This window comes from Ranitomeya imitator, chromosome 5 (genome assembly GCF_032444005.1).
Source record: "Ranitomeya imitator isolate aRanImi1 chromosome 5, aRanImi1.pri, whole genome shotgun sequence".
Classification (NCBI taxonomy): domain Eukaryota; kingdom Metazoa; phylum Chordata; class Amphibia; order Anura; family Dendrobatidae; genus Ranitomeya; species Ranitomeya imitator.
In genome coordinates, this window is record NC_091286.1 from 221,468,343 (window position 1) to 221,587,404 (window position 119,062).

Here is a 119,062-nt window from a genome sequence, read left to right on the forward strand (position 1 = left end):
TGGAGGACTGAGCAGTGTATTTTAATATATGGAAGACTATGGCTCCCTCGGAAGAAGGCACACTAGTCAAAACATGCGTAGGGGCTGTGGCACCGCAGGTCTGAGGTAATATTCTACTATTGATACTTCCTTTCTACTCAGTAGCGTAGCTACCGGGGGGGGGGGGGGGGGGGGGCAGAGGGGGCGGTCGCCCAGGGCCCCGCGCTCTGAGGGGGCCCACCCGGAGCTACGCTATTGTAACTACCATAGTAGTAACTACTGTACTCTGCCGTTACATTCTACGGCAGAGCAGGGAGAATCAATCTCCCTGCTCTGCCGCCCGGCTGCTATGGGGCCCCACTTCACCATCTATAATCCTTACCAACTACACTGGGAGACCTGGGGATTCAGCTTCACCTGTGGGAAGCCATACCATCCCTGCTGCAATAACATCATCCCAGAGGACCCCTTAAAGCAACGTCGGCCATCCCTGACCGAATACCACAGGTGGCGTCACGAACAAACTTTATTCTTTATTCACAACAACCCCTTTACAGACCTTCCCTTTAACTTGGATGCCCAAGGTCGCTGCCACCGTGACCACTCCTTTAACGACCACCGGCACCCGGTACCGAGTACCCCCTAGGCCCTAGCGGGCGCACCACCAACACAGCGATTGCCTGTTTGTCGGACAGCCCCCTATGGCTAGTCATATATATATACATATATATATACAGGTCCTTCTCAAAAAATTAGCATATAGTGTTAAATTTCATTATTTACCATAATGTAATGATTACAATTAAACTTTCATATATTATAGATTCATTATCCACCAACTGAAATTTGTCAGGTCTTTTATTGTTTTAATACTGATGATTTTGGCATACAACTCCTGATAACCCAAAAAACCTGTCTCAATAAATTAGCATATCAAGAAAAGGTTCTCTAAACGACCTATTACCCTAATCTTCTGAATCAACTAATTAACTCTAAACACATGCAAAAGATACCTGAGGCTTTTATAAACTCCCTGCCTGGTTCATTACTCAAAACCCCCATCATGGGTAAGACTAGCGACCTGACAGATGTCAAGAAGGCCATCATTGACACCCTCAAGCAAGAGGGTAAGACCCAGAAAGAAATTTCTCAACAAATAGGCTGTTCCCAGAGTGCTGTATCAAGGCACCTCAATGGTAAGTCTGTTGGAAGGAAACAATGTGGCAGAAAACGCTGTACAACGAGAAGAGGAGACCGGACCCTGAGGAAGATTGTGGAGAAGGACCGATTCCAGACCTTGGGGAACCTGAGGAAGCAGTGGACTGAGTCTGGTGTGGAAACATCCAGAGCCACCGTGCACAGGCGTGTGCAGGAAATGGGCTACAGGTGCCGCATTCCCCAGGTAAAGCCACTTTTGAGCTACAGAGAAGCAGCACTGGACTGTTGCTAAGTGGTCCCAAGTACTTTTTTCTGATGAAAGCAAATTTTGCATGTCATTCGGAAATCAAGGTGCCAGAGTCTGGAGGAAGACTGGGGAGAAGGAAATGCCAAAATGCCTGAAGTCCAGTGTCAAGTACCCACAGTCAGTGATGGTGTGGGGTGCCATGTCAGCTGCTGGTGTTGGTCCACTGTGTTTCATCAAGGGCAGGGTCAATGCAGCTAGCTATCAGGAGATTTTGGAGCACTTCATGCTTCCATCGGCTGAAATGCTTTATGGAGATGAAGATTTCATTTTTCAGCACGACCTGGCACCTGCTCACAGTGCCAAAACCACTGGTAAATGGTTTACTGACCATGGTATTACTGTGCTCAATTGGCCTGCCAACTCTCCTGACCTGAACCCCATAGAGAATCTGTGGGATATTGTGAAGAGAAAGTTGAGAGACGCAAGACCCAACACTCTGGATGAGCTTAAGGCCGCTATTGAAGCATCCTGGGCCTCCATAACATCTCAGCAGTGTCACAGGCTGATTGCCTCCATGCCACGCCGCATTGAAGCAGTCATTTCTGCCAAAGGATTCCCGACCAAGTATTGAGTGCATAACTGAACATTATTATTTGTTGGGTTTTTTTGTTTGTTATTAAAAAACACTTTTATTTGATTGGATGGGTGAAATATGCTAATTTATTGAGACAGGTTTTTTGGGTTATCAGGAGTTGTATGCCAAAATCATCAGTATTAAAACAATAAAAGACCTGACAAATTTCAGTTGGTGGATAATGAATCTATAATATATGAAAGTTTAATTGTAATCATTACATTATGGTAAATAATAAAATTTAACACTATATGCTAATTTTTTGAGAAGGACCTGTATGTGGTATGCGTACAGCTGAGGATACGGACGTGTGCACATTAGGAGTGTTCTCTGTGAACTGTGTGATTCGTCACAGGCATCTTCACAAGTTTCTTCAGCTTTGACATTTTTTACAGATGCTGGAAAAATGTAAAACTTTAAAAATGTTAAAAAATGTGCCTTATCTTTGCGCACTGTCCCTTACGTGTGGCAGCGTACCCGTCCTGTAAGGGCATGGCTCAGGCTGGTACAGTGCCAGTCTCCTGGGTCATAATGGTGGGTTATGTGGCAGCATTGGTCCTGCCCACAGAATAATAGAAGGTATGGGTGTCACAGGTGGATCACCCACTTGTGGTGGCAGAGCCTCTGGGTGCACACAGCACGCCATAGGGCTACATTGCCGGCCACTTCTGATGGAAGCTTTCCTCCGGGCTTCTCCTATGGTGACGTGCGGGGCTGGAGGGAGAGGCAGGTAGAGTGACACCAGGTCGCAGCCGAGGGAGTGGCGGCCGGGAGGGCGGAGGGAGGGACCTGCCGCACTAAGTTTGCCACACAGCAGCCATATTGCAGTAGGAGCACCCGGGGAGAGCAGGGCACCTCGGGCAGTGACTGGCATTGGGGTGAGTGAGTCTCTGTGCTGCAATATTTCTCCCGTTTACCCTCAGTAAGGAGAATCCGGTGGCTGCAGGTGGCACCAGGATTACGGACCTTTAGTGCCAGCAGCCTCAGGGGCCAGTTCTCCTTATGCACTAGAGCTGGTGGGTGAAGCACCTGTTGTGGTGAGCCCACCAGTATGAGGAGCACTCCCCCTGTGTGGAGGGTACTTTACCCCTGGGGAGAATAGACACACTGTATGGAAAGTAGTCATTCTGTGGGGGAAGTATGAGCCTGCGTGGGGGGAGTATGACCCTGTGTGGGGGGAGTATGACCCTGTGTGGGGGGAGTATGACCCTGTGTGGGGGGAGTATGACCCTGTGTGGGGGGAGTATGACCCTGTGTGGAGCCTACTAACCCCGTGCGGAGGGTACTGACCCTGTATGGGGGGAGTATGACCCTGTGTGGAGCCCACTAACCCCGTGCGGAGGGTACTGACCCTGTGTGGAGAGTACTGATCCTATGTGGAGAGTACTAACCCTGTGTAGGGAATACTACTGATTCTGTATGGACGTAATGCTCCATATGGAGTACTGACCCTCTGTGCTGTGGGTTATTGACGCTCTGTGGGGATGGACTGACCCTGTGTGGGGTAGTGTCCCTGTGTGAGGTACTGACCCTGTGCGAGAAATGCTCACCCTCTGTGGAATACTAACCCTGTGCAAGGAATACTGAATCTCTGGAGTAATGACCCTGTGGTGGGTAGCACTGACCTTGTGGTGAGCAGAACTGACCCTGTGTGAGGAGTACTGACCCACTGTGGGATGCTGACCCTGTGTGAGGAGTATTGACCCTGTGTGAGGAGTACTGACCCACTGTGGGATGCTGACCCTGTGTGAGGAGTACTGACCCTGTGTGAGGAGTATTGACCTTGTGTGAGGAGTACTGACCCTATGTGAGGAGTACTGACCCACGGTGGGGTGCTGACCCTGTGTGAGGAGTACTGACCCTGTGTGAGGAGTACTGACCCTATGTGAGGAGTACTGACCCACGGTGGGGTGCTGACCCTGTGTGAGGAGTACTGACCCTATGTGAGGAGTACTGACCCTATGTGAGGAGTACTGACCCACGGTGGGGTGCTGACCCTGTGTGAGGAGTATTGACCCTGTGTGAGGAGTACTGACCCTGTGTGAGGAGTACTGACCCTATGTGAGGAGTACTGACCCACGGTGGGGTGCTGACCCTGTGTGAGGAGTACTAACCCTGTGTGAGGAGTACTGACCCTGTGTGAGGAGTATTGACCCCCTGTGGGGTGCTGACCCTGTGTGAGGAGTACTGACCCTGTGTGAGGAGTACTAACCCTGTGTGAGGAGTACTGACCCTGTGTGAGGAGTACTGACCCACGGTGGGGTGCTGACCCTGTGTGAGGAGTACTGACCCTGTGTGAGGAGTACTAACCCTGTGTGAGGAGTACTGACCCTGTGTGAGGAGTACTGACCCACGGTGGGGTGCTGACCCTGTGTGAGGAGTACTGACCCACGTTGGGGTGCTGACCCTGTGTGAGGAGTACTGACCCTATGTGAGGAGTACAGACCCACGGTGGGGTGCTGACCCTGTGTGAGGAGTACTGACCCTGTGTGAGGAGTACTGACCCCCTGTGGGGTGCTGACCCTGTGTGAGGAGTACTGTGCATGGCAGTGTGACTCTGTTCCCTGGGGCTGGCGTGTGTGACGGGGTGCCATGCTTTTCTGGCATAGTGCATAACCCAGGTAGCACGTCCTCTGTGTGCGCAGAGCATGGCAAGCGTCTGAGCCCATTTTATACACTGCAAAGTTAGAAAGTGGCAGAACAAGTTACTTGTCAGACAGGTAGAGGTGGGGCTGCCGAGTGCCTCCATTGCAGCCTGCTTCACTTCCACCGCAGAGCATTGCCTCACGCTGAACTCTGCCTAAATAAGGGGTCATTCACCTGGTAGCCACATTGTATTTGTGAGAGACCACTGCCAGTCAGTAAGGCAGAGTGCCCGCACATGGCATCCACCTATGATATATGTTATTCCTTCCCACATTACCCCATATCTAGTGCTGCTACCGTGGAAACATTTGGGTGTCTGACAACTGGAGAGTGGCGAAACGGGGGATATTTTGGTACTGATACGAGGCAGGTTGGCACAATGTGACCTGGAGTTCTGCATCCCCTATGTGCCAGGGTCCGCTGGGGGCGAATTAATAAGGAGCATGGTAAGATTCCTGACTGCAGAGCCCGTCCTCATCACATGCTGAATGGGTCAGCGGCCACCCTGAGCATGCCCAGCATTATGGGTGTGGTGGAAGTGACCTTTTAAAGGTTGTAATTGGACTTTCTGCCGCTGGGTGAGGCACGCTCCTTCATAGTGACTTGTCTAGCATATGATTCATAGGCCTTACCGCAAAACCTTAAATGAGCTGCTTCTCATAATAGTCCTCACATCCTGTAAGGCTGGACTGCAGCGCGAGTCATAAAGACACTTCAGAATCTAAGTTTAGACCCTTTTTTCTTTCTAGGTGAAATAGTGGTCCTGGAATCTAGAATTTTCTAATTGGCAAGACTTTGAGACAGAACCAACCATGCCAAAACCGGTAAGTGTGCAGGATGCCATCTAATTTCCTGTTTGTTTTCTTACATAACAAGAATAGCATTAATTATGTTGTGTCATGTCGGACCCTTATACCGTATTAAAGGGGTTCTCCAAATCGTCAGCTGCTTCCATTGCTTGACTGTTAGGGCTACATTGGTTGCATTGTAAATGAGAGAGGATCTCCGTGATCTGATATCCCTTAATATTGTTCTATTTTCTAGTCCATGCTCATTTCGGGTGGATATGGGATACTTAGAATTGCAGTGGTGCTTGGATCTGCCTCAAGCCACAGTTGTTGTGTGTAACAAATTGGTGCTGTCAAAAAACAAATTAGGAAGATTAAAACAAGCGGATCGTCATAAAATCAGTTATGTGTATGGAATGATTCTTTTAGTTTTTACGACACATGGAAGAATGGGGAAGTGATGGAGACTTGTGATTGGCTGCGCTGGACTCAGGTGCCACATTCACTTCCTCAGTCTGTAGTGTCACTGATGGACAGCTCTCTCTGACAGTGCATGTCTTCACCAGGATGATGAAGAAAGCTGGATTTACTATGACTTTATGCTGTATAAAACCTTTTTTGACTTGATATACATATGCTGTTTTTAATTCATTTACATTACCCAGCTTGGAGTGACATTCTGTATTTGCAACATGTATGGCCTGTAGGTCGGGAGGTATATATAGGCATCATTTCCCAAAATATCCAATGTATGTCTCCTATATGTGACACCCAACAGCCATAAATTAGCATACATTTTTGCAGTGACCCTTTTTTCCTGACTGGCTTCCTATACAGTAAAAAAAAGGTATATCAATGCAAGGCAGGTGGCAAAAAGGACTCTTCTGTCCTTCCCTGGGTAAATAGTTGCTACTACGATCAAAATTAGGCTACGGTCACACTATCAGTATGAGGTCAGTATTTTACATTAGTATTTGTTAGCCAATATAATAGAAACACGTCACCACTTCTGTATTTATCACCCACTCCTGGTTTTGGCTTACAAATACTGATGTGAAATACTGACCAAATACTGCTAGTGTGACGGCAGCCTTAGTGTTTGGCTTGATTTTTCTCTAATGTATATAGCCACCTTACAGTCACACTGCAAGATAATTGTGATAAAATTACCTTGCCATGTAAACAGGCTAGCGATCACCCTATGAGCAAGCAAAATGCCCATTCATCAGGTGAAATGATCTCTCTAGATCACATTTTCATCCATTACAAATGTATAGTGAAAAATTGCTGTTCACTTTTGATGATTTTTTCTTGTAGTCCTATTCGTATGTGCTCATAATGTTTCTTTAGAGGGCATCACCCACATACAATGAGCGCCGAGCTATAATTCATTTTCTCAACAATAGATGTAACTGGTGGCCTGAATGTTATCAGGATTTGCAAGCTCACACAATGCACCTGTCATCAAAATAAGAGTTACGATTGCCTGCTGACCAATGTAGAATTTGTGTTTGTGCGCATAACGAAAGGCTTTTAGACAATGACACAGCCCTGCAATTACATTTGGTCACAAGACTTAGCAATAAAAAGTCATGTTCCAGTACTGGCTCTGAATCTAGTAACAACAGAACAGAGAGTGTTGTGCCAAGCGGTGGCCCATTGTTGATGGCCACACTCTTAGCAGGACTTAATATTAAAGCATTAAGTATATATATATATATATATATATATATATATATATATATATACACTGCTCAAAAAAAATTAAGGGAACACTTAAACAACAGAATATAATTCCAAGTAAATCAGCTGTTGTGCAAATGGAATAGACAACAAATGGAAATTATTGGCAATTATAAAGACACACTCAATAAAGGAGTGGTTCTGCAGGTGGGGACCACAGACCACATCTCAGTACCAATGCTTTCTGCCTAATGTTTTGATCACTTTTGAATGTTGGTTGTGCTTTCACACTCGTGGTAGCATGAGACGGACTCTACAACCCACACAAGTGGTTCAGGTAGTGCAGGTCATCCAGGATGGCACATCAATGCGAGCTGTGGCAAGAAGGTTTGCTGTGTCTGTCAGCGTGGTGTCCAGAGGCTGGAGGCGCTACCAGGAGACAGGCCAGTACACCAGGCGATATGGAGGGAGCCGTAGGAGAGCAACAGCCCAGCAGCAGGACCGCTACCTCAGCCTCTGTGCAAGGAGGAGCACTACCAGAGCCCTGCAAAATGACCTCCAGCAGGCCACAAATGTGCATGTGTCTACACAAACGGTTAGAAACCGACTCCATGAGGATGGTCTGAGTGCCCGACGTCCACAGATGGGGGTTGTGCTCACAGCCCAACACCGTGCAGGATGCTTGGCATTTGGCACAGAACACCAGGATTGGCAAATTCGTCACTAGCGCCCTGGGCTCTTAACAGATGAAAGCAGGTTCACACTGAGCACATGTGACAGACGTGACAGAGTCTGGAGACGCCATGGAGAGCGATCTGCTGCCTGCAACATCCTTCAGCAAGGCCGATTTGGCAGTAGGTCAGTAATGGTGTTGGGTGGCATTTCTTTGGAGGGCCGCACAGTTCTCCATGTGCTCGCCAGAGGTAGCCTGACTGCCATTAGGTACCGAGATGAGATCCTCAGACCCCTTGTGAGACCATATGCTGGTGCAGTTGACCCTGGGTTCTTCCTAATGCAGGACAATGGCAGACCTCATGTGGCTGGAGTGTGTCAGCAGTTCCTACAAGATGAAGGCATTGAAGTTATGGACTGGCCTGCTCATTCCCCAGACCTGAATCCGATGTAACACATCTGGGACATCATGTCTCGCACTATCCACCAACGTTGCACCACAGACTGTCCAGGAGTTGGCGGATGCTTTAGTCCAGGTCTGGAAGGAGATCCCTCAGGAGACCATCTGCCGCCTTATCAGGAGCATGCCCAGGCGTTGTAGGGAGATCATACAGGCACGTGGAGGCCGCACACACTTCTGAGCATCATTTCCTGGTCTTGAGGCATTTCCACTGAAGTTGGATAAGCCTGTAATTTGATTTTCCACTTTGATTTTGAGCATCATTCCAACTCCAGACCTCCATGGGATATTAATTTTGATTTACATTGATCATTTTTATGTTTTATTTCTCTCAACACATTCCACTATGTAATGAATAAAAATTTAGAACTGAAATAATTCATTCAGTGATATCTAGGATGTAGGATTTTAGTGTTCCCTTTATTTTTTTGAGCAGTGTATATAACTCTCTATATCACTAATAATGAAACTACACTGGGCAGGGCTGTGAAGTACATGGGAACTGATCTGCAGCACCTGAGAGCGGCCACTACACATTTATGGTAGACCAGCTCCGATCTTCCCTCTGCTGCAGGACCTGCAAGCAACTGAACTATTAGTGTTGCCGCTTTCTGGATTACCACTGATCTAGTATGTCAAAAATATCTAAAAATGGATTATCAATATCAAAGTCCTGGACAACTGATTTAAGGATTTATTGAGGTATCACTTGTAAGCTTGATCGCGTGAACGTTTGGTCCCGATCATTGTCCTGTGATTAAGGCCTGGGCCACTCTGCATCTTTTTGTAGTGCTGCTGATTGATTTTAACTAATAAGTGACAGCTGCAGTCCACAACTCAATGTATTGCTTCCAACAGTAGTTCAAACTGTTAAAACAACCTGAGTAATGATTGTACTAAACCCTCAGGGTGGTTGCAACATGTAAAGATATTAAACAAGCGCATAGAGTCTTGCTCTAGCCTCCATCAGCATCCTTGAAAGAAATGTATTTACACTTTTAGAAAGACCATTTATTTTTCAAGTTCCGTCTTCCAGTTTTCTTTTTTTCCTGAATGAATAGGTGTGGCTCGGGGATCACAATTTGCCAAAATTCTTTCCTTTCATCTTGTTCCTTCTTTTCTTTTTTAAGGTATTTGTTTTGTGCCTATGTCTCGCTTGTAATGAATGAGTACGTACACCGTTCCGTGTATCATTTGTTGATATGTTGATGCCTTTACCGCTTTTTAAGCACAGTTGCCTTTTTACAAAGTTAGCGGAGAAGGCAGCAACGGGGGAATAAGAAATCTAGAAAAGCATTTTCTGGTGAGACCAAAGAAGAGATATAGAAACTCTCAAAAGCTAGCAGGTCGCTTTCTGTAGAAATGAGAGAGCCTGCCTTTTCTAATGTCGGATTTTCCAGGTTACATCCTAACAAAACAGCTTACTGCTAACAAAGGGATACATGTTTTGATCGTAGGAGAGACAGTTGTTAATAGGATTAAGCGTGGTTGCTAGGGGCTTGACAGAATACAGTCAAAGGCTGGTCTGTGTCTGAGTGGTGTTTTAATACCCGCATTGTCATGTCTGATCAGCAGTAGTGATGACTGAACATGCTCGGATAAGGTGTTATCTGAGCATGCTCGGGTGCTAACCTAGTGTGTTCGGCGTGCTCGAATAATATGTTCAATTCCCTGCGGCTGCATGTCTCACGGCTGTTAGACAGCAACAACACATGCTGGGATTGCCTAACAAACACATGTTTTGGCTGTCAAACAGCCACGAGAAATGCAGCCGCTGGGACTTGAACATATTATTCGAGCACACCGAACCCACTAGGTTAGCACACGAGCGTACTAGGATAATAAGTTATTCGAGCATGTTCGCTCATCACCAATCAGCAGGACATAGAAGTCTAATTATTGCACTGGGTTCAGGCTGGTATATTTACCGTACTTTAAAACGTAATAATTTGCAGATAGAGCTGAAGGCAGGAAACTGTTCAAAAGAATAATACTGCCATTGAGATATGGATTTCAAAGTAAGCACACCGGTCTCATCAGGTTTATGAGATCTCTTTAATAATATATGACATTTGTATTGTGAAGTCTGGTGACTTATCCTCTGCTTTAAGGATCACTCGTTATTCTAATTTTTAATAATTGCATTCTTGATTCAAACTTTTTTATCCTGTTTTTTAAATTTTTAAGGCCAGACAATGAAATCTTTCGTAGAAATAAATAGATAACAGCCTTAAAAGTCAGATGTAAAAAAAGAAAAAAAATTCTAGTCACATGGGATACCTGGCCTGTGGGATATGTCACGCAAATATGGCCAAAGTTTATTTGGTGTAACGACCGCTAATAATGGCTCATGTATAGTACATATAATAATTGCCTTACCACAAATAGTGTTCTTCCATTGTGTAAAAATATCCGCATTCAGTAATCATAATAAGGAAGATATGATGTTATCCCACCCGTGTACCATGGGGTGTGGGGGGGGGTAGCCACTGATTGCTGCCAATCATTAATTGTGCTGCTCTTAGTTTTCGTAATGTTCATGTTATTTACTTTCTACCGGGACTGTACTCTCTTACAAGAGAGAATTAGGCTCTGCTACACAGGAAAAAATTGCTGATCTTCTGGACATAATTCTGTAAGTATGGTACTTCAGTTAATGATATAACATGATAATTAATGATTATCCAAAGTATGATACTTTCACCCAGGAACAGAAGAGATATACAGATTAATATAAATTACAATAAGTTTAATAATCAAAATATTAAACAACTAAATCAAAATAAGTTTATAATAGGAAATGCCTCCGAAAAGTGACACACAGTACGCCTGGCATAAAATGCGAAGTGATCATATAGGTACATAGCATAATATCAAGCTAATAGATGAAATCATTCCAAATCCATTATCTACTAGTAAAGTATTGTGATTCCGCTTCTAAAGGTACCTTCACACATAACGATATCGTTGCTTTTGGTGACGTTGCAACGATATCGTTAAGGGAATCGCTATGTGTGACAGCGACCAACGATCAGGCCCCTGCTGGGAGATCGTTGGTCGCTGAACAAAGTCCAGAACTTTATTTCGTCGCTGGATCTCCCGTGGACATCGCTGGATCGGCGTGTGTGACACCGATCCAGCGATGTCTTCACTGGTAACCAGGGTAAACATCGGGTAACTAAGCGCAGGGCCGCGCTTAGTAACCCGATGTTTACCCTGGTTACCATCCTAAAAGTAAAAAAAACAAACAGTACATACTTACCTACCGCTGTCTGTCCCCGGCGCTCTGCTCTGCACTCCTCCTGTACTGGCTGTGAGCGTCGGTCAGCCGGAAAGCAGAGCGGTGACGTCACCGCTCTGCTTTCCGGCCGCTGTGCTCACAGTCAGTGCAGGAGGAGTGCAGAGAAGCAGAGCGCCGGGGACAGACAGCGTTAGGTAAGTATGTACTGTTTGTTTTTTTTACTTTTAGGATGGTAACCAGGGTAAACATCGGGTTACTAAGCGCGGCCCTGCGCTTAGTTACCCGATGTTTACCCTGGTTACCGGCATCGTTGGTCGCTGGAGAGCGGTCTGTGTGACAGCTCTCCAGCGACCAAACAGCGACGCTGCAGCGATCCGGATCGTTGTCGGTATCGCTGCAGCGTCGCTTAATGTGAAGGGGCCTTTAGGGTACCGTCACACAGTGGCATTTTGATCGCTACGACGGCACGATTTGTGACGTTCCAGCGATATATCCATGACGTTCCAGCGATCTCGCTGTGTCTGACACGCTCCTGCGATCAGGGACACCGCTGAGAATCGTACGTCGTAGCAGATCGTTTGAAACTTTCTTTCGTCGTCTAATGTCCCGCTGTGGCGGCATGATCGCATGGTGTAACAAAGGTGTGCACGATATTGTATACGATGTGCGCATAGTAACCAACGGCTTCTACATCGCACATACGTCATGAAATTATCGCTCCAGCGTCGTACATTGCAAAGTGTGACAGCAGTCTACGACGCTGGAGCGATATTGTTACGATGCTGGAGCGTCACGGATCGTGCCGTCGTAGCGATCAAAATGCCACTGTGTGACGGTACCCTAAGACACCTGCCAGGACCCTGGATCACCCTCCACAGTCGTGCTCAAAGACGTCCCCCGGAAAGAAAACGCGCCTTGGGGTGAAGGGACACAACGCCCGGTATTTCTTTGCTCTGGTGACCATCGCAGTATTAGGTATTTATGCCAACTTGTATAGGTTTGACCCTTAGGGTACAGCTGTGGAGCGTGATCGAGGGTCCTGGCAGGTGTCTTAGAAAGGGAGTCCTAGTACTTTTCTAGTAGACAGTGGATTTAGAATGATTTCATCTATTCATCTGACATTAATCTATACCTATCGGATCACTTCATATTTTATGCACGGCGTATTGTGTGTCCCATTTCATAGTATAGCCTTATTAATATTCATTTTTTTTATAATAAACTTATTGTATTTTATATTCTTTTATGGATCTCCTCTGTTCCAAGAAGAGATCCATAAATTGAAAGTATCCATATGAGCATATCATACATTGGAAAATGGGTTGTTATATAATTCATTGAAGTGCCATGCTTGGACACACATTCGGACATTTTTGGTTAATAATTCTGAAAGTGTAGACTCTATAAAGAAGGATTCAATTTTGAGAGAATTATTGCTCAGCTATCAGGTCCCCTTCAGTTTGTATACTGTGATTTACTGGCCGTGATAAACCAGCATGGAACTCTAGTGCCCAAGGTTTGGCTGCAGCGTTATTCTAGTTTTCGTTTCACTTTTCTCTGTAAATGGCAAACTTCACAGTGATCCAGGCAATTAGAAAGATAATGTCCTTGTAAAACCTAGATTTCAATAGAATAGAAGCTCTGAGATGAAAATAGCAGCTGCAATAATCCAGTGATACAGTGATTATAACAGTAACCAACACATCGATGAGTGATGACATCGGTATTTCATCACCGAGGTCCCATAAATTCCAAACATCACTGTCTTATCAGGTGTTGTAGTAATGGACAGGATTCCAAGACGGGGCTTGTTGCTTGGTAGCACATCAGTTTCTGATTCATTAACTAATAGAGGGGAAGAATGACGCAGATAAACATGAAAGTGACTACTTGTATAGATTGTACTTGGTGCATGATTCAGTGGGAGTATCGGGATGTGTCCAGCTATGTGTATTGTACTGCATTGATCACACGCCCTAGGTACACAGGAACCAAGTTACCGAAGAATGTGAGGGCAATGTTCAGGGAATGCCAATGGTAAAGTTAATCATAGACTATTTCTGATTGCTGTATGTTACTATGTGCACATAATATATATTGCTGCAGACTGTAGGAGCCTTTTAGACCATATGTAGAAACCAATATATTACTAGGAATCACAAATAAATATCTGAAGTAATGACCAATGGTCAATAACCTATACATTTGTTTAGACTTGACAAAGCCTCTAACAGGCTGCATTTCCAAAATTATGCTCATTATTATGCTTTATATAGTGTTGTATTATTGTTATATTTAGCAGTGCATTGCCGCACTGTGTGAATGTCCAAGCTTCCTGTCATCATGTCAACCTACATCCGGATAGCTAGAGGGGCGTAAAGAGAATTGCAAAATTCTAAATCTCTGCTAAAAGAGCACATTTATTCTGATCTCAACTTTTGATCGAATGGATCGATATTTACATGAAACAATTTGACAATTTTTTTTTTTTTTACGGCCTGGACCATTTATGTAAAGGTTATTCATATTCCCCTCCATAGAGGTGCATTTGCATGACTTATGGTGTTAAAAATGTTGGGAAGATAATTTCACATAAGATGGGTTGAGGATAATGTGTGCAAACTTTAAAGCGCTGCGGAATATGTTAGCGCTATATAAAAATAAAGATTATTATTATAGGACAGCCAAGGGCCATCTATTCCCACAAAGCCCAGCCACAGACCCTGTGATTTTACCTATATACTCCAATACAGGTGTATTGTTGTTTGTAGAACATTCGATCAGATGATTGCAGGTTCAAGTTCCCTAAGGAAACTAAAAAGAGTTTTTAAGACTAAAAAAGTTAAAAAAGCTTCAAAATTCAAATCAACACCTTTTCCCCCATTAAAAATAAAGATGTGTAAAATAATAAAAGTACCGTAATAAACACATTTAGCACCACTGCGTCAGCTCAGCGCACAAAGAACTAGCTATATCATAGGAAAATTAAATAAGTTAAGGGTCTCACAACAAAAAAACACATTTTTTTAATATTAAAACTGATTCTTTTTTCTCCAATAAAATAGAAAAAAAACTGTTTGATATATTCGTAATTGGACATTTTGCTCCCATTGATGTCAGAGGGGGCAATACACGGTATTAAGAAATGGGGTATGTGAACTTTTGATCAGGGTCATTTGGATATTTTGGGTTGTCATTATCATTTAAAAAGAGAAAACACAGTAGTTTGACAATAAATGGCTTCACCCAACTACTTACCAGGAGTGGAGAAAAAGTTTTGGTGTTATCATTCATATTCTCTGAAAAAAGAAAGCCAAAAATTCTGCCGGGGTATGTAAACTTTTGAGCGCAACTGTATGTCTATGAGATTTCAGAAATCTCATGGTTTTTTTTCACTTCAGTATTTTGTGCAAAACCTTGCTTTTTTTCAGCGTTTTTCACTTTTTCAAAGTAAAGACAAATGTACCATGAGAAAAATGCAGGAAAAAACGGCACAAAAACACTGCAAACAACAAGCAAGACAAGCTTTTTTGCAGCAGGTTTTGCTGCAGAAAAAAAAAGGAGAAAAAACGCAACATGTGAACATAGCCTATAAGTGTGATTTTACAACCACTCAAAATACGTTCTCTCTCTATGGCCGGGGTCACACTTGCGAGTTCAATGCGAGAAACTCACACAAGTCTCTCTCATCAATACCCGGCACAGCCCTCGGGAATGGAGCGTCGGCTGCATGTATTTCTACGCAGCCGCACGTACCGGTCCCGAGTGCCGGCGCCAGTGCCGGGTATTGATGCGCGAGTTTCTCGCATTGCACACGCAAGTGTGACCCCGGCCTAAGTGAAGAAAACACACTGCAGTGCAATGGCATGGTATTTGTTAAACACTTTATCATCAATTTTCTGCATGAAAGCAGCAAAGTAGTGTAAATAACCCTATTAATAGTTTCCCTACTACATTTCTATATTAAAATAGAGAGAGAAAAAAGAAGTTTAGTTTCTCTTTTACACCTTCACTTTGAAGCCTGTTTCCACCTTCCTGGACAGGCCAAATTTCTAATATCTGACTTGTCACTTTATGTGGTAGCAATGCTTTTTCCGATCCCAGTGTTTCTAAAACTGTGTTCCCATGATAAGTATTTGGGGAGTTTTTAATGTTGCAAAATTTCTGCACCTACTAGATCAATTTGTTTAATTGCATATTTATTCATTAGAGTTTTAGTGCGTTTTTGCCACTGCGGTTTTGTCTCATTTTGGTATGTTATGTGTTAAATTAAAGCTGCTTTGTTTTTGATTCTTCCTGCTATTTAGCTTTGACTAAATCTTTATTGATACAGTCGTGTGTGAATTACATGCACTTTTAGTGCGTTTTCGCTTCGTGCATTAGATTTGTCAGTGTTATGATATGTACACACATTAAAGAAGTTGTCCACTACTTTTTCATTGATGACCTATCCTTAAGATAGGTCATCAATGTCTGATTGGTCGATCAGCTGTTCACTGGGTCCACGGCGGCCGCCTCTGGCCGGAACTGCTCTGTCTTCTGGAAGTGGCCGCAGCAGGGAACTGCACATCTGCCTCCTATTCAAATCAATAGGAGGTGGATGTGCAAGTGTAAGGAGGAAGACCAGGCTGCGGGTACCTGTACTGAGCCGGGTGCAGAACCGTCGAGACTGCGTCCCATGATGCCTCGGGGAAGGATAAGGTGACCGGACAGGCCACATAATCCAGGAAGAGGGGGCGTGTTTAATCCGTAAACAGAGAAAAAAGTGCGCAAAGCAACAGTTAGTTTCCCGCCGTCAGGGAGAGCGCAGCAGGGTGAGAAGCACGCTCCAAACCTGAGCCCCGGCGCTGCAACGTACGGCAGCCGACACCTCCGGGTAACGCCAGCGAGACAGTGTGTGTAGAGCGTGCTGCATGCCCAGAGGCAGTTAAGGCCGCGCACATGCAAAGAAGTGTGGGCCAGTTGCAGGTTAGGCCGTGGTACCATATGCCGGACAGCACACCTGAGTTCACGTTTGATTCCGGGATTGGTGCAGCCCTCATTGCTTTGGCTGCACAGGCTCATGGACTAGGGGCTCAGAGGGTAAAATCGGAGACCGCCCATTGCCGCCAGAAGCTGGATTGCGGTCTGTGGGACCCCATCTGTGGACACTACTCTGGCAGCTACCAGTACTACAACCCTCAACGGATCATCTGCAGTGGACGACTATAAGGACACAATAAGTTTGATAATTAGACTGCTGTCATCTTACATTTGCTTTTTTTTCAAAATTAGCTGTTTATCTCCCTGTGCGAGGAGTTTTCCCTTTTGTGTTAATTAAATAGTTATATTGTTATCCCTTGCTCTGCCTCCCTTGCGTCACTGCATCCCGAAACCTGCTGACACAAGAATGGCTGATATGCAGCTGTGTCTGGTTTCGGACACCGACCGATCAGACATTGATGATCTAATTGGTCAGCAATAAAAAAAAAAGTATTAGACAACCTCTTTAAGTATTTGCTGCAGACATTTCTGTTTCAAAAAGTGTCTCTTGGCAGAAAAAAACACTGCAAAAAAAAATGTGCGTTTTGCACTGTATTTCTGTACATTGTTTATTCATTTTTTAAAATTATTTTTTACCAGTCGTTAGAATGATTGAAAAACGCTGCAAAATCATTGAAAGAATTAACATGCTACAAATAGGAAACCGCTTCAAATCTGTAAGGGAATAATAATCAGTGTGTGCATGAGATTTCAGGAATCTCATTTACTTTGCTGGGACACTAAAATACTATGTTTATTGTGGCAAAACGAGCAGAAAATATGTGACATGTGAACACACCCTTACACTGTCAAGAGGCCTGTTTGATCTAGGCCTGTTTGATTTTTACATGCAAGTGGCAATACTCTGTAATTGCAAACTAGTCCGGCGACAGGTTCGACATGACAAGAATAGTGAAAATGTAGCCAAAAACTACATGTTGTGTATATACAACCCCTGGCAAAAATTATGGAATCACCGACCTTGGAGGATGTTCATTCAGTTGTTAGATTTTGTAGGAGAAAAGCAGATCACAGACATGGCACAAAACTAGAGTCATTTCAAATGGCAACTTTCTGGCTTTAAGAAACACTAAAAGAAATCAAGAACAAAAAATGTGGTAGTCAGTAATGGTTTCTTTTTTGAACCAAGCATAGGGAAAAAATATGGAATCACACAATTCTGAGGAAAAAAATTATGGAATCATGAAAAACAAACAAAAAAACACTCCAACACATCACTAGTATTTTGTTGCACCACCTCTGGCTTTTATAACAGCTTGCACTCTCTGAGAAATGGACTTAATGAGTGTCAGACAGTACTCTTCATCAATCTGGCTCCAACTTTCTCTGATTGCTGTTGTCAGATCAGCTTTGCAGGTTGGAGCCTTGTCATGGACCATTATCTTCAATTTCCACCAAAGATGTTCAATTGGATTGAGATCCGGACTGTTTTGCAGGCCATGACATTGACCTTATGTGTCTTTTTTCAAGGAATGTTTTCACAGTTTTTGCTTCATGGCAGGATGCATTATTATCTTGAAAAATGATTTTATCATCCCAAACATCCTTTCAATTGCTGGGATAAGAAAAGTGTCCAAAATATCAACATAAACCTGTGCATTTATTGAAGATGTAATGCCAGCCATCTCCCCAGTGCCTTTAGCTGACATGCAGCCCCATATCATCAATGACTGTGGAAATTTGCATGTTCTCTTCAGGCAGTAATCTTTATAAATCTCATTGGAATGGCACCAAACAAAAGTTACAGCATCATCACCTTGCCCAATGCAGATTCGTGATTCATCACTGAATATGACTTTCATCCAGTCATCCACAGTCCACTATTGCTTTTCCTTAGCCCATTGTAACCTTCTTTTTTTCTGTTTAGGTGTTAATGATGGCTTTCCTTTAGGCGGTTTCTTACAGTTCGGTCACAGACGTTGACTCCAGTTTCCACCCATTCGTTCCTCATTTGTTTTGTTGTGCATTTCCTGTTTTGGATACATATTGCTTTGTTTCTGGTCTTGACGCTTTGATGTCTTCCTTGGTCTACCAGTATGTTTGCCTTTAACAACCTTCCCATGTTGTTTGTATTTGGTCTAGATTTTAGACACAGCTGACTGAACAACCAACATCTTTTGCAACATTGCGTGATGATTTACCCTCTTTTAAGAATTTAATAATCCTCTCCTTTGTTTCAATTTACATCTCTCGTGTTGGAGCCATGATTCATGTCAGTCCACTTGGTGCAACAGCTCTCCAAGGTGTGATCACTCCTTTTTAGATGCAGACTAATGAGCAGATCTAATTTGATGCAGGTGTTATTTTTGGGTATGAAAATTTACAGGGTGATTCCATAATTTTTTCCTCAGAATTGAGTGATTCAATAATTTTTCCCCTATGCTTGGTTAAAAAAGTAACCATTACTGACTACCACATTTTTTGTTCTTTATTTCTTTTAGTGTTTCTTACAGCCAGAAATTTGCCATTTGAAATGACTTTAGTTTTGTGCCATGTCTGTGATCTGCTTTTTTTCTACAAAATTTAACAACTGAATGAACATTCTCCAAGGCCGGTGATTCCATAATTTTTGCCAGGAGTTGTATTAAAAATGGAACTATATATATGTGAAGGGAAGAAACAGCTGCTTAATGTGCTGTAAATAACAGTAGTTGTCATGTGTTGGTGATAATCTGAGTGTATACATGTATGATGTTTGCTACAGCAGAGTAATCTGAGTGTATACATGTATGATGTTTGCTACAGCAGAGTAATCTGAGTGTATACATGTATGATGTTTGCTACAGCAGAGTTTAGAATGAACCAACCAACCTTTGTCCAGCTGTGAACTCACAAGCTGCTACACAGGTAATGATTAGTGAGACATGCAAATATCAATGGCTGAAATGGATCCTGTGAGCAGATAGCTAAGGCCCTGCTGCTATAGTCCAGAGACATACCCATGTGAAAATCAGCAGTCAGACTTTGTAATCTCACCCTATTGATCGATTGACATTTTACTCGCCGTGTGAATGTATCAGACAGCACACCAATTAGATGGGCTTTCTGTTTTCTGAAAAACCCTGTCCCCAAGGGCATTTTGTCTTGCCATCCTCAGGTGCGGTGCTGAGTCTCTGCTCTTGCTCCTTTGTTCTGTAGTAGTCAGTCTGTGAGCTTAGCAGCTCTGCTTGAGCAGTCGGCATCATGTCAGAGCACGCTGACGTGACACCTGGAGTAGCGGCAGAGACTCAGCCGTGGACAATAGTGATATGAACTAAAGTACGGTCTCCGCTGTGTTCTTACTTACCCTCCCTGAGTCTCCGCCGCTGCTCCCACTATCACGTCTTCAGTTGAGACCCTCCTGCCGACTACTCGAGCAGAGTTGCTGAGCTCGCGGATTGGCTCCAGACAATAACAGTGGTAGAGACAGCACTGGGGACAGGGGTTTTCTGAAACCTGGCAACCTTCGAAAAGGGACTCTGCCATCTCGGAATAACTTCAAACCAAGTACAGGCCTTCGGTGCATCATGACGTCACCAAAGATTTTACGTGCACCTTCCCACCTACTTGTTTTCCCTCTATCTCCACCACCACTTTTTCTTTGATTGACAGCTCTGGCTTCATAAAGATTGTTTTCCATCTATCAGGTGGGAAGGTACCCTAAAATGTTTGGCCACACCTCGGTGCACAAAGCGCCTGTACTTGATCTGTCAGAGTCCCTTTAAGGCATAGCTGAGCCACTGGTTACAGTTGTGATTGCTACAGCACTGCCCGCGTGACTGGCAGAGAGTGACGTGCTGTAGGGTTATCATTTCATTTTGTCTCTGTCGATTAAACTGCTGATTTAGGGTTTAAGAGTTTTTACAGACTCTACTCTCCAGGCATTACTTGTCATACAACCATACTTTTGGTCCAAATGCCCTTTTTTTACATGGACTGAATGCCCAAATGAAAATAATTGCACTATGAACTATTCTCTTCTGTGTTTTAGACGAGACTCACCCATACAAGTGTAGGAGTGCAGAAAAATGAGCAGATCTCATACAACTCATCCATGTAGCATCTGTCTTTAAGTGTACGTTCACATTAGCGTTTTGCGTGTTTGCGTCGGGCGCCGCAGCGGCGACGCATGCGTCATGCGCCCCTATATTTAACATGGGGGGCGCATGGACATGCGTTGTGCTGCGTTGTGCGACGCATGTGGTTTTTTTGCCGCAAGTGTTGGGCAAAGAAAACGCAACAAGTTGCATTTTTTTTGCGTCCAAATTTCGGCAAAAAAGGACGCATGCATCGCAAAACGCAGCGTTTTAGTGTGCGTTTTGGTGCGTTTTTATTTGCGTTGTGCGTTGCGTCGCCGACGCAGCGGCGCACAACGAAAATGTGAACGTAGCCTTACGCACACATTGCAGTTCTTTAGTAGGATCATCCCATGGCAGCACGGTGGCTCAGTGGTTAGCACTGTTACTTGCAACACTGGAGTCCTGAGTTCAAATACCCCCAAGGACTGCACCTGTTGTTCACATCCCTGTCATTTGCAATAATCTGTGGGGGAAGATTCTCATACACGTCAGCGTCCACACCATAGCCTGAAACCGCTCAGATACATAGAGGAGATACTTGGATTTATCAGATCATAGTATCATTGTATTCAGCTTCCTATGACCTACATGCTCATATAGATGGTTTAGGAGGGTTAATCCTACTGACTGATTCCCATTAACCTAGGGAACTGTATTTTCTTCTAACATTTATTACCTTCTGATCCATAACAACAAAGGCCATAAGGATGTAAAAATTAGACATACGGATTGCAGAAAAATGAAAAATCGTCCCGTTTTCTCGAGATGAAAATCAAATGATTTTTTTATATGCTCGTGTGAACCTACCAAATAGTGAGAACTTTGTGTTTCGGCATACAGCTAATATGACAATTACATAATACATTAGCTTGGATAAAAATACATAAAAGCAATGTAAGTGCTGTTTATGAAATGCTAGCTTGGGAAAATACAGTGGGGCCGCTATATGAAACCATTCTTACAGGTTGCTGACAACATCGGATGTATAGGGTTTCTGTGATCTGTATGAAATAATATATCGAAATGATGAGAAGTTGCCAAAAAAAGTTGTATGAAAGTGCAATGTTTGACATATAGCACCCTGATTGTTTATAGTAGGGGATACAATATTCTTGAAAGTACACATCTTGGCTTCTGCAAAGCCTCTTTTTGAGTCTCTCCCCACTATATGTCAGTAATTGGTTGACGCCGGGGGAGAAGGAGTGTTCATCTTAAAGGAGTTATCCAGACATAGGTATGTGATGACAAGTGATAGGTCATCAATAGCAGATCTGTTAGGATACAAGATCCAGCCCTGCCACTGTTAGCTGTTTTCTTCCCCTATTTTATTTGCAGCAGGCACCACTGTCCACTGCTGGGTAGTGCAGCACCCATTCTTACTGTTTGCACAGAATCTGTGTTGCAGTAAGCGGCTACGGCCACTAAACCTTTAATGGAGCTGTGCTCAAAGTGTTTATATTAAGCTGCTGGTTGGGGCATCTGCTGTTGGATCATCATTTATCTGCTGTTGGACCTCCACCGATCTGCTGTTGGACCCCCATTGATCTGCTCTTGGACCTCCACCGATCTGCTGTTGGACCCCCACAGATCTGCTGTCGGACCCCCACCGATCTGCTGTTGCACCCCCACAGATCTGCTGTTGGACCCCCATTGATCTGCTGTTGGACCTCCATCGATCTGTCGTTGGACCTCCACCGATCTGCTGTTGGACCCCCATTGATCTGCTGTTGGGCCTCCACCGATCTGCTGTTGGACCCCCACAGATCTGCCGTTGGACCTCCACCGATCTGCTGTTGGACCCCCACCGATCTGCTGTTGGACCTCCACCGATCTGCTGTTGGACCCCCATTGATCTGTTGTTGGACCTCCACCGATCTGCTGTTGGACCCCCACAGATCTGCCGTTGGACCTCCACCGATGTGCTGTTGGACCCCCACCGATCTGCCATTGGACCTCCACCGATCTGCTGTTGGACCCCCATTGATCTGCTGTTGGACCCCCACCGATCTGCTGTTGGACCCCCACCGATCTGCTGTTGGACCTCCACCGATCTGCTGTTGGACCCCCATTGATCTGCTGTTGGACCTCCACCGATCTGCTGTTGGACCCCCACAGATCTGCTGTTGGACCTCCACCGACCTGCTGTGGGACCCCCACAGATCTGCTGTTGGACTTCCACTGATCTGCTTTTGGACCTCCACCGATCTGCAGTTGGACCCCCACCGATCTGCCATTGGACCTCCACCGATCTGCTGTTGGACCCCCATTGATCTGCTGTTGGACCTCCACCGATCTGCTGTTGGACCCCCACCGATCTGCTATTGGACCTCCACGATCTGCTGTTGGACCCCCACCGATCTGCTGTTGGACCCCCATTGATCTGCTGTTGGACCTCCACCGATCTGCTGTTGGACCTCCACCGATCTGCTGTTGGACCCCCACCGATCTGCTGTTGGACCTCCACCAATCTGCTGTTGGACCTCCCCCGATCTGCTGTTGGACCCCCATTGATCTGCTGTTGGACCTCCACCCGATATGCTGTTGGACCTCCACCGATCTGCTGTTGGACCACCACAGATCTGCTGTTGGACCTCCACCGACCTGCTGTGGGACCCCCACAGATCTGCTGTTGGACTTCCACTGATCTGCTGTTGGTTACCTATACTGTAGCCAGGCCATCAAATACCTATGGTCAGAAACCCCCCTTCAAGCAACCATTCCCATAATATTTCTGCATCAGAATCAGAGTCGAGCCTGATGCAGTGATCATGATGCATTGCCGGAGATTCCAGTGGACGTTGCATGGTGTTTCTGACTGTCAGCAGCTACACACCAGGGAGCGCTTGTGTTTATATTTTTCAACTCCATAGCAATCTTAGCATGTAATATATCATATATTTAAAATACATCAATTAACTAATATGATTATGGCTAAGTTTTTTTTTACATTTTGACACTCAGTGTGCTGTCCGTGTGTGCAACAGATGGCAGAAAACATCACAACCTCCTCTCATCTGATTCATCTGTTGGACGGCACCAGTGCGTGTAGGCCCCTCAACCCATGTGCTGTGCGGACAAGCATACGTCTGGGTATGGCTGAGCCACGCACTGCTCATTGTAAAGTTGGAAACCACAAGAAAAAGGACCATACGAAAAAGAACTATAAGCAATAAAAACAACTTTTTATTAAGTACAAATGTTAAAATGTACAGACGAGAAGGGACAAGGATGGGGGGACAATGGTACAGGTCACACCACGAATACTACCGTGTAAAACACAGACGCGCAGGCCCAACATAAGCTCCCTATGTTTAAATGATGTAAGTATGGGGAGTGGACACCATTAGAGCAGAAAGGCTTGTAATAAATACGTCAAACAATCCCTGGAACACCTCAAAGACACCATGCATCCCTAAATCAGGACAAACTACTGTTATGCTGCATGTGGGAGATGAACGTCCAGGGGAGATTATTAGTGACCAACAATAATAGCAGCCATTACTGCACCTATAACACATCCCACCATAGAGTCGACCAGAGTATCACAAGTATAACCCGTATAACAGGCAGCACATGCTGTATCAATAAATTACCTGGTCAGAGGTGGTGAGTTCACAGTGTCCGGTGTGCGGCCCGCACGTCAGACCCGACGCGCGTTTCGGAGCGAGGGCTCCTTCGTCAGGGGCAGCCTGAGAAGCTTCTCCTTATACCTGTCTGCTTTTGTCTTGCTCTAGCAAGGGGGCGAAGGAGCCCTCGCTCCGAAACGCGCGTCGGGTCTGACGTGCGGGCCGCACACCGGACACTGTGAACTCACCACCTCTGACCAGGTAATTTATTCATACAGCATGTGCTGCCTGTTATACGGGTTATACTTGTGATACTCTGGTCGACTCTATGGTGGGATGTGTTATAGGTGCAGTAATGGCTGCTATTATTGTTGGTCACTAATAATCTCCCCTGGACGTTCATCTCCCACATGCAGCATAACAGTAGTTTGTCCTGATTTAGGGATGCATGGTGTCTTTGAGGTGTTCCAGGGATTGTTTGACGTATTTATTACAAGCCTTTCTGCTCTAATGGTGTCCACTCCCCATACTTACATCATTTAAACATAGGGAGCTTATGTTGGGCCTGCGCGTCTGTGTTTTACACGGTAGTATTCGTGGTGTGACCTGTACCATTGTCCCCCCATCCTTGTCCCTTCTCGTCTGTACATTTTAACTTTTGTACTTAATAAAAAGTTGTTTTTATTGCTTATAGTTCTTTTTCGTATGGTCGTTTTTCTTGTGGTTTCCACATCTCTCCCATATCATCTTTATACGACTGGTGTGATAATAGTCTGGCAAGTGAGTAGCAGGAAGTGCTTGCACTATTCATATTTACGGGATGCTGCTTTTGAGTACCGCCATCCTGATATTTCATTGTAAAGTTGTGCTTTCAATATTTTTTTATTTCGGCTGCTGGACCAGTCATGTGCTGAATGATGTTAACCATACCATGTAAATTATGGGATGAGTTCTGACATCAGCAGAAAGAGAAAAATCAATGGATTGTTAGATGGAAGGGAGGTCTTAACTAAACACTTTTTTTTTTTAAATCCTCAAACACACAGTTGCCTAACTTAGCCAAGCGTGCATGTCTTCTCAACATAAAGCGAGATAAAGCACCACTCCAGCGTTTTTTTTCATCATAGCGCTGGATTGGGGCCATTAATGTAAGTTCCCTGACCCTAGTATTATACTTACCAGCCTTGCAAACACTGGAGTGATTCATCAGATCACAAACTGCTGGAGAATGACTAGAGCTGCGGAGATAACAGATGAAGACAGTGGCTGGTAAGTATGGTACTAGAGGCAGGGAACTTGGATTAAGGCTGCCATCACACTAGCAGTATTTGGTCAGTATTTTACATCAGTATTTGTAGCCAAAACCAGGAGTGGAACAAATAGAGGAAAAGTATAATAGAAACATATGCACCACTTCTGCATTTATCACCCACTCCTGGTTTTGGCTTCCAAATACAGATGGAAAATACTGACCAAATACTAAATGTGTGAAAATAGCCTAAAGGCACCACTCTAGCGGTAGAGTAAAAAACCTGCTGAAGTGGGGCTTTCAACTGCAACTACACTTTTTTCATAAATCAATAGTGCAAGTGAAGATAAGAATAATTTAACTTCTTAAAGAAATGTGCTCCATTCCCTTCTTATCAGTCACTTCTTATCTTTCACCATTCACTCTTAAAAACTGCTGTCTACAAATCTGTTTTCAGTCTATAAATGTATGGAGAGGAGGAGGAGAAGAGGAAAAGCTAGAGCAAGACAAAAGCAGACAGGTATAAGGAGAAGCTTCTCAGGCTGCTACTGGAGAGGAACATTCTAATAAATATTCGGAATACAAGTTATATCATGGCCAGAAATACCGTTATTCCTCATAAACACGGGCACAGATGTGACCACTTATTCACAAAAGTCTCCTGAAAGTGCAGTTGCACTTTAAGGCTGTGGTCAGACGGCTGTCAATTCTGATAATGCTGATAACTCTTGGCTCAAATGCTGTCAGAGTCTGATCTGAGTGTCATCTGCGTGTGATCCGATTCTTCAGCATGAGAGAATCATGGCACTGGTGCGGAGAAAAAGGAGAACTTAATTTCTCCATTGCCTGAGTCCCAGGATGTCGGACATCCGAGGGCGGTCTGATGTTTCACATGCATCCATATTATCATTATTATTATTATTTATTGTTATAGCGCCATTTATTCCATGGCGCTTTACATGTGAGGAGGGGTATACATAATAAAAACAAGTACAATAATCTTAAACAATACAAGTCACAACTGGTACAGGAGGAGAGAGGACCCTGCCCACGAAGGCTCACAATCTACAAGGGATGGCTGAGAATACAGTAGGTGAGGATAGAGCTGGTCTTGCAGCGGTTTGGTCGATCGGTGGTTACTGCAGGTTGTAGGCTTGTCGGAAGAGGTGGGTCTTCAGGTTCTTTTTGAAGGTTTCAATGGTAGGCGAGAGTCTGATGTGTTGTGGTAGAGGGTTCCAGAGTAGGGGTGATACACGAGAGAAATCTTGTATACGATTGTGGGAAGAGGAGATAAGAGGGGAGTAGAGAAGGAGATCTTGTGAGGATCGGAGGTTGCGTGTAGGTAAGTACCGGGAGATGAGGTCACAGATGTATGGAGGAGATAGGTTGTGGATGGCTTTGTACGTCATGGTTAGGGTTTTGTAGTGGAGTCTCTGGGCAATGGGGTGCCAGTGAAGGGATTGACAGAGGGGAGAGGCCGGGGAATAGCGGGGGGACAGGTGGATTAGTCAGGCAGTAGAGTTTAGAATAGATTGGAGGGGTGCGAGAGTTTTAGATGGGAGGCCACAGAGCAGGAGGTTGCAGTAGTCAAGGCGAGAGATGATGAGGGCATGGACTAGGGTTTTTGCAGATTCTTGGTTGAGGAATGAACGGATTCGTGAAATATTTTTGAGTTGAAGTGGAAAGGGCTTGGATATGTGGTTTGAAGGAGAGATCAGCGTCAAGGATTACCCTGAGACAGCGAGCTTGTGGGACTGGGGAGAGTGGGCAGCCATTTACTGTAATGGATAGGTTCGTTGGGAGGGTCGCGTGAGATGGGGGAAAGATGATGAATTCTGTTTTGTCCATGTTAAGTTTCAGAAATCTAGCGGAGAAGAAGGATGAAATAGTGGACAGACATTGAGGGATTCTGGTTAGTAGGGTGGTGATATCTGGTCCAGAGATGTAGATCTGTGTGTCATCAGCATAGAGGTGATACTGAAAGCCATGAGATTCTATGAGCTGTCCCAGGCCAAAGGTGTAAATGGAGAAGAGCAGGGGCCCAAGGACTGAACCTTGTGGGACTCTGACAGATAGAGGGCTAGGTGAGAAGGTGGTGTATGAGTGGGAGACGCTGAATGTCCGGTCTGTTAGGTATGATGAGATCCAGGATAGGGCCAAGTCTGTGATGCCAAGGGATGAGAGGGTCTGTAATAATAAGGAATGGTCCACTGTGTCAAAGGCAGCCGACAGGTCGGGTAGGTGGAGGACAGAGTAGTGTCGCTTGCTCTTGGCGGTTAAGAGGTCATTGGTGACCTTAGTTAGGGCAGTTTCAGTGGAATGGTGTGACCGGAAGCCAGATTGTAAGCGGTCAAAGAGGGAGCAAGAAGAGAGATGGGAGGACAGTTCAAGGTAAACGTGTTGTTCCAGTAGTTTGGAGGCATAAGGGAGAAGTGATATAGGGCGATAGCTAGATACAGAGGATGGGTCAAGAGAGGGCTTTTTGAGGATAGGTGTGATAGAGGCATGTTTAAATCTTGAGAGGAAAACACCAGTTGTTAGTGATAGGTTGAAGAGATGGGTTAGGGTTGGGATGAAGACTGTGGTGAGGTTTGGGATGAGGTGTGATGGGAGCGGGTCAAGTGCACAGGTGGTGAGATGCGATCTTGAGAGTAGAGTGGAGAGTTGATCTTCTGTAATGGTGGAGAATTTGTTTTTGGAGGTGGAGTGCTGGGAAGTCGGGAGGAATGGCTTTGGGGGTTCTTGACCAAAACTGTCTCTGATGCTATCAATCTTCTGCTTGAAAAATGAGGCAAAGTCTTCAGCGGAGATAAGTGGGGAGGGAGGAAGTGCTGGGGGACGGAGGAGAGAATTGAAGGTGTTGAATAACTGCTTAGGGTTTTGAGACAGGGAGGATATGAGAGATGAGAAGTAGGTTTGTTTAGCTGTGGCGAGTGTGGTCTTGAAAGTAGTGAGGGACTGTTTGAATGCGATGAAGTGCTTGTTGGAGTGGGATCTTTTCCAGCTGCACTCAGCAGCCCTGGAAGCTCGCCTCAGTTCTTTGGTCAGGCTGGTGTGCCAGGGCTGTCTGTTGATTTTGCGAGTTTTGGTATCTGTAAGTGGGGCAGCAGATTCCAAAGCTACAGCTATTGTGTTATATAGAGCGGCAGCGTCATCCGCATTGTGTATGGAACTTATGTCTGTGAGAGGGAGGAGGGATTCAGAGAATGAATGTAGGTCAAGATGTTTAAGATTTCTGCGAGGGTGTGAAAGTTTGTGGGATGGGGATTGTAGACATGGAGTGGAGAGAGATGAGACTGTGAGAAGGTTGTGGTCAGAGAGTGGAAGAGGTGAGTTAGAGAGGTTAGATAGGGAGCAGAGGCGGGTGAAGATGAGGTCCAGTGTGTGACCATCTTTGTGAGTGGCTGCAGAAGACCATTGAGTGAGGCCGAAGGAGGAAGTGAGAGATATAAGTTTAGTGGCAGCTGAGAGGGAAGTGTCAATGGGGATGTTGAAGTCGCCCATGATGATAGTGGGGATGTCCGCAGAAAGGAAATGAAGTAGCCAGGTGGTGAAGTGGTCAATGAAGGTGGTGGCTGGCCCTGGGGGGCGGTAAATGACAGCCAGTTGGAGGGGGAGTAGATGCGCACAGAGTGCACCTCAAAAAAAGGGAGGGTAACAGAGGGTGGCAGTGGGATTGGGGTGAAGGAGCAGTTATCTGACAGGAGAAAACCAACTCCTCTACCATGATTGCTGCTGGGGAGGGGTGTGTGAGAAAGGTGGAAGCCACCGTAAGAGACTGCAGCAGGAGAGGCTGTGTCAGAAGGGGTGAGCCAGGTTTCGGTGATGGCGAGGAAGGAAAGTTTGGTAGTAACAAAAAGATCATGGATGTAGGAAAGCTTGTTGCAGACAGAGGGAGCGTTCCACAGAGCTCCTGTTAGAGGGACTGGGGAAGCGGGGGCTGGGGGAATGGGTATAAGGTTTGAGAGGTTACGGAAGGTTGTGATAGAGCATGAATGGGAGGTAGAAATGACTGTGGGAATATGGTGAGGAGGACCGGAATTTGGAGAGATATCACCAGCAGAGAGAAGGAGCAGAGAAAGTGTTAGCAGGTGGGAGCAGGAGAGGGCATGAGGGGGCTGCCTGTGCTTTGAGACAGAGTATTGTATGTTAAGGAACAGTTCTGAGAAGGAGGTGAGATGGATGGGGAGGATTGAAGAGGAAATGAACAGTTCCTTACTTGGTGTGGGGATTGGGGGAGGTAGCAGAAAGTGAAGGATTATAGGGGTGAAAGTGAAAACAAACAGAAACATTCTTTACAGTGACTGGCCAGTTCCCTTCAGGTTCAATTCAGGTTTTAATTCTAAAGTAATCCACACTTTTAGGACACACTTCTAGGAATCACACAGCAGACTAAAGTCATTGCAGACTTTTGCTATGCAATATATGGAAAACTAAGTGCGTTCAGGTGTGAAGCAGAGAGGAGTGGTCTCTGCTCATCCTGGTCAGAAAATTAAGAGTGGACCAGATGCATACAATCAAGCCTGAGTAAACAAGGTCATAAATATCACAGGGTAAGCTGGGGTTAGCTGAAAGGCATACCATGTGGAAGCTAGGAGCAGAGGGAAGTCTATGTGCAAAGCTGGGTGATGTACTATGTGCACTTCATAGACAGAAAGCAGCAGAGCTGGGTGGATGAACATACCTCACAAAACGATAGAAACACACCGGCGCTCCCAGAAGGGGAGGGGTTTCTAGGAAGCTGCAGGTGTCTAGACAGCTACTGTGCTAAGTCTGTCAAGTGGTAACAAGAAAAGATGAAAATCGATTAGGACACCGCGCTAGCTAGATGAAGTGACAGTCAATGGAGAAATGTAGTCAAAGAAGTGTGCAGTATAAAAGTGGCCGCAACCATCAGCAGTGGTAACATATAGCACAATAAGGTGTCAGGAATGCCAAATGGGCAAATGAATAAATATTCGTAGAGCCAGCAAACAATGCCTCCTGTAGCCGCAGTGAGAAATATCTAACAGGGTAAATATAGGAGATATACGTGTGTGGCAGGTGTAGAATAGAATGAAATGACCGCACACTTACTAATATGGATGTTACTTCAGCGGGGGTGCTGGCGTTGTCCTGTGGTGAGTGGGAGCAGGAGCGGGATCACCAGCGGCCCGGGGATCCGAAATTGTGGAGTCCAGCAAAAGGAACAGCGCAGGGCGGCAGAGACACCTGCTGGTATAGGGAGCGTCCTCCCTGATGGGTGCTCAGCCGCCGCGCGCCAGGAGCGCTGGTGACCGGCACACGTGGGCCGGAAGGAAGCCGCTACGGAGAGCGGTGAAAAAAGGGGGCGTGGTCTGGGTGACGTCACCTAGAAGAGAGGGAAAGGAGCAGGGGACGGGTGCCGCACAGGGCTAGCCCTGACGAAGAAGGTCCGGAGACCTTCAAAACGCGTAGGCAATTTGGTTCTGTGCGGCACCCGTCCCCTGCTCCTTTCCCTCTCTTCTAGGTGACGTCACCCAGACCACGCCCCCTTTTTTCACCGCTCTCCGTAGCGGCTTCCTTCCGGCCCACGTGTGCCGGTCACCAGCGCTCCTGGCGCGCGGCGGCTGAGCACCCATCAGGGAGGACGCTCCCTATACCAGCAGGTGTCTCTGCCGCCCTGCGCTGTTCCTTTTGCTGGACTCCACAATTTCGGATCCCCGGGCCGCTGGTGATCCCGCTCCTGCTCCCACTCACCACAGGACAACGCCAGCACCCCCGCTGAAGTAACATCCATATTAGTAAGTGTGCGGTCATTTCATTCTATTCTACACCTGCCACACACGTATATCTCCTATATTTACCCTGTTAGATATTTCTCACTGCGGCTACAGGAGGTATTGTTTGCTGGCTCTACGAATATTTATTCATTTGCCCATTTGGCATTCCTGACACCTTATTGTGCTATATGTTACCACTGCTGATGGTTGCGGCCACTTTTATACTGCACACTTCTTTGACTACATTTCTCCATTGACTGGCTGGATGAACATACCTGTTGGAGGAATAGAGATGCGTGTTAGCGTGCGATGGTGGCAAGTAGCAGGGCACAGTCTGTATACATCTTTCAGGTTTTAATTCTAATGTAATCCACACTTTTAGGACACACTTCTAGGAATCACACAGCAGACAGCATCCATAGACTTCTATGTGTGCACATGGTCCGATCGGATGCACTTGCAGCATGCTGCGATTTATTTCTTTTTTCTCATGCCAAATTTGCATGAGAAAAAAGCGCTAGTAGGCATTGCCCCATAGTATAACATTGGGACGAGTGCTATCAGATAAAACCTCAGAGAGCACTCGGCCATATTATACGCTCCTGTGAGCTAGTCCTTACTCCTATGAGAACAAAGATTAAGCAAGTCGAAACTCGAGATGCTGATTGCTGAACCTTCTTTTCCCCCAAATTTGCCATTTACAAAACTATGGTAGATGTTCATTTTCCACCATTGCGTGTAGTGAGCAGTGTTCTTTCTACGCTTTTGTTCCAAGCCTCCCCCCATATTGTAATCTGCCTGCCCTTGGATGTTGCAAGCACTAATCGTGTGACAATAGAAAAGGAGGGCTGCGAGACATTCCCCAAGTGCCACATTTCTAGGAGAGGTAAAGTCCAGGTCTCGAATTTCCTCAAACATGGACATTTACCCTATTTGTATAACCTCCTTCTTGACTCCCACCTGTCCCAAGCCTGACTTCATTCCTAGTACTACTTTTTATTATCTAAGTTAATCATTTTCTTGTTTTTCTAATCCAAAAAGTATGCGACACAGCAGAATTTGTAGCCCTCGCTCCTCAGCAGTAATGCATGCCTAAACCCCTATGTCTACACGGTAGGTGCACTATGTGCTGGAAAAAGACAGAAGGCACATATTACATTGCATATACTGTTCGTGGAGTAAGTTTTATTCTTAGACCCTTTGGTGAAAGATTTTTCTGAGATAAAAGCCCAGTTATAAATCAATGAACAATCCTAAAACAGCCAAGAAATGTTAACCCTTGGGGTGCACATGCTCTATTCAGAAATTAACCCCAAAGTGCATATTTCCATCTTGCGTCACATGTGTCGGTGAAGCGGTGTCCTAACCTGGATCACAAACCACTCAGAGTCCTATAGTGAGATGTCAGTCATCTGGAGAAGCTGGCCGGGATTGCATTGGACTAGTCAGGTCTCTCGCTGTAGTCCCCAGCCGGCTTTTCATACAATGTTTTCTCTGAAACACCGCACCATTTCAGAGTAAAAACCTACCCCAATATCACAGCCAGGCATGACTCGTTCCAAAACCCACAGAAAAAACAGCTCTTAAAATAAAAAAACAACACACAACACTCTTTGAAAATCTCTTTACTGATTTCTATGGGAAATCACACCAATGCACATTGCTGTTTTCTAACCCCTCAAGGACCTTAGGACACAGCCTTTTTTATTGTCACATCTCAGGAGCCATGGTATTTTTATTTTTTTCTGGGTGAGTTGTATTTGTCAGTGGCAGCATTTTGGAGTACATATTAGTTATTACCTAAATTTTTAAACTCTTTACGAGAAGAAATTGAAAAAAAAACAGCAGTTCTGTTGCAGTTTTCTGATGTTTTAAATTTTCCGCTATTCATGTGCTGCACAAAATAAAGTGTTACGTTTATTCACGTGATGTGCACAGAACAAGCGGTGGATTCCACGTTTACCTCGTTGCCTTCTATCCTGACCTTTTCCTGTAAGCTAGAATACTTACTCTGCGGGACACTGTGTCCACTTTTTACACTGATGAAGGTCGTTTGAGACCGAAATGTCTGTACTTATTTATGGACCGCAATTAAAATCCAAAATTCCTTTGAGTGCCAAGTTTTTGACATATCTAATGTTATGGCCTGTCCATAAATTTCTGGACAGTGGGCAACCCTGCCCCCAATAGTGCTGCTCCACTCATTCTGGAACAGTTTCTTTTTCTTCCCCCTCCACACCAAGTAATGTGTAAATTTTCCCTTCAACAAACTGGGTGTATGCTGAAGTACTTCTATGTGGACTTGGCCATGTCTTAAGAAGAAGACGAAAAATCAAATGCCCTTAGGGAAGTTCTGTCCTATACGGCCAGTTGTTGAAGGGACAATTTATTTCCAGGGGTCATAACTGTGGAATGGAGGGGGCATAGGAAAAAAAAAAAAAAAAACTGTTCCAGAATCCGTGGCATAGCGGCGATTGGTGGAGTTCCTTTGTTTTTAATTAGGAAATCCAGTGAAAGATGGTCTTTCCTTTTTTTAAGATGTTTATTTTGTAGTCAGTGTGTAAAAAAAAACATTTTAGTTTACATCCCAAGGCTACATAAACAAATCTAGTCCTGGCATTACAGCAATCAACTTGTCCATGGAGAATGAATGGAGCAACAGTGAAGCACGTGCTATTCATACACTCAGTGTCGGACTGGGGTGCCAAGGGTCTGCCAGTAACCAACTCCAGGGCCCACTTTTCAGCTACATGCAAATGTGACATATTCTCAATCACATTTCTACAACAATGAACTGGGCAGATTGTTACATAAATAAGATGCTGCCTGTGTCTGTACATAGTGAGTCAAGTATATAGTGCCAAGTACTGCCCATATAAGAGGGTGGTGGCCTACTATTGCACAGGGGCGCAACGGAGGATTTTCTGGTTCTCCTGTTGGCCAGTCCAAGCCGGCATACACTGTATTTTCCCAGTGGCGGTGTTTTTCCACTTTACTTGTTTTTTTTTTGTGTTTGAGGCTTTTTCACTAAATTGCAGCATACTGTAGGTATTCTATTGTTTAGGGCTCGCCCACACAAGTGTATAACTTGGACGAGTGCTATCCAATGTTTTATCTGATAGCACTCAGAACATTGTTATATAATGGAGCAGCGCAGATCTGTGTTTTTTCCATAGACTATTCTTGCCTGTATTACAAACGCAGGCAAATCGGATGATATGCACTCATTCAGTTTTGCATGTAAATAATTGGACTGCACTCGGATTACACCCCCATCTTCTCACCTGTGCTCTCGGATCAGACTCTGACAGCGTGTCATTAGCATAATCGGCCCGATCCTATGGTCCTGTGAGCAAGCCCTTAAGCAGTTTATGGCATTTTTCTCCCATAGACTTCAATTGTTTGGCTTTTTTTGTTGTTGTCTTTTTATGTTGCTTTTTTCACATTACAAACCATGTGTCACAAAGAAAGAAGAATCTATGATTCATATAACCTATGAATCTCGTGACTTGTAATGTTGAAAATGGAACAAACAAATACAAAAAAAAAACCCTAAAACATCCTGGCATTTTTACATGCAATGTTAGGCTAATAAAATTGCCCTAATTTAAATACTCCTGCCAGACGATTTCTGTTTTCCTGGTAACCCCAAAACTGCCACTTTAACATGACAAACAAGAAAAGTCCAAAAGTGAAACTTGGTGCTTGGGACATTTCTTCAGCTTTGTAAAATAAAAGCCAGCCTGTCCCAGCCTAGTAAAGGATATCCTGCACACAGGATGTGGTCGCACACGGCACAATGGAGGCTTTGTGTGCGCACCTTTTCTACCAATCCGTATTTGATGTCAATAGATCTTATGCAATCAGTGTAGCGATAACCGCCATTTATACATATGGACGCTGTACAGTGTCTGTGCCAGACGTCAAATCTGTTTAGACAACAAATAAGTAGGCAGGGAAATATTTCACCCAAAACACACAATACACAACGTGTACATATTCTATACAGTACGGTGCTTAAAGGGGGAATTTCACAGGATTTTTCCTATTTAAACTGAGTGCCTACTCCAATTGTCGCTGTTCCACTGATTCTGGAACCGCTTTTCTTTTTTTTATTGTGCCCCTCAAAGCAAAGTTATGCCCCCCTTTCGCGTAATAAAGATGACAATTTTCCTTTCATACAGCGGGGCGTATGCACTAGATACTGGGCTCTCTGTGGGTATTTGGTTTTTCTCCTTTATGACACAAGTTCTGTGGTATATGCCACTTGGAAAGAGAGATGTGCCATACCCATTGCAAAAACTGTAGACTTAATGTCCACTTAAAGGGGTTGTATGTTCTGAGTAAAATTTGGTGGACAGCAGAGGCGTAGCTATAGTGGGTGCTGGGATTTCATTTGCACACGGATCCTGAGGCCTAAAGGAGCCCAAAGGTTCTTTTGGCTCATATGAGAAGACCAATACTAATAACGACCTGTCAGAACTGGGAACCATTTTGCTTTGGGGCCAAGGAGCTTCAAGTTACGATACTTTAAAATGAAAACCAAAGCAGTACTTTGTTCTGTTTGTAGGGCTGTGATGTCTTGTCTACAACACATGGTCAGTATGAAACCACGGATGCCATAGACGCAGCAGCCGCCATGTGTGGCGGACAGGATGCAGCCCTGTGAATAAAGACTGATGGGGAGTTGTGGAGGGTTCCCACTGGGGTGGCAGGGGCTCCCACAGATATGTAATGCTTCTATGGTTATTTTAAAGCATTACATGGCTGCCCAAAACGTTTCCCTCAAACTACACAACTCCTGCAGCCCACAAACACACACATAAGAGCAAAGGTAGCTGGACCGATTTGAGTGGGGTGGGGGTTTGGGAACCTCCTGACTCCCCGCTCACAGACATATGTTCAGCCATCTGAGTACTTTTTTTACTTTTCAAGTTGTGGGAAAAAAAGATAGTGCATGTGACTTTTTTCCAAAGCTTCTCCCAATGGAAAACGCTCTAAAGTAGGCCATGTCCATTGAAAAGGCTGCAAGTCACACACAGGAGATGACTGCGGGCGACAGTCGGTGATCGGCGTCCAACAATAACACAGATAAACAGTGTACGACAGGGAACATTGATATCTCCTGCAGATTGTCCGTACCCCCCTCATATTAGCAGGATTCTCGTCACCATCTCCTGACACATACGGTAGATCAATGCTTGCAATGTACAGGTGCTGATTACTAAGGCCAAGTTGCTTTTGTTTTGCAGCTTCATCTGTCAGTGTGCTCAGGGCTTCAATTTACCAGGTTTTAAAAGATGGCTTAGTGCGTAGGTGTTTTTAATCCCATCTGCTTTTTAATCCCACTTACCGTACCTTCAGCTTTAACTATAGTCACCACTGCAGCCAGCTCAATGCTTAGGCCAATTACTGTAACTCTTGGGACACGACTTTTTGTTTTACAGATTTTGGCAAATGTGTTCAGATATGTAATATTTCAATATAAAAGTGGAATTTTCTTTTAGTTATTTATGTGTGCACTAAGTCCGACCTTATATTTATTTGATATATCAGTATAGAAAAAGAAGAATACTTAGTGAGAGAACCTGTTACCAAGTCGAAAGTGGCCAGTTTTTGCTCTCCTTTTACTCTCGATGCTCCCCTGAGCTTGCAACTTTTTATTCTTCTTGTATTTTTTTTTTTACAGAGATGTTTTTTAATGTAGCGCTAATTATTACTAAGGGGGCGTGGCCCACGGGATTCCCCGAGGGCGTGGCTAAGGCGCTTATTACACTCTGAGACATACCCCCTTGTCAGGACCTTAGCTGTTTGCACCATATATAATGGTCAATAGTCCTGGGCCACTTTAAGATGCGCAGGAAAATGTCCCAAATAATTATAACTATTCCACGTCATCCCCGAATAGTAAAGATGCATGTGTTCGCACGGCTGCCAGCTTGCTCTCCCACACAGAGGAGCGTTTGTCTCGGCCAATTACTCTTTAATTCTCTATGAGAGAGACATTTCTGGAGGCGGCTTATCTCAGAGAGAACAAAAGGATCAGCAGTCCCAAATCAGATGTGCAGGATGCGTCTCTTTTCCGACATTATCTGTCAATGATATTTGGGAGGACCCAATACATATTAGATTATCCGATGTGTGTGGGGGCCTTTGGTAAACCACTGATAACAGTCACCCGCTGTATTAATATGATATTTACTGTACGTTTTTACCTGCCTAGACAATAGAATACTCTTAGTCCAGCTACCTCACCCAACAGTTATTGTCCGTATAACAGGCAAGTGCAGCCAGTATTGTGCCATGTTATTATCAGTAGTAAAACATAGCAATGAAAGCTATCTTTATTTAAGAGGCCTGTTTCTAAATTCATCTCTTAATTTCACTGTATTAGAATTTTAACATGTTACTGTCATTTTGACACAATCACAGTTTTATCTGCTGCAGATCTAGCAGTTCTGTAAATGCTGAGCTCTGTATAACCCCACCCACACCACTGATTGGCAGCTTTCTGTGTTCACTGTGCATAGGCAGAAAGCTGACAATAAGTGGTGGGTGCTGGGTTACATACAGCTGAAGAATATGGAGGACTACATGGCAGGAGGTTTACTAGTCCTCTTGTTGGTAAAACAGTGATTTTATCATATCTACAGCAAGTAGCCCAGTAAGTGATGTGTCGCTGGAATCGGGGTCTTTGTCTCTACATTATGCTGCTGTCAGAATAGGTGGCAAAAACCTGGTGACAGGCTCCCTTTAAAGAGGTGTATTTTAATGTATGGCATATCTTTAGGAAAGGCTGTAACATTTCCTTCTCTAGGACCTTGTCTGATCGCAGTAATGAAGGGACCTAGGTCTTTTTAGCTCATACCTGCACACAATGTACAGGGAACAGCAACATACCCACTTTCACTTTGGGGAGCCGTAGTAAATGATGGCATATCTAAGACCATAACATAACGTGCTAGGAATGCTCCTTTAAAGACTGCTGCAATATACAGTCATAAACAATATGACTCATCATCATAAATAGTTAAAAGCGCAGAGTGTAAAAAAAACTTTGCTTCCCACAACAGAGGGTTTTTCAATTGTATTGTTTCCTGCTTGTTGCTCCGTGTGCCGACATCTGCAGCTGTTTATCAGAGGTGAATGATCTTCTACCCAAGGAGCACAGCACTTACAAGCTCTTTTCAATAGAGCTTGTAAATGGTGCTGAAGCTGGCCAGATTTCTGATCAGGCCAGCTTCATTCTGATGCACACAGAGTGCAGGCTTTAAGCCGGCGGTGGGTCCATGGTGTTGGTCCAAGCTGACAATCAGGAGCACACCATCCCCTGGCAAGGAGGAAGCTGGGAGGCACAGGAGCAGCGCACTCCTGCTGACAAAGTTGTGAAACCCCTTTCCAGTAAAGTGAGTCAACAACTTTTATGAGTAGCAGTATATGAAAGTGCACCTTCAGCGAAACATAATCTGTTTTGTTCTACACATCGGTAACATCAGGCTTGATGGATTTTTTTTTAAAGAATTTTTAGGCATTACAGTCCTTTACATGGAAGCTTGGCGTGAATTGTCATCCTCTGTTATAATTGGAGTATTGTTTTCATCAGTGTGCTGGCCCCAATATCTTCATTACAAGGGCATCTGATTGATGAAAAATGTACTTTTACAGGTTAGCGGAACTGTATTCTTACTAGCAGCCCAAATATGATCAGGTTCTGAGCAATGACCGGCATGTGGCCACACCAAATCTCCTCCATCGTAATGAGATATTAATTTGCCACTAGTGCTCCTGGTCTAAATGTTAGGAAGAATAAGTTGGACATAGAGTTTTCAGTAGTGTAGTAGTCAAGGGAGCCGGGAAGGGGAAAAAAGCGCTCCGTGGCGGAAAAGCATCAAAAGCGCATGTAATCCACACCTAAGTATTTCAATAAAGGTTAGTCAAAGCCAAATACCAGGAATGTTCAAAAACAAAGCAGCTTTATTTAACGCATGTCGTACCGAAAAGAGACAAAAACTGCAAAGTCAATACCACGAAAATACGCATGTTAAAAAAATGCACACAAACGCTATAAAAAATGTAAGTAACTTAATTTCAATTCCAGGTGTAATTTCTGCACATCAAAAGCTCATCGTGGGAACCCAGCCTGACAAGTCAAGGAAGATGTGTTATAATTGCAAAATGGCCCCGGACTTTAACAAGATGCACCCAATCTATCAGACGGTGTGCGCTGCAGTCATGAATTGGCGCCCCTTTTGATCTACATTCACACAGCTGGAACTTCCAGTAATAGTAAATCTCGCCTATGGCGTCCAGAATACTCATTAGTTATTTTCCACTTGGACGGAAATCTGCACAAAACGTCTGTGAGCGAGTTAGTGACCCAATAACTTTTTAAGCAGCTTTAATATTAAGTCAAAAATAATTCCAAGAAAAATGCCAAGTAATCACTGCCGGGTCTATAGCTTTCTTGTTATCCTCCTTAGCAGACTAATACTTACTATCTACCGTATATGTTTTTCCTTGTTTTCTTATTAATGTTATTGTGATTTGGTCATACTCAGCACACAGGGTAAAACTAATTAATCTACACTGCTGGGAACAGAGAAAATCGAGCCGTGCCGTTTTACTGCACAGCATGGCGCAGGGGTAGGTTAGGTGATTCCCTTGTCTTCCTCTCATTTGGCTGTTTTATTTTAGGGTGTAGTTTGGGGGGTTCAGAAGGGTAGCTGTTGTTTGCACAAGCTATTGGAGGTGTATAGGCACCTTTATACACAGACTGTTCATAGCTGGAAGTCATGTTTGTCAATCTTTTGCTTTGAGTTGATATTTGTAAACATTTGTAATTATTATTAACTAGATGGCAGCCCGATTCTAAAGAATCGGGAGTCTAGAATCCATATATACTTTATTTATTCAAATGTAAGAATAATACAATTAATAAATAATAGTAAGAAAGAACAAAAAATGGCTGCACTTACCAGCTCTTGACAATTCTTGTTATTTAAGAAATTGCTGGGCAATAATGGACAATGTCCTTATGTGGCAAATAATAGAGCAATATACCCAATGTGGCAAAGAAGAGGTTAATAAACGGCAGTCTCTCAGTATAACAGTCAGTGAATAATAGGCAGTATATGGAGAAAACACCAAACAAAAGTTCAAAATTGGTGTGAAAATGTCACTGAACCACTTCACAACTAAATATATATAGTTTTGGTAAATGGTATTATCATTTTTTTGACGAAATTCGGCAGGAGCTTGAAGAGCAACGTCACTGGGCCCGCCTCCACGCAGTAGAAACTTGCTGTGAGGTAAAAATTCAAAAATCACACCAAAATGGCGGGCGGAGTGTGTCACAGTACGGCACGTTTCTGATTGGTCGCTCGCAGCAGGCGGCAACCAATCAGACACTGGACACTGTTGACGTCACTTAGCTCCGGACATTAGCTCCGGACATTAGCTCCGGACATTATCTCCGCACATTAGCTCCGGACATTAGCTCCGGACATTATCTCCGCACATTAGCTCCGGACATTAGCTCCGGACATTAGCTCCGGACAAAGCCACGGAAGTTGGCACAAATTGCAGGAAGTAGTATTCTAGGCAATTATATATTAGATGACACAATATTTGTGCACTTAGAATAATCATATATATAATATAATATAGTGTATACTGGTAAGATCCGTTCTGTAAGCCAGTCCATTATTATACTGCCAAGAATATCAGACCTAATATTATTATGCAAGGGAAAGAACAAGAATTTTATCACCAAAATTGCATTCTCAGACCATGTTCACATTACGTTTTACCCTATGTTTGAGACTTCAGAAGGGCTTTCCATCTAAAGCCCAGAAAAACGAGATTGGGAGCTTTTCACTAGAATAAGGGCTCATCTCCACTTGTGTGAGAAAAAAATGGTCCGATTTACGGACCGAAAAAACTGATGTAACGTCTGCGAGTGCCATGCGAGTGTCATGCGATTTTTTTATCGCAACATCCGTATGACATCCGTATTGCTGTCCGATTTTTACGCACGGGTCTCCTTTGAAAAGCCGGTAATTCAGCGCAGAGTACAGTAAAATTACAGTGACAGGTTAGATGAGAGTAGATATATACACATAGAATAGGTATATATACATATATATATATGTCAGGGAGACACCTATATATATATATATTTATATTTAATACAGCGCTAGATAGCTTAAAAGCTGGTAATTCAATTACCGGCTTTTGCTTTCTCCTTTCTAAACCCGACATGATATGAGACCTGGTTTACATACAGTAAACCATCTCAAATCACCATTTTTTTTGCATAATCCACACTACTAATGTCAGTAGTGTGTATATGCAAAATTTGGGCGTTCTAGCTATTATATTTAAGGGTTAAATGGCGGAAAAAATTGGCGTGGGCTCCCGCGCAATTTTCTCCGTCAGAGTAGTAAAGCCAGTGACTGGGGGCAGATATTAATAGCCTGGAGAGGGTCCATGGTTATTGGCCCCCCCCCTGGCTAAAAACTCCTGCCCCCAGCCACCCCAGAAAAGGCACATCTGGAAGATGCGCCTATTCTGGCACTTGGCCACTCTCTTCCCATTCCCGTGTAGCGGTGGGATATGGGGTAATGAAGGGTTAATGCCACCTTGCTATTGTAAGGTGACATTAAGCCTAATTAATAATGGAGAGGCGTCAATTATGACACCTATCCATTATTAATCCAATTGAATGAAAGGGTTAAAAAAAACACACACATTATTAAAAATTATTTTAATGAAATAAAATCAAAGGTTGTTGTAATATTTTATTTAACGCCCAATCCAATCACTGAAGACCCTCGTTCTGTAAAAGAAAAAACATAATAAACCAACAATATACTTACCTTCCGCAGATCTGTAAAGTCCAACGATGTAAATCCTTCTGAAGGGGTTAAAACATTTTGCAGCAAGGAGTTCCGCTAATGCAGGCTGCTCCTCGCTGCAAAACCCCGGAGAATGAAGCTAAATATAGATCAATGAGCTATATTTAGCTTCATTTGCGGTGAGGCGCCCTCTGCTGGCTGTTCATAGATCGTGGGAACTTTCCTAGAAAGCTCCCAGGCTTTCTAGGAAAGTTCCCACGATCTATGAACAGCCAGCAGAGGGCGCCTCACCGCAAATGCAGGTAAATATAGGTCATTGACCTACTTTACCTTCATTCCCTGGGGTTGTACAGTTAGGTCCATATATATTTGGACAGAGACAACATTTTTCTAATTTTGGTTATAGACATTACCACAATGAATTTTAAACAAAACAATTCCAATGCAGTTGAAGTTCAGACTTTCATCTTTCATTTGAGGGTATCCACATTAAAATTGGATGAAGGGTTTAGGAGTTTCAGCTCCTTAACATGTGCCACCCTGTTTTTAAAAGGACCAAAAGTAATTGGACAGATTCAATAATTTTTAAATAAAATGTTCATTTTTAGTACTTGGTTGAAAACCCTTTGTTGGCAATGACTGCCTGAAGTCTTGAACTTATGGACATCACCAGACGCTGTGTTTCCTCCTTTTTGAGGCTCTGCCAGGCCTTCACTGCGGTGGTTTTCAGTTGCTGTTTGTTTGTGGGCCTTTCTGTCTGAAGTTTAGTCTTTAACAAGTGATATGCATGCTCAATTGGGTTGAGATCAGGTGACTGACTTGGCCATTCAAGAATATTCCACTTCTTTGCTTTAATAAACTCCTGGGTTGCTTTGGCTTTTTTTTTTTGGTCATTGTCCATCTGTAGTATGAAACGACGACCAATCAGTTTGGCTGCCTTTGGCTGGATCTGAGCACACAGTATGTCTCTGAATACCTCAGAATTCATTCGGCTGCTTCTGTCCTGTGTCACATCATCAATAAACACTAGTGACCCAGTGCCACTGGCAGCCATGCATGCCCAAGCCATCACACTGCCTCCGCCGTGTTTTACAGATGATGTGGTATGCTTTGGATCATGAGCTGTACCACGCCTTCACCATACTTTTCTCTTTCCATCATTCTGGTAGAGGTTGATCTTGGTTTCATCTGTCCAAAGAATGTTCTTCCAGAACTGTGCTGGCTTTTTTAGATGTTTTTTAGCAAAGTCCAGTCTAGCCTTTTTATTTTTGATGCTTATGAGTGGCTTGCACCGTGCAGTGAACCCTCTGTATTTACTTTCATGCAGTCTTCTCTTTATGGTAGATATGGATATTGATACGCCGACCTCCTGGAGAGTGTTGGTCACTTGGTTGGTTGTTGTGAAGGGGTTTCTCTTCACCATGGAGATTATTCTGCGATCATACACCACTGTTGTCTTCCGTGGGCGCCCAGGTCTTCTTGCATTGATGAGTTCACCAGTGCTTTCTTTCTTTCTCAGGATGTACCAGACTGCAGATTTTGCCACTCCTAATATTGTAGCAATTTCTCGGAAGGGTTTTTTCTGTTTTCGCAGCGTAAGGATGGCTTGTTTCACCTGCATGGAGAGCTCCTTTGACCGCATGTTTACTTCACAGCAAAACCTTCCAAATGCAAGCACCACACCTCAAATCAACTCCAGGCCTTTTATCTGCTTAATTGAGAATGACATAGCGAAGGGATTGCCCACACCTGTCCATGAAATAGCCTTGGAGTCAATTGTCCAATTACTTTTGGTCCCTTTAAAAACAGGGTGGCACATGTTAAGGAGCTGAAATTCCTAAACCCTTCATCCAATTTTAATGTGGATACCCTCAAATGAAAGCTGAAAGTCTGATCTTCAACTGCATCTGAATTGTTTTGTTTAAAATTCATTGTGGTAATGTCTATAACCAAAAGTAGAAAAATGTTGTCTCTGTCCAAATATATATGGACCTAACTGTATGTAAACCAGGTCTCATATCATGTCGGGTTTAGGAAGGAGAAAGCAAAAGCCGGTAATTGAATTACCAGCTTTTAAGCTGTCTCGCGCTGCATTAAATATAAACATATATATATAGGTGTCTCCCTGACATATATATATATGTATATATAACTATTCTATGTGTATATATCTACTCTCATCTAACCTGTCAGTGTGATTTTACTGTATGGTGCGAGTGCTGTGCGTTTTTTCTCTCGCCATTCATTGACTTGCATTGGCGAGTCTCGTCCGAGAATCTCAGCAATACGCAGCATGCTGCGATTTTTTTCTCAGCCGACACAGATTTTTCTCAGTCCGATTTCGGCTGGGAAAAAAATCGCTAATGGATTGTCACCTATTGAAAAACATTGGTCCGAGTGCAATCCGATTTTTTATCGGATTGCACTCGTCCGTTTTTCTCACAAGTGGAGATGAGCCCTAAGGCAGATGGAGTCACTGTATTCTCCATTTGACCTTCATTCTGGCGGTGTCTGCCCAGAAATGACATAAGAAGGAGAAAAGTGTCTAACACATCAAGCAATATGTGCCAAAGTTGCAAAATGGGCCTGAATTTTACCGAGATGCACCTGATCTGTAACACAGGGTGCACTGCCGTCATAAACTTGCTGCTCCTTCTGCCTGCATGTTCTACATTTAAGCACATTCTCACACAGTAGTAATAAATGTAATTTATTGTGTCCAGAATATTCTTTATTTATTCTCCACTGGGATGGCAATCTGCACAATAACGTTTTAGGTAGACAAATAAAATAGTAGACCCAACAATTCTGGGACAGAGGCCATACGAAGCTCCGTCCGAAAATATATATATATATATATATATATATATATATATATATATATATATATATATATATATATTTTTTTTTTTTAAGATTTAGATGGAGCCCCTAACGAAGCCACGTATGTGGCTTTAAACATTATGTGAACCCAGTCTTAGCCTAAAAAAGGAAAGTCGTAGAAAAGGAAAATGTTTATGTAAATGTCAGACCAGTCTCTAAGCTGCATAATACATTCCTGGCAAAGCTTTTTTTTTTAATAAAAATGCAAATCTAATTACTCATGAATTTGGTGACAATTATTGGGTATGACATATTTTAATTGCCAGTAGTTCCAGGCTAGTATAAGAATCCATGATGCTACGACCAATATTGTATTTATTTAGTATGTATTCTGTATGAACGCATTGATAAGACTCTACAGTTTGCTAGAATTAGCTTTAAATGTGTTAATATAATTCAATGGATTTTTTTTGCCAAAAGCTTTTTTCTAATTTGCCTTTTTCTTTTAGTTTTATTGTCTGTTGCAAATAATTAAAAGTATAAAAATAACATGCTTCGGGTCGTATGTATGTACTCATGATATTTGACATCTTTTATTTCAGGTCAATGTTCGGGTGACCACTATGGATGCGGAGCTGGAATTTGCCATACAGCCCAACACTACTGGCAAACAGCTTTTTGATCAGGTACGCCTTGTGACATTGTAACTTTAAAGTATTTACAAAATTTTGATCAGTATGTTAGCTACTTGTGGACCACCCAACGATTGAGATGTTGGTCCAAGCCACATATTACTCTCTAGTGATTTTTCAGAACGTCATTACAGCAGCTACGTGCCAATCGGGCAGCTACAAGCTGTCAGAGACAGCCGGACCCAACATAGATAAGGCAGAGATGAATTATTACTATCTCTGCCTCCCTGTTCACTGCATGGACACTGAAGTGAGCGCTGGGTATACAGTTTGGGAAGCGTTATCCTCCTCCGATGCTAGTGATGATGTGATCGCTGGGTTCTAGGAGGGAGCAGGAGCTAGTAGGTCTTAGCATATCCAGATCAGCTCGGTAGTGAACTCAGGAGGCTGATTTTCCCTGTAATTGGCACTATGCCGGGGGAAATCAGAAATAATAAAAATGTATTCAAAGATTGAAATGAACCCTCAAAATGTATTTTAATGACCTTGTAGGGACACAATGAAAGAAATATCCAGAAATAAAAATAAAAGAAAGCCACCATCAGTCCAAATTGTGTTTCTAGCCCTGCTCCCAACAAAAACCACATAGATTACAGATTTATAAAAAATAACTAGATGGTGGCCCGATTCTAATGCATCAGGTATTCTAGAATATGCATGTCCACGTAGTATATTGCACAGCCCACGTAGTATATTGCCTAGCCACGTGGTATATTGCCCAGCCACGTAGTATATTGCCCAGTCACGTAGTATATTGCCCAGCCACGTAGTATATTGGCTAGTCACGTAGTATATTGCCCAGTCACGTAGTATATTGCCCAGCTACATAGTATATTGCCCAGTGACGTAGTATATTGCCCAGCCACGTAGTATATTGCCCAGCCACGTAGTATATTGCCCAGTGACGTAGTATATTGCCCGGTGACGTAGTATATTGCCCAGCCACGTAGTATATTGCCCAGCCACGTAGTATATTGCCCAGCCACGTAATATATTGCCCAGCCACGTAGTATATTGCACAGCCACGTAGTATATTGCCCAGCCACGTAGTATGTTGCCCAGTGACGTATATTGCCCAGCCACGTAGTATATTGCCCAGCCACGTAGTATATTGCCCAGCCACGTAATATATTGCCCATCCACGTAGTATATTGCACAGCCACGTAGTATATTGCCCAGCCACGTAGTATATTGCCCAGTGACGTATATTGCCCATCCACGTAGTATATTGCCCAGCCACGTAGTATATTGCCCAGTCACGTAGTATATTGCCCAGCCACGTAATATATTGCCCAGCCACGTAGTATATTTCCGAGCCACGTAGTATATTGCCCAGCCACGTAGTATATTGCACAGCGACGTAGTATACAGCACAGAGCCATGTAGTATATTGCCCAGTCATGTAGTATATTGCCCAGCCACGTAATATATTGCCCAGCCACGAAGTATATTGCACAGCCACGTAGTATATTACCCAGTGACGTAGTATATTGCCCAGCCATGTAGTATATTGCCAAGCCACGTAGTATATTGCACAGCGACGTAGTATACAGCACAGACACGTAGTTTATTGCCCAGTCACGTAGTATATTGCCCAGCCACGTAGTATATTGCACAGCCACGTATTATATTGCACAGCAACGTAGTATACAGCACAGAGCCATGTAGTATACAGCACAGACACGTAGTATATTGCCCAGTCACGTAGTATATTGCCCAGCCACGTAGTATATTGCACTGCGACGTAGTATACAGCACAGAGCCATGTAGTATACAGCACAGACACGTAGTATATTGCCCAGCCACGTAGTATATTGCCCAGCCACGTAATATATTGCCCAGCCACGTAGTATATTGCCCAGTGACGTATATTGCCCAGCCACGTAGTATATTGCCCAGCCACGTAGTATATTGCCCAGCCACGTAGTATATTGCGCAGCCACGTAATATATTGCCCATCCACGTAGTATATTGCACAGCCACGTAGTATATTGCCCAACCACGTAGTATATTGCACAGTGACGTATATTGCCCAGCCACGTAGTATATTGCCCAGCCACGTAGTATATTGCTCAGCCACGTAGTATATTGCCCAGTCACGTAGTACAGGTCCTTCTCAAAAAATTAGCATATAGTGTTAAATTTCATTATTTACCATAATGTAATGATTACAATTAAACTTTCATATATTATAGATTCATTATCCACCAACTGAAATTTGTCAGGTCTTTTATTGTTTTAATACTGATGATTTTGGCATACAACTCCTGATAACCCAAAAAACCTGTCTCAATAAATTAGCATATCAAGAAAAGGTTCTCTAAACGACCTATTACCCTAATCTTCTGAATCAACTAATTAACTCTAAACACATGCAAAAGATACCTGAGGCTTTTATAAACTCCCTGCCTGGTTCATTACTCAAAACCCCCATCATGGGTAAGACTAGCGACCTGACAGATGTCAAGAAGGCCATCTTTGACACCCTCAAGCAAGAGGGTAAGACCCAGAAAGAAATTTCTCAACAAATAGGCTGTTCCCAGAGTGCTGTATCAAGGCACCTCAATGGTAAGTCTGTTGGAAGGAAACAATGTGGCAGAAAACGCTGTACAACGAGAAGAGGAGAAAGGACCCTGAGGAAGATTGTGGAGAAGGACCGATTCCAGACCTTGGGGAACCTGAGGAAGCAGTGGACTGAGTCTGGTGTGGAAACATCCAGAGCCACCGTGCACAGGCGTGTGCAGGAAATGGGCTACAGGTACCGCATTCCCCAGGTAAAGCCACTTTTGAACCATAAACAGCGGCAGAGGCGCCTGACCTGGGCTACAGAGAAGCAGCACTGGACTGTTGCTAAGTGGTCCCAAGTACTTTTTTCTGATGAAAGCAAATTTTGCATGTCATTCGGAAATCAAGGTGCCAGAGTCTGGACGAAGACTGGGGAGAAGGAAATGCCAAAATGCCTGAAGGCCAGTGTCAAGTACCCACAGTCAGTGATGGTGTGGGGTGCCATGTCAGCTGCTGGTGTTGGTCCACTGTGTTTCATCAAGGGCAGGGTCAATGCAGCTAGCTATCAGGAGATTTTGGAGCACTTCATGCTTCCATCGGCTGAAATGCTTTATGGAGATGAAGATTTCATTTTTCAGCACAACCTGGCACCTGCTCACAGTGCCAAAACCACTGGTAAATGGTTTACTGACCAAGGTATTACTGTGCTCAATTGGCCTGCCAACTCTCCTGACCTGAACCCCATAGAGAATCTGTGGGATATTGTGAAGAGAAAGTTGAGAGACGCAAGACCCAACACTCTGGATGAGCTTAAGGCCGCTATTGAAGCATCCTGGGCCTCCATAACATCTCAGCAGTGTCACAGGCTGATTGCCTCCATGCCACGCCGCATTGAAGCAGTCATTTCTGCCAAAGGATTCCCGACCAAGTATTGAGTGCATAACTGAACATTATTATTTGATGGTTTTTTTGTTTGTTATTAAAAAACACTTTTATTTGATTTGATGGGTGAAATATGCTAATTTATTGAGACAGGTTTTTTGGGTTATCAGGAGTTGTATGCCAAAATCATCAGTATTAAAACAATAAAAGACCTGACAAATTTCAGTTGGTGGATAATGAATCTATAATATATGAAAGTTTAATTGTAATCATTACATTATGGTAAATAATGAAATTTAACACTATATGCTAATTTTTTGAGAAGGACCTGTATATTGCCCAGCCACGTAATATATTGCCCAGCCACGTAGTATATTTCCCAGCCATGTAGTATATTGCCCAGCCACGTAGTATATTGCACAGCGACGTAGTATACAGCACAGAGCCATGTAGTATATTGCCCAGTCATGTAGTATATTGCCCAGCCACGTAATATATTGCCCAGCCATGAAGTATATTGCACAGCCCCGTAGTATATTACCCAATGACGTAGTATATTGCCCAGCCATGTAGTATATTGCCAAGCCACGTAGTATGTTGCACAGCGACGTAGTATACAGCACAGAGCCATGTAGTATACAGCACAGACACGTAGTATATTGCCCAGTCACGTAGTATATTGCCCAGCCACGTAGTAAATTGCCCAGCCACGTAATATATTGCCCAGCCACGTAGTATATTGCACAGCCACGTAGTATATTGCCCAGCCACGTAGTATATTGGCCAGTCATGTATTATATTGGCCAGTCACGTAGTATATTGGCCAGTCATGTAGTATATTGCCCAGTCACGTAGTATATTGCCCAGCCACGTAATATATTGCCCAGCCACGTAGTATATTGCACAGCCACGTAGTATATTGCCCAGCCACGTAGTATATTGCCCAGCCACATAGTATATTGCACAGCCACGTAGTATATTGCCAAGCCACGTAGTATATTGCCAAGCCATGTAATATATTGCACAGTCATGTAGTATACAGCACAGAGCCATGTAGTATACAGCACAGAAACGTAGTATATTGCCCAGTCACGTAGTATATTGGCCAGTCACGTAGTATATTGCCCAGCTACGTATTATATTGCCCAGCCAGGAATGTAACAGGTTAAAAAATAAACATATACTCACCTTCCGAGGGCCCCTTGTAGTCCTATGGCCTGTGTGCGGTGCACGCGGCAGCTTCCGGTCCCAGGGTTGGTATGAGCGCAGGACCTGTGATGATGTCGCCGTCACGTCATGGCAGGTCCTTCTCGCATAGCATCCTTAGCACCGGAACCTGCCACTTGCACTGCTGAGGACAGGGCGACACGTCGGAGGGTGAGAGTAACGTTTTGTTTTTTTTATTATTATTATTTGTGACAGTAGATCTTTTTACTATTGATGCTGCATACGCAGCATCAATAGTAAAAAGTTGGTCACACAGGGTTAATAGCTGCGTAACTGGAGTGCGTTACACCGCGCTCTGGTAATGCTGGCATTAACCCTGTGTAAGGGCTGACTGGAGGGGAGTGGAGCGGGCACTGACTGCGGGGAGGAAAGAGCGGCCATATTGCCGCCGGACTTGGCCGTCGCTGATTGGTCGTGGCAATGGTCGTGGGCGTTTTGCCACGACCAATCAGCGACTTGGATTCCATGACAGACAGAGGCCGCGACCAATGAATATCCATGACAGACAGAAGGACGGAAGTGACCCTTAGACAATTCTAACGCATCGGGTATTCTAGAATATGCATGTCCCCGTAGTATATGGACAATGATGATTCCAGAATTCGCGGCAGATTATGCCCGTCGCTGATTGGTCGAGGCAACCTTTATGACGTCATCGTCGCCATGGCAACCATTATGACATCTACGTCGATACTGTGCCCGTCGCTGAATCAGAAACGTGGGATTTCTACGTCCTTTATGACATCATCGTCGCTGTGCCCGTTGCTGATTGGTCGAGACCTGGCGACCTCGACCAATCAGAGACACGGGATGTCTACGTCCTTTATGACATCATCGTCGCTGTGCCCATCGCTGATTGGTCGAGGCCTGGCGGCCTCGACCAATCAGAGAAGCGGGATTTCCAGGACAGACAGACAGACAGACAGACGGAAAAACCCTTAGACAATTATATATATAGATTCTTACTGAACAGGGAACACTATATAAAATGTACTTCAGTGAGCTGTTGTGGCCATGAAAAAAATAAACGTGAGAAACAGGCACGCGTTTCCTTTTTTTCTTACCATTTTCGACAAGTATTTCATAGAAAAAAACAATTAGGCCCCATCTTCTATATATATAATTTTCTAAGGGTTTTTCCGTCTGTCTGTCTTTCTGTCTGTCTGTCCTGGAAATCCCGCGTCTCTGATTGGTCGAGGCCCCCAGGCCTCGACCAATCAGCGACCGGCACAGCGACGATGATGTCATAAAGGACGTAGACATCCCGCGTCTCTGATAATCAGCAACGGGCACAGTATCGACGTAGATGTCATAATGGTTGCCATGGCGACGATGTCATTTTCTTTCTTTTGTTCAGATGATGTCAAAAAGGTTGCCTCGACCAATCAGCGACGGGCAGAATCTTCCGCGAATTCTGGAATCATCATTGTCCATATACTACGGGGACATGCCTATTCTAGAATACCCGATGCGTTCGAATCGGGCCACAGTCTAGTATATAATAAAAAAGAGGCAAAAATGATATGAATGAACCGAGCAAGAATACAACGTGGAGCTCTTAAAACTGCATGCATGTGGAAAAAATGTGTCTGGTCATGTATAGGAAAAAATGCTATAGTCTTGAACAAGTTAAACATTGCAGATAAATACTGCAGCTGTGGATCATGCATAAAGAACAGTTTAGCCCTAGCCTCAAGGTATTGTGAGTGTAGTACAGGAGGTACGGTACCCTGTGTCAGAGGCAAAGCTCTCACTACTGTAACATATTCAGGGACACAGACTTCCTGGAATCAGCTCATAATGAAGACAATTATTAATGTTTTATCACACATCTTGGCATACATACATAATGTAAATATGTACATATACGTGTGCTTGTGAAAGTTGTAACTAAAACCTTCTTTTTTGTCATTTTTAAACTGGAAATGTAATTTTGATACTATGTAATAGGGTTAATGACATTGTACAGTTCTCCACAAGCGCTCTTGGATCCTGACACCTGCGCAGCCCTGACTGCAGCGTGTTCTTCTCTATATACCCTTGTGTAGGAGAGAACACCCTACAGTCTTGCTAGTCATCGGGGCCACAAACTGCCTGTCTGCTTTCCCCACAAGCACTCTGGTATCATCGCTCCTGTGCAAAGCTCTGGCTATGCATATAGTATACAGCGGGTGAAATAAGTATTGAACACATCACCGTTTTTCCAAGGTGCTATTGGTATGAAATTCTCACCACATGCTGGTAACAACCCATCCAATCCACACAGGCAAATAATTCAAATCATAAATGTCCATAAATTAAGTGTAATAAGAATAAATAACACAGGGAAAAAGTGTGACATTTTTTAATACTGTGTACAAAAGGCTTTGTGGATGATGACAGCTCCAAGACCCTCCTATATGGAGAAACTAGTTGCATGCATTGCTCAAGTGTGATTTTGACCCATTCTTCCACATAAACACTTTTCAAATCCTGAAGGATCCGTAGGTTCTTTCTATGAAATCTGAGCTTTAGTTCTTTCCATAAATTTACTATTGGATTCAGGTCCGGTGATTGGTTGGGCCATTCTAGCAGTTTTTGTTTTCTTTTTCTAACACCAATTGAGAGTTTCCTTGGCTGTGTTCTTGGGATTATTGTCTTTCTGAAATGTCGACCCTCATTTCTTCTTCATCGTCCTGGTAGATGGCAGCAGATTTTTTTATCAAGAATGTCTCGGTACATTTGTCCATTCATTGTTACTTCAATTATATGAAGTTTGTCAGGGCTGTATGCTGAAAAACAGTCCCACGCCATGATGTTCCCACCTCCAAAATTCACTGTTGGTAAGGTGTTTTGGGGATGATATGCAGCACCTTTTGGCCTCCAAACTTGGTGTACATTATGGCATCCAAAGAGTGCAATTTTGGTCTCATTTGAGGAGATTATATTATCCCATTATTTCACAAGGTTGTCTAAGGCTATGTGCACACGTCAGGATTTCTGGCAGAAATTTTCCTGACAAAAACCTGACATTTCTGCCAGAAATCCGCATGCGTTTTTTTTGCTTTTTTTCCGCTTTTTTGATGCGTTTTTTGCACGTTTTTGATGCGTTTTTTTCAAATGCATAGAATAGCGGGAAAAACGCGGAAAAAACGCAAAATTAATGAACATGCTGCTTTTTTTTTTTACCGCAAAGCGTTTTTTTCGCTGAAAAAACGCATCATGTGCACAAATATTGCAGAATGCATTCTAAATGCATATGTCTGCAGTTTCTAATGCGGTTTTATCGCGAAAAAAAAGAAAAAACCTGAACGTGTGCACATACCCTAAATGTTGTTGAGAAAACTTTGAACGCCTTGAACATACTTTTTGTTCAGCAATGAAATCTTGTGTAGTGAGCGTGCACACAAGCCAAGGAGGTTCAGTTCATTACTTATAGTTCTATTTGAAACAATTGTACCTGCTGATTCCAGGTCTTTCTGCAGCTCTCCACAGATCGTTCTTGGCTTTTAGACAACTCTTTTGATAATTCTTTTCACTCATCTGTTTGAAATCGTGCGGGGAGCACCTGGCCGTGGACTGTTTATGGTGAAATCATGTTATTTCCACTTCCTGATTATGGCTCCATCAGTACTCACTGGAGCCTTCAATAGCTTAGAAATGCTTCTGTAACCAATGCCATCAGTATATTCTGCAACAATAAGGTCACCAAGGTCTTAAGACAGCTCACTGATTTTACCCATCATGATATTTTTCTAGTGTGACACCTTGGTAATGAGACACCTTTTTAAACGCCATCAGTTGAACCAGCTTTATTTTTCACTAAGTGGCAGGATTGCTTTCTAATTACTGATAGATTTCTGTTGGTGCCATGACTTTCCATGGCTTTTTGCATGACTCTCTTTCTTCATGTGTTCAATACTTTTTGCCTGTGTCATTTCTCATTATTACACATAACCTAATTTATAGACATCTATGGTTTGCTTTCTTTGCCTATGTGGATCGGATGGGTTGTTACTGAAATCTGGTGAGAATTTCATGTCAATAGAACCTTTAGAATTATATTTACTTAGAAAATCGGTGACGTGTTCAATACTTATTTCACCAACTCTATATATTATGTATTTACGAAATATCCGTAGTGGGTGGAAGACAATTGCTATTGCCGAAGCTCCAAACCTTAAAGTTAGGTTCCCACAATGAGTTTTTGTTGAATTTCTGACCATGCATATTTTCGGTTTGCAAAACAACACAGCTTCTTACAGATCTATCAAAGTGGATAATATTTGTAGAGATTGCATGCCCACTGTGCTTCCTATTTACTGTGTGTAAATTGACCTGCGGTCAGGGTGGATTTGATTTAAATCTAACTGATTTAAATCACGATTTAAATCACTAGTCAGTAAGGCTTGATTTAAATCAGTGATTTAAATCAAAGTTTCTACCTAAACTAGTTCTTGCTACTTTAACATGCAAGTAGATGAAGATTTTTAGAATCACTTTTTATATAACTTTTTTCTCCCCAGTTTAATGGGTTAATCATTCATATTTGGACACCACTGTTCTGTTGTACTTAGGAAGGAGAAAAATAATCCTGACCTTAATAACAATTTAAATAGATTTATTCAACTGAAACAATAACAACATTACAGCATAAGTTATTTGCTTAAACAAACATCCATGTTTGTTAACTAATTTGGCTAAACAAAATATATATATATATATATATATATATATTATAAGAAACTTAGACTGTCAGCCCAGCCGACACATGAAAAACTTAAATACTACTGTCCCTGCTGTCCTCTGTAGCTCACTTGTCGTCATCTTCATCATCTTCTTCTTTGTTCCTATTCATAATCTGGAAAAGAAAAACAAGCTTTCCTGCTTTATTGGGTCCCAACCGATTTCTCAATTTAGAATGAATGAGTCCAAAGGAAGAGAATATTCTTTCAATGCCTGCAGAAGAAGCTACTGCTGTTAAAAGTGAAATCATTACTTGAACAGTCTCTAAATCCAAGCGCTTAAGTGACTTCCACCAGTTTACTGGTGTGACCTTCCTTAAAATATCTTCAGCAAACATATATTTCTTGAATGGTTCCCCCTTAGCTCTGAAGTTTATTATAGTTGGCATTAAAGATTGATGATTGCTGGATACCCATGTCATAGCTAACGCCTCTTCCTCAGCACTTAGGTTTTGACCCTGATATTGGATATTGACAATATTTGCCAAAAAATGAGCTGGAGTCAGTGCTTGTCCCATTCGTTTGTTTACTGCTTGTAATTTAATTCTGTCCATGTGTAGTTCTGTTTTTAAGTGTTCACTCAGTTCCTTCCAAATTTCAACAGCATCCGCAATAAAACAGCTATTTTTTTGTATTTTGTTTAAAGCTTGAGAGATGGGTTTCAGGAAGCTCAGCATATGTTCAACATTTCTCTTAAGCCCAATGTTGAGGATTTTGGCCGTGACAGTGCCATCTATTTTATCTCGATTTTCTTCACAAAGTGTCATCAGAATAGGCCAGTTTTTGATATACTGCTCAAAACAGTCCACCACAGAGTTCCATCTAACATCTTGTGGGAGCGTTAGCTTGGTTCCACCCATCCTTTTCAGAGCTGCTGCAGCAAAATGATTATTACGGAAGTATTTAGCAATTTCAACAACATTAGCCTTTATTTCTGGAACACTTAAGTCTTTGGCTAAGAGGTGCAGCAAATGAGCACTGCAACCATATGTTATTAGCCGCTTTGTATTCCCTCCCTGCTCTTCTAAATCTCTTCTCATCTTGGATACGTTTGCAGCATTGTCAGTGACCAAACTGCGTACTAGACATTTGAATTTTTGTTCACATGTCGTTATAGCGTTTAATGCCACTTCTTGTAAGTATTCTGCTGTGTGTGCATTTCCTGACGTATCAGTTGTTTGTGCAAGGAAGACTTTACCTTCTTCTGTTGTTATACAAGCACATACAATAGGATCATTGTGGACATTACTCCACCCATCAATACTTAGGTTAACAATTTTACCCTCCAGAGCTGTTGCACATTGCTCCATTTCTCTGTCATACACTTGATCCAGCAGTTTCCCTGCAACATCAGCTCTGCTGGGTGGACTGTATCCAAGGTCTCAGTGACTGAACCATATTATTGAAATGTGGGTTCTCAGTCAGACGGAAAGAAGAGTTCGTTGCATAAATAAACTGGGCAATTTTTTCATCAATCAACTCTTTTTCTAATCTGCTAGTTCTTATCACAAACCTATCTATGGTGCTTCCAGGAGGTAAAGGTTTTTTCTTCCTTTTGGGTGATGGTGATATGTGGTTGTGGGTGTCTGATGATGATGCTGCTGCTAATGAAGCACTATCCTGGATGGATAACTCTGAAACTGTAGAACAGGATGATGGTGATCTTGGAGGTGGATAGTTTCCAGAATCCATGAATTCCCCTAAACAAAAAAAGTCAATGCTGTTATTTTATTGTTTATACAATTTCTGCTTATTGTACACAACACATCACTGCCCCTGCCCCAAGAGGAATATTTGTTTTTCTTCATAACTGTACCAAATGACAGTAACATGCAGTAATAATAAGAAATATAATTTTTCTCACACATGACAGTTCAGTCTTTAGAAATAGGATTCAATAAAAATGTTTACCAACCTGAAGATCCTGTCTGTTCAGAAGTGTTTCTTTGGTCATCTTCATCACCGCACTTCTCATGATGTTGCCTCATTCGCGCCACCAGGCCTTGCATCTCTTTGTTGCATCGTTTGCATTTTGCACGCATGCCTGCCTTACCGATAGGCGGAGGAGCTTCATTAAAATATTCCCAAACTGGGTCTCTTTTACTGCTTGCTGCCATTATAAGGAAAGAATGTAATAAACCTCAGATCGTACACACAAACAGATCCAGACTTGTCTGTCTGTGGCTATGCTGCAGTATTGTGCTCAAAGTTTCACTTTCATTTTCTTGTCTGCTTGCCCTTCCTCCTCCTCACACTTAGATTCACATTCTTCTTGTGTTGTGCAGATCTATTCCACTCCAAACAATCAGAAACATATTGTCTAACTTCTTGGACTTGGCACTGAAGGGGTTGATTCTGTATTCATAGGTTTGTAGAACAATAGGATTAAGGTCTTTTTCTCAACTCTGTTCATGTTGTAACATTTTTGCCGTGAAGAAGAGGCTGGGACCTCTGCGGAGTCAAATTCAGTTTTGAGAACTGCGTAAGTAAAGCAAGCGTCTGTGATAATATAGGAGAGAAACTGCCCACTAATCCTACAGAAACCTCTGGAAGAGCATGGCATTGTGAATGTTACACATATAGAGCCTTTATTCTACTGAGTTAAACAACTCAGCTTTATCTCATGATGGAAGAACCTTTGGATGGTAAAATATTTTCCTCAAAAAGCAGTTTATTGAAAAAAATCCGATTTAAATAAAAAAAATCCGATTTAAATAAAAAAAATCCGATTTTTTTGATTTTTTTAAAAAAACATTGATTTTTATCCACCCTGCTGTGCATCACATTGAAATCCGCAACATGTCTCTTGCGGGCATGCCGAGTTTCTTGTGCGGATTTCCCATATTGAATTGCATTGGATGTTGAATATTTTTTTGTCATAGACAATTACCAGGAAGTATAAAAACCAAAGACGCTTTATTTAAAACATGATTGTTGATGAATAATAAGAACAGATTTGTTGCGGAGTTAGGCGCATATTCCGTACCCAAATTTTGAGATGATTCTCAATATGTGAATATGAACTTCCGAGCCCAATGTAGTTAGGGAATCTGCTGAAAACTCTTGTAAATGGCCAGTATTAGGGGTGAGGGATTTGGGCTGTAATATGGATACTTTAATTAAAACAAATGAGTGTAAACCTGAACCCGGGTCAGCCTATGATCTTCTGTGGAGAACATATGAATATGTCATTAAAATCCCTGTTCATTTCTTCTTTCATCACCCTCTGGTGATTTTCATGAAATAACTACGTATTGTGTATGGCTAATGAGCCTCGCACCAGAAACAATAAGCGGCCGAGTACTCATTTGCAAGGAATCTCTGAGCTCCAGAAGTAATTGTTTTAAGTTTTTGGCTTGACTTTCTTCATAGACCTTACTTTAATTTATGCCTGTTTGCAATTCCAGCCTCCATTAATTCAGCTGTCCTAATTTTATCAAACCCTGGAAAGCTTTTGGCAATTTAAGTACATTATTTTTTAACAAATATTGTTCCTTTCTGGCTACATAGTATACATAAGTTATTTTTCATTGCCATGGGTAAATGACATCTGGCTGATGAAGCATGGTGAAAACGCCCATTTTCCTGTTGAAAGGATTGCTAATAATGATGAAGGGCTAAAGGGGCATCTTTCTGTTCAAAGTCAAGCATTTTCCTTTGCCCGGGCTCCTGGTTGTTGCGGACTGCTCCTTTTGACATTCAAGGACCTATCATTCTAATGGACACCAGTAACAGGTTAATCAAAGTAATATTCCGTTTAATATGTTTCTGTATTGACTCATTTTATTTAACTATTCTAAAAAGGCTTCCTGAAATGATAATAAATGCGTGTTACAGCAAGGTTAGATATTTGTCTGGGATCATATTGAAGTTTTGCATGGTGCGGTATGACTGAGAGTGCTAGCACCTGTCAGAGATGTAGAATCACACAGAGGTCCTGTAGGATTACATCCGGTTTAATGAAAATGAAAGTCTAGGTAAATATAAAATAACTCATACTGTTGTATTATAGCTGTTTGACACACCCAAATATAAAAAATAGTTGGGAATTCATCAGTCAGAACTGCAATTTTATGTAAAGTTATTTTTTTTCTGTCAATTCTGAGAAAAACAATGAATGTAACAGAAAAATTAAAAGGTATTTCCATTTTGTACATTTATGACATATCCAAAGGATAAGCCATAAATATTTAGTAAATGTGGGTTTGTCAATATAATCTGTATATATCTCGAGAACAGGACCCTAACGTGTCCCTATTAGTGAGGAGGTGGTCGGAATTCCCATTCATTTGTAGGGAATGCTGACCGCCACTTCACTGACAGCAGAGCAAATTAGGAACCTGTTCTCAAGATAGACTTGGGTACCGTGGATGGCACCTGCATGGATATGCCATAGATGGGAATTCCTTTTTAAATTATACAAAGTATTTCTATATGCCATAATATATTTTCACACAGAACAGAAATAATGGTCAACTCCTCTACTCTGCATATCATGAGATTTTAACAGTGTGGGCGAGAGACAATCACTTTGCCATGCTGATTTGTTGACCTCTGAAACATCAAATTGGAAGATAACTTTAATTAGCAAATCACAAATGTTTTGTCTATGGAAGTAATCACTATAGAATTAAAATGGCCTCTGTGTTCTCTCATTGACAGAAACCTCTCCTAGGATGTTAGGAAAGGTGCCTATGAGCATGTGCAGTAGGACGCTCCGCTGCTGTGACATGTAGATAACATATATCATGTATATTAATTCAGGAAGACATGATGGGCAGCAGTGACCAGCCTCTCCTTATCTCAGCACCCCTGGTATCTCCAGTATTATATCAGATAGACATGGTGGGCAGCAGTGACCAGCCTCTCCTTATCTCAGCACCCCTGGTATCTCCAGTATTATATCAGATAGACATGGTGGGCAGCAGTGACCAGCCTCTCCTTATCTCAGCACCCCTGGTATCTCCAGTGTTATATCAAATAGACATGGTGGGCAGCAGTGACCAGCCTATCCTTACCTCAGCACCCCTGGTATCTCCAGTAATATATCAGATAGACATGGTGGGCAGCAGTGACCAGCCTCTCCTTATCTCAGCACCCCTGGTATCTCCAGTATTATATCAGATAGACATGGTGGGCAGCAGTGACCAGCCTCTCCTTATCTCAGCACCCCTGGTATCTCCAGTATTATATCAGATAGACATGGTGGGCAGCAGTGACCAGCCTCTCCTTATCTCAGCACCCCTGGTATCTCCAGTATTATACTGTATCAGATAGACATGGTGGACAGCAGTGACCAGCCTCTCCTTATCTCAGCACCCCTGGTATCTCCAGTATTATATCAGATAGACATGGTGGGCAGCAGTGACCAGCCTCTCCTTATCTCAGCACCCCTGGTATCTCCACTATTATACTGTATCAGATAGACATGGTGGACAGCAGTGACCAGCCTCTCCTTATCTCAGCACCCCTGGTATCTCCAGTATTATATCAGATAGACATGATGGGCAGCAGTGACCAGCCTCTCCTTATCTCAGCACCCCTGGTATCTCCAGTATTATATCAGATAGACATGGTGGGCAGCAGTGACCAGCCTCTCCTTATCTCAGCACTCCTGGTATCTCCAGTATTATATCAGATAGACATGGTGGACAGCAGTAAGGCTACGTTCACACTAGCGACGCAACGCACAACGCACGCAAAAACGCGGCAAAACGCACGCAAAAACGCTGCGTTTTGCGACACATGCGTCGTTTTTTGCCAAAAATCGGACGCAAGAAAAATGCAACTTGTTGCGTTTTCTTGGTCCGACGCTTACGGCAAAAAAGACGCATGCGTCGCACAACGCAACTAACAAAAACGCATGCGTCCCCCATGTTAAGTATAGGGGCGCATGACACGTGCGTCGCCGCTGCGTCGCCCGACGCTAACCCGACGCACACTAGCATAACGCTAGTGTGAACGTTACCTAAGAGCAGCTTTTTCTTACCTCAGCACCCCTGGTATCTCCAGTATTATATCAGATAGACATGATGGGAAGCAGTGACCAGCCTCTCCTTATCTCAGCACCCCTGGACAGCAGTAAGAGCAGTTTTTTCTTACCTCAGCAACCCTGGTATCTCCAGTATTAGATCAGATAAACATGATGGACAACTAGTGTGAGCAGCCTCTTCTTACCTTAGCACCCATGATGCATTTACTATTAGATCAGAAAAGCATCGTGGACAGCAGTGTGAGCAGCCACTTCTTATTTCAGCACCCATCGTACCTCCAGTATTAGATTAGGTAGACAGGGTGCATAGCAGTGTGAGCAGCCTCTTCTTACCTCAGCACCCCAGATATCTCCAGTATTAGATCAGATAGACATGGTGGACAACAGTGTATGCGGTCTCTCACCTCACTCAGGACATACACTGGCAGCACATCTTCCTATACATAAAGGGAGGTTGAAGGAGCTTCTACTGTCCAAGGACACAAGCGTATGTCTGAACATTCTAGGGCACGTTTCTGTCAGTGCTATAGAATAGCGTCCATTTTAATTTTATACTGATTACATCTGAAGACAAGTATGATTTGCTAATGAAAGTATTTAGGAGTTTCTTTATAAATGCCATTAACTTAAAGGGGTATTCCCATCTCCAAGATCCTATCCCAATATGTAGTAGTTTAAATGATAATAATAATAACATTAGCAAGTACCTCCAATTAGAAATGTAGTATGGTCTTTCTGATTCCTCATGTGCAGGCATTGCAGGACATTAGGTATCCATGGTTACATCCAATAGCCACTAGCTGTCACTATATCAGTGGTCGTAACCATGGATACCTAAGGTTCTGCAATGCCTGTGAGTCGCCCACCAGGGCAATGGGGATACTCGGTACCGGGTCCAGTCGCACTTAAAGGGGATGTCACGGTGGCTGCGACCCGGTCCGTGGCCCTGGGACTCAATTAAAGGGGAGCGGTCTTTTAAGGGGTATTGTGAAAGTCTATTTTTGTGACGCCACCTGTGGTTTCGGTCAGTGGGGACCGACGCTGCTTAAAGCGGTCCTCTGGGGATATGGTTTGGCGGCTGGATGGTGAAGCGGGGTCCCCAGGGCTTCCAAGGTATATGGCAGGGATGATGTGCTGCCGGTAAATAACAGAGGACTCAGGGTTGCAGTCTTTACCTGGTTTACTGGTGGTAGCAGGCCACAGTCCAGGGTACCAGCAACAGGTCCAGAAGGAGTGCAGGCAGCCCAGAAACAAGCGGAAATCACCTTGACAGGTCAGGTTGGAAGCCTTCCACTATGCGCTGGGTTTCTCATACCTTGCTACCTGTGGTTTGCTGGCAAAGTACAGTCATGGTCAAAAGTATTGACACCCCTGCAATTCTGTCAGATAATACTCATTTTCTTCCTGAAAATGATTGCAAACACAAATTATTTGGTATTATTATCTTCATTTAATTTGTCTTAAATGAAAAAACACAAAAGAGAATGAAGCAAAAAACAAAACATTGATCATTTCACACAAAACTCCAAAAATGGGCCAGACAAAAGTATTGCTGAAATTTTAGACCATTCTTCTTTGGCAAACTGCTCCAGGTCCCTGATATTTGAAGGGTGCCTTCTCCAAACTGCCATTTTTAGATCTCTCCACGGGTGTTCTATGGGATTCTAGTCTGGACTCATTGCTGGCCACCTTAGAAGTCTCCAATGCTTTCTCTCAAACCATTTTCTAGTGCTTTTTGAAGTGTGTGTTTGGGTCATTGTCCTGCTGGAAGACCCATGACCTCTGAGGGAGACCCAGCTTTCTCACACTGGGCCCTACATTATGCTGCAAAATTTGTTGGTAGTCTTTAGACGTCATAATGCCATGCACACAGTCAAGCAGTCCAGTGCCAGAGGCAGCAAAGCAACCCAAAAACATCAGGGAATCTCCGCCATGTTTGACTGTAGGGACCGTGTTCTTTTCTTTGAATGCCTCTTTTTTTTCTCCTGTAAACTCTATGTTGATGCCTTTGCCCAAAAAGCTCTACTTTTGTCTCATCTGACCAGAGAACATTCTTCCAAAACGTTTTAGGCCTTTTCAGGTAAGTTTTGGTAAACTGCAGCCTGGCTTTTTTATGTCTCGGGGTAAGAAGTGGGGTCTTCCTGGGTCTACTACCATACAGTCCCTTTTCATTCAGATGCCAACGGATAGTACGGGTTGACACTGTTGTACCCTCGGACAAGGGTAGCTTGAACTTGTTTGGATGTTAGTCGAGGTTCTTTATCCAACATCTGCACAATCTTGCGTTGAAATCTCTTGTCAATTTTTCTTTTCCGTCCACATCTAGGGAGGTTACCCACAGTGCAATGGGCTTTAAGCTTCTTGATGACACTGCGCACGGTAGACACAGGAACATTCAGGTCTTTGGAGATGGACTTATAGCCTTGAGATTGCTCATGCTTCCTCACAATTTGGTTTCTCAAGTCCTCAGACAGTTCTTTGGTCTTCTTTCTTTTTTCCATGCTCAGTGTGTTAAACACAAGGACACAGGACAGAGGTTGAGTCAACTTTAATCCATGTCAACTGGCTGCAAGTGTGATTTAGTTATTGCCAACACCTGTTAGGTGCCACAGGTAAGTTACAGGTGCTGTTAATTACACAAATTAGAGAAGCATAACATGATTTTTCGAACAGTGCCAATACTTTTGTCCACCCCCTTTTTTATGTTTGGTGTGGAATTATACCCAATTTGGCTTTAGGACAATTCTTTTTGTGTTTTTTCATTTAAGACAAATTAAATGAAGATAATAATACCAAATAATTTGTGTTTACAATCATTTTCAGGAAGAAAATGAGTATTATCTGACAGAATTGCAGGGGTGTCAATACTTTTGGCCATGACTGTACTCCTTTCTCTCTCATGTTCTGGGACAGAACCTGCACGGTGGGCAGCTTGAGCTGTACTCTTGGGGGTCTCTGACACAGTGGCCCCAGGCTTTATCTGCTGCTGTGCCTCAGGTATGGTATGGGCAGTATACTTATAGCCCTATGCCCTCTGGCTCTGCTGTGAGCCTTACAGCTATCCACAACCTTGGTCTCCCGGTGCCCGGTTTCTGCGCTCTGGCTCTTAGGGGCCTAATCGTCGCCTCCTTGAGCCCTCAATCTCTCCTCTGCTCCCTTCCTGTCTCTCTTCACTCTCAGACTGAATTGCACTCTCTGGACCAATTGTCTCCTCTGGTCTCTTTGGACCGAGGGTCTAGACTCCTCCTCCAAACCAGGATCTTTATCCTGGGAAGCTGCCCTAAAACCGGGTTTTGAGCTCCCCCTCCTGACCTGGATTCAGAAGGTGTTGTGTGTGAAGTTACCTGCCAAAGAAAACCCTCTTGTTGTCAGGCATAACACTACCCTCCCCGAGAGGAAGGCAGCACTACTGTGGTACCCGAACTGCTGGGGTGCCACACCTGCACATGAGAAAAGAGATATAGGGAATCAAGAGAAACTATCCTATTATCCTATTAGGTAATTGCTAATATTATTATTATTACACCTACTACATGTTGGGATAGGATATTGGAGATGGGAATGCTCCTTTACGTTATTTACATTTTTCTATTTCTGGAGCAATGATTTAATGATCTCTCTTGGTTAGAGCTGGTCAGTTTTTCTTCTAATTTTATTCCTGCTGCTCCCCTGATTATTATTTTTTGGTATTTTATGCATTTTTATTTTATTTACAAGAAGGCGGTGCTCACAGGATAATAATACAGAGCCGCCTAACGACACGTCCCCATAGAATCCTGGGAATTCTGTTTTTTTTTTTTCTGTAAAAAACATAAAAATTTGCACTAAATAAAAAATCCATGAGGCCACTTCATCCAAACTTTGAAAAGTCACACATTTTCTGCGCAAAGGTAGTTGGGCATAACTTTTGAGGCTCTTGGTGTTTTCACACCAGTTTGAATATGCTCCACCGGGATGGGGCATAGCCACATCTGCCCATCAAATTCATGAAAAGTGCTGATGTTTTGTATGCCAGAAATGCTATTCTGGTCCCTGTGCATGCCACAGAGGAGATGTGCTCAATTCATTAACTGGCGTGTGTGTCTTAAAGAATTTGGTGCCGTGTACTTCAGCAAGACTAGTGTAGTGCAATTGTGTACCTCTGCTGGGAATAGCCTCCGAGCAGTCAGTGAATCTGACACTTCTCCTTCCTTCTGAGAAGTTGTGACAGCTGCCTGACCCATGTTAACATTGGCCATCACATCAACCTCCCCTGTAGCCACTTACCACCCCCTGTACTGCGGGGCTTTATTGGGGAACGACTGCACTGACCATTCAGGCAGCATTCACACTGCAGTTACTGCTTCTGAACGGGCCAGTGCAGCGGTTTTCCAGTAAAGCCCCCTCAGTACAAGGGGTGGAGATAGCTACAGAGGGGCAGGGGGATTGGTGTGATGGCTCATGCGAACATTGGTCAGGCAGTTCATTTGTCAGAACTGCTGAAGAGGCAGGAGAGTTGTCAGATGCACTGACTGCTCGGAGGCTACTCTGACAGCAGTCAGAGGCACTGAAGAGGCAGGAGACAGGACTGGCTGAGAATGTCTGCCATACTTACCAGGCCTGTCATCCTGCCTGATCGCTGAGAAGCCGGGGGCTCTCTTCAGGGTCCGCAGTGCGCTGTGGTCACTCTTCTGTTTGTACTGTGCATGTCAGTGTTTTTCACACATACGCAGTACAAACTTAAGCAAAATTTTAAAAAATCACGGACAGTTCTTTTTTCTGTCAGACTCTAAGTACGGCAGAGAAAAGCATCGGATTTTTATGGGCTGTCCGCAAATTTATGGACGGTTGTCAACCTCCAACACCAGTCAATATACCTGTTGAAATGTATGTGTCTGTGCTCTGTCTGTTAAAATATATGGACAGAACATGTACTGGATACAGATACTGTATATTATTGTATAATATAAATGCATATATATTTATATTTCTTTTTTAAAAATATATTATATTCTAGTCTGTGATTTCTTCATGAGGTTTCAGAGAAGTGAGAGGTCATTTTGAATCATTGCATTGGCCACGGCACTCTCTGTTACTGTGCCTGTATTTTTTGGGGACCCCCATACAGAATTTGCATGCCTTCTCTGTTACGTGTAATGTTTTCACTTGTTAAGGAATTGATTTTGGTGATAGATGTATATAAAGGAACTGCTGATAATACTTTACACTCATATAAAGCTTGAACATGGGCCTCTTCTAAAAGTTTCACTATCCTTTTTGGAAACTTCTGATACATCGTAGAGACTTGTCCAACATTTCCAATCAGTGGTGGTCCCAGTGCAAAGCCTCCAACAAAACAAAGAGGGCAGAATCGCTCAACTTTATCCGGTGCCCTTCTTCTTGACTGATCCTTGGAGGGGAGGGCTTAGCAGTGTGCACTCATCTGGCACTATCAAACACACTGATTAAATCTTTTGATAAGTCACTGGGATATTTCAGAAGTTTTGTAACCTGGTGCTGCAGTGGAGGTAACGCTAGCTGCTATAGATCACCACCGATCACTGGGAGTGACAGCAGCTGGGCAGCCCACCTTCTTACCATAAGATACAGTCCATAGCAGACAACACTGGGAATACTATTGTAACTGAGCATTACTTTCACCTATACATGTGCTTGGGTCTTTAACAAGTTTTCTGTTGCTCCAGGTGGTGAAGACTGTGGGCCTTCGTGAAGTGTGGTACTTCGGACTGCAGTACATGGATAATAAGGGATTCCCGACTTGGCTGAAACTCGATAAAAAGGTAGGCTTGTCTATCCGTCACTGAGTTCAGAAGTCCATACCAAGTGAATTCCTGAGATGTTGTTCATCCTTCAGCTGTCATCATATGGTAACTGTTTAACCAGTGCAGAACTTGTTACACCAATGTCAGTAATTAACAGAGACTTGGGTTGTAGGAAGATATGGATCTAACGTTTACACAACACATGCATCCTTATCTACTGGGGCAGATTGGGAATGGTCAAAGAAACTGTTTAATATTTATGTAATACAGGGAGATTACACTGATCAGCCATAAAATTAAAACCATTGACAGGTAGCATGAAAATCAATTATTATCTTATTGCAATGGCTCCTCTCATAGGGTGGGGTTTATTTCCTAGAGTTGGAAGTAAGAAATATCGGAACGCGTAAGTATCTGAAGTACCGATACTGACTAGCCAAATTGTGATGTCTAGGTGACTGAATCAGGGCATCTCTAAAATATGCTTCCTTTTGGGATGTTCCTGGTATGCCGCTGTTATTTCTCACCAAGTGTCCAATTATAGACAGTCGGAGAGCTGGCAACATGAACAAAGCTCATTTCTGTTCATTGGGAGAGAAGCATAGCTTCGTTTTGATAGTCAGGTCCCCCACAGAAGAGCTGCCCCATAACAAGTTTCTGAAACCGCTAATTCTGGATGTGACAGAAAGATGCCAGAGTGTTCATGTTGACCCCTGTTCACTGCCAAGAGCATCAGAACTGGATGATGTAGGAGTGAAGAAAGGTGGCCTGATCTCATTAATCATAATTTCTCCACCTCATTTGGATGGATACGTATATGTGGCTTACCCCGGGTAGAGGTGGCACCAGGATTCATTTTGGGAGGAACCCAAGTTTGTGGAGGCATTGTGATGCACTGAACAATGTTCTGTTGGAAAGCTTTGGGTATTCATATGAATATTGGCAGATAGGGCGATTCCTATGTAAATATTGTTACAGGCCAAGAACTTTGCTTCATGGCTACTTTATTCCCTAAGATCAGTGGCATTTTTCAGCAGGATTTATGCATGTCACTCTGCCAACATTGTTCAGGAATGGTTTGAGGCACTTGTCACAGAGATCAAAGTGTTCACTTGGCCCCACTTTGCAACTAATGGGACTAAAAGGATCTGTTACTAACGTCTACAGAGGTCTAGTGGATTCCAGCCTTCCAGTGGGTTGTTTTGGTGGCACATGACGGAGCTAGAGAATACTAAACATGTGCTTTTTTATCTAACCCTTGGTGTACCTTGGTCTACAACTATCAGGACCAGCAGTTCAGCTGCTGACTTGCTGGTTTATGCTGTAAAACCAGGAACAATGATATCACACACTGCACCTCTGAAAATACTATAAATCACACCTTCCAAGAATAGATGTGACTAGCGCATACAGTTGAGTCATTGGCGCAGCATTACAGCTGATGTTGCAACAATGTAATGACCAACTTCCCAACCACTAGGCTACATGATCACATAAATAACTTACTGCTTTGTAACGCCGATTGGGCTAATGTACGTAGATCTGAAAAGCAAGAAGAGTTGTATTTGCAGTTGTTGCATGTATAGAAAACAAAAAAAAAGAGAGGGCACGTCATGCACACTGAAGAATTTAATATGATTTATTAAGCAAATCCGTAGAAATAATTCATGTGGCAAAAAATCTATCAGCCCCTTCCCAACTCAGCCAATTTTCAATTTTCCGTTTTCGTTTTTTCCTCCCCTATCTTCCAAAAGTCATAACTTTTTATTCCTCCATCCTCATATCTCCATAGCTGTCTGAAGGCTTGCTTTTTGCAGGACGAGTTGTATTTTTGATTGATACCATCCATTTTACAAGATAATATGATGTAAAACAGCAATATTCCAGGAGTGGTGAAATTGTGAAGAAAACACAATTCTGATTTTTTTATTTTGTTACTCTGGTGTACATTGTGTGGTAAAAATGACCGGGCATCATGAGTTTCCTCGTATACTCAATTATGGCGATGCTCAATTTGTCAAGCTTTTTTAAAATTATTTTAGTGGTGAAGAAAATTTGGAAATTCATATAAAAAAAAATATACATATATTTTTCTGTAACACCATTTTCCGAGACCTGTAACATTTTCACTTTTTGGTCAATTGAGCTGTGTGAGGACTTTTTCAAGCTGAGCAAGCTGATGTTTTTATTTATACCATTTTGGGATAGATTTTGATTTTGATTTCATTTTTTGCAGCATTGCATCGATCAAAAAACTTAATTTTATTGTTTACATTTTTAGTCTGTTCACGGTGTTTACCTTTTAGTTTAATGAATTTTATGTTTTGATAGATCAGATGTTTATGGATGCAGGGATAACAAATATGTGTATTATTATTATTACTTTTTATTTTTCATTTAAAATTTTATGGGATTTTTTACTTTTTACAGTATTTGTTAGTCCCTTCAGGGGACTTGACTTGAACCTACAATCGTCTGATCACATATAATATATGTACAGCAATGCACAACCGAACCCTGTGGTGACAGGCAAAAGGGTCTTCATCAGACCCCCAGCTGCCTTAGCAGCTCATCAGTTGCCTTGCAATCACTTCGTGGCAGGAAGATATGTGCGCGAACCGTTGCACCCACATGCTGGAGCGCTGTAATTGCTGCTGTCACAGATTGACAGCAGCATTTACGGTAACTCTTTAACATCTCCACCCTTGGCAATTAGAGGCAGATCCTGGCTGTGTGTCACAGTCATTATCTGCCAGGTATGGTGCAGACTCTGATTCTGAGCTTACTACATACACCCACTTCCAATTTGGAAATTGGGAATGGGTTTAAAAGCGCATAACAGCACAAAGCTAACTACAAAAGCTACCAAAAACACAAGTATTTAAGTAAAAATACCCCCTATCTCATTTAAGATGGCAAACCTGCTACCATGGAAAATGCAACATATCACTCACTGTGTAAAGTGCCAAGTGCAAAGAAAAAAGAAACTGTATAATATATGGAGATCTGAGATAATAAATAAGACAAAAAGAGTATACCAGTAAATAGTTTAACAAGAACTATTTAAATGGTTATAAGTATTACCAAAGTGAATACTACAAAATGGCCGAGGAGTAATGGGAGACTAAAGGGGTGTGAGGTGGCCCCAACACAAAGCCTAATGAATGTTTTTCTGTATGTAGTTGTATGGCCATACCATTGTTACTGTTGTACTGCAGGCTCTACATGTCTGTTCTGAGGGATTCATTGCTTCCTACTTGTTCCGGAAGAGCTGAGGTTTTAATAAGGACTCATTCAAACGTCCAATTTTCACGTACGAGTGCTATCTATGTTTTTCACGCATAGCACTCGTGCATGTAATAGTCTATAGGGACTTTCAAATGGCTGTTTTTTTCCTTATATCTGAGACATGTCTGATTTTGATCCAAGGGTCTGATCAAATGAAGAATGGAGAAGAAGGAGATTTTTTTTCTTTAATTTCTCCATGTACAAAAAAATCGGATGACACTTGCACCACACTCTGATCTGTGCCTGATCAAAGAAATCTGTTTGATTTTCTCGTATGTGAACAAAATGGACTTCTGAATGAGCCCTAATAGTAGAATATATGATGCAGGTGTATGGTATTGATTATGACCACTTACTATTGGGCAGGTATCTGCACAAGAAGTGAGAAAAGAGAACCCTCTTCAGTTCAAGTTCCGTGCCAAGTTTTTCCCTGAGGATGTGTCCGAGGAGCTAATCCAGGACATCACTCAGAAACTGTTTTTCCTGCAAGTCAAAGAAGGAATCCTGAGTGACGAAGTGTACTGCCCTCCTGAGACGGCCGTCCTCCTCGGTTCTTATGCCGTACAAGCCAAGTTTGGAGACTACAGTCGGGAAACACACAAGTCTGGATACCTGAGCTCAGAACGTCTTCTACCACAAAGGTGAGCTCATCTTACATTTCACCATCAGAGACAGCTGGCAAAGAAATAATAATCTGTAATAATTCAACAGATTTTTCAGTGGGGAGTTGTCGTTGATTTGTTTGGATCGTATTATCAGCACTAAATTCCGTATGTTATGACCCTCATATAATCCCAGCTATTATTCAGTAACCATAGGGTCGTGTTATCTGCATCCTTGTAAAATATCCTGTCTTCAAATATTGCTAGAGGGCGGAAATCACATTACAAATAGGATGGGTTTCTCAAGCTTAAATTTTGCATGCGCTGAACATTTCTTTTTTGCATTCAAAAGACTTTAATTTATTTATTCATCTTTGTGTCCGTCTATAAATGTCCATGAATTTCCCATGTATGAATGAGTGACAGTCTGCATGATATCGGTTTCCTGTTTTTTAGAGTGTTGGATCAACACAAGCTCTCCCGAGATCAGTGGGAGGAGAGGATTGAGGTGTGGCACTCAGAACATCGTGGCATGCTCAAGTAAGTTTTCTGCAGTCAGTATGTATGACGGCTTCTACAGAATGCATCCCTTATTATACATGGCAATCCACCATCGTATGGAGAGTATTCAGTCTGCAGTGCCTTATTTTTCCCTGCCCAGTGGCAATCCATGCGACTGAATGGAACAATATTGTAGTTCCCTGCACAGAGACTGACTGAGTGAAGGATTGGTGAAAGGGGTGGGGCACTGTAACAGTGATGGTGAACCTTTTAGAGACCGAGTGCCCAAACTTCAACCCAAAACCCACTTATTTATTGCAAAGTGCCAACACGCCAATTGAACCTGGATACTTTTTAGTTTAGATAAAATCAACTCATATAGAGACTAGGGAGGGGTAACAGAGATCAGGCAGGGATATCAGAAAAGGTACGGGCAAGAATGAGCAGGCAAGAATATCAGAAATGGTAGGGGCAAGAAAGAGCAGGCTGGGATATCAGAAAAGGTAGGAGCAAGAAAGAGCAGACAGGGATATCAGAAAAGTTAGGGGCAAGAAAGAGCAGACAGGGATATCAGAAAAGTTAGGGGCAAGAAAGAGCAGACAGGGATATCAGAAAAGTTAAGGGCAAGAGAGAGCTGACAGGGGCAAGCAGGCAGAGATATCATAAAAGGTAGGGGCAGGAGCAAGAAATAGCAGGCAGGAGCAAGAGAGCAGGCAGGGATATCAGACCAGGCAGGGTCAACCAAGTGCAGCCACAGACAGGAGCAGGGGTACCAGACTGCAGATTTTAAAAAGCATAAAGTGGAGGCAGCAGCCTACTGGCCAGGGAGAGACAGTGGTAAATTACAGGAGCAAGAAAGAGCAGAGATAGCAGAAAGCAAGGTAGAGAGTGTGGAGAGAAAATAGAGAGCAGAGATAGCAAATAGCAGAGGGGTAAAAGCAAGAACCCAATGTCAGGCAAGGATGTACAGTGGGGAAAATAAGTATTTGATCCCTTGCTGATTTTGTAAGTTTGCCACTGACAAAGACATGAACAGTCTATAATTTTAAGGGTAGGTTAATTTTAACATTACGAGATAGAATATCAAAAATAAAATCCAGAAAATCACCTTGTATAAATGATATAAATTTATTTGCATTTTGCAGTGAGAAATACCGTATAAGCTGAGATTTTCAGCCCATTTTTGGGGGCTGAAAGTCCCCTTCTCGGCTTATACTCGAGTCATACCCAGGGGTCGGCAGGGGAGGGGGAGCGGGGGCTGTCTGATTATACTCACCTACTCCTGGCGCGGTCACTGCAGGTCCCTGGCGCCCCAGCTTCTTCCTGTACTGAGCGGTCACATGGTACCGCTCATTACAGTAATGAATATGCGGCTCCACCTCTATGGGAAGAGGAGCCGCATATTCATTACTGTAATGAGCGGTAACGGTGACCGCTCAGTACAGGATGAAGCTGCGGCGTTGGGGAAGCAGGGACTTCACAGCGCCAGGAGCATAGAGGGGAGCGCTGCGCAATATTCACATGCTTTCCATTCCGGCGCCGCTCCATCTTCAGCATCTTCTTCAGTGACGCTCAGGTCAGAGGGCGAGGTGACGTGGTTAGTGCGCGCCCTCTGCTGAACGTCAGTGCAGAAGACGCTGAAGACGGAGCAGCGCCCGGAACGAAGAGCAGGTGAATATTGAAAGTGTCGGGGGCCTGAGCGACGGAGAGGTGAGTATGTGATTTTTTTTTATCGCAGCAAGAGCAAATGGGGCAAGTGTTTGTATGGAGCATCTATGGGGCCAGAACGTTTGTGCACACTATATGGGGCAAGTGTCTGTATGGGGCCATAAAGAACATTTGTGCAGCACTATATGGGGCAAGTGTCTGTATGGGGCCATAATTAACGTTTGTGCAGCACTATATGGGCCAAGTGTCTGTATGGGGCCATAACGTTTGTGCAGCCCTATTTGGGGCAAGTGTCTGGATGGGGCCATAACGTTTGTGCAGCACTATATGGGGCAAGTGTCTGTATGGGGCCATAATTATCGTTTGTGGAGCATTACGGTATATGGGGCAGGTGTCTGTATGGAGCATCTTATAGGGCCATAGTCAAGGTTTGTGCAGCACTATATGAGATAAAATATCTTTATGGAGCATGTTATGGGGCCATAACCAGCATTTGTGCAGCATTATAGTGGGCAAATGTGTCAATGGAGCATCTTATGGGGCCATATTTAACCTTTATGCAGGATTATATGGGGCATATTTTAATATGGAGCATCTTATGGGGCCATCATAAACTTTATGGAGCATTATATGGGGCTCCTGATTCAATATGGATATTCAAAAACACTTAACCTACTAATGTCTCAATTAATTTTACTTTTATTGGTATCTATTTTTACTTTTGACATTTACCGATAGCTGCTGCATTTCCTACCCTAGGCTTATACTCGAGTCATTAAGTTTTCCCAGTTTTTTTGTGGCAAAATTAGGGGGGTCGGCTTAGGCTGGGTTCACACTGCGTTGTGTGAACCCGTTTAACGGACTACGTTACACCGCGGCATAACCTGGTGTAACGTAGTCCGTTAACGCTGCCATTACTGGCAATGGCGAACGCATTGCTAGCGCATGCCCACAATGGGCGTGTGCTAGCGATGTGCCGTCATTGAGTGACAGACCCGAGACGCGGGCTGCAGCATTTCCGGGTCCGTCACTAGTAGCGCACTGCTAGCGCAGATGGAGCTAGCAGATGCTCCATCTGCGCTAGCGCAGTGCCATAGTTGGCACTTGCGTTAGTGCAGTCCGTTTAACGGATTTGTTGAACAGACTGCACAACGCAAGTGTGAACCTAGCCTTATACTTGGGTCGGCTTATACTCGAGTATATACGGTAAGTATTTGATCATCTACCAACCATTAAGAGTTCTGGCTCCTACAGACCAGATACACGCTCCTAACTAACTCGTTACCTGCAGTAAAGACAGCTGTCTTACATAGTCACCTTTATAAAAGACTCCTGTCCACAGACTCAATTAATCAGTCAGACTCTAAGGCTGCCGTCACACTATCAGTATTTGGTCAGAATTTTACATCAGTATTTGTAAGCCAAAACTAGGAGTGGGTGATAAATGCAGAAGTGGTGCATATGTTTCTATTATACTTTTCCTCTATTTGTTCCACTCCTGGTTTTGGCTTACAAATACTGATGTAAAATACTGACCAAATGCTACTAGTGTGACGGCAGCCTAACTTCTACAACATTGACAAGACCGAAGAGCTTTCTAAGGATGTTGGGGACAAGATCATAGTCCTGCACAAAGCTGGAATGGGCTACAAAACCTTAAAGGGAAACTGTCACCCCCTCCAGCCGTTATAAACTAAAAGAGCCACCTTGTGCAGCGGTAATGCTGCATTCTAACAAGGTGGCTCCTTTAGTTTTTGCTTCTGTTATTCCCTCAATAAAGCGTTTTATAATTTTCCCCAAATACCTATCTTTAGACCTGGAGGCAGGTCTGAAGCCCCCTCTTTGAAGCGCCCAACTGCCATCAGCCATCTCTTCTGGGGCGCTGGTTGCCGCCCCTTCAGCGCTGTTTTCATCTGAAATCCGGCGCCTGCGCTGTGCGTGCCTGCCAGGGGCAGGCGCATTGAGTATTGGCCGTCATAGCTCAGATGCCGGGTTCCTGATGGCGCCTGTGCTGGCAGTGCGGCCACCCTGTTGCTGAATCCCCGCCCCACACTGTGCATAATGCATAACACAGTGCGGGGCGGGGATTCAGCAACAGGGTGGCCGCACTGCCCGCACAGGCGCCGTCAGGAACCCGGCATCTGAGCTATGACGGCCAATACTCAATGCGCCTGCCCCTGGCAGGCACGCACAGCGCAGGCGCCGGATTTCAGACAAAAACAGCGCTGAGGGGGTGGCGACCAGCGCCCCAGAAGAGATGACTGACGGCAGTTGGGCGCTTCAAGGAGGGGGCTTCAGACCTGCCTCCAGGTCTAAACATAGGTATTTGGGGAAAATTATAAAACGCTTTATTGAGGGAATAACAGAAGCAAAAACTAAAAGAGCCACCTTGTTAGAATGCAGCATTACTGCTGCACAAGGTGGCTCTTTTAGTTTATAACAGCTGGAGGGGGTGACAATGTCCCTTTAAGTAAGATGCTGGGTGAGAAGGGAACAAATGTTGGTGCAATAGTAAGAAAATGGAAGAAATACAAAATGACTGTCAATTGACATCGATCTGGGGCACCATGCAAAATCTCACCTCATGGGGTATCCTTGATCATGAGGAAGGTGAGAGATCAGCCTAAAACTACACAGGGGGAACTTGTTAATGATCTCAAGGCAGCTGGGACCACAGTCACAAAGAAAACTATTGGTTACACCATAAAGGTTTAAAATCCTGCAGTGCCCGCAAGGTCCGCCTGCTCAAGAAGCCACATGTGCAGGCCCATCTGAAGTTTGCCAATGAATGCCTGGATGATTCTGTGAGTGATTGGGAGAAGGTGCTGTGGTCAGATGAGACAAAAATTGAGGTCTTTGGCATTAACTCAACTCGCCGTGTTTGGAGTAAGGGAAATGCTGCCTGTGATCCAAAGAATACCATCCCCACTGTCAAGCATGGAGGTGGAAACATTATGTTTTGGGGGTGTTTCTCTGCTAAGGGCACAGGACTACTTCACCGCATCAATAGATGGAGCTATGTACCGTAAAATCTTGAGTGATAACCTCCTTCCCTCCACCAAGACATTAAAAATTGGTCGTGGCTGGGTCCTCCAGCAAGACGATGACCCAAAACATACAGCCAAGGCAACAAAAAGAATGGCTCAAAAATAAGCACATTAAGATCATGGAGTGGCCTAGCCAGTCTCCAGACCTTAATCCCATAGGAAATTTATGGAGGGAGTTGAAGCTCCATGTTGCCAAGCGACAGCCTCAAGATCTTAATGATTCAGAGATGATCTGCAAAGACGAGTGGACCAAAATTCCTCCTGAAACTTCATCATCAACTACAAAAAATGTCTGACTGCTGTGCTTGCCAACAAGGGTTTTGCCACCAATTATTAAAGGGAATCTGTCACCTCATTCTTCGCATATAGGCTGTGTTCACACGTTGCGGTTTTTTCGCGGTTTTTCCCGATAAAAACGCTATAAAACCGCAAAAAAAACGCATACAATAAGCATCCCATCATTTAGAATGAATTCCGCATGTTTTGTGCACATGATGCGTTTTTTTCCGCATAAAAACTGCATACCGCACAAAATCCGGACATGCTCTATCTTTTTGCGTTTTTTTTTGCGGATTTCCCACTCCAAAATGCATTGGGAAGTGTCCGGGAAAAAACGCGGCAAAAACGCGTCAAAATCGCGGCAAAAACGCATGCGGTTTTCTTGCGGATTTCATGCAGAAAATGTCCGGAATTTTCTGCATGAATTCCTGAACGTGTGCACATAGCCATAAGCTGCAGCCACTACCATTAGGGGCTTATCTACAGCATTCTGTAATGCTGTAGATAAGCCTTCGATGTAACCTGAAATATAAGAAAAACAACTTAGATTATGCTGACCCAGGGGCGGTCTGGGTCCGATGGGTGTCGCATGTCCAGTCCGGCGCCTCCCATCTTCATGCGATGGTCAACGTCCTCTTCCTTGCTTCATGTCGCGGCTCATGCACAGGCATAATTCTCTGCCCTGTTGAGGGCAGATCGAAGTACTGCAGTGCGCAGGTGCCGGGAAAGCTCAGAGAGGCCCAGCGCCTGCGCACTGCAGTACTTTACGCTTCCCTCAACATGGCAGAGAATTACCCCTGCGCATGAGACATGACATGAAGCAAGGAAGAGGACGTCATAGCATGGACCCGGACCTGCGACGCTCATCGGACCCAGACCGCCCCCAGGTGAGTATAATCTAAGTTGTTTTTCTTACCTTTCAGGTTACATCGGAGGCTTGTTTACAGCATTACAGAATGCTGTAGATAGGCCCCTAATGGTGGTGGGCGCAGCTTATATGCGAAAAATGAGGTGACAGATTATCTTTAAGTCTTGTTTGCCAGAGGGATCAAATAGTTATTTCTCACTGCAAAACGCAAATAAATTTATGTAATTTATACAATGTGATTTTCTGGATTTTCTTTTTGATATTCTATCTCTCAATGTTAAAATTAACCTACTCTTAAAATTATAGACTGTTCATGTCTTTGTCAGTGGGCAAACTTACAAAATCAGCAACGGATCAAATACAAATTTCTCTCTGTGTATCTCCCCTGGCACCTGCTGCTTGTGCTCAGTGGGCGCCCGCTCCTCCTCGGAGGTCCTGTTCTGCTATCCACAGCACCTGGTCGCCTGCCCCATAGTCTGCTCCTCCTCCGCCTGTGTGGAGCTGGTGTGGGCTCCTGGCTGTGGCTACTGCTCTGTGTGCACCCGGCTGGAGAGGGAATCATGTGGGGTGTACTCTTCGCGCTGGACTGCGCTGATACCCCAACGCCTGCGCAGTTGCAATATGCCATCCATTTACAAAATTGGAATACCCATTTAAATTTACAAACATTAACAATACCCTTTGGCATATTCTTTTCCAATGATATAGTATGCTGAGTTGTTTGCTTAGACTTGAAATAGGCATGTTAGTCAGGAAGAAGCCTCAGGCTGTTCAATGTTCTTTCTGTTATTCTCCAGTGCTTTTCATGCCAAGACTAGCAAAGTCTGTTAAACTAATCAGCTAGCCTAGACTATAGTAAGTAGACATTTTTTCCATGTGACCTCCTGGTTACTGCTAATATTAGAGGTTAGATGCTGAGTTTGTGGGTTTAATGACAATACAGATGCGTCCATCTTTTAATTTTTACTTGGCTCATGATAACCTAAATTGACTGGTACAAAATGATGTTTTTTTCATTAACCGGGGCTATCCGGTGAAAATAAATAATCACTTATCCACAGAATAGGTGATGACTTGTAGATCAGTTGGGGGGTCAACCATTGAGAAACCCACCAATCTGCAGAATGGAAGACTTTTATCTGCCTTAGCATGAAGTGGCAGTGTACATGCTCCACTTTGACTTTATTAATTTTAATGTATTAATTTTCTATGGGATCACTAAGAATTGCACTCGACTTTTTCTAGCAGTCCGCATGCATGATGAATGGAGCAGGGGTCGACAATCATACTACTGCTCCACCCTACCTGGGAAAAAAGTGCGTCATTCTGACGACCTGTGGGGGTCCCGTATACTTCCTTTTACCAGACAACCCTTTAAAGCTGGTCATCTAATGCCACTCATATTGGGATATGTGGAGGAAAGATAAGGAGGAACATGTCTGTACTTACTGTATACTGATGCACACAAATATTCTTGGTTTGCAGAGAGGATGCAATGCTGGAGTATCTGAAGATTGCTCAAGATTTGGAGATGTATGGTATTAACTACTTTGAAATTAAGAATAAAAAGGGCACCGACCTTTGGCTGGGTGTTGACTCTTTGGGCTTAAATATTTATGAGCACGATGACAAGTGAGTAATTCATTGAAAATGTTGTTTTCAAAATAATATTGTTAACTCTTGCACATCTATTATTTAAAAAGCCTACCTCGTAAAGATATTTTCCACCTATCCCCAGTATAAGAGATAAATAGCTGACACTTGCTCCATTTAAACTCCTCAGGATACATGCAGCGAGGAGACTTGAATGGTTGTTGTCTCAGTTATTGAGGACCCAGTGATTCATAGCCTGTGGATGGGTGATATAGATAGATACGTTTACCTAGATCACCTCTCCACCTATATAAACAGTATATATATATATATATATGTCAGTGAGTAATTCTGGTGCTATGCTTACAGTAGGGCATCTTACAATCGCAGCCAAGCAGCTATGGCTACGTTCACATTGGCGTTCCGCCAATGTGCGTCGCTGTTGCGCCGGCGACGCAGCGGCGACGCAGCGGCGACGCGCCCCTATGTTTAACATAGGGGACGCGTGCGTTGTTTTGGTGGGGTTTTTGCCACGTGCGTCGTTTCCGACGCTAGCGTCGGACGCAAGAAAACGCTACATTGTAGCATTTTCTGTGCGTCCGATTTTCGTCAAAAACGACGCACGCGTCGCAAAACGCGCGCGTTTTTGCGCGCGTTTGCGCGCGTTTTTACGTGCGTCGCGCGTTGCGTCGCCGACGCAGGGCGGCGCAACGCTAGTGTGAACCTAGCCTAAGCCTGACAGCAGGTTGGATTTGTATAGCTGTGCCTTGTGATGCAGAGCTGTAATTATCATGCCAGGAGCAAGGATCCCAGTGGTGCCCGGTGCCTGTATGTCTGCACCGCTTGGTGAATACTGATGCCGGATTACCCAGACCTGGTCCCTTTCTGACTGCTCTATGATTAAGAATATTGTCATTATTCCAGTCATTCTGTGCTGTGGCTGGAATGACATCTTACTATCAGGTAGCATGAAAGACTAGGGAATTACATGTCAGGATGGCAGAATAAACAAGCAAGTGATTTGATATTGTACTGTATGCTCCAGTGCAATACTGCATGTAAAGATAGGGGTCTGTATGCGTCTCCATCCAGTGGCTCAGTACAAGGTGTGGTCAGCCCCCTGCCCTGTCTAGAGAAATAGAAAGGAGTACATGAAGTCATTCTTTCGCAAGTTGCCAGCTTTACAGATTCCTCCCTGTGGAGAAACAAGGAGTGCCTGTCTGGGTTACGTAATAGAAACTGCCAGGACTTTTTTTTTTCTCATTATTTGAAATACGGGATGCCTACAGAGTCACTATGGAGACACAAACAGGTTCTACGAGCTGCAAAGTACAAGACGGAGCAGAAAAACATACCTTAGATCACATCAGAAACTCCAAATATGTGGACAAAGCATTTGTTGTTGCCTTTGACTCAGTTCCTAATTGACTCATTTTAACCTTGATTTCCCAGAGCTTGTGGCTAGCAGAGCCCTTATAAATCCAAATATGTTGGTACAGTTTTTAGATTTGTCTAAGCTATCTATCTATTCATTCATCTATCTATCTATCTAATATCTATCTATCTCATATCTCTAGCTATCTATCCCATATCTCTCTATCTATTTATCCCACATCTATCTATCTATCTATCTATCTATCTATCTATCTATCTATCTATCTATCTATCCCATATCTACGTATCTATGTATCTTTCTATCCCCTATCTACCTACCTATATGGTTTATATTCCTTTCAGCGGCAGTCAGTAGCAGATTGTCTAATAAGGCTACTTTCACACTAGCGTCGGAATCTCCCCGTCGCAATGCGTTGGGGAGAGATTCCGACGCTAGCGTTTAACGCATTGCACAATGGAGGCAGCGGATGCATTTCTTCGGCGCATCCGCTGCCCCATTGTAAGGTGCAGGGAGGTGGGGGCGGAGTTCCGGCCGCGCATGCGCGGTCGGAAAAAGCGGTCCGTCTGGAGCAAAAAACGTTACATGTAGCGTTTTTTGCTCCCGACGGTCCGCAGAAGCACGACGCATCCGTCGCACGACGGATGCGACGTGTGGCAATCCGTCGCAATGCGTCGTCAATACAAGTCTATGGGGAAAAAATGCATCCTGCAAGCACTTTTGCAGGATGCGTTTTTTCTGCAAAATGACGCATTGCGGCGGATTGCAGTTAACGCTAGTGTGAAAGTAGCCTAACTTGGCATTGTGCTTTCAGGAGAGTTTTATATCCATTGTGTTATTCATTGTGTACGTTGCCAAGTACTTTTGTGGCTATCTGCCAGGTTTCACCTGTGAAGTACTTGTGATAAGTTTTATATCAAGATGTCTGTGACTGCATATTTAGCACATCATGTACTTTGTATGTTAGGTATTCCCTGAAGTTTTGTCTGACTTGTTGAACATTTTTTTTAACCTTAGCACTTTTTTTTATTCCATATACAAGAACTTAGAATTAGAAAACAGGTTTGCTTTCTTCCAGAAACAGGGCCACTCTTGTCTATAGTTTGTGAATACAGAAATTCCATTTGCAGATCATGGACAAGAATGGCACTATTTCTAGAAAAAAGAAGCAAACATGTTTTCTTAAATGGGTCTGTGTGACTGCAGACTTGTGTGAATTCTCCCAGGGCACACACAATTGTCTGTCCTAGGACTGGCACTCAAGTACGTGATATGCATATTCCTGGGCAGAACTTGTCTAGTAGGCACAGCCTCGCTCAATACAAGTTTGTTGAGTGAGTCTGCACCCACTAGATGGGTTCTACCAGGTATGCATATTAATACTTGATTGCCATTCCTGGGACAGGTAACGGCGAATACTTGCAGCGCACGGTGTGTGCGCTGGGAGAATTCACAAGTCTGCAGTCACACAGAGTGACTACAGACTTTTGATTTTAGAACGGGCAACCCCTTTAATTTTCGTCAACCATAATAAGATTACAGTTAGATATGTAACAAATGCGGAGCCTTCATAAAGTACCGTATATGCTTTTTTATGCCTTTATAATGTATGGGCTCTTTTTCTAATAATATACATGATTTTTTTCTATGCTTTTATAACTGTTTTTGTTGATGTGTCATATCTGGGTATTCTGCTATGTAGATTATTTATTTCCCCGCCTCCTGCTTGTGATAGGCAGAAGATGCATCTCATGTTATATACTGCATATTTTTCACACAACAACCATAGATAGATCTGTAGATTGTCAGTGTGAGACAGAGTTTTATCATTCTACAGCTGATCACTGTGTGGACTCATGTCTTATATTACTGCACTTATATACGGCAGAATTAATACTACTTAAGTGACATATAAGGTAACAGGGAGGATCAAGCTGTGTAAAAATGGGTTGTCTGAGAGCTGCTGGAAGAGATATGATAGGTGATGATCATAGAACGTTCACAGGAAGTCACAGACTGGCCTACCGACAACGTACGGTTCTTTACTGGTGGTTCGACTGCAGATCACATGACACTAAGATTTTGTGTTAAATGTGTTTATTTTATTAATGATTAGGCTCTCAGAAGTTAAAAATAACAAAAATTGGTTTACTCACCCACCCAGCGCCGGTTCTTCACATCTGGCACCTCTTTGTTGACAAGATCTAGAAGTGACGTCACAAATACAGCCTATATTCCTGTTGCAGCCAATAAGTGGGCTCACGTGTGATGCCAATGTAGGCATCACATGACACCACTGGGCCGGTAGTTAACTAGGAGTGGTCATGTGTGCTGTAGTTGTGACGTCACTGCTGTAGCCTGTCAACAAAGACCATGGGTGTGGATAGCTGCGAAGAGCCAGTACTTGGGCATTGGTGGGCAAGTAAAACTGTTTTTTTAAGGCCTCTGAAAGCTTATCTCCATAGAAAAAAAATATATTGACAGACCCTTTTAAGTAGACAATTGCACATACCATTGTATACTATGATACTTATACAATGCATGTGCTAGAGATCATGCAGGTAAGTATTCCAAATGAAAGCATGCACCTAAACTCCACTGCTGTCATCTCTGCACCATTTTCTACCTTGCATCATGTCCAATTCCAAATTGTCGGCAGTTTTAAGCTCTAGTACGGTACACAAGTAGAGTAATCAATATATTTTTAATTTTATCTACTTTACCTTCTTATAGATTGACCCCAAAGATTGGTTTTCCCTGGAGTGAAATCAGGAATATCTCCTTCAATGACAAGAAGTTCATCATTAAACCAATTGACAAGAAGGCTCCTGTAAGTGTGATCTTCATAAGAAGTTAACATAAAACATGGACCTTTCTCCCCAAATTGTTCGAGATGGATGGAAAACAGTTGCTAGTTCATAATTGGTTCAATTTTTACAAGTTATAATTGGGTATAAATGCAACTAGATTACGGTGTACAAATTCCATTGTATTCTTGTCAATAGGAGTAGCAGGCATTTGTCATTCTGATATTGTAATTTAGACCACATCCAGTACTGTAAAGCAACCTACATCCTCAGAAATGGTAACCTCAATTATCAGTGCATTTAACTATGTATTATCTGGGTATAATCCATTTTCTTTTGTAATGACAGGACTTTGTCTTTTATGCTCCACGCCTGAGAATTAACAAGAGAATCTTGCAGCTTTGCATGGGTAATCATGAACTGTATATGCGCCGCAGGAAGCCAGACACTATTGAAGTGCAGCAGATGAAAGCACAGGCCAAGGAGGAGAAGGCACAAAAGCAACTGGAGCGGTGAGGAGACCAGTACATGACTTTTACTTGTGTAGCAAAGACAGTCACAACTATTTCGTCTGATATAGCCAATAGTTGTAATGTATGGAGTTATAGTACTCTGTTAGTTGGAAAAGTTTGAAAAAATATTGGTCATGGTTAGAGATGAGAGAATCGACTCACGGGTCCATCGGCCAGGTCGGTAATCTGTGACCACTAGATGGGAGTCCTGCAAATCTCCTTACCTCCTGGCATTCCCGGCTCTTCTTATGAATAGCTTGGCCTGACATGACATCATCATTGAGGTATAACCCCAAGAAGACGTCGCGTCAAGGGCGTTAATTAAAAGAAGAGCTTGGAATGCCGGGAGTTAGAGATGTACAGGCCGCCTGTCCAGCTGCCAAGAAATTCCTGACCTGGCCGAAAGACCTGAGTCCTGTGAATCGTTTCTCCCATCTCTAAACATGACGATTAGTCAAAAAGCTTGTTTTAATAATAATAAAAATAATTCACATGGTAAAACTGGAGACACAAAAAAAGCGCAAACAGGGTCTTATCTTATTACCAAGTGGTATAAAATATTATAGGTATGCTCTCTTGGTGGGGTTGTGACAGTCACATCTCCTATAGAAGCATGTAAAGGCTGCTGCAGGACCACCAATAAGATACATTGCAATAAATGAGGAATACGGTGGTTCAGAGTCCTCGCTTCCCAAGGTTCAAAACATATGGGAACGTATGGGAATGCATTGCAGATATCAATAATGATTGTAACACATCTATTTCCAGGTATTGACTTGGTTAGACCACCGAAAAGAGAGGGCAACTAGGATTTACTGCTACTCCAAAAAGAGACCAAATGGATATATCGATCGACCTCACCCCTGGTTGTTCCCCACCCCCCATGACATGCAAGCTGTGGCTCCGCCCACCCGAGGTGTTTGAATGCTGTCATCACTTATATGAGTTATAACTGTATCTTTGGGCACGCCCCTTGACAGCACATGCCACATCACCACACCCCCAATCATCACCATTGGTGGAAGGGAGACTCGCCTGTCGCCGATCCCCTCGGCTCTGACGCTGAGTGGTATATATATGTCTCCATGCAACATATCCTCTGAACATATGATCGTCATAAGAAGTTAACATTAAACATGGACTCTTCTCCCTAAATTGTTCTAGATGGATGGAGCCCTGAGCCCTTATTGCATGCCTTAATTGCAAGTACTTAAACAATTTGGAATTGCGAAAGTTAAATTCCTGCTTCAAGTGGTCAGAAGAATAAAAATGGCCATCTAAGAACAACTGATAAATATATTTCAGACCCTGATATCTCCATTCTCCAAATCCCTCCAGATGCTACAGTTCCCTCAAATTAGGATTATTCCAAAGGGGTGTATACTTCAAGCAGTCCTTCATACCAAACCATTTCTTTTACATATCCACCAAATATTAAGAACTAGGGAGAGGGTGGGGTAGCATCCCAAGTTACCCTTGAAATTGTGAGATTCTAACAAATCTATTAGTTTATACCACTCCCCTCAAAAAATGTTTTAGTATTATTGACCCTGCCTACACCCATCCTCTAAAATGCTGACATTGGGAAGCTAAGTAATACCCAGATATGAGGCAAAGCTAATCCTCACTGATTTTTAAGAAGCTGCAGCTTTTCCAACTTTATTCCGTGGACCCTTCTTTTCCACACTATATCTCTGAATATGTTATACATTTTCCTGAATTACATGGGGGCAGTTATGCAGCACATACGGGATACATGGAATAATGCACATCCTAATAAGGTTCGTTCTACCCAAAGCAGACAGGGTAGTTTTCCCCAAGCGCTCACTTTATTCCTCATTTTGATTATCAGAGGGCTGAGATTTAAAGGGATATACCTTTTTTTTGGACTATAAAGCACAATTAAATAAAAAAAAAATTGGGGGGAATGGGGTTTGCGTCTTATAATCTGACTGTAGCTTACCGGGGGAAGGGGTAGCGGCATTGGAACGTGGTCACAGGAGGCAGGGTAGCTGCTGCAGGAAGACGGCAGCGGCAAGAGTGGGGCTATGTTGCGGGTGTTTACATTTCTGTACCACAGGAATATTTGACAAACCCTCCCAGAGAGACATACTAAATGAAGCAATGTGGACTTTGAACAATTTATAGTCAAGCCCGAAAAAATCCCAAATCTTCAATTGTATCTATTATATTTCAGAGGGAGATGTTTGAATTATTACCAATTCATCGGCGTATAAGGAAATCTTTTCCTTTTTGTTCCCAGACTTACAGTAAATCTCCTGGAATGTCTTCTAATGATGCATGCAAATGGCTCACTTTAATAAGAGTTCAACATTTTCCCTTTTCTATTGTTTGCAATACAGACAACAGCTTGAAAATGAGAAGAAGAAGAGGGAAGCCATTGAGAAAGAGAAGGAATTGATGATAAGGGAGAAGGAGGAACTCATGCTCAGGTTGCATGACTATGAAGAGAAGACAAAGAGGGCAGAAAGAGGTAAGATGTGGAAGGGACCAGGAATATGCATGGGAAAGTGTAAGCTTTTCTCTGTATGGACTATTGATATAAACATCTTTTATTAATAACTGCTTTTCCAAGCAATAACTAAACTATTTACAGCACCAGTCCAGTGTTTTTTTTTTCTCCAGCGCTGGATGGGTGCTTTAAATGTAAGTCCCCTGCCCCCGTCACATATTCACCCTCCAGTGTCTTCACCATTTTTGGCACCATTCTGGTCCTATGTTACCATCTTGTGACAGTAGCTTCTGAATTGAGAAGCTACATCACAAGATTTCAGTACAAGTCTATGAGAGCCAGAACAAGGCTCTCATAGACTTGTATTGAAAAGTGACCTCCGCGCAGGTCCATGAAACGCTGGAGTTGCATACCGGTTACTTATCGCTGGAGACTGGCCGGAGCAGCGTCGAAAACAGATGAAAATGCCGAAAGGTGAGTATCAGACAGGGACTTACATTTAAAGCTCCACTCCAGCGTTGTAATAAAAAAAAATTGGAGTGGTACTTTAGTGCTGTGTGCACACGTTGCTGATTTTTTGCGTTTTTTTTGCGCTGTAAAAATGCTATAAAACCGCAAAAAAACAGCATACATTATGCATCCCATCATTTAGAATGAATTCTGCAATTTTTGTGCACATGGTGTGTTTTTTTCCGCGAAAAAAATGCAGCATGTTCATTCATTTTGCGGATTTCCCACTATACAATGCATTTGGAAATGTCCGGAAAAATCCGCCAAAAAAAAAAAACACGGTAAAAACGCGCAAAAAAATGCATGCAGATTTCTTGCAGAAAATTTCAGGTTTTTTTCAGGAAATTTCTGCAAGAAATCTTGAACGTGTGCACATAGCCTAAGAGTACTATAGAAAAATTAAGTGCTCAAATGAAGGCTTTCTTGCTTGTATTAACCTCGGTGTGCAACTGCAAGTTATACATAGAGTTTACACATAAACATTATTGTTCAAATCAGACCTTTTGCAGTCTCTCTGTGTGTTTGGGATTATCTTTTTGGAAATTTGGTTACATTGGAACAGAAAATAGTTTTAGCATGCAAATGTACGGTAAATGTACAGAAGCTTTCAAAAAAAATTATTTTTGAGTTTTGCCTTAGATTCATTATTTCTGTTCCTAAACAGAATTATCGGACCAGATCAGAAGAGCCCGTGAGTTGGAGGAAGAGAGACAAAGAGCTCAGTTTGAAGCAGAGAGACTGGAGGCTGAACGCATAGCTGCCCTCCGTGCCAAAGAAGAACTGGAAAGACAAGCAGTTGACCAAATGAAGAGCCAAGAACAGCTGGTATGACACAAATCCGTCCTTTACTTTTATCAGACATTTTCCTAAATCATGTGTGAGAAAAAGTTGCCACACTTTTTTTGGCAAAATGAGAGGTGTGGTTTGAGGTTGAAGGTTCACATTAAGTGTGGCCTACTTAAACATAGAACTCATTCATGGAATATCTGGTCAGATGTTTACTTTTGATAGAATGTCAGTATTTAGCCTTGACATCTTGGCTTATTTTATATTTGAGGGTGCAAAAAAGGTCATCTGCAATCTTGAAACATTCACTCAATAAGGAAAACATGGAAGATTTAAAAATGGGGGGTTATACATTCAGAGGCAGAGGGGTATAGAAAGGGGGAAGCCACATGGAGCTCCCAACCGATCACCACCTTGATAGCCCAACAGACCAGAAAAGAAAACTAATAAGCAGCATACCATGAGCGCTTTATATTCAATGAAATCTTGATATGTAAACCCAGTATTGTCACAACAAGCATTCACAAAAGTTTCTAATTTGTGGACATTCTAACTTTAATTTCTGTCCTGTCCTGGAAACTTTCAGACTACTGCTTCCTCCCAGTGATAAAATGGACACACTCCCTTCATTGTGTTGACACCTAAAATTTACAGTAGTCTAAATGAAAAATGTGGATGCAACCAGTGTTGGCCCACACCAGATTACTAACCTGGTGACACCTAAGTGCCTGAGAGGAATATAACCGTGTTAAATGTTTCCCTACTGTAATTCTTTTAATAGCTAATAGTTAAAAGAATGTAATGAAATGGTCCTGTTACATAATTCAAACAGCAGCCTGTCTTAGTCACATGTCAAGACGGGCTGCAGTTTGAAAAAACAGTGTTCCCAAGACCTGTGTCTAAACTGGCAGAGGAGATGTACATTAAGCACAGAAACCTCTAAGCCCTGAGAAGAAGTATGTGACAGGATAAGATATAAATATTCTTCTCACTGACTGAGCTCAAGAGATCTTTATTCTTCAGCCTCAGTCCTTCATACTTCATTCCGTCAGCCAAAGACATTTATTTCTTCTCCTGTCTCAGCCTTAAGCCTCACACTCAGCGACGCTGCAGCGATATAGACAACGAGCAGATCGCTGGAGCGTCGCTGTTTAGGTCGCTGTAGAGATGTCAAACACAGTTACTCCAGAACGATGCAGGGGTGATCCAGTGACGTAACGGCGACTCACTTATCGTTCTCGCTGGTTGTTAGCTCCATGTAAAAACATTGCTGGCATCATTGCTTTTGATGTCAAACATGACGATACACGCCGACCTGATGACGAAATAAAGTTCTGGACTTCTAGCTCCGACCAGCGATGGCACAGCGGGATCCAGATCGTTGCTGCGTGTAAAAAACACAACGAGATCGCTATCCAGGACGCTGCAACGTCACGGATTGTTGTCCTCGATGTAAAGTTGCTGAGTGTGACGGTACCTTAAGTCTGGCAACTCTGGCATGTGTGCTTACAATACTAATCTTCTGACATTTCAGACACAGGTCTCGGGAGCATTGTTTCTTCAGACTGTAGACATCTTGACAAGTGACTAGGATGGACAGCTATTTAAATTGCAGAACATAGCCATTTTATTACATTATTGGAGATCCCCGTTAAGTATCACTCCTTGCTGTATGTACAGTTTGTCAAAATTCCAACAGATGGTAATTTTGAATTTCTACTTAATGCACATAAATAATTGGGTTTAATTATGAACAGTAATTGTTACTAAACCACCTTCGAGTTAACCAAACACGTCATGAAATTCACCTAAAAATTCACCCAGTCCATTTACTTTGCGTTTTGTTTTGTTATTCTCATAGCCCAGAGGCAATATACCAGTAGAGTCCAGATTTCAAGTGAGGTCACCTAATATATAGACTAAGGCCCAAATAAGAGCGTTCTCATAGAGCAAGTGGTTTGCAGGGGTAAAAAATGGACATGCAGCTCATAGGCAGGATCAAAAAAGGAGATAGAAATCCAAATTCTAACTGATGAAATCTGATATACCGGGCATGCTTCACTCTCTCATTATAGAGCAATAGGACATTTACAAACTCTTTTTGCTATTGTACTGTATGCATTCGTCTTTCCTGTTATCTATTCCATTTGATTATTTTCACTACAATAAATGAATGATAATCATGCAGTTGGGTACAATCTTTCACTTTACTTTAGGCTTCAGAGCTAGCAGAATATACAGCCAGGATTTCCCTTCTAGAAGAAGCAAAAAGAGCTAAAGAAGATGAAGTTGGTGAATGGCAATTGCGGGTATGTATTTTTAATAGGCATTTCTTATACTTTGCATAGTCACAATATACCAGTCTCACACTAAATGCTCAGCATTGCTCAACAACTAAAACAAAATCAGCAAGTTTTACTGTACATCTCTGTATGAGAAAATCTATTCTGATGTGTTTTGTCCCGACTGAAGCAAAAAGGACGTTCTTCAGGGCTGAATGTAACCCTATGCATGTGTTTGGCATACCTGCTGGGAGCTTTTCTCACCATATATGCCAACTTGGCTCTAAATGTGATATAAACATTTTCTTAATGGATTAGGATTTAGGAGTAGAATTGCAAAACAAGGATCTGTCATCTAGGAGAATTAATCATGCATGAAGGCAACTGTGCACCATGCAAAAAGAAACCACTTCTCACACTTGGGTAACAAAATGGATAGCAGACTGTTGTGGGTTCAGCAAGGAGTATATCCTGTTCAATTGAATGTAGAGTGGCCGCGTAAGCTGTTAGAGTCCATCAAGCTGACAAGTCTGACTTGTTATAACAGTATAAGGGGAGCACATTTCATTAAACATTAGAACTGTTATTATTACCATATATTGTTTTTTAGTACGTATGCTTTATAGGCCCATAGCTTTTAAAGAAAAAATTCTTATTACTGGAGCGCCTGCAATCTGCCAGTTATAAATCCCTTTATGTGTGGACTCAATGGGGCAGATTTATGAAACTGTCCACCTTGCCCATTACAACTGAATACTATTTCTTTTGGTCACTACTGTAGTGTTAAGTTTCTTTTTATCTGGTTAACAGGCAAAGGAAGCCCAAAGCGATCTTATTAGGACAAAGGAGGAGCTGCACATGGTCATGACTGCTCCCCCGCTTCCACCTCCACCAGTATATGAGCCTCCACCAGTCAGGGAGTACGTCAACGAGCACTTGCCGGATGATGGAGTAGAATACAGTGCAGAATTCACCTATGACAATTTCCAGGATGACCGCCATGAGGAGTCGCGCACTACTGAGGCCGAGAAGAATGAGCGTGTACAGAGGCAGCTAATGGTGAGTGCAGATTCATTTGGCCTTTTAAAATATGAAATAAGTGGCAGATTTATCAAGCATAACCTCTCTTTATCATTTACACATAATTCATTGGTTAAATAGTTATAGCCCTCAACCCCATTTGTTATGGGATAGGCATCTAGTTCTTTTTTAACACCTAGGCAACATCCGATCTAATAATCCCATTTTCACAAAACATGAAAGGATGAACATATTTGGTATCAATACGTCCATAATGGTCCGAATGAATTAAATGTTATAACGTTAATCCCACACAGAAAACAAAGAAGATCAAAACAGCAAACTGACAGTTTTTGGTCTCCTCTCTTCCCCAGAATGTAATAAAAGTTGTATGTATCCCAAAAAGTACAGCTTGTCCCTCAATAAGTGAACCTTCATCATTCTACTCTTATTGACATACAAAAGCTATTTTTTTTTTACATAAGGTGTTTATCTGGAACTGTTTTTATTTTCTATTGCACTAAGACCTTAGGGGCTGGTAGTTTCTAACTACCTGCCTGTTGTAGCCAGCGACGGTCGTTGCCAGCTCAGATCGGTCACGAACCACTCTTTCCAGCAATTCTTATGCCTCCGGTGACGTCACTTCAGCAGAGGAGCTTATAGTTTTATGCTCTTCTATATTGATGTGCCTCGGGAGCCAGCTGTCAACCTTCATGACATCAGCAGTGATGTTCTGTCTACAAAGTAGACCAGAAGACGAAGTGCTGCTCTTTTGACATGAGCACTGGAATAACCGCCTGAGCCAGCAGAGCAGGGCAGAACAGGCTGGCCATAGTTAGTAACTACCTGTTTGTAATTTTTTAGTGTCCTAGGTAGAAAATAACCAAAGTCACGGATATTCCCTTTAATTTTTTTTTTTTCATATTTTTCTACTTAAAAAAATGATAAAATAAAATAACGACATAAATTTGCTATCACTTTAACCATAAAACAAAGTATTTTTTTACTGCAAAGAGAACATCGTAAAAACAAAACCCCAAACAAAATGATGGCTAAAACTGCAGTTTTTCTTTTCATTTCCACCCCACTTAGAATATTTTTCCTGTTTTTTCAGTTCATTATATGTCACAAAAAAAAAACCAATTCCTCATAAAGTTATGTTGAGGGATACAGAAAAAAGTGATGACTCTTGAAAGGCGAGGAGAAAAAAAGCAAAAGTGAAAAATTGACTGAGTCTCCAGGGGGCTAAATGTATAAATTTCCAAAATTAGAAATATCATTTTTAATTAATTTCCAGTCATTTTTACCTTACTGTGTAGATTAGAAAAGAAAGCAACGTTAATAGCAGAGGTTTATTTTTGCTATGCTGTTATTTTTAAGACTCCATACTCAAAAGTTCTGATTAATTATTCCTAAATTTCTCTACCAGGCTTTGACAAGTGAGCTTTCTCAAGCTCGCGATGACAGCAAGAAGACACACAATGATCTCTTACATACAGAAAACATACGACAGGGCCGTGACAAGTACAAGACCCTGAGACAAATCCGGCAGGGCAACACCAAACAGAGGATCGATGAATTTGAAGCAATGTAATGGACTTTGTCACCAGACACAGTCATATCTCCATTAAGGATGGATGTACTCAAAGGTCCATGCGTGATAACATTGTATAGTTGACTCATAATAGCTACAAAAGGAAGCAATGTTTTTTCTCCACTTTCTACTTTTTTAGACAGCTGGCAGGTCTTTATAGCTACTCGGGGCCAAAATGCATTACGGCTGCCGTATGCAACCGCAGCACATTTTTGCACCAATTATTTAAGATTAGAAGTTTATTAGAAATTTATGTTTATCAAGTTACAAGTAATTCATGTTAATATTATGGTGCCAAAAGGCTTGCTGTCTGTGGAGAATTAAAAAATAAATTTTTGTAAGCCTTGATTCAAATTTTGATCTGGTTCGCAGTTTGGCACCTGATTAATACATTGATGCCAATGGGTCATTTGTTTATATTATATTTTTTCACTGTAAATTGCATTGGTGTAATTAAAGATTTCTGGGTGAATATTGTGCCATACTTTTGATCTGTGTAATTTTCACCACCACAAATCTGTATTTACTCCTGGTAACATTTATCTGAGATCAAAGTTTTGAGTGTTAACAACTTAAAATAAAAGTAAAACTATGTCAAATATTTTATTATCATGACCTTGTGGGTGAATTTAGGTTTGCATTTAGGGACATATCTTTTACAACTGATAAGATGGCTACATTTTAATAATTCAAACTTTCAATCCCATCATGCCTCAGGATTGATCACAGATTTTCGCCTTGGAAGGTAGTTTTCTGGTGCTCATTTTTCCCTTTTACTAGGTAGTACATTCCCTATGACCTGTAAAAAGGAGAATGCGAACAGTGACAACTGCGCTGCACGTATTTGTGGCTCACATCAGTGGTTGTCACATTTTAAGGGGCTGTCCACCACTAGGACAACCCCTTCTTAAAGTATATGGTCAGCGCTGATAAAATAATAAAGCCTATACTCACCTCCCGTGCCGGTCCGTGGTGTCAGCACTCTCTCTCCAAGGCTGCGATGCAGGTGTTCGGATGCCGGTGCCCAGTCTGCACTGGCATCACTGTCTCCGCCATTGGACAAACTGAACATGAATAGGAAGCCAGGGATCAGCACGGACTTCCTCTTCAGAGACAGTGACACCAATGCTGATTGGGCACCGGTGTGAGGTGTCACAACACCGCATTGGAGCCACATGACCTGGAACTGCATCGGCATGGGAGATGAGCATAGGCTTTATTATTTTATCAGGGAGGAACATTTAGTTTAAGAAGGAGTTGTCCTAGTAGTGCATAAGCCCTTTAAGATCTATTGAGCTATTAGTAAATCTGCTTAATTAATTAATTAATTAGCAGCAGTTATTATAAAACAGAATCATTTAGAAAATAAACTTGAAGAATAGTTTTTAGATCTGAAAACATGACATGCCCCAGGGTCATTAGAAGAAATATTTTTGGGTTAGCATATAAACCCTATTCATTACAGCAAAGTATGGACCTAGGACTTTTTTCCAACCTATATAACTATGTAACTATGGTATAAATAAAAGTTAATAAACTTTATATAGAATTTTCTAATAGTTTCCAAGATGTTTCATGTCTTTACATGTGAAAAGAGACATTGTTTGCTGAAACTGGAAGGTCTACTAAATATACAGTATTTTCATTTTACTCTTTTAGACAAGTAACATATAGTTGCAGTAAAATGACAGGTAAAGTTGGTAGTCAAGCGTAATAAAATGTGCTGTTCTCCAGGACCATATTGGGTGTAATTGGAGCCTCTGATCTTTTAAGAAGGAGAAATATTATTTTAATCAAGACCTTATGGAGGTCACCAAGAAGCATTACAAAACATAGTAATAATGATTACTGGGATGATAAATATAAATAAATAAGTTATTTCAGATCTGTCTATTAGGGTACCTCATATTTTTGGTATTAATTTGTATAGCACAAAAATTTCTTTCACAATAGTATCTATTATTGTGCAGGCAGAAGAAACTGGCCTATGGTTTATTGAGACATCTATATTACAGCTCAGTGTGAGAGTAGAATAGACAAAGTCATTTTACACGCTCATGATTTTGAGAAACTATCCTTTAGTAGGAGCAGAGGTGTCTGGAAATGGCCACTACACAGTGTTTGAAGGTGTTCAGCTCCGTTCACTAACACATCCGGCCGCTGATCGCTGCAAGTATTCAGTGTCTGAATCCCATCAGTCGGATATAGATGACCTCTCCTTAGTGTGTCGTCAAAATCTTAAGCATGGAAAACCCCTTTAACACCTGTAATTGGATCAGATCCTGTCTTGGCAATGATGGAAAACAGTTTTAATGAAAGCTTTCAACATCTGATTAAGCCCTTAAGACTCTTGCCCACACTCTTATTATGGCACCATATCAGTCGTGCAGCGCTGTAATGTGGCAGAAATGTTATCGATGGGGATTTGGATGAACGTGTTTTGTATACACTCTATGTGTGGTTGAAAAAACGATGCCATGTTCCATAGTATTCTTTATGGTGCGGGACAGCACCCTTCGGCACTCTGGCAGTTGTAAAACAACAACTTCCAGTTCCTGCATGTGGCGGTCAGGATATTTGAGGATTTGTTGTTTTATTACTACCAGAATGCCAAAGTTAAGTAGAGCCATATTCCCCCAAAATTGCATCCTTGGAACGTTATCCATAAGCTTTTTCAAAGATTTTCTATGTTTTCTTCTTTAAACTTTTGGCAAGGAGACCATTTAAATGCGTTACACAGAGGAGTACATGGAACTTATATGGCATCTGGAATGGAACACCTTATGGAAACATCGGAGAAAAAAAGGATACATACAGAGTAGGTTGTGCTTTTTGACAAAATGCCAGTTGAGACATGTTTATCGTGTGTAAGAGACTTTAGACTAATGTTGTAAACCTCATGGTAAAATGGTTCACTTACTCGGCACAAGACTTTCATACAGGTCTAAATCTAATGAGAAGTGTCTCACGCAACATCAGCGGACTCCGTCAGAAGTTTCATCACGGCAGAAATATTGCAGCATGTAGTGCTATTCTTTCAAGGCTACCTTATCCCAATGATTCAAGGCCATAAATGGGTGCACAAGAACATGCCCTAAATGTGCACATAAGCCTGAATCCTCCCAGACAAGGTATCAAAGAGGTTGTTCCCATTCAGATAATCTTTGGAGCCACATGCAATTTGTTAAAAGAAAATAACAAACCCCACTGTACTCGCCTTCCCTGGTCCACTGGCAAGTGTCCACCACTGCTCCCGATGTCTGACATTGGTTTCAAATGACAGCGGAGCAGCTAATCAGTGAGCTCAGCGGCTCTGCCAATATAGATGTAACGCCCCCTTGAGAGACGCTAGGTTCACATATTGGCTGCCAGCTGTGGTGACGTCAGCGCTACTGACAATGTCAGATACCAGAAGAAGCGGCGGAAACTCTCCAGTGGACGTGGAGAACACAGTACGGTTTCTTGTGTTTATGGGGCTGAACATTAGCTAAAAGAAAAACAACCACTTTAGGCTCCTACTTTAGGCTTGGTTTACACAAAAATAAGGAATTTACCCCAATTTCTAAAATTAAAAATTGTTACTTTGCATCTCCCCAAATGATTCTACAGTGTCTTGCTTATTACAGTATACAGCTGTTGTGTATACAGTCGTAGTTCAAGCCCTGGGCCTGAGAGCTTCAAGTTTTCAAAATGTCTTATATTGTGGCACAGTTTAAGAATATAATTGATATATCTAAAGGGGAATTTAGCAGTTACATTGTGATCAGACATGCAGTTAGTAGTATTTTATTATATGAAGTGTTTTATGTATTAGAGAAAGGGGAAACAAGTTTGCATTGTATATTTCAAAAATAAAATGTTAAATTTTCTCTACATAAGTAATAAAATATTTTTTTTCTCTTACAATATTAAAGGGATCGGAATTTGATTTTTTTTTTTTTTTCGCTGCTCGGCAGTTTAATTTTTCTTGCTTTTGTTTCTGTTTTCAACTGTGGACAGTTTTTATACTTGTATACATTATCTACCACTAAGAACATTACTAAAATTTGCCAGCAAAGCACAATATATGGAACATTGTGCTTAAAATGTGTTTTTGTTTTTTTTTTGTTTTTTTGCTGCTATGGTACAAAATAAAGCTTTTAAAAACAGTCTTTTTGTTAATTTTATACGCATATGTTTTGTGAGTCCACTTTAGCTAGTGCTTCACATGATTTAGTGAAAATGGTACATTAATCATCCTTATTCTGTGAGTGATTATATGAAAAAAAAAATATATATGTAATATATACAGTATAAAATTGAGAATTATACTATTCTGATGTCTTCACCCCCTAATCAGTTGTTTTGACACAAATGTGACTAGGACCTTGTATTAAATCCTCCACTGGTATGTGAACAAGATTACAACACCCATTCACAAAGGTGTCGCTAGTGTCAAAGTTCTGGGGCTCCAACTCCAGCATTTTTGCCTGGGGCCCTGGATCTCCGGTGATTGTCACATTGAACTATGTTGGCGTCAACATGACACCACAGCAGTTCAATCCCATGATACAGCAGGAACTTTAGCTCCCTGTTCTATCACTACCTGACTTGTAAGCCACTGACTGCTGTATTCTCGCAGCTTACGAGATGTCGGCATACTCACACAGGTGGCAAGATTATGACATAATTGTATCACGACGCATGTGCAGGCCACTATAGAAGTTGAGGACGAGAAAGACTGCGATGCCTGGTATCAGCATTAGGCCGGAGTCACAATACAGCGAGATATGGCTGAGTCTCTCGCTGGTTAAAAACAAGCTCTGGCACCGGCACTCCGGAGCGGAGCGTGCAGCTCCATGTATTGCTGTGCGGCCGCACGCTCCGCTCTGGAGTGCCAGAGCTTGGTTTTAACCAGCGAGACTCGGCCGTTTCTCGCTGTGTGTGATCCCGGCCTTAGGCAAATATAATCTTTATTGTTTTTTTTTTTTTTTCATTTTATTGAACTGTGTGTGCTTTTCATACTGCATATACAGTTAGGTCCATATATATTTGGACAGAGACAACATTTTTCTACTTTTGGTTATAGACATTACCACAATGAATTTTAAACAAAACAATTCAGATGCAGTTGAAGATCAGACTTTCAGCTTTCATTTGAGGGTATCCACATTAAAATTGGATGAAGGGTTTAGGAATTTCAGCTCCTTAACATGTGCCACCCTGTTTTTAAAGGGACCAAAAGTAATTGGACAATTGACTCCAAGGCTATTTCATGGACAGGTGTGGGCAATCCCTTCGCTATGTCATTCTCAATTAAGCAGATAAAAGGCCTGGAGTTGATTTGAGGTGTGGTGCTTGCATTTGGAAGGTTTTGCTGTGAAGTAAACATGCAGTCAAAGGAGCTCTCCATGCAGGTGAAACAAGCCATCCTTACGCTGCGAAAACAGAAAAAACCCTCCCGAGAAATTGCTACAATATTAGGAGTGGCAAAATCTACAGTCTGGTACATCCTGAGAAAGAAAGAAAGCACTGGTGAACTCATCAATGCAAGAAGACCTGGGCGCCCACGGAAGACAACAGTGGTGTATGATCGCAGAATAATCTCCATGGTGAAGAGAAACCCCTTCACAACAACCAACCAAGTGACCAACACTCTCCAGGAGGTCGGCGTATCAATATCCATATCTACCATAAAGAGAAGACTGCATGAAAGTAAATACAGAGGGTTCACTGCACGGTGCAAGCCACTCATAAGCATCAAGAATAAAAAGGCTAGACTGGACTTTGCTAAAAAACATCTAAAAAAGCCAGCACAGTTCTGGAAGAACATTCTTTGGACAGATGAAACCAAGATCAACCTCTACCAGAATGATGGAAAGAGAAAAGTATGGTGAAGGCGTGGTACAGCTCATGATCCAAAGCATACCACATCATCTGTAAAACACGGTGGAGGCAGTGAGATGGCTTGGGCATGCATGGCTGCCAGTGGCACTGGGTCACTAGTGTTTATTGATGATGTGACACAGGACAGAAGCAGCCGAATGAATTCTGAGGTATTCAGAGACATACTGTGTGCTCAGATCCAGCCAAAGGCAGCCAAACTGATTGGTCGTCGTTTCATACTACAGATGGACAATGACCAAAAAAAAAAAGCCAAAGCAACCCAGGAGTTTATTAAAGCAAAGAAGTGGAATATTCTTGAATGGCCAAGTCAGTCACCTGATCTCAACCCAATTGAGCATGCATATCACTTGTTAAAGACTAAACTTCAGACAGAAAGGCCCACAAACAAACAGCAACTGAAAACCACCGCAGTGAAGGCCTGGCAGAGCCTCAAAAAGGAGGAAACACAGCGTCTGGTGATGTCCATAAGTTCAAGACTTCAGGCAGTCATTGCCAACAAAGGGTTTTCAACCAAGTACTAAAAATGAACATTTTATTTAAAAATTATTGAATCTGTCCAATTACTTTTGGTCCTTTTAAAAACAGGGTGGCACATGTTAAGGAGCTGAAACTCCTAAACCCTTCATCCAATTTTAATGTGGATACCCTCAAATGAAAGCTGAAAGTCTGAACTTCAACTGCATTGGAATTGTTTTGTTTAAAATTCATTGTGGTAATGTCTATAACCAAAATTAGAAAAATGTTGTCTCTGTCCAAATATATATGGACCTAACTGTAAAGGAGACTGTGGGGGCCTCTCATACTGTGAATAAAGGGAGGCTGTGGGGGCCTCTCATACTGCGTATAAGGGACGCTATGGATTCCCTTATGTAAAAGGGTGGTTGTAAGGATCCTTATTTCAACCACTGTGTAAGTATTTGATCCCTTGCTGATTTTGTAAGTTTGCCCACTGACAGAGACATGAACCGTCTATAATCTTAAGGGTAGGCTAATTTTAACATTGAGAGATAGAATATCCAAAATAAAATCCAGAAAATCACATTGCATAAATTATATAAGTCTATGCCTGATGAAGGGACCTGCATAGTCTCGAATGCTTGCAATTTACCATCTTTTCAGTTAGCCATTAAAAGGTATCAACCACAGAGGACTCTCAATTCCAAATATTATTCTTTGCATTTTGCAGTGAGAAATAAGTATTTGATCCCCTACTAACCAATAACCGTTCTCGCGCCTACAGACCAGTTATACGCTCCTAATCAACTCATTATCTGCATTAAAAACAGCTGTCTTACGTAGTCACCTTTATAAAAGACTCCTGTCCACAGACTCAATTAATTAGTCAGACTCTTAACTTCTACAACATGGGAAAGACCAAAGAGCTTTCTAAGGATGTCAGGGACAAGATCATAGACCTGCACAAAGCTGGAATAGGCTACAAAACCATAAGTAAGATGCTGGGTGAGAAGGAGACAACTGTTGGTGCTATAGTGAGAAAATGGAAGAAATACAAAATGACTGTCAACCGACAACGATTTGTGGCACCATGCAAAATCTCACCTCGTGGGGTATCCTTGATCATGAGGAACTTGTTAATGATCACAAAGCAGCTGGGACCACAGTCATCAAGAAAACCATTGGTAACACATTACGCTGTAAGGGTTTAAAATCCTGTAGTGCCTGCAAGGTCCCCCTGCTCAAGAAGGCACATGTGCAGGCCCATCTGAATTTTGCCAATGCACACGTGGATGATTCTGTGAGTGATTGGGAGAAGGTGCTGTCGTCAAATGAGACAAAAATTGAGGTCTTTGGCGTTAACTCGCCGTGTTTGGAGGAAGAGAAATGCTGCCTGTGACCCAAATAACACCATCCCCCATTGTCAAGCATGGAGGTGCAAACATTATGTTTTGGGGGTGTTTCTCTGCTAAGGGCACAGGACTACTTCATCGCCTCAATTAGAGAATAAATGGAGCCATGTACCGTAAAATACTGAGTGACAACCTCCTTCCCTCTGCCAGGTCATTAAAAATGGGTCGTCCAGCAAAACAGTGACCCAAAACATACAGCCAAGGCAACAAAAGAGTGGCTCAAAAAGAAACACATTAAGGTCATGGAGTGGCCTAGCCAGTCTCCAGACCTTAATCCCATAGAAAACGTATGGAGGGAGTTGAAGCTCCGAGTTGCCAAGCGACAGCCTCAAAATTTTAATGATGTAGAGATAATCTGCAAAGAGCAGTGGACCAATATTCCTCCTGACATGTGCACAAACTTCAAAATCAACTACAAAAACAGGATTTTTGGTTGCTTATCGTAAAATCTGTTTCTTGGAGCCTCCATTGGGGGACACAGGAACCATGGGTGTATGCTGCTGCCACTAGGAGGCTGACACTATGCAAATAAAAAAGTTAGCTCCTCCTCTGCAGTGTACACCCCACAGACTGGCATTATACTCTTCAGTTAGTGAGAAAGCAGTAGGAGATAAATAAAAAGGTTGAAAACCATAACCACAAACTTGAGAACTGTAAACGTGATAACAGTCATAGAACATAAAACAACAGAAACTGAGAAACATTGGGAGGGTGCTGTATCCCCCAATGGAGGCTCCAAGAAACAGATTTTACGGTAAGCAACCAAAAATCCTGTTTTCTTTATCACCTCTCATTGGGTGACACAGGAACCATGGGACGTCCCAAAGCAGTCCCTAGGGCGGGAAAAACAGACTTCCATCAGGTCAGAGGACTCACCACTGCCGCCTGCAAGATCCTTCTGCCTAGGCTGGCATCCGCCGAAGCGTAGGTATGGACCTTGTAAAATTTGGCGAACGTGTGGATGGAAGACCAAGTTGCCGCTTTGCAAAGCTGTAGGGTGAAAGCCCTGTGGTGCACCGCCCAGGAGGCGCCAACTGCCCGGGTAGAGTGAGCCTTTATCCCAGGAGGGGGCACTCTGTTCTTGAGCCGGTAAGCCTCCAGAATTGCCGTTCTGATCCAGCGAGCAATAGTCGCCTTAGAAGCCGATTGGCCTCTGCGCGTGCCATCAGGAATGACGAAAAGAGATTCCGTCTTCCGGAAAGTGGACGTTCTATCTAGATAGATCCTCACTGCCCTGATGAGGTCCAGCTTGGTCAACGATCGCTCCAGAGGATGAGTCGGAGCTGGACAAAAGGAAGGTAGAACGATGTCCTCGTTGAGGTGGAAGGTATTATTTATAATAAAGAAAAAAAAAAGGTTCCTCGCATCATGTTCTCATACACTTTATGCAGTATTAGCCCTCTGTGTCTGTACTGCTACATACTTAGGCAGGTAACTGGTTCATGCAGCTTTACATGAACACCTGAGCCTTACACTATAGCTGGTCCGAATAACTAAAGCAATTGTTACCATCCACCTCTCGTGTCTCCCCTTTTCCCCATAGTTTGTAAGCTTGCGAGCAGGGCCCTCATTCCTCCTGGTATCTGTTTTGAACTGTGATTTCTGTTATGCTGTAATGTCTATTGTCTGTACAAGTCCCCTCTATAATTTGTAAAGCGCTGCGGAATATGTTGGCGCTATATAAATAAAAATTATTATTATTATTATAAGGTGGAGACCACCTTAGGAAGGCGGAAGCCTGAGGACCACCTTGTCCTGGTGAATGACCAAAAACAGGTCGGCAAGACAGGGCCGCCAACTCGAAAAAGCGGCGGATAGAAGTGATGGCCACAAGAAAGGCTACCTTCCAAGATTGAACTGACGGGAATCTCCCTGAGAGGCTCAAAGGGAAAATGCCTCAGAACGTCCAGCACAAGATTCAAATCCCATGAATCCACAGGGGCCCTATACGTAGGGGCAGCATGGGCTGCTCCTTGAAGGAAGGTCTTAACCTGTGGCTGAGAAGCTAAAGTCTTCTGAAAAAGGATGGAAAGTGCAGAAACCTGGCCCTTGAAGGAACTCAGATCAAGGCCCGAATCTAGTCCTGCCTGAAGGAAGGCCAAGATGGAAGGCAGGGAAAAGGACGTAGATGAAATGCGGTTAGACTCGCACCAACGGAAGTAAGCCTTCCAGGTACGATAGTAGATCCTGGAAGACGTATGCTTCCGAGCCTGGATCATGGTGAGAATCACCCAGTCCGAAAGGCCGGACGCTCTTAGAACTGCGGTCTCAACAGTCACGCTGTTAAACTGAGCGACCAAGAATTCGGGTGGCAGATCGGACTTTGAAACAGCAGATCGGGCCTGTCTGGAAGGCGCCAGGGAGCGTCTGCGAGAAGGTTGACGAGCTCTGCGAACCAAGCTCTCCTGGGCCAATCCGGGGCGATCAGAATGACCGGCACCCCTTCCGCTTTGATCTTTTTCAACAGTTTGGGAAGTAATGGAAGGGGTGGGAAGAAGTAGGGTAGCACGAACTGTGACCAAGGAATGGCCAGAGCGTCGACGCCCACTGCAAGAGGATCGCGAGACCTGGAGACGAACTGCGGGACCTTCCTGTTCATTCAAGACGCCGTGAGGTCCATGTCCAGAGTCCCCCATTGAAGACAAATCTGATGGAAGACCTCCTGATGCAAGGACCATTCCCCTGCCGCGATGCCCTCACAGCTGAGGAAGTCGGCGGCCCAATTGTCCATGCCGGGGATATGCACCGCTGATATCACTGGAACCGTTGCCTCTGCCCAGAGGAGGATCTTGGATACCTCGGTCAGGGCCAAGGAGCTCCGAGTCCCCCCCTGATGGTTGACATATGCCACAGCCGTGGCATTGTCCGTCTGGATTCGGATTGGTAGGCCCCTGAGAATCCTTTCCCAGAGGTGGAGGGACAGAAAGATGGCCTGAATCTCGAGGACATTGATCGGCAGAGTTGACTCCTGCGCCGACCAACGGCCCTGAACCGTCAGGTGGTGAAAAACCGCACCCCTGCCGAGCAGGCTGGTGTCCGTCGTCACCACTTGCCAGTGAACTGGAAGGAAGGACCTGCCCTGGGAGATGAGAGGTGACATCAGGCACCAGTTGGGAGACCGTTTGACCCGAGAAGAAAGTTGGTTCGGACTATCCAGGGAGAAGACAGACCTGTCCCACTGAGACAGAATGGCTTGCTGAAGGGGTCGCGAATGAAACTGGGCAAAGGGAATTGCTTCCAATGTTGCTACCATCCTCCCCAGAACCTTCATGGCCGGAAGGAGGGAGGCCGAGGACCCTGGAGCAAGCGTATGTCCCGACGGAGGATGGATCTCTTGTTTTCGGGAAGAAAGACTTTGGTCTGATGAGTGTTGAAGAACATGCCCAGAAAGATGATGCGCTGAGAAGGAATAAGGCAGGACTTCTTCCGGTTGACCAGCCACCCGAAACGGGCTAGGGTGTCGAGAACGATGAACAGGCTTTCGTGAGCGTGAGAAAAGGACGGAGCCTTGATGAGGATGTCGTCGAGGTATGGAAATAGAACCAGGCCTCTGACCCTCAAGATGGCCATCAGCGCCGCCATGATCTTTGTGAAAACCCTTGGCACGGTTGTGAAACTGAACGGCAGGGCGACGAACTGAAAATGTTCCTGGAGCACCGCAAAGCGCAGGAATCGGTGATGTCCCAGGAATATCGGGACATGGAGGTAGGCGTCCTGAATATCTATGGAACACAGAAATTCCTGAGCCTCCATGGAAGCAAATACCGAACGAAGGCTGAAGTGTCTCAAGCGATCCCTCGTGTCCAGCAATTTGAAATCCAGAATGCCGTCTTTTTTCGGTACCACAAACAGGTTTGAATAGAAACCTGTGAACCGTTCTTTTTCTGGGACGGGAACGATTACCCCGGCTTTGAGGAGAGAAGCGATGGATGCGAAGAAACCCGGAACTAGAGCGAGGTCTCTTGGAGGTGGGGATTCGAAGAAGCGATCCCGGGGACGTGAAACGAACTCTATCTTGTATCCCGAGGATACAACGTCCCTGTCTAAATATGGAAGCTGTCTAAATATGGGGATTAGTGATGAGTGAACGTGCTTGCTACTACTCGTTACTCGCCTGAGTATCAGTGTACTCTGCGAGCACCGAGCATTTCCGGGATTATTCGGCGGTAACTGGGGTCTCCACCCAGCATTTTTGGCGGACTTTAGAGACCCAATCACACTGCAGGGATTGTCTGCCAAGCCATGAAACGCCACAGCCATCTTTGTTGTTGTCGTAGTGATTGGCTTAGCCGCACAGAATCATCCCGAGTACAAGAGACCTGGCGCCGCCCTGCTCGTTGCATTCAGCTCCGGATTCAGTGAGAATAGGGAAAGCTGAGGTCAGAATCGTGGTTGTTAGGCCGGGGACACACACAGTGTATAAAAAAATGTTCTGTTTTTTACGAATGAGAATCGCAGAAATGTTAACAAAATAGTGATCCGTGTGCAGTGCGAGGATGCGATTTTCTCGTATCAAATGATCCATTTGACATCCGTGTGACATCCGTATGGCGAGATTTTCTCGCAGGCTTGCAAAATGGACATATAACGTTTTTTTCACTTAAAAAAAATTAAATCATCAAGAACACTATTTAATGGACCTAAAACATGTGGCAGCCACCAATCTATGCAGTACAGTCCCTGCTTGTGTTGGTGGATTTCTTCTTGCTGAGCAACATGTCTGATCTACTGACTTTTAGCACCACAGAGCGTGTGCTTTACAACTGGGTACTTTCCCAATGTTTTGGGGAGCCATACCCAGTTATTGTAGATCCGAGGAGGCAGAGACGGATGTGGGTACATCCACTTTTGAAGCAACGGATCAATAAAGGCCATTTCAACCATCTGTATGCTGCTCTGAGGACAAATCCAGACAAGTTCTTCAACTATTGTCAGATGAGGATACAAACGTTTGATATTTTGTTGGAGATTTTGCGACCAGGGATCACCAAGAAGGACACCAGGATGCGCAAATCTATTTCTGCAGAGGAGCGCCTTATCCTTACGTTACGGTATGTATAAATCCTCTTTTTACAAATAATGTTTTTACTTTCATGGTCTTACCCCTTTTTATAATTAGATCATTAAATTGTTATGTAACTTCAACATCATTTGTGCTTTTATAATATTTTAGTTTAGGGTTTATGCACACGCTACGGATTTTGCTGCGGATCCGCAGCAGTTTCCCATGCATTTACAGTACCATGTAGAGCAATGGGAAATGAAATCCGCAGTGCACATGCTGCGGAAAAAAACGTGCGGAAACGCAGCGGTTTATTTTACGCAGCATGTCAATTCTTTCTGCGGATCCCGCTGCGGGTTTGCCCCTGCTCCAATAGAAATCTGCAGGAGAAAACCCGCAGAGGAAACCATAAAAGAAACCGCGGTAAATCTGCAGTAAAAACCGCAGCGGCTTTTCACTGGGGGTTTTAGAAAATCCGCTGCGGAAAATTCTGCAATGGAATCCGCAGCGTGTGCACTTAGCCTTATAGAACATCAAAGCCATCGCATGTCCTTAATGTTTGTGTCACGATATTGTATGAAATATCATATAAGTTTAGTTTCTCTTGTTAGCCCCCCCCCCCCTTCTCTCTTTGGCTCTCTTTGCTTCTCCGTGTGCTTCGGAATGTATGGTAGAAGGGGGTTTTATTGCCCTGGCCATAAATTCCAGGCTCGAAGCAAGTTACTCGTCCCCCTCCCCCTCCCAACTGCACTAGCTTAAACTGGTGTAGATGGCTCCAAAATCCATGAGAGTCTTTGTTCTAATATTATAAGATTCTGGGCCAATGACTTGGGCTAAGAGAATTATAAATACATATTGCTAACGTCCATCGGCGCATCTATCCATCACTGTAAGCAGGAGTCTCCAAGTCCAACAGGGACAGAGTACGGATTACGTTTGAATAGAGTGTCCCTACTAGCCTGAGTTTAGTATCTATAGAGAGCAAATCCTAATACAAGATGAATGCTGGGTGTGTTATGATTCTGACATGTTCTGTAGCGGAGTTACAGGCATTAGACAAATTTAGGTTAAATTTAGTTAAACTGAAGAGAGAGCAGGGTCTGGGTAAGCCAGCCCTGTTGGTGATGTCACAGTCTGCGGTTTATAAGTTTTTGCCAGACCCCAGCAGTTAGTCTGTCTGCTGGAGCCTATGTGAGCCTGACTTAAAGAGCTCTTCCTAGCCAGAGTCCTAATGCACTGGGACAGATGGAAACTCCACCAACTAGCCTGGTTGCCTGCAATGCTCTGAACACATGTAAGTGTTGATTTCTCATTTAACCTCTGTTATTTTTATAATTACCTTGTACATATTTTCAATTGTCTCATATTGTAACATCTTTATATGACTTTTTATAAACACTGCCTTAAACCTTTGACGGAGTATAATATTTAATACTAGAGTCGTTCTTCCTGTTCTAAAAGGTACCCTAAGTCTTCTGAAGGGAATTACGCTACTGTTTTGGGTTAGCTTCGGACCCGTTTAATCGAAGCTGGTGGCAGCATACGTTTGTACTGGGTAGTTGGGAGTCGTTGTAGTGACTGCGGCGTTGATAATTATTGTTCCTGCCTGAGTGCGAGTAGTTAAATCGCCTCGCTGCAGCGTGCCCAATAGCCAGTACATAGCAGGCAGCCTTTCTGGCGACTAATTACCCTAGGTGCAGTACCTAATCTGACCTGGAGAGTAAGGGGGGCGCCAGAGAGCTGCAAGTTTCAAGTGGAACTGTAAATGGGATATACATAAATCCCTGCAGTTCATGGTATATTGAAGAGCAGTGGGATACCTAAAATAAGCCCCTGCTGTAAACTAAGAGGTCAATAGCCTTGTGGGTTTTTTTTCATCACATTGTGGAGTGGAGGGATACCTAAGATAAGCCCCCCTGCACATGTGATAGCCGTCTGTTGGCCTAAAGTCACCCCGATCCGTGACGTGGGGGTGACGGTCACGGTGTGAATCGTGACAGTTTGATTAAACATGGCTTCCTAGTTATCTAATCTTAGTTTTTGACCATATAACACTGCAATGTGTTCATTTTGTGTTTTTTTTTTTTTAAACATACTCGTTTTCTTTCAGATTCCTTGCCACTGGCCTTTCATATGCGGCACTGCATTTAGAGTTTATACTGGGCAAATCCACAATTTCTGGAATTGTGCGGGATACATGCTCGGAAATCTGGAGAAGACTCCATCAAGAGGTGATGCCTGAGCCTAAAATGGCAGACTGGTTACATATTGCACAAGGATTTCAGGACACGTGCCAGTTTCCGCACTGTATTGGTGCTCTGGACGGAAAGCACATCCGTGTGCGTAAGCCGCCGGGATCAGGGACCCAATTCTATAATTATAAAGTTTTTCTCTGTAGTGCTGTTGGCCCTAGTCGACAACAACTACAGGTTTATAATTGTAGATATTGGGGCCTATGGGAGATCTGGAGACTTGAGTCTTCAGTTCTTCCATTATGGGTCGGCGGCTGCGCAACAATGATTTGGATCTCCCACCCCCAAGTCACATACCAGGGGCTAATTTGGATGCGGTGCCTTACATGATGGTAGCAGATGAGGTGTTTCAATTATCAAGGAACGTCATGAGGCCCTATTCACAGAGAGGTCTGGACTACCAGCGGCGGACTACCGGCGGCGAATTTTTAATTTGCGTCTTTCCCGTGCCCGCCATCTGGTAGAGTGTTCATTCGGCATTCTCACTGCAAAATGGCGGGTACTTCAGTCCGCAATTCAACTGAGTGAAGGCAATGTCAATGGCGTGATCAAAGCATGTGTTGTTCTTCACAACTTTACAAGATACCATGATTGCCCATCATCTGCTGTTGATGAAGTTGAATATGCAAATACTGTCTTGTCTACTACACGTGTTCTTCCTTCACGTCGTCAGCCCTCAGGCCTAAAAGTTTGTGATGTGTTAACAAATTATTTTGTGTCACCAGAGGGATCGACTGTCTGGCAAGACAATGCTGTTTTGCTTTAATCTTTAGTTATATTCTAACTTAATAAATAGCATAATGTTCCTGTTAGAATTGTGTAGTATGTTTGTCCTTACAAAATACTTATTTTAGAACATACTGACCGCGGAATTATTAAACTCCTAGATTTATAGGCTTAGCCATATATGACAGGCGTATTACGTCTTCTGCTGGGCAATTCTCCCTGTTTGCATGGAATAATTAGACTCTTCTCTATGGCTTGTTCTGGCTTTATTAGTAGGGGATAGGTATTTATAGCGTGCTGTGGCGCCGTTAGATGGTTCCCCTTATACCCAGCCTGCATTGTCACCTGTATATAATAGAATCTTCGGGCCTTACCAATTTGAGGAGAAAGCATATGTCTCGAACATTATAATACAAACATTGATGTTATCTGGATGTGTTTACACCTGTTTATCTAGCTGATCTCTGTATTGTTTACTATCTATGATTGTGAGGCATTTTTTAACTGTTTGTGGTTTTATGTGTTAATAAAGTTATTTGGTTTATTTAACGCTTCATGATTCGATGGAGTTTAATAATTCCGCGGTCAGTATGTTCTAAGTAGTTTTGGAGTGTTGCCCATCCTTGGTATAGAGGAAATGGGCTTGTGCTTTGTGCTTACAAAATACTTATTTTGTTAAGTTGTCACATCATGTATGTAGTCATGACAATACATAACACTCATGTTTGTAAAACACCATTTTTACTGCTCAAAGCATATATCTAGTAGCCAAAAACATATTCACATCATATGTAATTGTAGGCATATTAACCTGAGCAAACAAGAAAGCATAACATGCCAAGGGCGCAAATAACTTAACACCAAAAACAGCGTAAATGACAGGTCAAAAACTGGTTTGGAGAAATTACCGGTTCTGGTAGGTTGGGGGTGGTGATGGTGATGGCGGGTGCCCAGCATGTGCGGAACTTGGCCTAGGTGGATGCCCAACCTGACTGTCAACCTGTGGTATGCCAGATATATATGGAGGGTGGTGTTGCAAGGTTCTATCCTGTGTCTGAGGTAAAAATTGATGTTGAGGGTAGAAGTGCATTAAGTCCTGTGTACTGGATTGTCCCATTTGTTCATACCCCCCAATATGCCATGTCGAGCAGACACAAGTTGGGACCAGCCTCCAAACGTGTGTCTGTTCAAGTGGTCAGTTTGGGCAGTTGCTGGATAATCATAAATTGGCCCAAGTTGTGTTAGCTGGTTGCTTTGGGCAGGCTGTTGTTGTGGAGCTATACATGACGGGGGTGGTGCTGCGACTGGTTGAGTTTGTTTTGGTGTAAGGTCTTGCACCGCCAGAAGGTTTGTAGATGACATTTGCCAACTTTCGAGGTAATTAAACACAGGAGTAAGGTTGTTAGGGGGTGTTGCCGCATCTATCACTATTTGTAGACAACCTCTGGTCCGCAGCCTGAGCGAGAGTGGAATGGGACGTAAGTAGTGGGCAAGACTGTGGAAGTACGCTTCCTCCCCATTGTCATGAGCAGCCCTGGCCAAATAGTCCAACACCCCTTTATCCACTTGCCTCCTGGTGGCAGTGGTAGAAGCCACCCTTCTGCGCCGCCCATGGTGTGGTCTTGTAGTAGGCTGTGGTGATGTATCCAGAGCCAAGGTTGGACTGCTGCTCTGGGCGCCTTCCTCTACCTCTGGATTGGCCTCCTGTGTGGCAGAAGACGCTGCTGCTGGTTGTGGTGGTGGTGGTTGGTTGCTGCTTGTTGGTTGGCCAGATGGTCCAGCCATTTCGGCACCTTCACCAACGGGGTCAATCACCACCTCGGAGTCAGATGCAGTCTCCCTTTCTGACAGATTTGATTCTGTTCTGGATTTCAAAAAATATATATAAAAAAAAATTAAAAACATATTCACGTTATAACGTGTTAAAAATTTTGTGACATGCATGCACTTACGGTCTGAGCTCAATCACCGATGCAAGAAAATTAAGACGATCATAATAAAGATATTTTCTTTTTTTGGGTGCTGCATCACCACTCCTCCCAGAAAGTTGACGTTCATGCCGGTATTGGTCCCGGCAACTCCGCCAGCGTCTATTGACATCATTCACTGCAAAGAAACACAAGAATTGTTTTAACTATCAAGCACATAACTCCAACAGGTACAGGGTTTGCAATCACACACGGGAGCCTAGGGGGACATAAAAGTCCCTTTGTCCTATATCAAAGGACTATTGCTAGTACATTTTAACCATATTTGTGTGTCATGTTGATGATTTTGCATCCGCAACCAAGAGCTTTTAACATTTACATCACTAATAAACACACCACATATGATGTGTTCATGGTTAGTTTTATCAGGAACCCAATTTTAAACACAATTTTGGTAAAGGATGGTACTTACAAATTTCTTGCTGAACCTCATGAGGTCGCTCATTAAAATCGGGGAACATGTGGCGACAGATTGCCCTCCATGCTGCGTCTTTACGGGCACGGTCCGCATAATGTGCGTCGCGTTGGTCCCATAATTCTGGTCTATCATGGACCAGAGCAATCAGTATCTCAACATTTATATGCCTGGCCATGCTGCTACACAGTACACTCCGTGGAGGCGTGCTTCCTGCTTTTCAATCCAGCGTGGCACAGAAATTAGCATGCCAAAGCTTCCTGATAATGGATGATTCAATTTCCTGTCACCTGGAGAAGTCTTCCGTATTTCTCGCAATGCACACGCATGGTCCGTGTGTAATCTGATTTTTTCTCGCACCCATAGACTTGCATTGGCGATTCTCGGCTGAGATACGCTGACAATCGCAGCATGCTGCGATTTCACTCGGATCCTGAATACGGCCGAGAAAATATCAGATGATGGGAGCTGCCCCATAGATTAACATTGGGACGAGCGCTATGCGATTATTTATCGCATTGCACTCGTCCGTATTACGGTCTAGTGTGACTCTGGCCTCATAGTTAGTGTAGGTCTGCAACTCTTAAATCCACAACTCCTGAGAAACCAACAGTCCTTTTTCCTAATTCATGAGTCCCGATATTACAGCACTAGGTAGGCAGGGCACGGCATATCCACATCAGTGCAAGGCCTGCAAGCACTGTATGTGCGTACATAGCTTCCACTGCATCTCTCCCAAAGCTCCATAACTGTCTGCTGCTGCAGCTTCTTTACTTTATACCTAGTTGCAATAGTTTTTTTCCCCAAAAAATTAATCCCCCCCAAAAAATATACAGTATGTTCTGTCAGACAGAGGCCTGTTTAAAAATCATAGTTTTTCAGGCATAGTTGTGTGTGCTAGCCTTGTTCTACTAATTTTTTTTTGTGTTTTAAATTCACCAAAAAAGGCCTCATATATCTGCATGCTCCAAGTTGGGGATTTTAGGCCATTTTTTGCCACTGTTTTTGCTATCTGTTACTCTAATTATATACAGCACTAATTGGCATTTTAAAAAAAACAGGCCACATATTTGCCAGTGTGGTATTTCAGTGACAGCCCTCATATATCTGCGTGCTCCAAGTTTGGGCATTGTAGGCCAGTGGACCAATTTTTTTGCGGTCTGATACTCAAATTATATACAGAACTATTTAGCATAAAAAAAAATATAAAAAGGCCACATATTTGCCAGTGTGGTATTTCCATGACAGCCCTCATATATCTGCGTGCTCCAAGTTTGTGCATTGTAAGCCAATCTACCACTGTTTTTGCTGTCTGATACTTTAATTATATACCGCACTATTTAGCATGAAAAAATATAAAAAGGCCACATATTTACCAGTGTGGTATTTCCGTGACAGCCCTCATATATCTGCGTGCTCCAAGTTTGGGCATTGTAGGCCAGTGTACCACTTTTTTTGCTGTGTTACTCTAATTATATACAGTACTATTTAGCATAAAAAATATAAAAAGGCCACATACAGTGGGGCAAAAAAGTATTTAGTCAGTCAGCAATAGTGCAAGTTCCACCACTTAAAAAGATGAGAGGCGTCTGTAATTTACATCATAGGTAGACCTCAACTATGGGAGACAAACTGAGAAAAAAAAATCCAGAAAATCACATTGTCTGTTTTATTAGCATTTTATTTGCATATTATGGTGGAAAATAAGTATTTGGTCAGAAACAAAATTTCATCTCAATACTTTGTAATATATTCTTTGTTGGCAATGACAGAGGTCAAACGTTTTCTGTAAGTCTTCACAAGGTTGCCACACACTGTTGTTGGTGTGTTGGCCCATTCCTCCATGCAGATCTCTTCTAGAGCAGTGATGTTTTTGGCTTTTCGCTTGGCAACACGGACTTTCAACTCCCTCCAAAGGTTTTCTATAGGATTGAGATCTGGAGATTGGCTAGGCCACTCCAGGACCTTGAAATGCTTCTTACGAAGCCACTCCTTCGTTGCCCTGGCAGTGTGCTTTGGATCATTGTCATGTTGAAAGACCCAGCCACGTTTCATCTTCAATGCCCTTGCTGATGGAAGGAGGTTTGCACTCAAAATCTCACGATACATGACCCCATTCATTCTTTCATGTACCCAGATCAGTCGTCCTGGCCCCTTTGCAGAGAAACAGCCCCAAAGCATGATGTTTCCACCACCATGCTTTACAGTAGGTATGGTGTTTGATGGATGCAACTCAGTATTCTTTTTCCTCCAAACACGACAAGTTGTGTTTCTACCAAACAGTTCCAGTTTGGTTTCATCAGACCATAGGACATTCTCCCAAAACTCCTCTGGATCATCCAAATGCTCCCTAGCAAACTTCAGACGGGCACGGACATGTACTGGCTTAAGCAGTGGGACACGTCTGGCACTGCAGGATCTGAGTCCATGGTGGTGTAGTGTGTTACTTATGGTAGGCCTTGTTACATTGGTCCCAGCTCTCTGCAGTTCATTCACTAGGTCCCCCCGCGTGGTTCTGGGATTTTTGCTCACCGTTCTTGTGATCATTCTGACCCCACGGGGTGGGATTTTGCGTGGAGCCCCAGATCGAGGGAGATTATCAGTGGTCTTGTATGTCTTCCATTTTCTAATTATTGCTCCCACTGTTGATTTCTTCACTCCAAGCTGGTTGGCTATTGCAGATTCAGTCTTCCCAGCCTGGTGCAGGGCTACAATTTTGTTTCTGGTGTCCTTTGACAGCTCTTTGGTCTTCACCATAGTGGAGTTTGGAGTCAGACTGTTTGAGGGTGTGCACAGGTGTCTTTTTATACTGATAATAAGTTTAAACAGGTGCCATTACTACAGGTAATGAGTGGAGGAAAGAGGAGACTCTTAAAGAAGAAGTTACAGGTCTGTGAGAACCAGTAATCTTGATTGTTTGTTTCTGACCAAATACTTATTTTCCACCATAATATGCAAAAAAAAAGATAAAAAAACAGACAATGTGATTTTCTGGATTTTTTTTTCTCAGTTTGTCTCCCATAGTTGAGGTCTACCTATGATGTAAATTACAGACGCCTCTCATCTTTTTAAGTGGTGGAACTTGCACTATTGCTGACTGACTAAATACTTTTTTGCCCCACTGTATTTGCCAGTGTGGTATTTCCCTGATAGCCCTCATATATCTGTGTGCTCCATGTTTGGGCATTGTAGGCCAGTGGACCAATTTTTTTGTTGTCAGTTACTCTAGTTATATACAGCACTATTTTGCATAAATTAACTTCACAAAAAAAGCCCCCCAAAATTGAATACAATCTGTTATGTCAGGCTGAGGCCTGCCTGGTGTTTGGGTTTAAAAAATCGAAGATTTGCAGGCATACTGATCAGATATTATTTCGCTACTAATAAATACATTTCTGCTGAGCATTTGAAATAGTGCAGTAGTCCATTTAACACCTTTACCCCCAAGGGTGGTTTGCACGTTATGGACCGGGCCAATTTTTACAATTCTGACCACTGTCCCTTTATGAGGTTATAACTCTAGAACGCTTCAATGGATCCCGGTGATTCTGACACTGTTTTCTCGAGACATATTGTACTTCATGATAGTGGTAAAATTTCTTTGATATTACCTGCGTTTATTTGTGAAAAAAATGGAAATTTGGCAAAAATTTTGCAAATTTCACAATTTTCCAACTTTGAATTTTTATGCAATTAAATCACAGAGATATGTCACACAAAATACTTAATAAGTAACATTTCCCACATGTCTACTTTACATCAGCACAATTTTGGAACCAAAATATTTTTTTGTTAGGGAGTTATAAGGGTTAAAAGTTGACCAGCAATTTCTCATTTTTACAACACCATTTTTTTTAGGGACCACATCTCATTTGAAGTCATTTTGAGGGGTCTATATGATAGAAAATACCCAAGTGTGACACCATTCTAAAAATTGCACCCCTCAAGATGCTCAAAACCACATTCAAGAAGTTTATTAATCCTTCAGGTGTTTCACAGGAATTTTTGGAATGTTTAAATAAAAATGAACATTTAACTTTTTTTCACAAAAAATTTACTCCAGCTCCAATTTGTTTTATTTTACCAAGGGTAACAGGAGAAAATGGACCCCAATCGTTGTTGTACAATTTGTCCTGAGTAAGCCGATACCCGACATGTGGGGGTAAACCACTGTTTGGGCGCATGACAGAGCTCGGAAGCGAAGGAGAGCCATTTGACTTTTCAATGCAAAATTGACTGGAATTGAGATGGGACGCCATGTTGTGTTTGGAGAGCCACTGATGTGCCTAAACATTGAAACCCCTCACAAGTGACACCATTTTGGAAAGTAGACCCCCTAAGGCAGAGGTCCCCAACCGCCGGTCCGCGGACCAGGACCGGGCCGTTGAGGTTTTTCAGCCGGTCCGCGGCGCCGCTGACAGCTAGCTTCGCGGCCCTGTGCCTGGTCAGAGCACGCTCTGTGACAGCTCGCAGCTCCCGGCAGAGAACATTATGCAGGACGAGGGGGCAGCCCTCCTGCGCAGCATGGTGTGTTCCTGATGGGGTGGGGCGGCTGGCTCTCCTCACTGACACGCCCAGTGGCGTATCTAGGGGGGGGGCAGCCGGGGCATTTGCCCCGGGTGCAGCCGGCAGGGAGGGGCGCAGTCGGGCCGCCTCATTCGGCGGTCCGCAGTGTCTCCCCCCGGCGGCTGCATTCTGCCGTCCCCGGTCAGGGAGTCAGCTGTTCTCTGTGCCGACTGTCAAGCTGACAGCCGGCACAGAGAAGCTGCAGAGCGCCGGATCCCAATGTGTGCAGAGGTGGAGGGGAGCCCCTGCAGGGTGGCTGCGGCAGGCAGGGAGAAATCCGTGCAGCTCCGCTGCCCAGCGATCTGTCTTCCTGCTTCCTCTCACACAGACGCGCCGCTGGATGACTGGATGACGTCATCATTCAGCGGCCGGCTGTGTCAGAGGAAGGCAAGGAGATGCTGTGGTAGAGTGCGAGGAGAGGTGAGAGGGGGTGTGAATGTGTGTGTGAATGTGTGTGTGAATGTGTGTGTGTGAGAATGTGTGTGTGTATGTGAGAATGTGAATGTGTGTGTGTGAATGTGTGTGTGAGAATGTGTGTGTGTGTGTGTGTGAGAATGTGTGTGTGAGAATGTGTGTGTGTGTGTGAGAATGTGTGTGTGAATGTGTGTGTGTGAGAATGTGTGTGTGAATGTGTGTGTGTGAGAATGTGTGTGTGTGAATGTGTGAATCACATTCTCATTATAAATGTCATAATTACATGATAAGTATGCACTAAGCTCCACCCCTCCATAACTCCACCCCCATATGACCAGAGCCCCACCCCTGCCCCACCCCCACCCCACCGGGCCATGGAAAACTGGTCTTGCTTAAAGCCGGTCCCTGGGGCAAAAAAGGTTGGGGACCTCTGCCCTAAGGAACTTATCTAAAGGTGTGGTGAGCACTTTGACCCACCAAGTGCTTCACAGAAGTTCCCCATAACACCAACATGAGGGAAGTTGCCATTCCAACTGTTAGATCTTCCCGAGTCTGGTTATTTTTTAAAGACTCTGCCGATAATCCCAATCAGGCCATTTGCAGCACCTGCCATGCCCGCATCAGCAGGAGTAGAAAAACAACCAGCCTGACCACCACCAGCATGATCAGGCACATAGCAGCAAAGCACCCGACTTTGTGGGCCGAACCCCAGGCTCCAGGACCGCTGTCTGCAGGTCACACCACTACTTCTTCCACTGTTTTGCATAGAAGCCAATCCCCAGTACACCGTGCATGTGAAGATGCCTCTAGTCCTGCACCTGTTGTGGCCCACAGTCAAGCAGCACCATCATCAAGCCCGTCCACGTCCTTGTCCCAACACAGCCTTCAGTTGTCTATAACCCAGTCTTTGGAACGCAAGCAGAAATACCCAGCCAACACCCCACAGGCCACAGTCCTAAATTCTAATATTTCTCTTCTGCTTGCGCTAGAAATACTGTCTTTTAGGCTCGTTGAGACGGAAGCTTTCCGCAACCTGATGGCGGTGGCCGTCCCAAGGTACTCGGTCTTCAGACACCACTATTTCTCCCGGTGTGCCGCTTCGGCATTACACCAGCACGTGTCCCACAACATTACCCGTGCCCTCAACAATGCTGTTACAGGGAAAGTCCACCTAACCACGACACATGGACAAGTGCTTGTGGGCAGGGATGGTACATCTCACTGATGGCACACTGGGTTAACATAGTGGAAGCCAAGACCCAACCGGACCTTGGGATGGAATACATCCTCCCCACGCCGAGGATTGCTGGCCCTGCATCAGGGTTGCCCCCACAATAGTCTACAGCTCCTGCACCTCCACCTCCTCTTCATCCTCCATCTCTGAAATCAACACATCAGTCTGAAGCTGGAAGGACTGCAGCATTGCCTCAGCCAAGCGGCAACAGGTTTTGCTGAAGCTAATCTGCATAGGTGACAAACCGCACAATGCAGAAGAGTTGTGGACAGCGCTGAAAGAGCAGTCAGATGTTTGGATGACACCGCTGAACCTACAGCCAGGCATGGTCATGTGTGACAATGGCCGTAACCTGGTGGCGGCTCTGAGGCAAGGTGAGCTCACACACGTACCTTGCTTGGCCCATGTGCTTAACCTCGTGGTTCAACGTTTTCTGAAAAGCTACCCGGAGCTTCTGGATCTGCTAGTGAAAGTACGCCATCTGTCTGCCCATTTTAGAAAGTCAGCTACAGCTTCAGCCACCCTTGCCGTGCTTCAGCAGCGTTTGCAGCTTCCAGCTCACCGGCTGGTGTGTGATGTCCCCACTCGCTGGAACTCTACGCTGCATATGTTGGAAAGGATTTGTGAGCAGAAGAGGGCAGTTGTTGACTACTAACATCAACAAGGCCGTATATATTCAGTTCAGACTCCACACATAAGACCTCAGGAGTGGACATGGAAGTCCGACATATGTACCATCCTCCAAAACTTTGAGGACTGCACCAAGATGGTGAGCGGCGATGATGCCATAATTAGCGTCACCATCCCACTTCTCAGCATTCTGAAAACCTCTCTGCTCACAATTAAAGAAGATGCATTGCAGGCAGAGGATGAGGACATGGAGCAACGAAACATACAGGGGATTACACACAGCCCAACCTCATGTCTTCTCATCGTGGATTGGTAGTCAATGAGGAGGAGGAAGAACAGGAGCTACTTTCACTCGCTATAGACGGTACTTCAAACACAGCTGTTATACCGTCTGTTCAGTGGGGATGGCCTGAGGACAGGGAGGAGGATGAGGAGGAGGAGAACAGCATGGTCAGTCTTCCTGTTGGTGAGGACATGGAAGTCTTGCTTGTTAGCAGTCTGGCATGCATGGCTGACTTTATTTTGCACTGCGTTTCACGTGACCCTCGCATTATAAAAATTTTGGGTGACACACATTACTGGTTGGTGACACTTCTAGACCCACGCTACAAGGAGAACTTTCAATCTCTTCTACCAGAGGCAGAGAGGTGTACTAAAATGTTGCAGTACCAGAGGACCCTTGTAGCGGAATTACTTAGAAAATTCCCATGTGAGAACGCTGGCAGCAGACGTCAGAGTTTGTTGTACAACCAAGGAGTCCAAGCAAGAGAGACAGAAGTACAATCTAGCTTAGGCAGGGGAACAATGGCAAAGTTCTGCAACAGTTTTCTCAGACCCTCCCATCGTCCCTGGAGAGAGGCAAAGGGTGCTGTCACAAGAAGTGCAATGTTTGGGAAGATGCTGAGGGAGTACCTTGCAGGTCGTACAAACGTCCTCCGGGATTCCTCTGTATCTTTTAATTATTGGGTATCCAAGCTGGACACGTGGCATGAACTGGCTCTCTATGCCTTGGAGGTCTTGGCCTGCCCTGCTGCTAGCGTTCTGTCAGAGCAGGTTTTTAGTGCCGCTGGTGGAATTATAACAGATAAGCGCATCCGTCTGTCAACTGAAAATGCTGACAGGCTGACTCATATAAAAATGAAGAAGGGCTGGATTGGGAAAGACTTCTGTACACCACCAAGTGAAAACAGTGAAACATATCCTCAAATACATTCTCTCTTTTGGGGAGGTGTATTCTCATGCACCTCTTCATAACCACACATGGGTATATGCTTCCAGATTTGGTCTGTTTGTTGTTATCCTCCTCCTTATCCTCATCCTCATCATCCATATCCAGTAGAGCACCAGAATGAACGGATTCCGTGATGCCAAAGGCACAATTTTTTTTTTTGCAAGGGTGTAAATATGATGCGCGTTACTAATTGGAAACCAAAACAAAAGTTACTCCCACAGGGTGAAATATCATAAAAAAGAGATGTAAGTCTATTATTATTATTATTATTTATTTATATAGCACCATTAATTCCATGGTGCTGTACATGAGAAAGGGGTTGCATATAGGGTTATAGATATCATTTACAGTATACAAATTTATGATGACAGACTGGTACAGAGGGGAGAGGACCCTGTCCTTGCGGACTTACATTTATCCCATGTATTCTTATATTTTCCATTTTCCCAATCTCTGGACAGTCCTGTTATGAGGTAGTGTATACCTCAACAATAGAAAATTATTCGAAGATTTTTAAATTATATTATTATGATTTAGCTTTATGTCTCCTTATTGTCCACCACTAGATCACCAGGCTTATCGGCCTCTGGGCCGCTACAAGCCGTCAATTTTTTGGCAAGGGTGTCTCGGATGCCCATAGTATGTTTTTAATAAATGTATCCCCCTTGGGGAAATGTTTATCAGCCCATAGGCACTTAGTGTATGGGCATTACAAATGTAGGAGACACAATCCTTTACACTGGGCCTAGGTTTTAACCCCTTAATGACTGCCAATACGCCTTTTAACGGCGGCAGTTAAGGGTACTTAAACCACAGCGCCGTTAATTAACAGCGCTGTGGAAAAAGTGCATTCGCAGTGCGCCCGCCGGCCGGCACCGGGAGAATCTTTGGGGTCTCGGCTGCCGGGGGTAGCCAAGACCCCAAAGAACATGATCGGGGGTCGGTTTTACCGACCCCTGTTTTGCGATCGCCGGTAATTAACTGTTTACCGGCGATCGC

At 43.4% G+C, this 119,062-nt stretch overlaps 1 protein-coding gene across 1 annotated transcript; it reads left to right on the forward strand.

The window, feature by feature from the left end:
• The first annotated feature begins 2,788 nt into the window (after positions 1-2,788).
• On the forward strand, positions 2,789-93,408 carry EZR (ezrin). Its single transcript, XM_069725922.1, has 14 exons — positions 2,789-2,896; positions 5,414-5,488; positions 45,447-45,530; positions 66,551-66,646; positions 70,283-70,557; positions 70,975-71,058; positions 78,367-78,513; positions 82,601-82,697; positions 83,023-83,186; positions 85,550-85,680; positions 86,834-86,994; positions 89,172-89,264; positions 90,048-90,296; positions 91,687-93,408. Exons 2-14 carry the CDS (start codon positions 5,477-5,479, stop codon positions 91,849-91,851), a joined length of 1,758 nt encoding a protein of 585 aa, XP_069582023.1. The 5' UTR covers positions 2,789-2,896; positions 5,414-5,476; the 3' UTR covers positions 91,852-93,408.
• The last annotated feature ends 25,654 nt before the right edge of the window (positions 93,409-119,062 follow it).

What these genes read in the sequence shown, in the direction of transcription:
- EZR (XM_069725922.1), top strand. An exon ending in GAACGTCTTCTACCACAAAG is followed by an intron (nt 70,558 to 70,974) that starts GTGAGCTCATCT and finishes CCTGTTTTTTAG; the next exon opens with AGTGTTGGATCAACACAAGC. An exon ending in GAACATCGTGGCATGCTCAA is followed by an intron (nt 71,059 to 78,366) that starts GTAAGTTTTCTG and finishes CTTGGTTTGCAG; the next exon opens with AGAGGATGCAATGCTGGAGT.